This window comes from Vigna umbellata, chromosome 1 (genome assembly GCF_029865625.1).
Source record: "Vigna umbellata cultivar VRB3 chromosome 1, Vumbellata_1.0, whole genome shotgun sequence".
Taxonomy (NCBI): domain Eukaryota; kingdom Viridiplantae; phylum Streptophyta; class Magnoliopsida; order Fabales; family Fabaceae; genus Vigna; species Vigna umbellata.
Genome location: NC_142165.1, coordinates 76,177,647 through 76,321,825, shown reverse-complemented (window position 1 = coordinate 76,321,825; position 144,179 = coordinate 76,177,647). Strand labels below are relative to the sequence as shown.

Genomic DNA, 144,179 nt, shown 5'->3' with positions numbered 1-144,179 from the left:
ATAGCTACATCACCTTTTTAAACAATTTTACTGAAATAGCTTCGCTCTATCCAATAAATATATTATTTTTAATAAGAAATAGAAACCAATTAATTTGAAGAAAAGAATTAATACTTCATTGAAATGTGAGAACATAAGTTAATTTATAACTTTTTTTTTTAATGTGGCTAAAATTGCAGTCATTCTACACGCACACCCTCAACATTATAAAAAAAATGGGTCTTATAAATAGGAGTGCGGTGAGGACACTGAACACACAATAGACACCATTAAAAGCTTTTAATCAATTAAAAAACCACTAGAAGGAGTTTAATTTCATTCACACTGTGACATTATAAAAATATTTACATTGCATCTACAGTCAAGTATAGAAAATTTGTTGAGCTTTATAGTAACTATTATAAGATCATCTCTGCTTGATTGAAAGTATAAAAATCTTAGTGGCATGGAAATAAAACACGGTTAAAGACTAAAACACAAGCAAAGTCAGTACCTCCAGCAGACATTCCAGCAACCAATCCCAAAGCTTCCAGAAGTCCAATGGCGACAAAACGCAATTTCGGAATTGCCATCATCTCATCGGTTACTATTCTAGCCCGGTACCGAATATACAAGATGGAGAAATATATAACAACATACCTACGTTACACAAAAACTACAACTGTTCAACGCACTAAGAAATCCCCAAAAAGACAGATTCTCCTAGAGTTAAAACAGCAAACAAATGCATTTACAAGCAGCGACAAAGAGGTTTACCCAAAAGTTATGAACTGGACGAGAAAAAAAGGGTATTCTTTCATGGGAACAAGGGCCAATTTGTAAAGCACGCGATTGGCTACCGCTGATGTAACGGTGACAGTGGAGCTCAATAAGACGAGGTTGGTGCCACTTCCCGATGAACTTGCGTTTGAAGCACGAATTCTGAGTGCGGTTGGGTGGTGGTGGACATGGTTGCGAGTGAATCGAGCGTTGCCGGAAAAGTGTAACGGTAGCTTCGAAGACAGTGACATCTGAGGGCAACATCATCGAGACCGGACGTTCCCTACGAACGACCACTAACTATTAACGATCCTTACCTGAGACAAGCATCATCCAAACCGAGCACTACCTATGAATGATCACTACCTGAAACATGCATCATCACGACCGATCACTACTTATTAATCGATCGCTACCTCAGAACAAATATCAAGGCCGATCACTCCCCATAAACGATTGCTACCTCAGAGCAACATCACCAGTAAAGATCATTCCTTATAAACGATCGCTATGAGACAGAACACTATAAGGACGAACGTTTTGAGTCTTGGTTGAACGCCTAGAGCACTTTGCCGAACACCTAAATTACTGGCCGAACGTATTCAAACTAAACCTCAGGGTACCAAATTAAGACCGAACACTAGCTACTTGAGAACAACTATCATCGAGAGGAAAGGCTACCTAATGACGCTCGCTACCTGATAACAATTAACATCAAGACCGAACGCCACTAAGATGAACGCTCGCTACTACCTATGGACGCTCTCTACCTGAGGAAACCTGAGAACATTTATCATCAAAATCGAAAGTTACTTATGGGCGCTCGCTACCTGAGAACAAATAATATGAAGACAGAACGATTAAGATTCAAACCTAAGAATATCATATGAAGGCCGAACGCTACAATCACTAATTCACCAAACCGAACGCTACACATTGCTTCATGAGAATACTTAATTAAGGACGAACACCTAAAATTACTAATTCACTGTATACAGTTTGGACGAACGTCTAATATATTACTAACTTTACTTAAGGACGAACGCGAACGCTCGTTACCTTAGAACACCAAAACCGAACGCTCGTACTATTTTGGCCGACCACTAATTGGTCGAGCAAATTGGACGAACGTCCAATTTTGACTCACCAAAATTGGACGTACGCGCGTTCTGCAGAATTGCACCAGATTCCAGAAAACCCCATTTTTCATCCCCTTCATTCCAGATTTGCATCAAAAACAGATTATCTCAAAAATCAAAGAAATAAATCCAACTCCCCTTGCCTCTTGAAGACTCCCTTTGTAAGGTTTGGAATCTATCTCCCCCAAGACGTGCAGTTCAAGATCTCCTTGCAACTTTAGCAGATCTCCACTTCACCTCTCCCAGATCTTGCATCAAGGACTCCACTCTCACAAGATGCCCAACCCAAATCCTCCTCTCCGCATTTTTTAACGTCAGTATTGCTTCCCTTGAGTGCTCTTTGGACGGTTGAAAACGGAAGAAAGGGTTCCTTTCCTGTGGCTGCTCTCCCTGGTGCCAAAAAATGAGACCCTCTCCTTTTCTCTCCTTCCAGTAATAATTGCACTTCCAATAATACAAGAAGTAGGTGACTGCCCTGTCCCCACCACTTAAAATATGCGGTCCTTACATGTGGTAGGGTGGAACCTAATGGCAATGGCTTTGCAAAGCAGTAGAGGCCACCACGAGTGCATAACCCGCCATAGCTCGGTAATCATTCTAGTCCGGACGAGTCGGTCTATAAAGCAACGGGTCGGGGTATAAAGTAACAAGTCTTGTGATGTCAGTTTACCATGTTTTGATGACTTTTGCACGTCGTGTGAGATTGTATAACATGCTTTTTATATCTAGCTCACCCTTGCTTGTTTGTATTGCTTGTGTATGTTTCTTTGGTGATGATCATCCACTTGGATGGGAGCAGATGGCGAAGAGGATACTTTGGGAGCAGCTCTTGATGGAGATGGCAGTGTTGCAGCTTAGATTTGCTAGTTTTATTCCATGATTTCATGTTATTTGGAAGAACTTTTAAGTATTTAAAGTTTTAAATTTTCCGTATTTTCTAGGGAGAAATTCTAATACTCTAGTTGTCAATTTCGCACTATTCTAAGGATGACTGTAATCCTTAAATACTCTTGACTGTTTTCCTATATTATGCATGATGACGTCTTTATTATATATGCATGACGTATATAATTGGGATGCCACACATCTTACAAAAACAATAATGCACCAAATAAAAATAATAGTTGGATTTTCATTTCATTGGGCACTTACTCAGCATGATGCGATGTGTCTTAATATATTTCTTTTCTTTTTATCCTTATTATATGTTTTATGTTTATGTAAAATCTAAATCCTTTGTTCTGTCAAATAAAAGTAGTTGTGTCAAAACTATTTTTAAGAAAACTTATCAAAACAATTGGTTTGCTAACATACATAAGCTCTCTTTTTTCAGTTAGTTGATATATTTTAGCAGAGTGTACTGAATTTTAGTAGACAATATATTATGGTATCTAAGTTTCAAGGTCAATGATATTTGAATAATTTTCATCAATTATTTGTTATTAAAGTGGAAAACAGATTAACGAAAAACAAATAGCGGTGTCACGAGTTGTGTGTGGGTGTGAGAAATGACGGAGATGAGAAATAAACAAATTGGATTAGTGAGAAATGTGAGTGTTTCTAATTTTTTCGATTGGAACTACTAGAAATGATGGAGAAAATGTTAGAGTGAGAGAGGTGAAAGAGAAAGGGTTGAGAGAAATGAAGATTGAGAAGAATAAGAGATAAAATAAAGGTGAATAAAGGTTTGGAAGTTTCTTGTCTTTTTAGTTTTAAAAATGAAAATTATTCAAATACCCTTAACCTTAAAACTTAAAATCCATAATATATGAGGTTATTTTTGTCTACTAAAATTCCGTACACTCTGCTAAAATGTATCAACTGAAAAAAAAACTACAACGTTATATATATATATATATATATATATATATATATATATATATATATATATATATATATATATTTTGTTATGACCCGACTATAACAAAAAAAATTATTATTAAAATAAAATTCATTTTTTAACTGCCCTAGATGCATCCTCGTTCAATTTACTCTTAATTTATTCCATGTTTGGAATTTGAAAATAAATTCTATAAGTTGTTGGGTTATGCTTTAAATCATTTGGACGGATGTATTTCGTTTTCTTAAATATATTTATTTAATAAGTACAATAGTAATATTTTATCACATAATATACAATGTTAAATATTTTTTTAAGTTAAATTTTATATTTCTTTTATTTTTATAATTTAAAAATAAATAATGTTAATATCTTTTATGTTAAAATTGGAAATGACTTGGTGTTAATCTATATATTTAGAGTTTTTATTATTTTTATTTTATTTAGACAAAAGACTCAACAAAATTTCTAATAGAATAAGAGGAGTAGAATAGAAAAAAAAAAGTCTTTGATTTAAAAAAAAAATACTCCTTATATATCTTTTAAAAAAATAACATTCTTTTTGTGTAATAAGCCAATTGGAAACCTTATTGATCCGTTGTTTACCGGGTAAACGATTAGCCTTTTGACAACGTGTTTTCACATTGACATTTTCTTACTAATCGATAGATGTTGGAAAAACTTTTTTACTCCCGACCAGATCTTCCTCTATTTATATATAAAAAAAATAGGAGTGTTCACAATTAAACATGTTAAAAAAATATCGGATGATAAACGACTTTTATTTAGTGAATCGATGCAAAACTATACCTTGGGAATCCTATTGTCCCAAGTCACCAAGGTCGGCCACAACTTGGACGAACATGTTTGCAATCGGATAATATAAGTCCTCAAACAAAACACGAATTTATTCGCGGCGTTGGTTAGCTGATTATGCGTAACTGCTTATCTGTAACCGCATGCTATGATATCGCGCTCTGTATGTCGACTATCCTGTGCGTCGACATGAATAGGCGACTTGTCGTGCGTTGTGCGAACGTTATGTCGCGACATCACTATTTGGTTGTCGAGGACCAAGTGGTTGACGACAATACGCGATCGCACACTATTACGATCTTTAAGAAGGCCTCGTATTGGTTTAACTGTCACCAGGTCGCCCGAGTTACCGGTCGACCATTGGAGGATTAGGTATCCTATATCTGTTTATATTCTTTCTCTACCATTACCATATCTTCCCGAGGGAACAAGCTTGAGCCCATTTTTTTTGCTTGGCTGTGGAATTCTTCTGTGTGGTCTCTTACTGTACAACACATCTCGACCTGTGAGGAACAGCTCTGAAGTGGACTGAAACCGTCCCAGTTCTGAGGATGAACTATCGGCTGGGCACCCTGCCCAAAAGAATATCAGCAGCCTCCAGGTACTACTGTTCACGGTGAAATATATTTTCTCCAACATGCTCGAATTATACATACTCACTATCCTTGCGATTATTCTTTTGAGCCGAAAATTTGTTCGGTTTCCACTTTTGAGTGTCACTTAGTTGCTTTATGATGGCTGACTTCCTCGTTCTTCCACTGGATTATTGTAACTTAAGATTATGCATATATCTCTCATCACTTGTTCTGGTATATTTTCATGTACATTAATACATAACAGAAAAATGCATTTGACAGAAATGCAAGGTGCGAACATTTTTAAGTGATCTTTTTTAAATTCGCTTTTTAACACAATATTTAGAGTTGAGGCATGTTTATATAAATTTCAATACAAGCTCCTTCTTGGAGACAAATATAAAAGGAAAATTGGAATTAGATTTTTTTACAAATTAAATTAGCTTATGTGGTAAGCTAAGTTATAAATTTTATAACTTTTTCCATATATTGTATCTAATTCTTTTACTTGTAACTTGTGTATAAGTTAATCTTAGTTGAAGAGAAATTAAATTTATTTATTTATTTCCTATTTTTCCATTAAGAAATGTGTAGAAAAACTTGTCCGAGCAGGTATTTCAATGAAAAGCCACCCGTTAATAATTATATATGACTTCCAAGCTAAAGTTTTGTTAGCTGCCATGTTATACAATGCAATACTTTAGGTCCAGATAGAATATGATAGGATAATAATCACCTTATCCAATTTATTGTCTTGTTATTTATCTTGCATGGTAGGTTGTCATTTCATGTATAATCTTAACTATCAGTATTACCATGATTCCTCTGTCACTATATCATGACCGCAAGCAATAACCATCAAATCTATCAACATTACTACACTCACTCTCACCCTTTTTTTCTCATTGTCACCATAATTATTCTTATCCTCATCATTATCCTTAGGATTATCATCACTATTCTCATTATTATTAGTATTATCTCATTATTATATTAGTTTCTCATGAGGAGAATTTTCAATTGAGTCCGATTTATTATGTGATCAAATTTTCTATATGTTTTTAAATTGAATGTTATTTAAGTTTTGGTTAATTAGATAATGTAGTTGTTATATTGTTTCACTATTTTGGTTCTTTATATTTATCATTATAACCACCATTATTATTGCCTCCAATCTTGCAACATATTTGTGTTTTAAGTATATATACATCAAATATTAAATGTTTATCAAAATCTTATTATATGGTGTTATCTTCTCATGACTATCAAACTAACTCTTATATTTGATTATCATCTAGCACAATACGAGAAACTATTGGGTCATGTACAAAAGAACCAACCAATGGCCTAGACCCGTGAAATAACAAATTAAAAATATATTCAGTTTAATATCTATGCATTTTTCCACTCGGACATAAAGGTAAAACCAAAAAAGACGTGCATCACATAATTGGATGTGCAATGGTAATAATAAACCAAAAAACACTATTTCATCGCTTCCAAAATCTCCAATCCACGTTCCCCATTGGGCACCAGCTAATTAGGATGGCAATAAAGTACAAAAATAAACCTACAAAATAAATCTACAAACATGAAGGAATTCCCCAATACCCAACACTAGCTTTTACATTTCCTTTGCATTCAACCTAATATTACTTCCTCCAACAGCATGCGGTGGTCAGTCTCCCATAACCCATTAGGTCAAAATCCTAAATCTCCTCCTTCAGTGTTTCCTCTGCAAAGAAGCCAAAATTGTTAGTTCTCTGTAACAGTACAATGCAATCACGTCGGTTGATAATGCATACACTAAAAAGTCCTTTTTCAAATTAAAAGCCAAGCATAAGGGAAGGGAAAGTGTGTATCTGTTGATGGATAAAACTCAAATTTTCAAATACGTACAAAATTTGTGTTGGTGGTGAGCAAATTCCCTCAAGGGGCATTTTTAACTTTATTTCGTATTGTGCGGGTAAACAACTGTGTTCAGCACACAGCTCAGAACTATCAGTAAACAACTGTACATATAGTAAAACTCTCCATGACCAAAAATTGGTTCGAAAATTACAAAACTAGTCGACAAATAACCAACTCTACACGCTTACTCCAGAGGAATAAGACATTAGTTTATTTAAATAATTTTTTATTACACACAGTGGATATTAGAGCAATCATCAAATAATTTGGTTGGTCATATGCAATGCAGATGCAACAATACATAAACCACATCCACATAATTCGACTTAAACAAAATTTCGTATATGAAGTTCAAAAAAGTAGTCTACAATTTTCACATAATTTCAAAGAATAAAATGTCATACCTTTCGCTTGTGTACTCGGCTCTTTCTGCTGCTTCCTTTACCAGATCCCATTACTTGCTCTTCAGTTCTATCTTCAAAGGGTAATGTTTTGATTTCATCATAGAAACTTTCTGTTAGACCTTGCAACCTGAAATAGAAAAAGCACAAAAGCTAAGAGAGAAAAAATGTATTTAAACAAAAATACTATCACACATTTAATTCGTTTTACTTGTTAGGAATGGAGAAACAAAAGGAAAACATTCCAAACACTTCCCATACCCATTTCTTGATTTCTTCAAGTATTTTTCTCGCTTCCTCTCCTGTTTCGTAAGAGGAACACGAGTGAACATCTCCTCCTCTTGCTGAGCGCGTTTCTCCATCTTGGAGACAAATCTATCAACTTCTTTGCTAGCTCCCTCAAAATCCCTCACCTGAGTAGAGTAGTGAGCAGCCAAAACAAACCATTACGTAAAATCATTAAATGCAAGTTCGGATAATAGTTCAAAAAATATTCTTAGGAGTTAAAAGTACTTTCGAGAAGGATGCTCTCTTTGTACATTTGAGTCTGAAAATATTTTGAAAGGAGTTTAACTGAAACCCAAGCATACTATAAGTCATAATGATTCAGCACTAAAAATAACTTTACCTCTTCAGGTCTTTCCTCCATATCATTCATCAATGTCCTGATATAATCACTCTGCTTAGCTTGTTTCAGAATTTCTTTTTCTCTTCGCAAGGCATTTCTTTCATGCTTAGAAGGTTTTTCTAGATCCATAGAAGTAGGGGCAAACTTTACAGGTTGATATGTATCATGTCCATCCTACATCATATAATAAAAGTTAGATAGACCAGAAAAATACCCTTTTCAAGATATTACCACCCTGCGTACACCAAATTTTACACCATTTATAATATCACATATACACTGACTGACCTGCAAGGTTAAGTCTACTTTGCTAACTAGCATGTCAGGATTGGGACGATACTTTGATGCATCCTCACTCTTATTGGACGCATCTGGCTCCGTACTTTGAATATCACTTTTGGCTGCATTTTCACCAGCCTGCACTAGTTTCTGGATTTGGTATTGTTGTTTTCTGTCAATTGGCCGAATCTGCAATGGAAACCAGGAAGTCAAATGTTTAACACATAATACAATGTAAATATACACATGGAAGCCCTTGAAGATCAACACACAGAAGGATAAAACTATACCTTTTCCAAAAACAATCTTATCTCTACAACACTTCGAACAACAGGGTGATCTTCTATTGATAACCCTTTAGCCTTCCGCAATAAATAATAAACAAGGGATTGACAATAATTCAAAAGCAGCAAATTCTTAGCCTCAAGGTAGCTAAATCCATCTGCTGTAGGATACTGACCTTCTTTCATCTGGTATAAGAAACATCGAGAGACACAATAATAACAATAATCATATCACTCATTGATATCAGGGTATATTTAGCTATAACAGAAAACTTATAGAATCCCCAAAAAGGCCCAAATTGCGAAACTTCATGTCCAAACAACACAAAAACTTCTTTTAAATCTTAATATTATATGAATTTGAAATGACGTTAACGGAGTCCTTAAAAAAAATTACTTGAATTGAAAAAAGGGCCACTCACTTTGGCAGTTAAAGATTGAACTTTAAGCCTCACAGTATCAAGCCCTTCCTTCATCTCTTTCAACAACGCCGCAAGTTTAGGCGATTCTCTGCGAAAAACGACACGATTTTTAAAAGATAAATGCTCCAATTTATTACTTGCGTATCAGAAAATTTGAAGCAAACACAAATTGATGTACGTTCAAGGAAGAGGAACAATTCAAAAAAACCTACTCTTCCTTGATAACGTCCTCATCTAAATGCTTCGCACTGTTTTCCATGACTTGAGATGATTTTCTATAATCTTCAATCCTGAACCTTCTTTTTGTAGGAATGTGAGTGATTGAAATTTGATAGAAACAGAAATTAAATTATTGATGAAGAAAGGTTAAGGGGAAAAATGAACAGAGAGGGAGGGAGAAAGATTCAACGACCAAAGACAGAGAGAAGGTGACGGCTTCTTGGCGGTGGATGGTATTGAGAGTGAGATACTGTGGCGGAGGAAGGGATTTGCGAAACTGAGAACGGGACAAGATGGGTGCCCAAAGAAACCTTTTTTTCTTAAAAGAACAATATTTTACTATTTGCACCCTTACTATATTTAATAATGCTTTCGCTTTACTTTATTTTTTCAAATAAATTATAAAATATATAGCTTACGAAAATATATTTGGTTTAATAAATCAGTTCAAATAGTCCATGAATAGAATAAATCAAGTTTAAAAAAACAGTAACTTAAGTTGAAGTGAATCAATTCCTATCAAATCTCTTTAAAAGTGATAATTATAATTTTTTAAATTGCAAAATTAATATTATTTTATCAACAGAATATACATACCAATGCTTATATCTCAACTTGCATTGTGTACAAAGTGAAATTAAATTTATTTATCTAAGATGACAATGAATGGGGTTGGATTGTGTCACGCCCCATTAATCTTTCTGCTGACTCACCTCTCTACTTTCATAAATGCACCTTGCCACGCTTACACCCTTGACACGCCCACCCCTTCATTTAAACGCACTCACGTTCACGATGCATGCATGCTGACAAGTGTCATTTTGGAACGTTCTAAAAACGTTAATGGAATCCAAGTGGCAGCAGACGATTGGACGATCGTCCTGCGTGGGGAAAGAAATGATTTTCTGGAAAACTCTTTCCTTTCTCTGTGCATTTCATCTTCTTCCTCAAATTTCTGATCTCCTAAATTCTCCATTCTCTCTCTAAAACCTTTCTTTCTTCTCTCTTGGTAACTCACCATCCCTTGCTCGTTCACGTTTCAGCACCGTGAGAAGCATCCCTGTACCGTGAGCTTCCCTCAAACCGATCGGTTTTGGATTCGGAAACGGGTAAGTTTCACGTCCTCAACTACTCTTGACTTTCCACATGCAAGCTTCATTTTGAATCTGCATGCACCGTCTCTGAACCAATATTTGTTTCCTGTAATTTTAGTTGGAAGAGTTTTGGGGTTTTGAACGTTAAGGGTAGAAGTATATTGGAATCTTGTGTTCTTTTTGAAGAACGAAAGCACGCTGCTTAATCCGGGTAAGGGAAGCTTGTTAGAATTTAATTCACATGATCTCTGTACTGCATGCGCGTTACGTAATGTTTGAAAGTATGATTTATGATATTTGACTTTGGAGTTTAGGATTATGATTCTGAGATGATATATAAAATGAAAATGTTGCATGTATGTACTGGGAATTATATGCTGAGTGTATGAATGGTCTGTGACGTTGTACGTGGATGATTTTGATATTTGAATGTTAGTATATGATGTTGATTAAAAGCATGAGAAGTATGGAAAAATACTATGTTAAGATTGATTTAATGCATGAAAGTTTATACTGGAAAATGAGTTACTGTAAAAGAAGAATTATATGAAAAGTGCATGAATTTGAACGTTCGTATTGATACGGTCATTGACCGTTCGGTATATATCAGTAAATTCTTGTATTAGTCGGACCCTTTCATTTGGAAAGGACTCCCTTTGAGAACGAACGCCCTCTAATATATTTTTACGTTGTGCTTTCGGCCAGACGTAAACATCACGAGTGTTGTGTGAGAATTGAGAATTTTGATAATATCCCCGTGAACTTTTTAGTCAAATTATTGAAACATAAACTTTAAATATCTCATCTTATATAAATCCCAATTTCTATGATTTTGAATTCAGCCAAGAGTCTCGATCTAAAAACGTAACGTCCTAAGTGGCGTTCGGTCTTAGACCGAACGTTCGTTCAAAAAGGCAAACGATTAGTAGCGCTCTTCTTTTGTCGAGCGTTCGTCTTTGGTGGCGTTCGACCTTATGTCGAACGTCCGTTCTTGATAGCGTTCGTTTCTTATGTCGAGCGTTCGCCTGTGGTAGCGTTCGACCTTATGTCGTTTGTCCGTTCGTGATAGCGCTCGTTCTTTTGTCGAGCGTTTGTATTTGATAGTGTTCGACCTTGTCGAGCGTACATCCTTAATAGCGTTCGTCTTCTGTCGAGCGTTGGTCTTTAAATAGCGTTCGTTCTGATCTTAAATAGCGTTCGTCCAAACAGTGAAATACGTTCGTCTTTTTATGGAAGTGTAATTAAGAATGAAAATGTGATGTTGAGGAAGTATAAATTGTGCGAACCATATATGATATGATATTATGATTTTGGAATTTGAACGAGCGTTCCAGGGTGGAACGACTCTTGACTGGATATTGATATTTGTAGTATGAACGTGGTAAGCTTAGATGGTGATCCATCCTGATATTCCGTGAGTGCTCGTTCTCAAGTAGAGAGGAGTAGGTCATGCGTGGGAATGGCAGGAGGTCTAGACCATAACTGTAACTTGGCAAAAAGACTAACCTCAGGTGGATACTGATGAGCATTCCAGTTACCCCACCTGAGTGCATGGACGCCTTAGCTACACAGGTTTCATACAGTCCGGACAGTCGGTCTAGTATCAGGATTTGGTTGAATTAATGTATGATTTGAATGTATGTTATGAATAAATTGATATGTTTGATATGTATGAACTGTATGTTTGCTTGAATTAAATTCAATAAGCTTACCCTTGCAATTCCTTTGTGTTGTCTTGTCTATGTATATCCGTCTTGTCAAATGCAATGATCATCCGTGTGGATGTGAGCAGAGGGAGATATGTCTTTGGAGCAAACACTTGAAGGAGAACTCATTGCTGAGAAAACTTAGTGGACGTCGAGGTGAAGGCCGAACAGTAAAGCGTTTCGGTTTTAGTTAGTGTAAATAGGATGTCGAGCGGCTGTGAGCGAGCGCTCTTTTATCGTTGTTGTAGTTTGACGTTCGGTATTTATTTTGTAAACCGTTCGTCCTTATTTTTGTAAACGCTCGTTAATTTTTATATAACAGGCCGTTCGGCCATTTGTTTAATCTGTTCCTTTACGTTTAAAACTGTTTTGGATTATTAATACGTGTAATTATTCTAAGTATATAGTTGATGACTGTATAATTTTGGGATGTTACAGATTGCATAGGAACCATAACTATACACTGTTCGATTTATAATAAAAACTTTCATTTGATGTTAATCGGAAATTTATTTAAAAATATTTATGAGTTTTAAAACTCACGTGTGTATATATATATATATATATATATATATATATAGCGTAGTATTCAGTTTCGTAGTATTTGATCTCTAGCGTTCGTTCAACAGTGTTTGAGCTCATAATATTCGGTCTCATAGTATGTTATATATGCGTTCGTCTAACCAGTGTTGACCTAACAGTATTCGGTCTCGTAGTATTGATTAATCGCGTTCGTCCAAACAGTTTTTGAATTCATAGTATCCTATCTAATAACGTTCGTCTTTAGTGTTCGTCCAAATAGCGTTCGGCAAATAGTATTCGGCCAAATAGTCAACCAAACAGTGTTCGGCCTACTGTTCAGCAAATAATGTTCGTCAAATAGTATTTGAACTATTGTTCGTACAAACAGTGTTCCACCTTATAGTATTCGGTTTCATAGTATTTGATCTGTAAGCGTTCGTCCAAACAGTATTCTTCGTCCAAACAGCATTCGCCCTGATAGTGTTCGGTCTCTTAGCGTTCGTCATTACATTGCTCGACCAAATAGTGCTCGGCCAAAATAAAGGTGTTGTAGAACGAGCGTTCGTCCAAATAGTGCTTGAGTAGGCCAAAACAGCGTTCGGTCGTGTATTCTTACGTAGCGAACGTTCGCGTTCGTTCTCAGGTGATCAATCTTCGTTCGGCCTTAAATTTGATATTCTTAATTAATTATAATAACTAACATTTCTTAACAGGTAGAAATAAAACAAAATAGTGAAACAATATAACAACTACATTATCTAATTAACCAAAACTTAAATAACATTCAATTTAAAAATATATAGAAAATTTGATCACATAATAAATCGGACTCAATTGAAAATTCTCCTCATGAGAAACTAATATAATAATGAGATAATACTAATAATAATGAGAATAGTGATGATAATCCTAAGGATAATGATGAGGATAAGAATAATTATGGTGACAATGAGAGAAAAAGGGTGAGAGTGAGTGTAGTAATGTTGATAGATTTGATGGTTATTGCTTGTGGTCATGATATAGTGACAGAGGAATCATGGTAATACTGATAGTTAAGATTATACATGAAATGACACATGCAAGATAAATAACAAGACAATAAATTGGATAAGGTGATTATTATCCTATCATATTCTATCTGGACCTAAAGTATTGCATTGTATAACATGGCAGCTAACAAAACTTTAGCTTGGAAGTCATATATAATTATTAACCGGGTGGCTTTTCATTGAAATACCTGTTCGGACAAGTTTTTCTACACATTTCTTAATGGAAAAATAGGAAATAAATAAATAAATTTAATTTCTCTTCAACTAAGATTAACTTATACACAAGTTACAAGTAAAAGAATTAGATACAATATATGGAAAAAGTTATAAAATTTATAACTTAGCTTACCACATAAGCTAATTTAATTTGTAAGAAAATCTAATTCCAATTTTCCTTTTTATATTTGTCTCCAAGAAGGAGCTTGTATTGAAATTTATATAAACATGCCTCAACTCTAAATATTGTGTTAAAAAGCGAATTTAAAAAAGATCACTTAAAATTGTTCGCACCTTGCATTTCTGTCAAATGCATTTTTCTGTTATGTATTAATGTACATGAAAATATACCAGAACAAGTGATGAGAGATATATGCATAATCTTAAGTTACAATAATCCAGTGGAAGAACGAGGAAGTCAGCCATCATAAAGCAACTAAGTGACACTCAAAAGTGGAAACCGAACAAATTTTCGGCTCAAAAGAATAATCGCAAGGATAGTGAGTATGTATAATTCGAGCACGTTGGAGAAAATATATTTCACCGTGAACAGTAGTACCTGGAGGCTGCTGATATTCTTTTGGGCAGGGTGCCCAGCCGATAGTTCATCCTCAGAACTGGGACGGTTTCAGTCCACTTCAGAGCTGTTCGTCACAGGTCGAAATGTGTTGTACAGTAAGAGACCACACAGAAGAATTCCACAGCCAAGCAAAAAAAATGGGCTCAAGCTTGTTCCCTCGGGAAGATATGGTAATGGTAGAGAAAGAATATAAACAGATATGGGCACTGCAAAAATCATAAGCACACGTAAGCTAAAAAACTATTAAGAAAACCTGAGGTACAAAAGACCTTACGATTCATAGTTTAGAATGCAACAAAGAAGAGTGAGATGCAATGATAACGAGTACCTGACAACATTACTAGAAGAGAAGATACAACTGCAGAAGAAGTTTTTACCGCATTAAGGAGGGATATGTTGAATGCCAAATTGGTAATTATGTAAAGCAGTGGAAGTAGGGGAGCGCCATCACAACCTAAGCCAGAAATTGAAGAGGAATACACATTATATTAAAACTTAAACACAAAAGAAAGTTAAACCAAGGTTCAAAATCATCTAAAGGGTACAAGACAAAAACTATATATAAATTTATTGATTTCTTACAATTATGAGTTTTAATTGTTTTATATAAAAATGTTAGAAATAACTAAACTCCAAGTAATCTAGTTATAGACGGGGTTAAATCATTGCTTATATACTATTCGGCCTTTTACCTGAAGGACCAAAAGCATCTATAATCCTAGTACATAAAAGGTAAGGTATCGAATATGACATGAACCTTGTGATAGCCACAAGATCTACCCATCGAGATAAGAAAACCCAATGACATATAGACTGTTACGTGCCTGAGTATGGAATGTAACTAGAACGCTCTCTTCACACACTCTCACAGGCAATGGACAATGAAAACAATAGCTGAATGAACCTCTTTTATTAAATAAGAATACTGCACCACGAATTAAACAATAACTGGGAGCAGGATCTCCGTCAGCCACTTGAGAGCATAACCTCCCTTTCAAAACTCAATAATCAAAAACATGTCTTTAACCCAGGTTCCTCCTCTATTAATACTAATTACTCCTTCCCAAAAGGGTCGAGAATAATAATAACTATTATTTATTATAATTATCTGGTAAGAATATATCTATCCTTATTTATTATATTTATGCGTATTTATTATAATTATCTGGTAAGAATATATCTATCCTTATTTATTATATTTATGCGTATTTATTATAATTATCTGGTAAGAATATTTCTCTATCCTTATTTATTATATTTCCTTCTATAATATCCTTCTGTTGTCAGTTCGACGCTCGTCCTCGCTCAGGCCGCTCGTCCTTGCTCGTTCAGCCCTTGTTGCTTCCACTCGCTCAGGACGCTCGTCCTCGCCCCTCGTTGCTTCCACTCGCTCAGGACGCTCGTCCTCGCCCCTCGTTGCTTCCACTCGCTCAGGACGCTCGTCCTCGTCCCTCGTTGCTTCCACTCGCTCAAGACGTTCGTCCTCGTCCCGCTCGCTCAGCTCTCTTTCTCTTCCCCTTGTCGTTCGGCCATCAAGCTCCTCCCTTTCAACCGTTCGGCCATTGTCTTCTTCCGTACGGTCCCCTTCTCTCTCCCTCCTATATCTTCGTCTCTCGTAAACTCGCCAGGTCCTAACATAGACCCACTTCAAATTCCATACCATTAATTAAAACTTGCCCTTGTTATTTTATTTATTAATGCAATTTTGAAAATTCAAGGTCATAAACCCAGGAAAATAATCATACATACACATAGTAACTAATCTTGATAGTGTTTTAACAACAGAAGGTGTAATAAGAAACGCAGACAAGTACTAGAAAACCACGTGAGGATATATATGTATAATTGCATTGCTACCAATTTATTAGATCTTACCTGGTTTACCTAGAAAACAACCGGCACCGCTTTTAAAATATGAAGGAAGTTCAGCAAATGGTATGCCTTTCAATTTTGAAAGTAAAGGCAGAGACAGAAATACGAAAAGAGCCTACAACAAATATCACGTAAACCATAAATGTACCTTTCAATAATTAATCAATTAATAAACATAAACAAGAGACTATCTGGAACTTGCGCCAATAACCATTAGGAAAATTGCCTTGCCAATAAACAACTCAAGTAAGGACCTAATAAATAAGTATTTATTACGTAAACATTTAGGTGTAAGTTGTACTTACAATTGAAGAAGAAATAGGAATAATCAGTTTTCAGGAGCTATTCTAGAAGTTTGTTGTCATAAATTGAAAAACAGCTTATGAACCTATCATCTCATAAATTCTCCAAAACACCTATATGCTTATATTATAAGTTATACCCAAATAAGTTTCAAATTAGCTCTTCCACCCTAAAATGAAGGAGGGCTGCTTATGAAAACTTCAGAAGAAGAAAAACACACTGCCAAGTATCGAAAGCTGACAGAGTATCACATCTCCATTTTGATAAAAATTAGAGATGTGCACAAACTAATCCAAATGAATTCAGACAGAAAAAATTGAACTAAAATAGAAAACCAACTTTTCCATTGGATTGGATATAAAGTCTGTTTTTATTTATTTATTTTTTTCATTTTTATCGTCCCTGTCTGTTTTTTTTTTCATTTTTATCGAAGTTAGAGGTGTGCATATAAACCAATCCAATACATACAGTAAAAAAGGAACTAAAAGAAAGAAAGCCAACTTTTCCTTCGGTTTAGATAGTCTCTATTTTGATTAAGGTTAGAGATGTTCATATACCAATCCAACTGAATACAGACAGTAAAATGAATTAAATAAAAAGAAAATGAGCTTTTTCATTTGGATTGGATCGGTATTCTGTTCCAATTTTAAAATTTCATCTTATCCAAACCAAAAAACTTAACTTGTGCATCTATATACGTTTATTTATTTAATTCTTAAATTACCGTATTTAGAAATTTTAATATTGATTTGACTAATGTTTTATAATCTGAATCTAAAGTTTATATATTATGACGAATGTGACGAACACTTTGAATTACTTTTACAAAATCTATTGGGTATTCTGCGGATTTATTTACGGCCTCCTAATAATACCAAAAGCTTGATCCGATGCAAACCACTTTAACTAAAACAAACAAACTTTGGATAGAATCAAATGACTTTTCTTCTGATTTAATACAATCCACATAAACCCTCAGTCAAAATGTATATGACTAATGCACAGAAAATAGATGAAAAGAAAAGGCAGGTCAAGCAGAGTCCAGAACTTTAAAATAAATGAATAAGAATACTTAGTCGTTCATGTCTATTTCATCGTGGACAGAAGCAAATGGCAGCAACTCATGCTTTAATGTAATTCATGGTGCATTGTTAGTATTGGGAACTGAAGAATGGAACTTTGGGATTATTGTATATATCTTTTGTAAGAAAGATATTCAATGTTTTTGGGATAGTGAATTCAAATCTCTAGAATTAGCAATATAACTCTTACCTATAAGAAATGTTTTTGGGATAGTGAATTCAAATCTCTAGAATTAGCAATATAACTCTTACCTATAAGACAAATATTAGCTAATGTTTCCTTCATGTTCTTTTACCATTATATGTTTTGTTTTGGATGAAGGAAAAAGAATATTTAACAAACATGGCCCTGAAAATTCCTGAGATTTATTATATAAAATATAACCAGATACTAACATTTTAGGGCAAGTTCACATGTACTACAACTAGTACACAAATAGCTTACAATACTCTAATATAATAAGATTCATAAGACTACAACAATCCAAGTATTCTAACAGTTAGTGTTTGCCGTTTGTTGGGGACAAAAAAAGCAATACATTTTGAAATCATATAAAAAGATAGAAAGCAAGCAAATAATTTGAACTCATGTAAGTTGTTTCACAGTCATTATTCAATTACAAGAGGAAGCAAAGCAACTAATAAGAAATCAGTGATGAAGAAAGAAAAAGCTAACAAAATACTGGAAATAAACGCCATTTGCAGAATTTGAAAGGTACACTTAGTTCATTGCAATTTATGTTGCAAGATGTACCTGAAAGCCAGATCCAAACGAATTGACCACAAATATGTCCAGTGACTTGTGCTGCATGTGAACATGTAAGGGACACCAAATCATGCCCATGAATAAAATGTTAATGGAATATGTAGTCCCGTGACCTTATATCCTTATATACCACCTTCCCCAACCCCCACCCAAAAAAAAGGTAAAGGAAAGCATACCTTTAATCGAGTAGCTGAGTCAATGAAAATATACTCCTGACATACAAGAAAACATTGATTATAATGTTCCCCAAGAAGGATTAACTAAAAGTCAACAGCTGTTATTGATTAACCTTGATTACAGAAGCCAAAGCTTGAAAAGCACATGAAGTTATCATCAATGCTGGCCAAAAGAACTGAATATCAGAGAGCATTTGACCAGCATTTGAGCCTGTTAGGACTTAGAGAGTATAGGAAAGGAGAAAAGGGAAACAGAACACTTAACTGTTAATCAGTTAAGTGAGGGGCCGGGAAAAGGCCTATATATTAGGACCTTTTATTGTTTCAGTTAGCGAGTTGTGTAGTTTGTATGTGTTGACCGGTCTTAGCACCAGGTAAAGGAGGTTAAGCTCCTAAGATACAGTGTATTCTTGATTCATTGTTGTGAATACCATTCATACTATTCCTTCTTTACAAGTTCTTGATTGTTGTGTTTGAGATAGAGAGAGAGCTTGTTAGGAATTCCTTCCCGAATCCCTACCAGAGCCACTGCAGTGATGGGAAACAAATTATTAGATGGGAGCCATTCCATTTGAAGTGAAAAAAGGAATTTCCTATCAACTAGCATGAGAATTTTACCCCAACAAGCACAACAAAAAATGTATGACAAACATCACAGCTTTTGAGCTTCTACAGACTATTACAAGCAGCTACTGACCTAGGCTGCTTAACGTTTTAATGAAAGCATGCTTAAAGTTTTACATGGAACAATATTACTCAGAAGGTTAGAACAAATGAAGCTTTGATATAAATATTTCAAATTTAAAGAAATTGTTTTGGTGGTTAATCAATTCAATGAGTGGTTAACCATTCCTAAAATGGAAATATTTTGCCAAGAAATTTGGTAACTTTCCCACAATTATGTACCCCTTCAGACCAAAAAAGGGATAATAAACTTACAATATTTTACACCAAAGGAGATAATGTACATAGTGAAATTCTTTCTGTTTATAACAATTATAAACTGATCACAAGTAACTAGTCTATTATTTAAAAAGTAAACTATTTCAGCTCAACAAAAAATGGGACACCAATCGGTCCTTTAGAGGCCCAAATTGATGTTACACATATATCTAAGGGAATACAATGACAGGTCCCTCATTTTTTTTTCAACTGATATTTTCAAGTCAATATCTTTTATCAAAGTTCATCACTGCACACTTTTGGGAATACTTGATTCACATGGGAATCTGACCTGATTAGTGACCTCGGCATGAGAAACTGAATATTGGAGAGTACAGATACGGAATATTGAATTTCTCTGTATTATAAAGTCAAATTACCTTGTAATAGCCACTATGACACCGGAGGCTACAAGTAAACACCCAATCAATTGATTGATTGTGTACTTTCTTTTCAAGAGAAGGCTGGAAAACATTAGCTGCCAAACCAAAAATGTCTGCAAAAAGAAGAATTCATAAACTGGATTTTGAGAAATCAATATTACACATAATGATGCATTAAAATAACGTATGTAATAATAAAGTCTCAGCCAATGCATAAGTCACAAATAGCCACCAGTGATGAATGGGAGAAGATACCAGATTTTACAGCAATATTATCATTCTCTTCCTTCTTAGTTGGAATAAAAGGACAGGCCCAGAGCACAAACCACAAATGTAGCCATGCCATCAGAACATACTGAATAAGTTTAAAAATAATAAGCCTCCTACACTGTTACGTACCTGAGTACGTGAACTTGCCACTCACAACCTTTCACACTCCCACAGGCAATAAACAATGGTATTTGACTGAATAAAACTCTTTATTAAATTGAAAATATTGGTATCACAATAAACATCCAATAACTGGGAGCAGGGTCTCCGTCAGTTACCTGAGAGCCTAACCTCTCTGACAACAGTCCTTTATCAAAAGCTACCTCAACCCTAGGTTCCTCCTTTATTAATACTAATTACTCCTTCCGAAAAAGGTAAAGAATAATAGTAATTATGCCTATTTATTATAATTATCTGGTAAGAATATTTCTATCCTTATTTACTATATTTACTTCTATAATATCCTGAAGTACGTCCTTTGAGTTTCCCGCCTATCCTACTGCTGTCAGATAGAACGCTCGTTGTTGCTTCCACTCGCTTGTCATCGCTCTACTCGCTTAGCCCTCTTTTTCTCTTCCCCCTATCGTTCGGTCATCGTGCTCCCCCCTTTCAACCGTTCGGCCACTGTCCTCTACCGTACGGAACCCTTCTTTCTCTCTCCTATATCTTCTTCTCTCGTAAACTCGCCAGCCCCTAACATTGCCCACCTCCTGAAGATCAACCTTGCCCTCAAGGTTGAAGTCCGGATATTGATCTCGGATGGTTATGGCATCTTCCCATGTTGCCCCGTCCGGCCCTCCCTCTTGCCATTCGATCAACAATTCCTGTCATTCGTCCTCTCCTTGTTGCACCTGCCTTTGATCCAGAACTCTGATCAGCTAGGGAGACGGTCCCTCCATCTCTAAGTCTATGGGTAACTCTTTTTCCACCCTGCTCCCCCACGGCCTTCTTTAATTGCGACACATGGAACATTGGATGTATCCGCGCGGCTTCGGGTAGTTGCAACTTAAATGCCACTTCTCCTATCTGCTGTATGACCAGGAAAGGTCCAAAATACCGAGCGGCTAGTTTAGAATGCAGTATGGACGGCATCGATGTCTGTCGGTGGGGTCTGATCTTTAGATACACCCAATCTCCTACCTCCACATTGGATGGTCTCCTTGCCTTGTCGGCCTGCCTCACCATTAATTCTTGAGCCCTAGCTAGATGGAGTTTTAGCTGGCTGAGTGCCTCATCCCTCGTCTGTAACTCCTGGCCGACGGCTTCCACTAAGGTTTCCCCCGGAACGAACCTGTGCAGGGAGGGAGGAGACCTCCCATATACTGTTTCAAATGGGGTGCATCTCGCCGACTCTTGATAGCTGGTATTATACCAATATTCCGCCCAGGGTAGTACTATGCTCCATTCCTTTGGTTGTTCTGAGCAGAAGCATCTCAGATAACCCTCTAATACCCTATTCACGACCTCAGTCTGTCCATCGGATTCAGGATGATAGGCGGTGCTCATCTTCATTTGAGTTCCTTGTAATTTAAACAACTCCTTCCAAAAATTACTCAGGAACAGTGGATCCCGGTCACTCACGATAGATATTGGCACCCCATGCAACCGGACAATCTCTTTTACAAACACTTCAGCTACGGTCCGAGCGGAATAGGGATGTTTCAGTGGTATGAAGTGTCCGTATTTGCTGAGGCGGTCTACCACTACCAGCACAGCATCATACCCGTGGGACTTGGGCAACTTAACGATAAAATCCATGCTTATCTCCTCCCAAATGGCGTTGGGTATGGGTAAAGGTTGCAACAACCCCTGCGGAGAGGATGACAGATATTTATGTTGTTGACATACCAGGCAGCTTGCAACAAAGTCAGTTACGGCTTTCTTCATTCCTACCCAATAAAGAGATTGCGCCACCTTGAGATAAGTCCGATATACCCCTGAGTGTCCTCCTATTTGCGTGGTATGAAACTCGGCTATCAACTTGGGTACCCAGGCCGATCGGGCAAACAGCACAAGCCTCCCCTTATAGTGTAACCTCTCGTGTTCCAGAGTGAACGAGGGATGTGAGTTGGGATCTTTCTCAAATCTTCTATCACCTTCTTTAACTCTTCATCTGCCTCAACTTCTTCCAGAATCTCCCTGAAGTCTTGCCAATAAGGTCGGGCCACAACCCTCAATTCCTTTTCTTCCTGTGGATCATCCTCTTCCTTCCGTGATAGGGCGTCTGCTACCTTGTTGGTGACACCTGATTTGTACACAATTTCAAAGTCATAACCCAAGAGCTTCGCAATCCAATTCTGCTGATTCTGAGTGGTGATACGCTGCTCCAAGAGGTACTTCAGGCTCCTTTGATCGGTGTGAACCACAAACCGTTGTCCCAAGAGGTAGGGCCTCCAGTGTTGTATGGCTAAAACCAACGCCATTAATTCCTTCTCATATATCGATTTACTTAGTGACCCCTCGGATAACGCTTTACTAAAGAAAGCTATGGGTTTCTTTCCTTGCATGAGTACCGCTCCTACCCCTCTTCCCGATGCATCACACTCAATATGGAAAGGCTGGTCAAAATTAGGTAGAACCAGCACTGGTGCAGTAGTGATGGCCTTCTTTAACCTTAACATAGCTTCCTCGGCTCGCTCCGTCCATGCAAACTCCCCCTTTTTAAGAAGGTCGGTCAAGGGTTTGGCAATCTTCCCATAACCTTCACAAACCTCCTATAGTATCCTGTCAAACCCAGAAATCCCCTCAAGGCCTTCACTGTCTTAGGTTTTTCCCAGTCTATCACGGCCCTTGCTTTGTCTTCGTCCATTTCTACACCCCTCGCGGATATCCGATGACCCAAATATCCTATTTGAGTTTTGCCGAAGTCACATTTCTTTCGGTTGGCCACCCACCTATTGGTCACGAGTTCCCTTAGCACCGTCCCCACATGCTCTAAGTGCTCCTCCCAGGATCGGCTATACGCCAATATATCATCAAAGAACACCAGTACGAATTTCCGCAAGTAAGGCTGCAACAGGCTGTTCATTGCACTCTGGAATTTGGCTGGTGCGTTGGTGAGGCCGAACGGCATAACCATGAATTCATAGTGACCCTGGTGCGTTCGGAAGGCCGTTTTCTCTATGTCTCCATCTCCCATTCGGATCTGGTGGTAGCCTGACTTCAAATCCACCTTCGAAAAATATTTGGCCCCTCTTAGTTCGTCTAACAATTCCTCTATCAGTGGGATAGGGAATTTATCGGGTACCGTGGCTCGGTTAAGGGCCCTATAATCCACACAAAATCTCCAGCTGCCATCCTTCTTCTTCACTAATATTATCGGACTCGAATATGGACTGTTGCTCGACCTTATGATGCCCGTTTTTAGCATTTCGGCCACCTGTTTCACGATCTCCCCCTTCATCACATGGGGGTAGCGGTACGACCTTACATTCACGGGATTCGTACCCTCTTTTAATGGAATTTGATGATCCATGCCCCTATCTTGCAGTAGTCCGCTCGGTTCGTGAAATACGCTCGCGTGCTGATCCAAAATTCGAGTCATGTCATGCGTCTGCTTCTTTGTCATCTCCGGACCGAACGGTCCTTCTCCCTGACCGTACGGTTTTCTTTCCTCGTCCTTTTTCGTCTCCCCAAGCTCCCACACTAGCAACCAGACCTCTACTTCTTTCATTTTGAACAATGCTTCGGGTTCCACCACTCTCTAAGTTAAAGTAGGATCTCCTTTAATGGTCATGTTCCTCCCTGCTTGACCGAACACCATGGTTAGCGTGCCTCAGTTTAATGTTACTTCTCCCAGCTTAGCCAGCCATTCTATCCCCAGTATCACGTCAACTCTGCCTAGTTCAAACAGGTGGAACCGTTTGGTGATCACCGCTTCTCCCATGCGAATCATTACTTCTTCACAACACTCCCTCGTCTCCTTTCTCTGCCCATCTCCCAAACTCACCCTATAGGGTGGTGTATCTACTACGGGTAGTGCCAGTTCCTCTACCAATTCTTTCCTTATGAAGTTGTGGCTGACGCCACTGTCAATCAAAATTAGTACCTGTTTCATTCCTATCTGACCATGCAATTTCATCGTTCTGGGCTGGGTGAGCACTCCTGCCGAGAATGCCGATAGCTCCATTTGGTCGAGTTCAGTCTCAGCTTCTTCTTCCCCGCTTGATTCCTCGTCTTATGCTAGTATCAACATCCGAAGACTCCTTTCCGGACAACGATGGCCTGGACCGAACGGTCCCCCACACCTGAAACACCTCCCTTCTTCCCTTCGTTTGACATATTCAGCGTACGGTAAATCCCGCACGTTCCTTTCTTGGTTGTTTGAGAACGTTTGTTCTCCTTCTCTCCTCGGGATCCCTTCCTTCCCTCTTGTTTGCCCCCTCTCTGTGATTCCCGTTCGGTTCTGATTATGTCGACTGGGTTCGTCCTCATTACTGAACCGCTCGGTTTTCCCCACGTCTGGCTCTTGCTTATGATTCCTCCTCCAGCCTTTATGCCCCCTTGGAACTCTTCCACATCCTTTGCTAGTCTCATTACGTCCATCAATTCCCTCGGGTCAAGCAATCGAAGTTGATTACGGATCCCCTCCTACAATCCTGCCATGAAGTATCCCATCAGCTATGCACCAGGTATTTTTTCTACTTGGCCAACCAACACTTTGAATTCTTGGATGTATTCTTCCACGGTCCCTGATTGTTTACAGGCCGCCAGTCTCTCGAAGACCGTTCCCCGGCTTCTGCCTCCGAAACAGTTCACCAACGACTCCTTTAATCTAGCCCATGAGCGGTTCCTGGCCTTCTCCCTCCAAAACCTAAACCAGTGTCCCGCGATTCCCTCCATGCTGATGTAGGCTAGGCGTAGTTTTTCTTCCTCCGGCACTCCTTGCAGTTCAAAGAATTTGTCCGCTCCATAGATCCAATTCAAAGGATCGCTGCCTTCGAAGATGGGTAAGTCTACCCTTCTCCTCCAATACGGTTGCTCCTCTCGGTGACCACCATCTAGCCCGCTGCCTTCTCTCTCGTCCTTCTCATTCCTTCTCCCGTTGACAGACCCCTGACTTCCATCAGGATTTCCCTCATGTCGTCGACCTTGCTCTCCCATCACCTTCACCAGTTCCTGGACTGCTGCCTCCAATCCTCCCATGGAGATTCCTATGACCTCCAATCTTCCTTCGACAGCATTCACTCTTTCCTCCATGATGTTTTTCCCTCCTCTCTATTAGGATCCGGCAGGTCGGACCAATTGTTATGTACCTGAGTACGAGAACTTGCCACTCACACCCTTTCAAACTCCCACAGGCAATAAACAATGGTATTTGACTGAATAAAACTCTTTATTAACTGGAAATCTTGGTATCACAATAAACAACCAATAACTGGGAGCAGGGTCTCCGTCAGTTACCTGAGAGCCTAACCTCTCTTACAAAACTCCTTAATCAAAAACCTCCCCTAAACCCTAGGTTCCTCCTTTATTAATACTAATTACTCCTTCCCAAAAAGGTAAAGAATAATAGTAATTATGCCTATTTATTATAATTATCTGGTAAAAATATTTCTATCCTTATTTACCATATTTAATTCTATAATATCCTGAAGTACGTCCTTTGAGTTTCCCGCCTGTCCTACTGCTGTCAGATAGAACGCTCGTTGTTGCTTTCACTCGCTTAGGACGCTCGTCGTCGCTCTACTCGCTCAGCCCTCTTTTTCTCTTCCCCCTATCGTTCGGTCATCGTGCTCCCCCCTTTCCACCGTTCGGCCCTCATGCTCCCCCCTTTCAACCGTTCGGCCACTGTCCTCTACCGTACGAAACCCTTCTCTCTCTCTCCTATATCTTCTTCTCTCGTAAACTCGCCAGCCCCTAACAAAGTGTTTACTTGCCAAACTAAAATATTCCTGTTGTAACTACTCTCAATGAGGTTAAACATGCTTCATGAACTACGGATTTCTCTTCTATTATCTATACATTGATAATGGTTAACATTTATACAAGTAATCCTCCCTCCCCACTCTATCTTCAAAAGGATGAAAGCCTTGATAAATTAACTTTGTTCAAATTATCTTACATTTGAAAAATATTTGCATTTTTTATTTTGCAGCTTCCACATAACTTTTGAAGTAAATGATTACTTCTCATAATTAAATAGATTCCAAACAACCCATTAAACTAAAATATGAAGTTGGAATAAAGGCATGGCAACCTCTTAAAACAAAAATAAGCTACTTGTATAAAAATAATATTAAATATTCTTATACGGGTCTAGGACAGAGGAGAAAGTCTGGTTGTTGTCTCTGTAGCAGTATCCCACAAAAGGGACAAAACGGTTTTGAGTACACTGCTTGAGAGGAAGATTTAATGAAAGAGTCTGAATCTACATGAAATGAAGACATTCTAAAAAGTGGCTCTGGTGCCAATGTAAACCCTGACCTACGGCAACAGACACAATACCACAAGGGAGTAATGGGGCAAACCTACATACAAACAACACATCTCAGTAACCTGTGAGGCTTAACTTCATCACTGGAATTTTCACATTGACAAAAACCAAACTCAGGGGAGTCAAATGGAACGGATGTTGAACAAAAACTGCATGTCTCCACTGTTGAACATCTATTGGCCAGGAACCTGTATTTTAAGAGAAACACATTACTATATAGAATAAGAAGAATCAAGAATTGTGTTCGACTGCTTGTTGTATTAAGTGCGAAATATAAGTTAGTTTTGATATTAATTTGACAGTTTTGATTTTATTAAATATAAGTAGAAACCATTTAATTTAATTTGTTGATTTTGATGACCACATAAAGTTAAAGAAGAAAAGTCAGAAAATGGTGGAATAGGGAATTTTGGGCAAAAATGACTTTGGTGCGGTTAAAGCGAAAATCTTGAGGTTTGAGTCACACAAGCAAATCCACCTTGGAGGGAAACCTCAAGCACTATACCTGAGGCTAAGCCACAAAGAGTTCTTCTTGAAGAAGTCATCTCACGGGCTACAACACTAAAAGCATGACGCCTGAGCCATAAACAAAGCCCACATTGGAAGGAAACCTCTGTAGTTAGAGCCATGCTTCCATCGTTGAAGCCACGTCCTAGAAAGTTTAAAAAAATAGAGTTGCTCCTTTTTTTTAGGAGACTTCTGGAATGATCTTAGAGAGATACTTTTAGAAAGTTTTTCATACATTTTCCTCTATACTTTTAGAGAATATTATTAGAGGTTTAAGAGATGATATCTCTTTTTTGTATTGAATTCTTTCCATCCATCATGAGGAGCTAAATCTCCAAAAATGTTGAAGCAATATGTAACCCTTTGAATCTCTCTTGTAACTGGTATTGTTTTATTTATGAAAGTATGTTTTTAATTACATGTTTGCTAATTGGTTTATACTTGTTGTTGGATGAATTGATCACTCAATACAAGCCTTGAAAAGTCCTTGTGATGATAACTTGTTTGTGAGTGTGTTTGGTATGTGGTTAAATGAAAGGCAAAGTTGATTCATGTTACATTGTGATGGTGGAGTGTAAGAGTGTCACCTTAATATACACTTTTGAGTGCTTGAGTGAAACACTTTTGAGTGCTTGAGTGAAACACTGTCTTTGGTGAGGAATAGTTTCATACACATAGGGTAACATTTTGTCTGCTTGTTGATCACTCATAAGGTTGTTGCATCTGTTGTGTATTTCTTGATTATGTGAGCACCATAATTGAAGCTTGATTGGCTATGACATCATCTATCTTGATTGATTTTTCTATGATGAGCAAACATGAGTGATTTACTTGTTCTAGATAAAAATGCTTTTTTGGTGTGCTAGACCATTGTAGTTTAACTATGTTATTTAAGCCAGGTTTTGTTTTGCTTGAGGACAAGCAAAGTTTCAAGTTTGGGCTTGTGATAATGGTTGAAAAACCGTTATTTTTATACTTAATTTTGATATTAAAAACACCCTTTCTGACTTAGAAACTTGCTTTAACTCATGTTTTTGCTTTAGTTTTGTGAATAAGAGAACTGAAGGTGAATTTAATGGTTTTGTGCTAGATTCCCTTGATTTTGTAGGCTATTGGAATGATTTGAAAGAAGAGTTAAAGTACCGAATGGTTGATATGCAGAAAAGTCAACCAGAATGCAGAAAAGTCAACCAGAGTGCAGAAAAGTCAACCTGAATGCAGAAAAGTCAACCAGTCAATCAGAGTGTAGAAAAGTCAATCAATGTGCAGAAAAAGTAGCGCTGAGCGCCAGTTTAAGTGTCGTTTTCCGCCTGGGCGCCCCACTTAGGGCGTTGAGCGTAAGCGAAGTGGGCTTGAACCTGTTTTCTGTTATTTTTCTGCTCTATTCAAGGAGTTTTACGTCCTAGGGAATGTATCTTTTGATGGCTTGATCACAAAAACACATTTTTCACCCCTTGGGGGTAGATTTGGGGAAGTGACAGCTCTCCTTTTCTCTTTCTAGGTTTTTTCTATCTCTTTCATTCTTTCATTCTTTCATTCTTTCATTCTTTCATTGTTCATCTAGTTTCTCCATGATAATGGGGAACTAAACCTTATTTGTTGTTGGGAAAGATGTAACCTCTTAAACTCTCATGTATTTAATTGATTCTTGATTATATATGTTTTACTTCATTAATTGTTAGGGTTTTTCCTCTATACTCTATGCATGCTTTGTTTAACTCATTCAATTGCATGATTATTGGTTGTCACTATGGACACAAATAAGAAAATCTAGAACTGGGAAAATTCTCCCGGAAGCAATATTACCTAGACTTAAGAATAGGAGGATCGGTTGCCTTTAAGCTTCTGTACGAATGCAATGCATGATTAATTGCTAGGGAGACAAGACATTGTGAACTAGTAATTAGGAGTAGGTTTTCTTCACCGAGACATCGGGTTTAAGGTAAATTAAAAAGTGGCAATAACATTAATGAAGAAGATGAATTCATATATGCATGAGAGTAAATTAGGTGAAATCTAAACCCAACAACAATATCATCAACTTCAGTCATTCATTATTGTGTTTAGCCTCAATTGATCAAATTGCATTCATGTTTATTTTATTGCATTTGCATTCAAAAACCCCAAAATTTGTTCTTTATAGTTTTAATTAGTTGAGTAATCACATAAATGTTTAGTGTCATAAGTCTCTTGGGAAACGATACTTGGTCTTACCATTTATTATTATTTGATACGATTCGATACACTTGCCAAGGTCTTAACAAGTTTTTGACTCCGTTTTCGGGGATTAAAAATTTGTTTATCAAGTTTTTAGCGTCGTTGTCGTGGACTCGTGGTATAACTATTCTATTTGTGTGATTCTTAACCGATTTTAGACTTTTTATCTTTTTATTTTTTTTTATCTTTTTATTTTTTATCTTTCTATCTTTTTATCTTTTTCTCTTTTATCTTTTTCTCTTTTTATCTTTTTCTCTTTTTATCTTTTCATCTTTTTACCTTTTTATCTTTTTATCTTTTTACCTTTTTATTTTATTTTTCTATCTTTTCATCTTTCTATCTTTCTATGTTTCTATCTTTCTATCCTTCTATCTTTCTATCTTTTTATTTTTTTTCTTTCTATCCTTCTATCTTTCTATCTTTTTATTTTTTTTCTTTCTATCCTTCTATCTTTCTATCTTTTTATTTTTTTTCTTTCTATCTTTCTATCTTTCTATCTTTTTATCTTTTTATCTTTCTATCTTTCTATTTTTTTTATCTTTTTAATTTTTTATCTTTCTATCTTGTTCTAAAGTTGCTCTATTGTTCTATCTTTCTATCTTTCTATCTTTCATATCTCTTCATTTTTTTATCTTTTTAATTTTTTATCTGTTTGTGCTAATTGGGTGCTCTAGTGTAGTGTTCTTTAGTGTTTGCAGGATAAAATTTGAAAATCTGTACTAGGTGCACAAGATCATCAAGAGAAGAAGGAGGAAAGCATCTACTGAGGGATGCTAGGAGGACTCGGATGACAACATCTACTGATGGATGCTGTTATGATGAGGGTGATGAATGATAGCGTCTATTGATGGAGGTTATGTGATTAAGCATCTACTGATGGATGCTATGTGATTAAGCATCTTCTGTGAAGCATGAGAGAAATATAAGGCATTGTGGAAAAAATTTCCAAAGCATAGATTTGATGATCTATAGCACAACTGAACATGTTTTACAATGGGCTTAAGCCATAGACCAAGATGTCACTTGATGGTTGATGCATCTAGGGGGATGTATTGAAGATGTGCCGTGAGATTGGAGGTGAATGGAGGCTTGGAAGGCAGCTGAAACCAAGGGAACAGTGGCGGTAGCAACTGCAGATTCTAGAGGAATTTCTGGATCAGATTGGCTGGGATCTTTGGAGGTGTGGCAGCGGATTGTTGGTGTTTATGGTGAGTGGAGATGGAGGCTAGCTTGGAGAGGTGATTCACAACTCAGAAGGCTTCCTAGAGTGGAAGAAAGTTGCAATGGAAATCAAGCTAAGAAGTGACTCTTGGAGAAGGAATTTGCTATACATTTCAGCAGAAATTCTTTACTACAATCCAAAAGTGAGCTACAAGCTTTGCCTATGAGATTTTATAGATCAATCTCAAGGCTTAAGCAAGCATATTACACGTTTCAGATCTGAAATGCTAATAACTACCCATGTGCTAAATGTGTGGCTTCTAGAAAGCTTTATGAAGCACGTGACAAATGAGTTTTACATGTGGAGGAAAAACAATTACTAATGCCACCCCATAGAAGGATAAGCACACCCCTTCTTGTGTAGAAATGTCCACTTTACCCTTCTCCATGTTTTGGCAAATTTGTAACATCTTCTTGTTCTCCAATTTTCCATCCAAAAATAGCAAATAGTATTTGACCTTGGGGAGAATACTCATCTTGGAGCTTTTTGGCCATCCCTCTTGTGATGGGTCCTATGGTGCTAGGCCTTCTTGTATCAATGGTTATGTAGGTGAAATCATGATGATGAAAAGTGTTGAAGAGGTCATTATAATCTTTGAATCATTGGGAACAAGTGACCATCAAGTCCAATATAACAAAATTCACCCTTCTAAGAGAGGAATTATGGAGTTGGGAAGACAAGGTGCTATTCTAGCACAAAATAAACTCATTTCTCAATAAATGGAATAATTAAAGAAGCAAATGACTACATTGAACTTAGGTTGCGATCGTAGGCTCAGTTCAACAAAAATATTGAAATGTGACGTTTATTACAACATTGACAAGCACATCAAATCGTTTCCCAAGAGACTCGTGTAATACTAAATAATCATACAATTAGTAACTCATATAGACTAAAGAATAGTTCATGAATGTATGTGCAAGAATGGAAAAACTTAGAAATAGACATAAGGGAAGTATCATTTCCAAAGACTAAAGTTTTAAAGAGGATAGGTGCATAAAAAGTGATGACATTGTTGGAAAAAGGGAATCAAAGAGAAAAAAGTGAGTTGAGGTTTGTATTTTAGTTCCGTAATGTTCTTCCATGGATGTTCAACATCTTTGGCTGCTTTAGTCGCATTAACGAGATCTTGAAACTCCTCTTCAACATTATCCATGCCACAAATCTTTTGCAGCATTTTCTTAGCTTCTTTTTTACCTCTTTTGATTAAGGAGTTAAGAGTGTCACCTAAAAAAAGAGATCCTACACATAGCATGATTTTAGGAACTACATCAGCACCTAAAGAAATTCTCCAACCATATTCTAGTTTGCCAGTGTCGTAATTAATAAGGTTTGCAACCAATATGGCAATTGTGATCATTATTTGAAATCCAATATTAAGTGCACCTCTTATCATGTTGGAGCCATTTCAGACAAGTAGACAAGTACAGACTATTGGAAATAATAATAATAGCAAAAAAGAAAAAGGAAATGTTAAAAAAATTCAATGATGCAATGATGCAAAGCATTGACAATGATGCAAAGCCTTACCTGATTATAATATCCAACACCAAAACCAAGTAATAATCGACCTATGATGAGCATTTCAATATTGACTGCAAAATTGTTCAACAACGCACCAGCAAGGAAGAATAAACCACCTACAAACATTAAGGTCTTGTGTCCCATCATTCTTGAGGTGGTGGAAGTAAAGAAAGAAACTATTAATGCTCCAAGATATAAAGAAGAGGTGAACAAAGTAATGAGTTTGTTATTAAACTTGCGGTATTGACTTTCATGGAGAGACTCATCTTTCATTTTTTTATAAAAACTTGGAAAGAGTTTTAATAAGAATGGTTTCATGGAAGTCACTCCTCCCGTGATTCCAAGAACATAACCAAATAATAGAACACTCATTGCTACTACAAAACATGTGACCAACACGAATAACGTGATCTTACTTCCATATTGTCTTCCATTTTCTAAAGTAGCATAAGCTCCATCTGCCATCTTTAAAATGTTATATTTTAAGTGGATCACTTTCTTTTCTTAAACTTTCTTTCTTTTTCTACATATAAGATTTTACGAACTTGTTTTATAATCTAAAATATGCTAATAATAACATCTAACGGATAAGAATGAGTTATTTAATTGAAATAACTTTGCTAACAATACAATATATTTTTATGCTTCTAATTATCTATCATGTTGTTAATAGCCAAACTGAAATGTATGGTTCTTTTTTCCGTTAGAACTCATAAGTTATTTTAAGGACTTAAGATAAGAACTAGTTAGTGAAAATTTAAAGAGTAGCTGTTTTTTTAAACTAAGGTTAATTTGATCATTATGGATGATAATAATTTGTTTATAATTTAACAACATCGATTAATACTCAGTTTATTTGTTCATTCGTTTATAAGAATTTATAAAAAAAAGTCAACAATATTTTAATTTATAAAGTAAAGTGCTTTTATTGAAATTTTGAATAATTGATAAACAATATTGTATGCACAACTTATTTAAGAGACAATTGAGTACTCTTGTTGTTTGTCTCTTGTAAAAAAAAATCGACTTTCTAATACTTAATTCTAAACCTCAAGTCATATAAAAAAGAAGAGAAAAATAAATTTGTGATTCAATTACAACAATATATTCTAAAAAAATAAATTGGTGCACTAAGCTTATAGTTTCAACCACAAAGAAAAAAAATTAAATAAAAAATTTTAAAAGAAAGTTTATAAGTAACCAAAACTTAAAAAACAAAGAACTGAAAGAAAAATGCCTATTTTTTAAACTATAAATTTTATTTAGTATTATTCTTAAAAAAGAGAAATTTTATTAACATGTATGGAGGAATAGAAAAGAAAACATCTTCCAACAAAACAAATTTGTACATAACTTAAATAATTTATTTTTCATGAAAGGATCTTAGTTTTAGTTCGTATTATTATCATCTTATTTCTCCAACTAATTCTTTTTTTTAATGACTCTGTTATATTTTATTTTTGTTAGTTAGTATTTATGACTTTATTTCATGTTATGGCAACAAAAGAAAATGACAACAACAAAAACTAATGTAACAAAAGGTGTTATTAATGGTATTGTTATTGTCTTAAAATCCATCAACAACAAGATCTTTCAATAAAAAGCTATCGATCATAAGATGTCATGATTGTCTTAATGATCTTTTTTATCACTTCGATGTCAATCCTAAAATCTCATTGAATCAATTTAGATGATATAATATAAACACACTAGGCAAACTTAAATAAATATAAAAAAACTCTTGAAGGATTTAGTGTGAAACTCAATGTCGTATAGATAAGATGATACCCTTAATTAGTATAAACAAACTCTAAAGGGTTTAGTACATATAGCCTACATTTGCTTTCCAATCCATGTGAATAAGTCATAATTTTTTAAACTATTCTATATCCATTACAAAGTTGTTAACAATAAGTAATCTGATTACTTATATCATCCCAAGCATATATAATTAATGTTATATATGATCTCAACTTAACTAAATTTTCTTTATTACAAATTATGTTTATTTTTAACCAACATTTATTTTTATTTTTTAATTACAACAAACTCAACATACAATACTATCATTATTCTTATTATTTTTATTATTATTTTAATCTATAATTTCGTCTTCTCTCAACTATGACTTCGAATAATAGAGGAGAACTTTTTGTGTTCAAATTCAGTAAAAACTTTTTGTTTAGACGAACATGTGAATATTTTCGTTGATATTTTATGTATTTAATTGAACTTTTTCTTTCATTGACTTCCAATAAGTTCAAGGATATATATCTTAAAGAAGCACATTCTCATTCTTTGAAAATCTAATTTTCTAAATCAAAATTTAAAAAATTCCTCTTTCTTTTACATGAGTTATAAAAGATAACTATTTTTCAATCAAAAATAAAATAAAAAATCTAATATGTTTATGTGTCTCATATCTTAATTTGATAATGATTTCTATTAGGAATCTAAATATGAGTTTAAGCCTCATTTATGTAGAAATGAGAGAATGGACCACCATATAAAGGTAAAGATATAATAATCCATTCTCTTAAGATTTTAAATTGAGGTAAAGATATAATAATCCATTCTCTTAAGATTTTAAATTGAGAGAATAATATCAATTCTTTATGATTAGAATCATATTTCACTGGTGTTGTGTTTTCCAAGAAAACACTTCTCTTTATCAATCCAACAACAATGTTAGTTTGGTAACATTGTTATTAGTTAAACTATCGAAATTATAATTTCACACCAATTTCAATTCTAATTAAATTTAAGCACGGTTTATGTATGTAATAATTGATGTTTAAACACTACAAGTAAACATTGAAATAATATTTACTTTTTGTGGTGTTTAAAAGTCATTACCAATTCATTAACTTGTCTAATGCTTAAACTTACTTTTTGTATTCCCTGGTTCTTTTATCCTTCTAATATATGAAATATACCGATCAAAATTAATTGTTATTTATGGACAATTAACAGATATTAATAGGTCAGATTGACTTACACTTTACAATTATACGGTATTATTGGGTTTGATTGCCTAAAAATATATTCCACTAATGGTTAATCAATGGATTTGGCTGTCACAAGTCCTATAGGTACAATGATCTTGATCTATTATAATCAAATATAGACATCTTTATAAAACATATATGACTTGAGCGTCGGAGTGTCTTCTGCAGGTCAACAACCCATCGGAGTGGATTGCGTTCTCGGAGAAGATTGGACAATCGAAAGAAAGTAGAGCAAGGAAGGATGACCGACCCTCGGACAAATACAACCGAAACATTTTGGCACCCACCATGGGGTCGAGCGACATCCCCATGAAACCACGAGGAACGAGACATGTAGACGTGCGCTCGGCCTCGACATTGCTACTTCTAATCAATACCAGGTTTTGCAATAAGAGTACAAAATTCCATAATAATCTCTAAAGGCATGTCTTTTGTTTTGAGAACTTTCAAGAACGTTCAACCCTACATCCAACCTTGAAGGTTCAGTCTAACGTTCAACCTTGTCAGGTTCTGCTTTTATTATAATTTATAAATTATAATATATTGAAGCATTTATTTTATTTTGTTTAACTCATTTTTGTGAGTAAAAATATTCTTTACACGAAGGTTCAGTCTTACGTTCAACTTACGTTCAACCTTGTCAGGTTCTACTTTTTATTATAATTTATAAATTATGATATATTGAAGCATTTATTTTATTTTGTTTAACTCATATTTTTGTGAGTAAAAATATCCTTTATAGGAAGGTTTAGTCTTATGTTCAACCCTGTTAGGTTCCACTTTTTATTATAATTTATAAATTATAATTTTTATTTTGTTTAACTCATATTTTTGTGAGTAAAAATATCCTCCAATTTACATTATTTTATTTAACTCATATTTTTTTGAGTAAAAATATCATGTGCGGGAGTCCAATGTTTAGCCTTGTCAGGTTCTAATAGGGCTCCTCATTATAAAAATAAAATATGAAATATTTTATTTAACACATTTTTCTGAGTAAAAATATCTTGCACAAGAAAGTTCAGACCAATGTTCAACCAACTTTCAACCTTATCAAGTTCTAATGTCATCTCATTATTGAATATTTTATTTAACACATATTTTTGTGAGTAAAAATATCTTGCACAGGAAGGATCAGACCAACGTTCAACCTTATCAGGTTGTAATGTCATCTCATTATTCAATATTTTATTTAATGCATATTTTTGTGAGTAAAAATATTCTAAGCAGGAAAAAGTTCTAAAAAGAACTCCTATCGTTTGCTGCTCGGCTTAGGAAAAAGTTCTAGAAAAAGAACTCTTATCAGTCGTCACTCAACGTGGGAAAAGGCTCTCGCTCTATTAAGCTCAAAAGGGAGTCCCCACTGATCATTGCCCAACATAGGAAAAGGCTCTCGGGCTATTATGCTCCAAAGGGAGTCCCTACCGTTCGTTGCTCAACGTGGGAAAAGGCTCTTGGACTATTAAGCTCAAAAGGGAGTCCTCACCGATCATTGCCCAACGTAGGAAAAGGCTCTCGGGCTATTATGCTCAAAAGGGAGTCTGTATCGTTCTTACTCAACGTGGGAAAAAGCTCTCGGGTTATTAAGCTCAAAAGGGAGTCCCCACCGATCATTGCCCAACGTAGGAAAAGGCTCTCGGGCTATTATGCTCAAAATGGAGTCCCTACCGTTCTTGCTCAACGTGGGAAAAAGCTCTCGGATTATTAAGCTCAAAAGGAAGTCCCCACCGATCATTGCCCAACGTAGGAAAAGGCTATCGGGCTATTATGCTCAAAAGCGAATCCCTACCGCTCGTCGCTCAACGTAGGAAAAGGTTCTCGGGCTCTTAAGCTCAAAAGGGAATCCCTACCACTCGGCCTAAAGAAAAAAGTTCAAAAAAAAACTCTTATCAGTCAACTACTCAACAAGTCCAATCATTTCCCGCTCAGACCACCTACGTTCAGCTTTATCAGGTTCCAATGTCTTCTCATTATTAAAATAGATATTGAAGTGTTTACTTTATTTTGTTGAACGCATATTTTTTGGAGAGAAAATTTCTTGGACAATATGCCGCTTGGTACAGAAAGAAATGAAGACTTAAAGCGCATAGAAAATAGACTCCCTAAATACAACGTGAGCGACCTCTTTTAAAGCTCATAATAATCCCTACGCACCTCTTTTAATAAAGAGCTTGTTTGGGCTTGGGGGGCTTATGTACTATATGAAATATATCGATCGAAATTAATTGTCATTTATGGACAATTAACAGGTATTAATAGGTCAGATTGCCTTACACTTTACAAATATATGGTATTATTGGGTTTGATTGCCTAAAAATATATTTCACTAATGGTTAATTAATGGACTTGGCTGTCACAAGTCCTATAAATATGCAATTGATGTCCAGATACAATGATCTTGATCTATTATAATAAAATATAGACCCTTTATAAAACATATATGACTTGAGCGTCGGAGTGTCTTCTGCAAGTCAACAACCCATCAGAGTGGATTGCATTCTTGGAGAGGATTGGACGATCGAAAGAAAACAAAATAAGGAAGGATGACCGATCCTCGGACAAATTCAACTCAAACAATCCTTATCATAGAAAGTGTGATTATTTTGATAGTACAGAGTATCTTAGAACATTTAAATCGAAATAGAAAACAAGTTTCAACAAAACAAAGTTATACATGTCTAACTTAAATAATATTTTATTTTTCATGAAAGGGATCTTAGTTTTAGTTCATATTATTATCATTATGCTTGTCCTACTAATCTTTTTTTTTAATAATTATATTTTATTTTGTTTAGTATTGATGACTTCATTGCACATCATGACGAGAAAAAACTTGTAACCAAAAAGTTTAATAATGAATAGCATTTAAAAGTATAATATTTTTTAAAATGTAATATATCAAACATGGCCAATCTTTTAAGACATCAATGTTGTAAAACGTTTATTTGAAATATATAAAGATGGATTATTGTGTTAATGCAATATTTACAAAATAAAAAATATTATTGTAAGCGAAGTTAAGTTTAAAAATTGCATATTCATTATGCATTACCTTCAACACTTCCAAAATCATCTTCAATGTTATGCATTACCTTATCTGCAAACTCCAATTGTAAATTCGTTTGATTTCTGATGGAGATCTTCAACATATTTTTATGTTAAGACATATCAATTATGAAACTAAATAATAATAATAATAATTCAATAATAAAAAATAAATGTTAATACTATTTTAATAAGTATATTTAAAATTTTATTTTATTTTAAAAAATTTGTTTGGAACTAAAATTAACATAAATTTATATATTATAAATTTGTTTTACGAGAAAAAAAATTATAGTAATATGAGGAGAATGTTGAGGGGTCGTGTTCATTTGATAATTTTAGGCTTAATATCTCTTTTGGTCCCTCGAAAGAGGAGAAATGTTCATAACTGTCCTATCTTTTTTAAAAAGTTAAAAATGATCCCAACTTTTTAAAAGAACTGGTCAAATTAATCATTTTTTGTTACGACGTCAAATTTCTAACGGTGCATCTGCCACCCTGGAGAAAACTTAATGACGTGGCACACTGAGGTAATATAACGTGTCAATTTTGAATTTTTTTTAAAAAAGTTGTTTGCCACATCAACTCTATCTTCCACCTCTAGAAACGTTAGAGCCACAAGCAGCCGCCGTCAACACCTCAGACCACCGCTAAGGCTACCAACTTCTTCCTAACAACCCGATCACATTTTTCTCCTCCATATACAACTGCAATGAAACTAAAAAACCACCATCATCTTCTCCGCTAGACTTTCGAAAAAACTCAGAAACAAAAATGTGAGCTTCTCCACCAATCTCCTCCTTCGAAACTTGCAAGAAACCGTAGAAACCTAAAGAAATCCAAATTGAGCCTCATCCATAGCCACCAAGAACCTGCGAAAACCAAATCCCATATTAACACTAATCGCAAAACAGGAAAGCCCAAATTAGGAACCCTAATCGCGAGTTCATCACGAATAAAAAAACGCCCAAATAATTTGACTGGAAAAAAATTGGAGGAAGGTAGTGTTGGGGTTGAAGGGTTGCTGGTCGTCAGGATCGGAGGGGTCGACGTCGGATCGTATCTCGCTAGGATGCGGTTGGTCTCCTCGATAAGGTTCTGGTTGACGGCGTGGAATCGGAGGAGCCGAGATTGACGCCAATGGTGCCGCGGAGGACGAGGATGGTGACAAAGCCGCATAGTATAGTGATCTTGATGTTGTTGAAGGTCTTCTAGATCTGGCAGCTATGGGGGATCCCGATGGCGCAGCCTTGGACGTTGGAGTTGCGCTTGTGGTGATTGTCTTGCCCCTCACCCCTCACAGTGTAAGGCAATCACAGAAACTTGACACATAATTAAGTTTTCTCTAGGATGGCAGCTGCACCGTTAGAAATTTGACGTTGTAACAAAAAAAGATGAACTTAACCAGTTTTTTCAAAAGTTAAGACCGTTTTTAACTTTTAAAAAAAAATAGGATGATTCTGAACATTCCCATCTCTCTAACGACCAAAAGAGATATTAAACCTGAATTTAAATAGTGTGTTCGGAATTATGTTAGCAACTACTAACTGCCCATTCATGTCAATCCATCAATAGAAAAGCCTATAAAACCATTGTCTATTAATAATCTATTAAAGATATTGGTTAGTGAGGGAAGGCCATGGATCCAAGTCTATGTTTGATTTTACTTGCCTGTTGTCTGGGTTTTTCATTTTGTAATTTTCTCTTATTACAACATTGTTTTTCTCCTTCCACACTAACTGTGCATGTGTTTTTCTTCCCAGAAAAAATATAATAATAATTCTTTCTTTCTTTTTTATGGATTCCAAGTTAAACTAAACAAATTATTAGGTGAGGAAAAGAAGGCCAAGAGGTGGAAGAAAAAGGAACCTTGAACCTTATATTTATTTCTCACTGTAGCCTGCTAACCTTATTTTGTTTTAAAAAAAAATAGAAATTATATAGTTTTGACTCATCTATATACTTTAATAGTTTTTTTTAAAAAGTCTATGAACACATTTTAATAATTATTAAAAGTTATTTTTTAATATAATTTTTATATATTTATTATATGAAAAGATAAATTTTAATTGTAATTTATATATTTTTTAATTATACCTCTCACTTATTGTAACATCCCAAAATACAGTAATTACCATAAGTCAGAATTAATTACAATTAACAGTAAATCAATGCAGTCTTTATATAATCAGAGTTTAAAAGCCGAAAGGCTTAGAGTGCAGAGTTAAGATATACAAATCGGAATCAGTGAATGTTAATAACGAACGGTTTTACAAAAGAAATAACCGAACGTCCAAAAACAAAACGAACGCCTAAACTAAAACAAAAGACGGACGTCCTACTGTTCCGCTTTCACTTCAACTTCGACTAGGTTTTCTTCCTCGATGACGTCCTCTAGAGTGGCCTCGCCTTCTGCTCACATCCACACGGATGATCATTGCAAGACAGGACGAACGTACAGATACAATGGACAACACAAGGAAAACGAAAGGGTAAGCTTATATAATTTAACTCATAACAACAATACATACATTTAACATTTCAATTCACACATACAGCAAATAACTTAACATAGAATAACATAGAAATATATATATATATATATATATATATATATATATATATATAAGTAAGACAGACCGTCCGGACTGTATGATCTGTGTAGTTACAAGCGTCCTTGCACCCGAGTGGTGTAGTAACTGGGATACACTCAACAGCTGCCACTCGAGGTTAGTCCGTTCTTACGTCGCCCATGTTAACTTATGGACTAAGGACCTCCTGCCATTCACACGCATGACTTACCCTCTCTACGTGAGAAGAGTAATCACTGAATATCAGGATGGACAGCGAGTCCTAACTTATCCACAGTCATACTTTACCAAATTTAATATTTAACATATCTGAGACGTTCCTCCTTGGAACGCTCGTCCAAAATCCATACTCATAGAATCACTCAATATAGTGCTCACATGGTAATATCTTATAATTTATCATCATTCTCATCTTTAACTTTAAGAGCATAAAAGGACGAACGTTCAGTCCTTTGAAGAATTAGGACGAACGTCCAAATAAAGTACTGGATGGACGAACATGACTCTCTGTTTGGTCAGTTAAATGAACTGACTCTATTGAAAGTATAATGATACTTAGAAAATTTTCTTGAAGAAGATCTTGGACCAGATTCAATGTACCAAGGATGGTCAATAATACTTAGAATTTTCTTTGTATATAAAGAACCGATGCCAGTATTTGAACGAACGTAAGAGGATGAATATTGTAATATTTGAACGGACGCTATTTACGTTCGTTAAGTAATCAAAGATAAGGACGAGCGTGCGGTTTAAGACCGAACACTACATCAAAGCGAACGCTAGGTAGATGACCGTGAATCAACCATGACGAACGCTTGGTATAAGACCGAGCGCTCTTTAGGACGAACGCTTGGTTTAACACCGAGCGCTATTTAGGACGAACGCTTGGTTTAAGACCGAGCGTTGTTTAGAACGAACGTTCGGTATAAGACCGAACGTTACATATTTTAAAGTGTAAAGTATTTATATACAGCTGAGCTGAACCGAACGCTCAAACATTTAATTGGGGACGCTCGCTCTCAAGCGGAGTTCTTCCCAAATGAAAGAATTCCATTCTCAGTTATTTTCAGGGAAACCGAACGGTATAAGACCGTACGGTGACGAGCGTAATTTATCATAGGGAGTGATTTACGTTTCAGATTTTTCAACCATAACAGATTTCAGATTTCAACATTTAAACTTATACTTTATAATTCATATGATTTTCAATTTATAAACTTTATAACATTTATTCCAATTACTTCATACTCAACATCATCATACAGATTTACTTCATACAACATAAATATCCATGTTCATAATCACACATCTCAATCATCATACATCATGCATTCGCATTCATACTACATACATACATTTCAGTCATCAACATGCATACGTTTTCAGCAAACATACAACAGCGTATGAATTAAACCAATAAGCTTCCCTTACCTGGATAGCAGTGTTCGTTCTAAGAGTATCACTTGGACTTGCCCAACTTATGGTTTTCTACCCTCCACGATCGTTCTTACACTCTTCAACTAAGTCTAACCAAAGAAACGTAGAAGATATCAACTTATACCCTTGCATGCAACTGAATCTGGGTTCGCAAGAACTCCAGAAACGAGCGTATGAGTTGGAAATCTTACCGTTAACAGAATCTGAAGTTGTTCGGACCAAAATGAAGTTCACGGCGTAGGGAACGTTCCTACGGTTCTGAATGTTAAACGGAGAAGAGATGTATAAGTAACAGTAGAGAGAAGTTGGAGGTTTTTAGAGAGAAGCGGGAGAAAAGGAGAGGTTGGGTTCTGAGGAAGAAGATGAGTGGTGCAGGTGAGTGGAAGGGTTTTTCGAAAAATCATTTTTTGTTCATTCCAATCCCAGACGAAGAGCGTCTCGTGTGCTGACACCTGCACCCCCACTTCTGATTTCAGAAGTTTCCAACTCGACACATGGCGCTCGTGCATGCAATGCAAAGTGGGTTTTAATTACCCGGAGTAGTGACGTGGCGTGCGCATTAATGGTGATGTGACAGATAATTGCAGTGTTAATTTTTCCGGGTCTCACATTCTCCCCAACTACAAAAATTTTCGTCCTCGAAAATTAGAAACTTACCCGTAAACAAGTGTGGATACAAGTCCTTCATAGCATCCTCCACTTCCCATGTTGAATCCCCAGTCTTCGCGTCCCACACCATTTTAACTAGGCGAACGTCCTTTCCTTTATATAGCTTGGTGCGGCTGTCTTCCACGCGGACTGGTTGCAACTCCAGCGTTCGATCATGACGAAGTTGAACGTCTTCCAACTCCAGTACGTGAGATGGATTCGCTATGTACTTCTGGAGTTGAGAAACGTGGAATACTGGATGAAGATTTGATAACTGAGGAGGCAAGGCAAGTTCATAAGCTACTGATCCAATCTTCTTCAAAATCTGGTACGGCCCTATGAACTTGGGAGACAGCTTCTTTAGACGAACGGCTCGGCCTACTCCAGTGATCGGGTTGAGTCTAAGGAAAACATGGTCTCCTGCAGCAAACTCCAATGGTCTTCTTCTTCTGTCCGCATATGATTTCTGTCTGCTCAGGGACGTCTTCAATCTCTCTTGGATCAACTTCACTTTGTCAGTCGTTTGCTGGATGAGCTCAGGTCCAGTGAGCACGTTCTCTCCTTCTTGGAACCAGCAAAGTGGCGTTCGGCACTTCCTCCCATAAAGAGCTTCAAACGGCGCCATTCCAATGCTAGACTGAAAACTGTTGTTGTACGTGAATTCCACTAGCGGCAGGACTTCATCCCAGGCGCCCAAGTGATCTAGGACGCACGTCCTCAGTAAGTCTTCCAGCGTCTGGATGGTCCGCTCTGACTGGCCGTCCGTTTGAGGATGATACGCTGAACTCATCTGCAGTCTGCTTCCTAATTCACCTTGTAGAGATTGCCAAAACCGAGATGTGAATCTTGTGTCTCGGTCAGAAACTATGCTCGAAGGTACTCCATGCAGACGAACGATCTCCTTAATATACAACTTGGCCAAATTTGTCATTGACATCTTCAAGTTTACGGCCAGGAAGTGGGCGCTCTTTGTTAGCCTATCCACGATCACCCAAATCGAGTCATGATTCCTGACCGTTCGTGGTAGATGAGTCACAAAGTCCATGGAGATGCTGTCCCACTTCCATTCTAGAATTTCCAATTGCTGCAATAGGCCGCCAGGTCTTTGGTGTTCCGCCTTCGCTCGTTGACAGGTTAGGCATGACGCTACAAAACGAGCGACATCGTTCTTCATTCCAGGCCACCAAAATGATTTCCGGAGGTCTTGATACATCTTAGTCATGCCAAGGTGCATGCTAAGACGACTATGATGACCTTCCTCCAGAATAATTCTTTTCAGCTCGCCATCGTTGGGAACGCACGTCCGACCCATGTATCGTAATAGGCCGTCCGTTCCAGTGTTAAAATGCTTGGCCTGATCCGTACCGAGCGCGCTTAAAATCTTTGCCAAGTCCTCGTCCTCGCGTTGCTTCATCCTGATACGATCAAACACGTTGCTGGATATTCTAAGGTTACAACACTTAATACTGTTCGACTCCAACTCAAATTGTAACCTTAGATCTCTAAAGCTTTCCACCAGGCTGAGTTCCTTCACCATCATAACCGAGACGTGAACTGCTTTCCTGCTTAGGGCGTCCGCCACTACGTTAGCCTTCCCCGGATGATAAAGCAGCTCAAAGTCATAGTCTTTCAAGAACTCCAGCCAACGTCTCTGCCTCATGTTCAACTCCTTCTGATCAAATAGATATTTGAGGCTCTTGTGGTCACTGAAGACTTGAAATGTGGATCCGTACAAGAAATGCCTCCAAATCTTCAGTGCGAAAACGACCGCTGCCAATTCCAGGTTGTGCGTTGGGTAATTCCTTTCGTGAATCTTCAACTGACGAGACGCGTACGCTACCGCTCGCTTTTCTTGCATCAGAACACAACCTAACCCTTGGTGAGAAGCGTCGCAATACACTTCGAACGGTTTAGACGTGTCTGGAATAACCAACACTGGAGCGCTCGTCAGTCTCACTTTCAACTCTTGGAAACTGGCTTCGCAACGATCGGTCCAAGCGAACGGCTGATCTTTACGAGTCAACTGAGTTAGCGGAGCTACTATCTTAGCAAAACCTTCAATGAAACGTCTGTAATAGCCCGCCAGCCCAACAAAGTTGCGTACCTCAGTGACCGAACGCGGACTTTCCCATTCCAGTACCGCTCGAACTTTCGCTGGATCTACCGAGATGCCTCTAGCCGACACCACATGCCCCAAGAACTGAATTTCCCTCATCCAGAATTCACACTTAGACAATTTGGCATATAATTCCTTCTCCCGCAACACTCCCAGTATAAGTCTAAGGTGCTCTTCATGTTCGTCTTCGGTCTTGGAATAGATGAGAATATCATCTATGAAGACGACCACAAACTTATCCAAATATGGCCTGAAGATGCGATTCATATATTCCATGAACACTGCTGGAGCGTTCGTCACTCCAAACGGCATCACTACATACTCGTAGTGTCCGTAACGAGACCTGAAAGCAGTCTTCTGGATGTCGTCCTCCTTCACTCTGATTTGATGATATCCCGAACGCAAATCAATTTTAGAAAATACCGTTGCCCCATGCAGTTGATCCAACAAGTCATCTATTCTTGGCAAGGGGTACTTGTTCTTGATGGTCAGCTTGTTCAATTGTCTGTAGTCTATACATAACCGAGAGCTGCCATCCTTCTTTTTCACCAAGAGCACAGGCGCTCCCCATGGTGATACGCTCGGCCTAATGAATTGCTTGTCCATCAGCTCTTCAATCTGCTTCTTGAGTTCAACCAACTTTGAAGGCACCATACGGTACGGTTGAACAGAGATGGGTGCGGCTGTCGTCACCAAATCAATGGTGAATTCAACTTCACGAGCCGGAGGTAGTCCAGGTATTTCTTCAGGAAATACGTCCGGAAATTCATCCACCACCGATCGTCCTTCACTATACTTGTATTTGGACGATCGTCCCAAATTCGCGTTCCTAACTTCTCCGTCTTCATGCGTCATGATGAGAAAACAGCTGGCGCCCTCCATAATATCTTCTTTCAGTTGGCCGAGCGTCACTGACAGTACTTCTTCTTCTTCACCAGGAAAGATTAACTCCTTCGCCCCACAATCTATAAGAATGCGATTGGCAGCCAACCAATCCATTCCTAAAATCACTTCTAAATCCTTCATAGGCAAACAGATTAAATTCACCTTATAACTACGCCCCTTAACCACAATAGGACATCTAATGCATACAGTAGACGTCCTAATCTCTCCAGCCGCCGGGGTGGACACCACCAGGTCGAACTGCATATCACTCTCCACTATTCCCAATTTCTCAACACACGCCTTCGAGATGAAGGAGTGCGTCGCCCCAGAGTCAAACAACACACAACAAGACGTTCCATAAATTAAGCAGGTACTGGTGATGAGTGTACCTGAGCTTGCTGCCTCCGCACCCGTTATCGCATATACACGTCCCACTGCTTGTGCTCTACCACCTCTCGGTTGGTTCCTTCCAGCATTAGGTGGTCTCGTCACTGTACGTCCGCTCATGTTGCACTCGTTATCCAAGTGCCCGTTCCTTCCACAAAGATTGCAATGTTTTCCTCCCATTAGCTGAGGGCATGAATTCCGATAATGTGGCCCTCCGCATCTAAAACAAGTAACGTTTCCTTGTCCAGACTGCCCGACAGGAACTATTGCTTGTGATCCGCTTGCATGAGAGGGTTGGTTTGGACGAGCGTAAGGTGGTCTCCTCGGAACACCACTTCCCCTGGATACGATCGTTCCCCTATTCACTTGTTGTTGTTTCTTTTGTCGCTCCGCCTCTGCCATATTTTTCTCCAATACCTTCGCTCGCTCCACCATAGCTGGGAACGTCCGTATGCATAAGCTAGAGATTAAAACCTTCAAGTCACTCCGCAGACCGTTCTCAAACTTTCGGCACTGCCACTCTTCACTGGTGGCCATCGTGTTGAATCTGACGAGGTGCTTGAACTTATTGGTGTACTCTGAAACGGACATACCCCCCTGAACCAGCTGTAGAAATTCCACTTCCTTTGCAAACCGGACGCTGTCAGGGAAGTATTCTTCAAAAAACTTATTTCTAAATACTTCCCAAGTGATCGGTTGTTGAGCGTCCATCAGAATGGCTCTCGCGCTCGCCCACCAATGGCTCGCTTCTCCAGTCAATAAATACTCCGTGTACGCCAACCTGTTTTCGTCTGGACATCTCTTGGCGTTGAAAATCCTTTCCATGTCCCTTAACCATTGATCAGCCTCATCAGGGAGACCCTTTCCACTGAACTTAGCCGGATGGTGTTGGAGAAAACTCTCCAAGCTCCACTCGGCAGTAGGTTGGGCAGCGTTAGAAGAGGACGCTCCAGGCGTGCCTCTGGTAGCAGCAAGAATATCCATCAACTGCCTCTGAGTCGCTTCAGAGTTGGCGCGAGAGGCCTCCAAACTCTGCATGGCGCTCTGATTCTGCTGCATCAGAGTAACGTTATGCTCCATTAAAGTGGTGTTTTGTTGATGCAGTCTTTCAACCACTGTTTCCAACAACCTAGTGTTGCTGGACGTATCAGACTAGTTCGGTTGCGGAGGAGGAGGGAGTCTAGGCGCCATTAGTTCTCTGGACCAGAGAAAAACGAGCGTTAGAATGTTTAAGAGTTAAAAACAATAACTCACCAAACATATAATAAGCACACAGCAAAAACACAGTGCACTCATAACCTACAGTGTCCTTTTAATAGAACAAAACTGCTCTGATACCACTAATGTAACATCCCAAAATACAGTAATTACCATAAGTCAGAATTAATTACAATTAACAGTAAATCAATGCAGTCTTTATATAATCAGAGTTAAAAAGCCGAACGGCTTAGAGTGCAGAGTTAAGATATACAAATCGGAATCAGTGAATGTTAATAACGAACGGTTTTACAAAAGAAATAACCGAACGTCCAAAAACAAAACGAACGCCTAAACTAAAACAAAAGACGGACGTCCTACTGTTCCGCTTTCACTTCAACTTCGACTAGGTTTTCTTCCTCGATGACGTCCTCTAGAGTGGCCTCGCCTTCTGCTCACATCCACACGGATGATCATTGCAAGACAGGACGAACGTACAGATACAATGGACAACACAAGGAAAACGAAAGGGTAAGCTTATATAATTTAACTCATAACAACAATACATACATTTAACATTTCAATTCACACATACAGCAAATAACTTAACATAGAATAACATAGAAATATATATATATATATATATATAAGACAGACCGTCTGGACTGTATGATCTGTGTAGTTACAAGCGTCCTTGCACCTGAGTGGTGTAGTAACTGGGATACACTCAACAGCTGCCACTCGAGGTTAGTCCGTTCTTACGTCGCCCATGTTAACTTATGGACTAAGGACCTCCTGCCATTCACACGCATGACTTACCCTCTCTACGTGAGAAGAGTAATCACTGTATATCAGGATGGACAGCGAGTCCTAACTTATCCACAGTCATACTTTACCAAATTTAATATTTAACATATCTGAGACGTTCCTCCTTGGAACGCTCGTCCAAAATCCATACTCATAGAATCACTCAATATAGTGCTCACATGGTAATATCTTATAATTTATCATCATTCTCATCTTTAACTTTAAGAGCATAAAAGGACGAACGTTCAGTCCTTTGAAGAATTAGGACGAACGTCCAAATAAAGTACTGGATGGACGAACATGACTCTCTGTTTGGTCAGTTAAATGAACTGACTCTATTGAAAGGTATAATGATACTTAGAAAATTTTCTTGAAGAAGATCTTGGACCAGATTCAATGTACCAAGGATGGTCAATAATACTTAGAATTTTCTTTGTAATATAAAGAACCGATGCCAGTATTTGAACGAACGTAAGAGGATGAATATTGTAATATTTGAACGGACGCTATTTACGTTCGTTAAGTAATCAAAGATAAGGACGAGCGTGCAGTTTAAGACCGAACACTACATCAAAGCGAACGCTAGGTAGATGACCGTGAATCAACCATGACGAACGCTTGGTATAAGACCGAGCGCTCTTTAGGACGAACGCTTGGTTTAACACCGAGCGCTATTTAGGACGAACGCTTGGTTTAAGACCGAGCGTTGTTTAGAACGAACGTTCGGTATAAGACCGAACGTTACATATTTTAAAGTGTAAAGTATTTATCTACAGCTGAGCTGAACCGAACGCTCAAACATTTAATTGGGGACGCTCGCTCTCAAGCGGAGTTCTTCCCAAATGAAAGAATTCCATTCTCAGTTATTTTCAGGGAAACCGAACGGTATAAGACCGTACGGTGACGAGCGTAATTTATCATAGGGAGTGATTTACGTTTCAGATTTTTCAACCATAACAGATTTCAGATTTCAACATTTAAACTTATACTTTATAATTCATATGATTTTCAATTTATAAACTTTATAACATTTATTCCAATTACTTCATACTCAACATCATCATACAGATTTACTTCATACAACATAAATATCCATGTTCATAATCACACATCTCAATCATCATACATCATGCATTCGCATTCATACTACATACATACATTTCAGTCATCAACATGCATACGTTTTCAGCAAACATACAACAGCGTATGAATTAAACCAATAAGCTTCCCTTACCTGGATAGCAGTGTTCGTTCTAAGAGTATTACTTGGACTTGCCCAACTTATGGTTTTCTACCCTCCACGATCGTTCTTACACTCTTCAACTAAGTCTAACCAAAGAAACGTAGAAGATATCAACTTATACCCTTGCATGCAACTGAATCTGGGTTCGCAAGAACTCCATAAACGAGCGTATGAGTTGGAAATCTTACCGTTAACAGAATCTGAAGTTGTTCGGACCAAAATGAAGTTCACGGCGTAGGGAACGTTCCTACGGTTCTGAATGTTAAACGGAGAAGAGATGTATAAGTAACAGTAGAGAGAAGTTGGAGGTTTTTAGAGAGAAGCGGGAGAAAAGGAGAGGTTGGGTTCTAAGGAAGAAGATGAGTGGTGCAGGTGAGTGGAAGGGTTTTTCGAAAAATCATTTTTTGTTCATTCCAATCCCAGACGAAGAGCGTCTCGTGTGCTGACACCTGCACCCCCACTTCTGATTTCAGAAGTTTCCAACTCGACACATGGCGCTCGTGCATGCAATGCAAAGTGGGTTTTAATTACCCGGAGTAGTGACGTGGCGTGCGCATTAATGGTGATGTGACAGATAATTGCAGTGTTAATTTTTCCGGGTCTCACACTTATTCTAGTCTAACTTTTGTGTACAAAATATAAACATTCCATTGAATTAAAAAATATTTTACAAATAACTCTTATAAGAAAATAATCATTCCTTTGAATCAGTAATCATGTTGATATATTTCGAGATATTTTATTTTTTTAAACTTTAATATAAAATAAACCAATATTAATTAAATTTAAGTAAAGTTAAATAAAGTATTGTATAATGTTTCATAAAATTAAGGATACAAAAAATAAGACAAAAGCAAGTTGGCCAGAAATAAACAAATAAGTGAATAAAACTAACAAAACAAACTATTTCTTTCTATTCCCGTTTACAGTGTGTTTCATACACAAATATGATTTAATATTTTGTAAAAGAAATTAAAAATCTTAAGAAAATAAAAGAATAACAACAATCCAATTTCAAAAACAGTGTGTAATGGGTTAAAAACAAATAATTGATTTTTAATATTTTTAATTTAATCTAAACTATTTAATTAAAATTAGGTTCATTTTTTGTGGTAATTATATTGGAATAAAATAAATCATTATATTTTTAATTTATAATCTTATATTATTTTATATAATTTTTTATTGAAAGAAGTTTTATAAGTCTTAACGAGGACCACATGAACAAGTGTTTACATGCCAAACTAAAATATCCCTGTTGTACATGCTCTCAATGAGGTTAAACACATGCTTCATGAACTACGGATTTCTCTTCTATTATCTATACAATGATAATGGTTAACATTTACAATGAAATCAGTCCTTTTATACAAGGAATCCTCCCTCCCCACTCTATCGTCAAAAGGATGAAAGCCATAAATCAACTTGTTCAAATAATCTTACCTTGAAAAAATATTTACATTTTTTACTTTGCAGCTTCCAGAGAACTTTTGAAGTAAATGATTACTTCTCTTAAAATAAAAATAAACTACTTGTATAAAAATAATATTAAATATTCTTATACGGGTCTAGGACAGAGGAGAAAGTCTGGTTGTTGTCTCTGTAGCAGTATCCCACAAAAGGGACAAAACGGTTTTGAGGACACCGCTTGAGAGGAAGATTTAATGAAAGAGTCTGAATCTACATGAAATGAAGACATTCTAAAAAGTGGCTCTGGTGCCAATCTAAACCCTGACCTTTGGCAACAGACACAATACCACAAGGGAGTAATGGGGCAAACCTGCATACAAACAACACATCTTAGTAACCTGTGAGACTTAACATCATCATCACTGGAATTTTCACATTGACAAAAACCAAACTCAGGAGATTCAAATGGAACGGAAGCTGAACAAAAACTGCATGTCTCCACTGCTGAACATCTATTGGCCAGGAACCTGCATTTTAAGAGAAACACATTAGTATAATTATCATATTTGAAGTTTTGAACCAAATCTACGTATTTGTATGTCAATTTTAAAAGCTTATGGTTGTTGCAGGAGCAATTAGATATATAGTCCGTATTTGTATGACAATTCTAAAAGCTTATGGTTGTTGCAGGAGCAATTAGATATATAGTTTTGAACTACCGCAAGGGAAATATGTACAAACAAAAATTTACAAATAAAAACTAGGGCAAAGTGTGCACATAAAGCAAAACTGGAAGATAACCTTTTTCAGAAAAATGCCAATGTATATGTGTTCTAATTAGAGAAATATTTATAGAATTTTCTTAATTAGAAAAAATATCTATAGAATCTTTCTAATTAGAGAAAATATTTGTAGGATCTTCTAGATTATATTTTAGTATATTGTTTCCTTATTTCTCTTTTTTTAGAAGATTAGATTATTACAGACAGAGATAAGGAAAATGTAATTGATATGAATGAATATAATAAACTCATTCTCTTTTTCAAGTATATGTTACTCAGATTGACATTTGATTATCCTCGGGGACAAAAAATATTTATGCACATAAGTAGAGTGAATAAAAAAATCATTATACAGATGACAAACAGTAAAAAGAAACAATATCTAAAATCTAAAAAGTACCTTTTCTTGTGACTAACTTCTGAAACAATGGCTTTCAACTGGTCACCTAAATGTTTCTGGTCTGCAGCAATCCATTGTTCCATCTGTGCTAGTCCAACTGGATACCAACAACCATGTTGGGAAGATGTTTCAGGATTGGACATGCTAGTTCGGTAAATGGAAAAACTGAAACCCACAAGCCTTTTCCGGAGCTCCCTTTCACTGCTCAGAAGAATTTCTGTCCACTTTGTAATGTGTTTTTCCATGGCAGGACATACCGTTTCCAGCTTTTCAACCTTTCTGGTTAATCCAATTATTTGATCAGCATCCAGCTCTGCTAATATTACACGTCTACAGATTATGTTGAACAAATGCAGCAGTCGAGATGGAATATCTGACAAGCTTGAAGAGACAAATGATAAAACTTTTTCAGAGGAAAGATCCATATCTAATTGAAGGAATGATGATGCGATCCACTTAATGATTATATGTTCTGCATATTTTGAATTGTGATCCTTCAACGCCAATAATGCTGTAATTATATCCCAAAGAACCAAAGGTTTATCATGAAATTGATATTGGTTTAAAGACCATATGATATTGGTTCCCCAATAAATTAATTCTTTTTCCAGATAACTAGAATTTCCTTCAATGCAACATGAAAAAGGAGATTTCAGCTGAACATCCATTTGTAGCCCTCCAATCCAAAAGTAATCAATGGCTGCCCTCAGAATCCTGTCCAAAGTTCAAGAAAAATTTCAAATTTCCACATGTATACTTTTTCTTTCATGAAACCCATGTTTTGGAAGGACAAGTGGTACAAAAAAAAAATAGAAGACCTAGTATATAAACATTAAATTACACTTGTTTCTTGTTTTCAACTTTAATAAGTCGAATGTCAGAATAATCATTGTATACGTACAAGATTTCTATCCGTTGCCATTCTTTTGCTACTTTTAACATGATTGACTTGAATAGCAATTTTGTAAATAGTATACTTCCAATTGGTGCCAAATTCCAAATTATAGGTAACCAATAAAAATACGTATGTCTCTCCACATACTCAACAATAAGAAAAGGCAAGAAAATAATAATTTGCAAATCAAGTTTATACCTTCCTTCATACATTCGATTCAATTTCTCAATATCAAAGCAATGAACCTGCAATGAATAAGCAATAATAATCAAACATAACATATTCAAATATGATCCAAGCAAATAAAATAATAGGCTAAATCACAACTTCAGTTCCTCTTTAAATCCTGATATGTGATTTTGGTTCCCTTATTTAGTCACCATGTTTTAGAAAATATGCAAATTTGGTTTAATTCTCAACTTTACAAATTTGTATTATTTTTCATAATTTAGTTAAACTAATTATTTTTCTAACCGTAGCTTAAATGATATGTTAGATTTAAGGTTCAATTGATCAATAAATAAAAGAAATAAATGCATTTAAAAATGAGATTTGGACCAAAATTTCAGTTTTCGAAAATATAGAAGCTAAAATCACAAAAATGAAATTAGGGAAACCAAAATCAAAGATTAGGAATAAAAGGTAGACCAAACTTGTAATTTAGCCTAAAAAATATTAAAGATGAAAATGAATTGCTATGTTATGTGGCAACATATTTATTTCTCATGCTCTGGTTATTGTTATTTACCCAATTATCAACTAACCCAGTCAACATAATGCCTCTTTGAGAAAAAGACAGGAAAAAAGTGACATATGTAGCAGGTTGGAACCTAAGATTAACATAAATTGTTAGAACTCAATTAATTAGGGTTAAGGAATGATTGGTGAACTACAAAGTCAGCTCTCACTTCTTTGTATTATCTACAAGAATAATGGAATAAATAGTAAATTACAATCAAACACCACGGAACATAAAAACCTCGCTCTATCATGGAAAAGATTGTTCACATAAAATAAGTTATAGAAAGTCGAGCTAGGGAATTAATATTTGTGATTCAGACAAAAGACTAAGGGGCTTCAACAAAAACAAAACAAAAAAGACAAGAGCTTAAGGGTGACATTCAAATCCCAGGATATAAGGAATTTTACATAAAATGCGCCCCTTATCCACAACAACCATCTAAAAGGGACACATTTACCCAGGCATTTCACCAAAAGAAGCATTCCTCCGATTGCCTTTGCCTCTGTTCTGCAGCAACAGCCAAAAAAAAAAAGGCAAGGTGGTTTCCGTTCTACTTGAGTAGGTCAAAGATGTCAAAATGTCAAGGCAAGAGAGAGCATAGTATATGACATGATTTTTTTCTTAGAAAAGCTTGCTTGTATTTTGCAACCCTCTTTTCTTAAATAGGCAGCATAGAATATTTTTACATTAATATGGAAGAAGATTGCAAAAGAAATGCAATAAAGGGATGGATTATAGGAGATTTCCTATTTACAGAAAGTAATTGTTGATACCTAATAGCAATCTATTAAAGATAGAACATAATCTAATAAAGAGTAATAAAATACATTAACACCCCCCCCCCCCCCCCCCCCCCTCAAATTGATTATGGTAAGTGAATAGGGGAGATGTAAAGTAGAGAGTTGACAGTGTTGGTCAAGGCTTTCCAAATATAATGACAATCTACTTCATTATACTTGGTAGATTCATCAAACACTGGATTTGCAGTAATTTGAATAGCACTCATATTATCGACATGAATAGGTGTAGATGTAGGTTGAGAAAACCCAAGCTGCTCCAAAAGATCAAGTAACCACACAACTTCAGCACAAGCAGATGCATTGAACTATATTCAGCCTCAGTAGAAGATTTAGAAACATGATCTTACTCCTTACATTTCCAAGAAATTAAGGCACCACTAAAACATACACCAAGCTTTAGTAGATCAACGAGTATCTGGACAACTTGCCCAATTAGCATCATTATATGCCACAAGTTGTAAAGAATAAGTCTTTTGGAAAGAATGACCAAAGTGTAGGTGACCCTTTAAGGTATCGAATAATGCGACAAACAACAGCAAAATGAAGATGATGAGGAGCAAGCATAAAGTAGCTCACCTGGTGAACAACATACGAAATGTCAGGTTGAGTATTGGTTATGTGGATAAGACTTCCTACCAAACACCAATAGAGTGGGATCCGACAAAATATCTCCTTCATCTTTTTGGTACTTGTCATTGACTTCCATAAGAGTATCAACTGACAAAGTTCCATCTAAACTCTCCAATTGAATCAAATCTTGAATGTACTTTTGTTGGTTTAAAAATATTCCATTGGATCGATGACGTACCTCCAATCCCTAAAAATAGGTGACTATCCAAGATCTTTCATGTGAAATGTTGCATCTAGCTCAATGTGCAACTTCTTAAATAAGTCATGATTAGTTCTTGTAATGATGAAATCATCCACATAAATCAAAAGGAGAACTATATAGTGGAAGACTTGTGAAAGAAGAGACGATAGTCATATTGACTCTATGTGAAGGAGAACTGAAGTAGATTAGTACGAAACTTCTCAAACCAAACCAAAGGATCCAAGTTTAGGCCTATACAAGGAAAGTCATAGTTTACAAATATCAGTAGAAGAAGAAAGCAAACCAGAAGGAAGTTTCATGTAGATTTTTTCTTTGAGATCACTGTGAAGAAAGACATTCTTCACATCCATTTGATGCAATTGCCAAGATTGAGAAGCAACAAGAGCAAGGATTGTCTGAATTGTAGTCATCTTGGCAATAAGAGAACATGTCTCCTTATAATCAATCCCATACTCTTGTCTATTACCAAGAGCTACTAATCGAGCTTTATAGCGATCTAAAGAGCCCTCAGATCGAAGCTTGACAGAGAAAACCCATTTACTTCCAATAGGTTTGATCATTGAAGGACAAGACACAATGTCCCATGTGTGATTTTCTTGAAGTGCCTAAAGTTCTTTGTATTGCCTTTTTCCAACATTCATGTTCCATAGCCTAGGTATAACTAGAAGGAATAGAAATAGAAGACAAGGTAGTTGATGAAGAAACAGAGTGGACCAGCAAAGAGGTAGAACAAACAGAACAAGTTCCAGTGCAGGAGGTGGGTCAGGATCAAGTGTTAGAGCATCATCATGAAGGGTACTAAGAGGATGGGGACAACGTCTTTCATACACAAAACCAAGCTTGAATCGTTCCATAGTTTGTGAAGGAGCTCACCAGCCGAGTAGACAACACCAATCTCACGAACTTGTGAGTGCTACGTATGAAGACGGAGGGTAGGTTCTAAAACCTGCGTTTGCGGTGCAACGAACTCACGAAACTTTTAGGATCAAGACAAAATGAAGATACCATCCTTAAGAGGTGCTTTACTCCAACCCCAAGATACTCACAAGAAACACACTAGAACCCAAGAAAAGACCACAATTTAAAGACCAAGCTCTGATACCATGTCAAAATGTCAAGGCAAGAGAGAGCATAGTATATGACATGATTTCTTTGCTTAGAAAAAAATGTTTGTATTTTGCAGTCCACTTTTCTTAAATAGCCATCATGGAATAATTTTATATTAATATGGGAAATTACAAAAGATATGCAATAAAGGAGGGGATTATAGGGCATTTCGTATTTACAAGAAATAATTGCTGATAAATTCTAACAGCAATATATTAAAGGTAAAAAATAATCTAATAAAGATTAATAAAAACATAATAAAATACATTAACAAAAGATCCCCATAAGCCCTTTGACTCCGCATATGCTTAAAAGTATTCATCTATAACCCAATCCCACCCATGGAGAAAAGTTCAGGGGACTGACCACGGGTAAACTTAGTGAACTTATACTCTTCTTTAATTTCCTAGACATTAGGGCATATAATACACACTATTTGGGCATTTAAGAACCACATCATTTTGATGCATTTAAAGAATACGAATATGTCAAGGATTGATGTACAATAGCAAAATCTGAACGAAAAAAAAAAACATACAGTAGCAATGACAAGATTTCCAGGGGACACTGCTACACCAAAACATGAATCAAATGCATCTCTCGAAATCTGAAAGGAAAAATAAGTATAATTTAGTAGGGAAAAAAAAGATCGTACTCAAAAGGAATGGTAGCTATAAAGATAACAGTAACATACATTGATTGAGCTGTCACGGGGCATATCAGAATTGAGAGTTACTTCATCAAGATGATTCTCACGCAAAATCCAGCTACGCACTAAATTATCCTATCAACGTTCAAATAATAATCCATCCAATATAAATACATCTAATCAATACACATTAAAAGCACAAAAACAAAAATTGAAAGACACTTTAGCAACCATACAAAAAAGTGGGAGAGAATCATGCAACATCTTGCTGAATGTATTTTAAACTGTACAAAGCTCAATGCATAATATAATTAACTAATTTTGCTTTCAAGCTCTCCAGTTAACATATGCGGAAAATTAATCATTCTTGGTATCAAGTTTTTTCTTCAGTATGAAAACTAACTAGTCTAGTTGTTTAAGAGAATAAGAGTTTCAAGTTCTATTGCTTCAACTACAGTCTAGTTGTTCCTCTAGAAATGGGTAATGCTGATTTATGAGGAGCAGCATCTAGTGGCTACTATCGTTTTTCAAATGCAAACTTATATTTCAAAACAAAAATCTAACACACTTCCATTATTTTGCTAGTTTAAGTCTACAGTTGAATTGTAGTTTAACACTAAACTTCAGCCTTCAAACAAATTCAGATGGGGGAGTTTTATGTCTTTTCTGTCCATTTTGGAAATTGTACAAAGACTCTATTGTCCTCGCACTCATCTTTAATGAGTCAGAAGAAATGAAACACATGCATATAGTAGAAAAAGGTCTCGTATTCCTGGCTCAAGCCAAGCTCCCTTTCAGTTTAAGGACCATGCCTTTTTCACTGCAGTTTTATTAACAGACTGCCCTTTCTACACATTCTTAAAGGTCTTTTTACACTTTATTTTCATTTCTCAGACCCTATAATCCAAATAAAACGCCCCTTTGCTAAAATAGATGCATATTTGTAGGCTACACCGTCTATCATATTGGACATAGAAGGTAAAATTTGTCTTTGAAAATATTATAATTGAGATGTTGAGAAAAGAGAGACCGAGAAAGTATAAGATGAACTCCGTGTACAGTGTATAGTACTGCTATAATTTCATATGTAACACAAGTATTTTTATTTATAATGAAGAAGATATACATTGATACGGAATAAAACAAATAGTTAATAATGAGAAATATTAGCAAATATTTCTCTACAGGTGTAATCAAATCATATCATATTTTCCCGTTTAATGTAATAAATCATATCATATTTCCCTATTTGATGTAATTATCATATCTTTAACAAATACATTGCCCTAACATGCCTCTGGATATGTTATTTAAATCTCACAGTTAGTTATATAGTTCTAAGGTTCTAGAATCTTCTGTAACAGACTTCAGAGACTAATCAGATCCCATATGATTTAATTCACTTATGTTTAACCATGGAAATGAAAATCATGAATGTAATTGGTAGAAACGAAGATACAAATGCTGAAGAAACTTGGTATGGATCAAGCAATGTATTTTATGTCCACGTAAGTATGATATTTCTTTTCTGCCAAAGTCATAAATTGAACGTATACAAAAATAGTCAAATCACTTAAGAAAAAGATTATAACCTGGCTACAGCTGTATAAAAATCTTCCACCGAATGCCCAGGCCAATCCCGTAACCTAAAGGAATTAAAAAATGTAGAGATCAGAGGATAGCCTGCTTTTCTTTTCAACTAACTCCAAAAGAAAAAGAGGGGAAAAACTTACGACATAATCATGAGCATAATATGAGCCAAGCTTATCAAATTCCCTTGAAGATATGTCGAATAGCCATATTTCAAATGAACCAGAAACTTTGCCAATGGCTAAAAGAATCTTCGAAGGGTATTGAACATGCACAGTTACTGAGAGTACAGAAACTGGGACAGCATTTTGTGTCATAACCTATTTGGAATTCAAAGATGCACTTACGAATTATTCAGAAAAAGCCGAGGGAAATGAAAACTGATACAGAAAATGAGTAGCATGTACCTCCTTCAATAGCGAGAAGGAAGTTTGATCCATTTTGGACAGCAATTTGTCATTGTCAGCCAACCAAATCTTCACACTGCAAAGAACATACATGATACTTTCAGCTAAATTAAGATGCTAGTAACAAAATGTAACATCTTACAAAAAGGTCAATCCAATTGGAGTACAAGGGAAGTGTACAGGAATATGCCAATACAAGATTCTTGAATGAATAATATGAAAATAAAAAGTTTGAAAGTGCACTTCTCTAGGGATTAATCTACAGCTTTTGTTCTTGTAAGCATAAGATGGTAAACGGTGAGTGACTTAGCTGAAAAATCAAACATCATGGAGTCTTTCCCTACCTTTTCCTGATGGAGACATGTTCAGTTTCTTCCATTAAAAGCCATTAAAATAAATTAAAAAATGTCTCTTTTCACGAGAGAACTAAGATTTAGAAAGATTGAACATTTAAAATGGATGAATGGCAAAAATGAAAGACATGTTTTCAACTTCAGTCTAATCAAACAAGTTTACTTTTAGGTTAATGTGACAGGTTTCAAGTCCATGCAATGTACATAGGATGTAAAAGGTTAATATTTGTGCGTCCTAAGAACACGTTTGAATTCTAATGGGCCATAAATGGTTGCAGTCTACAAATTGTCATTTGGAATTTTGAAAGTACCTCTTTCCTGTGTGTTGGTGCCAACATTGCTAATACCAAAGTGAATATTATATAGATAAGGAGAAACCAGATGAATTTTGACTAGATTGTTGGAAATAGTAACACTTAATTATTATTAATTTTCAAAGAAGGTTAGCTATTGTTCTTAGCTGACAACAAAAAGCTTCGAGGTGGTTTGATTTGTACTCCATTTGTACCCTCAAAGATTCACAAGGTCAAGTTGCAGAAAATCTTACCAAAGGAGTGTGCAATTCAAATTTTGAAAGAGTTATATGCAAGCTAAGAATAGAAACCATCTATTCTCCAACTTGAGAGGAGTGTTGGAAATAAGAATGTCTATGATTATTTACTTTTGTAATCATTATTATTACAAATTGTTAAATATATTGCATTTTATGTTAATTAAGGAAACATAAACTTTTGCTATTGTTTGATATTGGTAGATATTGTTGATATTGTTTTTAACAATATCTTCTATTTACCATATCTATATTCCATATTTATATTTGGTTGTCATATATACTTGTATCATTCTTCATTATAAATATGTTTACCCTATGTGTGTTTTAGACACTCAATATGGTATCAAAGCCATGATTTAGAGTTTATCCTACCGAGATTTCTTATTTGTTCAACCTATTGTGTCACCCGCTATCGGAATATTTGTTGTTTGTTAGGAATACTGTTTCACCCGCTACGAGGCCGCTACCGAACCACCCATTAATGTCTAGTCCCACATACCAGAATTATATACCTCGACGTGAGGGGGTTATGTTGGAAGTCTCACATTGACTAGAGATAAGGCAAATTTAGAGTATATGAGTGGGTGCAAACGTCACCTTACAAATTGGTTTTGTTGGATTGAGTTAGCTTAAAATCCATTTCTTAACATGGTATCAGAGCATGGTTCCAATCAGGGACCTGTAGGTTATGGAGATACTTTTACTCTAATGGCAAAGATTACTTTTGTTCGTTTATTTGTGGCCATGGCTGCACTTCAACAATGGCCTCTTTATCAACTGGATGTCAAAAATGCTTTCCCCAATGAAGATTTGTAGGAAGAAATTTATATGGAGAAAAATCTCAGATTTGTTGCTCAGGGGGCGTCTTCTAGATTTGTATGTCATCTTCACAAAAATTTTATATGGCCTAAAATAGTCTCTTAGGGCTTGGTTTGGCAAATTGAGCAATGTGGTTCAACAATTTGGTATGACTCGAAGTGAGGCAGATCATTCAGTCTTTTACCGTCACTAAGTGTTGGATATGTCTATTTGATAGTATATGTTGATGACATTGTTCTTACAGGCAATGACCACCATGGTATATCCCAGATGACAACACTTCGGTCACCATTTTTAAACCAAAGATCTTGGTAAACTCAGATACTTCTTGGGTATTGAGGTAGCACAATCTAACGATGGTATAGCTATATTTCAAAGGTAGTATGCATTTAATATTTTGGAGGAAATTGGGTTAATGAATTCAAAACATGTTTACACACCCATGGGTCCTAATACCAAACTCCTACCAAATTAGGGGAGCCTATTTCAAATCCCGAGCAATATAGAAGATTGGTTGGGAAATTAAATTACCTTACAATTACTCATCCTGACATTTCCTTTGCAATTAGTGTGGTGAGCAAATTTCTCAATTTCCCATGTGAACATCATTGGAATGCAATCCGTATATTAAAGTACATTAAAGGATCTTCAAGAAAAGGTTTGTTATGTGGTTCCAATAACTATACAAAAGTAGTTTGCTATTCAGATGTTGATTGGGTAGGATCTCTTTTTGACAAGAGATCTACTTCCAGGAATTGTGTCTCCATTGATGGTAACTTGATTTCTTGGAAGAGCAAGAAATAAAGTGTTGTGACAAGATCTAGTGCAGAAGCAGAATATAGAGCTATGGTCTCAGCCACAAGTGAACTTGTTTGGCTTAAGCAATTGCTTAGAAAGTTACAATTTGGAGATGTCACTCAAATGACACTTATATGTCACAATCAGGCGACTTTTCATATCAGTTCTAATTCGGTCTTTCATGAAAAGACCAAACACATGGAGATTGACTGTCATTTTGTTTGAAGAAATGATTGTATATGGAGACATCTTGTTAACTCAAATGATTAGTTAGCAGATATTTTCACTAAGCTTTAAGAGAACCAAGAATTGATTATATTTGTAACAAGTTTGGTACATACGATTTATATGTACCAGCTTGAGGGAGAGTGTTAGATATGTTACAATTTATGTTAATTAGAGAAACATAGACTTTTGCTATTGTTTGATATTGGTAAATAAAGTTGATATTGCTTTTAACAATATCTTCTATTTACCAAATTTATGTTTGGTTGCCATATATACTTATATCATTCTTCATTATAAATGTTAACCTATGTGTGTTTTAAACACAGGAGAGATTAAACCTATACCTAGGTTTACTATATTCAATAATATCACTCTACTAAAAGGTAAACAAGCTAAAGCAAATTCAGAAAAAAAAAATCTCAGCTCTGAAATTTTTTCTCCACGTCATTAGGTGTAACTCCCATTGTCACTACAATGATGCAAATAAAGCTCCAATAAAAAATCTCGCCTAAGTTCCAGAAGTGCATATTAGTCGTTTAATGAGATGAAATCAGACCGAGAATAGATATAACATACTTGCCTAAGCATGCTTAAACTCACCTCCCATCAGAGCTTCCAGAAGCTAATAAAATTTGAGGATTTGAAGGATCAGAAGCAAACAACAACCAACTTATAGTAGTAACCCAAGAATTGTGTGCATGAAGGAGGCCAAGAAACTTCACAGTAGTTGGAACATCTTTGTCGTCAATAGTATAACAATCTGGTGGATGAAACCTCCATAAAGAAATTTTACCAGATTTCCCTCCAATAGCAAGCAGACTGAAAGAACCGCAAACTGGATAATATTTAGATGCTAAATGCAGCAAGGGAGACCATGAAACAACAAGGGAACATAGCATTGCACTACGAGAAGCATATTGATCAGCACTTATCAGGGGCCAGTGGTTCTCAGGCTTTTCTTTTAACAATTTCCCATTATGATTATACAAAGAATCCATTCGATCTGATGCATTTTTCTGCAGGAATGATCTAATATTAGGCTACTAACAATCAAATAAATGCAAACCATAGTCATCTTTTAGAAGGCTCATAAACAAATTGTTTCTAATCAAAATTAACCCCGATTTGCATGAGAAAATGCTGCATAATTAACTAAATATTGGTAAAGTTTTACACCAAGTCCTGTGGTGGTGCTCTTTTACTATTTCTTTTTTATGAATCTGGTAAGAAACATCAAAGGAATTCTGTTATTTAAGAAAAGGGTTTTGCTAACGAGTGCCCTAAGGCCAATGATTAAGAAGTATTAAATACATCCAATTACTTAAAATAGAAAGCATTGAAGTACTCTCTCTTTTGATACAATATTTCTATTTTGTTTGCTTGACTCGTGTCTTAGCACACTAGATAGCATTTGTCGTAGGGGCTAGAACAAGCATATTAACGTTGACAACCTGATGGCAATAAAAGTCCATCATTGGAATCACTAGACACAATAAAGATCATTGCACAAACATCAAAACAGCAAAATTTATGAACATATCTTGAACTGTATATGCACATTTGACGAGGTACATAAATAATCTAAGTAACAAAAACTAGTTCATGCACACTCCACATATGTCATTTAAAACTGTTTTTCACATGTTATAAACTTATCTTAGCTTTTCTACAAGCATCTGATAGATATAAGGAATAAGAATAAAATGCATCCCAGGTACAACCTGTCTTGTTAACTAATTCACCAGAAGGAAATTTAGAAAAAGAAACCCAACCAAGGTCCAAGAACATAAATAAGATAACTTACATCCAATGTGGCAATCCCTATACCTCGAAACTCTGTACATTTAAGATTCTCATACAGCCTTTTAGTTATGTCCACAACCTGAACAAAATAAGATCGACATATTATACTTAAAGCAGTCTACACATATAACATCAAAATATTCATTTCTTTATATAGCAAAATTCATATATGGGAAATAGAATGAACCCCAAATACTTAATATAATACAGGTATGATATGACATATACACAGGAATTCAAGAAATTCTTAAGAGTTCAAGATTCAATTAAACCTAAGTATCTCAACATGAATTTTAAAAAGAAACGTAATTTACATAAATGTACAATATTTGTGAAGAAATATTGACAATTTCTCAATAATACATACCTCAATCCATTCAGCACAGTAATCACAAAAAGGCGGACGATAAATCTTCACATGTCCTTCAGAGGTGCAAACAGCGATCAAACATCTGTAGCAAGTTATATCTTTAAAAATCCATAAAATCATATTGATTTTTTCATGAATGAACAAAATATGATGCTGCTAGAAGCAAACTATGATCCTAGGAAGCCCTACTCTATCAGATCAGATATTTGAAACCAAAAATCACTGTCATATAGAGTTTTACATCTGCAAAATCAGAGATTCAAAATCTAGAATCATCTTGTCAAAAAGTGCTACCTGGAGACAAACTATCCCACAATTACATGACCAATTCAACATGTGCCAAAAAGACTGAGTCTATAATTGCCTTCTAGTTCTAGGATACATGAAATTATTCAAGAAAACTGAAATCCATACCCTGAATTAGCAGCCATGCCAAGCGGAGACCATGATATTGATCGGACCACAGGCTTATCATCCCTATACAAAGCCGTTGGCAGGAGGCATCCAGAGAGTAAATCTGCACATCAATTCCAACATGTAAAAGTTATGTGTTAACACTACGCGGTTGGTAACAGGCCAGTGAAATTTCTCATTCACATTCAACATCATCACATGTGAAATTTTAACTATAGGCACTACACTAATAATAATAATGTTGCTTAATCTTAAATTTGGGGTTTTAGCTAACTTAACCCAATCAATTCATAAATGAGGAAGACTCCCCCTCATATGCATTATTTTTACGACATTACTAGTCAACAAGAGATCTCTAACACAACTCCTCACGCCAAGGCCTAGATATCCCTTTCCTGAAGTTCAAAAAAGCTGGACATCTACAAGTGACCGATAATCAGTGGCCCCATCAGTCCAATAATAACCATTAGGATACATTCCGATATCAGCTTACAATTTCAACTTAGACCTAATTCAACCTCAAAAGCTAGTTGATGAGATGAGGGTTGCCCCCGCTCATAAATCCCATGTCAAATTTTGAACACACACCTCGAATTAAGAGACTAAACATCTCAAGCATAAAGTAGACAAAGTAGGCAAGACCGAACATGTACAGGTGGCCAGATAATAAATCCAACGACATCCACTGGGATAAGTTCTATACCATATTAAATTTGGAAAAGAAACTAACTCATCTTAAAGAACAAGCTCATGAAGTGATGCTTAGCTACACTTATACACACTAATTTGAGTCATTCACCATAGATAAGACACGCCAAAACAGCCCATCGAACTAACTAATGCACTAAACAAGCGAAGCAAAACACTAATGACTAATTAACGAATGATTTTCAGAATGAAGGTTGCAGTAATGGCAGTACCTTGTCTTTCTACAAGTCCTACACAAAGAGGCTGGCTTGGGACGATTTTAATTACGCCTCGTGGTCCACCAACAGGCAAATCAGGTCTCTGAAAATAAGAAAGAAAATCAAAGGAACAAACTTATTCCATGGAAAAAAGAGAAAGGAAAGTGAACAGCGCATTCAACTTGGTGAAGGTTGGATTCAGTACAAGAATGGTGACGAGGTGGCCGGAAGCAACGGCAATGAGGTTGTCGTCGGACCAAGCAATGGCGTTGGGAAAAGAAGGAGCGCCCAAAAGCATCGCAGGTTGTAACGGACTGGGACAAGAACGCGCCATGCTGTGGTTTTTTGAAGAGCGAAGAGATGTGAGTGCGAGAGTGAGGGTTCGAATCCCTAATATCATACAAATAAATAAATAACGATTAAAAAATAATATACTGAACTGAATGATTATGTGTGTGTGTGTGAGGATCCCCTGTATGAAGGTGCATGGTATGGACGATGAGCTTCAAACAAAATAGGGTTTTAGATTTGGCTTTTGGTCAACGGTAGCCGACGACTCCCATTAAAAAATAGGGCAATATTGAGTTTCCATATTTTTTAAAGAGTATCTTTCAATTTTAAAAACAAAATCGAACTAAATGTTAAGATTTTTACAATATAAATTATGATAAGGATTTTGTAATTTATATTTTGATAAATTTTAATTATATCATTAAAATTAGAAAAATTAAACACTTTATTTTTTTTTATAAGATTTGAAAATATTATACGACTTTCAAACAAACACATTTAAAATTACAAAAAGTTACTGAACAAATTTATAAGAAATATAAGGTTCAGAGAGAAAAGTAAAATCAATAAAAAAATCAGTCTTTTAAAAGTTAATTACTTTAAGAATTTCAAAATATTATTAACAATCTTTTTATAAGTAATAAAATTCTTAACTTTATGCATTCAGATTTAAAAGGTTAAATAATTAATATTTTTAATTTATAAAAAAATTATAATCCCACAATAAATGAAGGATGGGGATGATGGAGGCCACGTCAACAACGAAATACAAACTTAATAATTTGACTCTTTTTTTCTCTACATACATTCATACATTCATATATATATATATATATATATATATATATATATATATATATATATATATATATATATATATATATAATGATTTTATTTATTATATGTAAAATAAGATAACAAAATATATTATTTATTATATATTTTAATACATTTATATTGTAATAAAAAATTATTTTATAGAAATGAATATTTTTAAATTTTAGGTCTAGGGTAGATAATTATTTATTTTAAAATGTGTTTTACTTTTAGTTCTTTTTCTTGTTTTTTTTTTCGTTATTTTCTATTTTCTAGATCAGTATCATGAAAAGAAAAAAGTTTATATATATATATATATATATATATATATATAATGATTTTAATTATTATATGTAAATTAAGATAATAAAATATATTATTTATTATATATTTAATAAATTTATATTGTAATAAAAAATTAATTTGTAGAATCGAATATTTTAAATTTTTAGGTATAGGGTAGATAATTATTTATTTTAAAATGTGGTTTACTTTTAGTTATTTTTCTTGTTTTTTTTCGTTGTTTTTATTTTCTAGATCAGTATCATGAAAAGAAAAAACTTTATATAAATAATGTAATTATTATTATTATTATAGTTTTTAATATTAGTCCCAGGGTGTTGTTTAGGCCCAATGAAAACAGCGGTGTAAGGATGGCATGGGAGGTGCATCCGAAATAGTGTGATCAGATTTAACCCTTTTTTTTATTTTTTAGGGTTCTTTTTCTGAAAAAAAAAATGGCAGCTGCCTTTCTTCTTTCCTGGGTAAAACAGGGGTCATCCTCTTCTCTCTCCGTGGGAACAGCAGCACCCACCGAGCAAGCACCGCCACGCTCCTTCCGGTCGGCCAAAGGTGTAGCTGGCGACGCCGCTCGTCGCCAGACTCATCGCCGGCCACCGCGAAAGCCCTCTTTTCCCGTCTTTTCCTCGTGTGCGAGAGAGAAACACCCTCGATCGATTCTCCTATTCCCTTATTTTCTGTTTTGATTGGGTTGGTTTCCTAATGGGTGCGTTGATGATTTCACCATCGAAACTTTTGAAGATGAGGTTTTGGTGACGACGGCGTTGTGGAGGAGGGAAGGGTGATGATGGTGTTCGGTAACAATGGAGATTATGATAGAAGACAGAGACGATGGTGATTAAATACGGGACAGGAGACTTCAGGTTAAAGATGAAATATGGCTATGCATTTGGATGGTGATCGAGAATGGCGAAAATAGCCATGATATATATATACAATTCTTTTGGAATATTTACACAACAATATCATACACACAGCAGAAATGTGTTCAATAGCAAGTGAAAAATTTGGTATCAAATGCAGCAAACTAACTCAAAATGAGGTATAAAATGCAGCAAACTAACTCACTAAAACATGATGACACAGGTGTTCAAGGCATGGCTTACCTCTTGGAGCTCCTCTCACTGTTTCGTCTCGTACCTCATATGGTTTCCTCTTCCTCATATGGTATAAAATTGCACAAATGTATATGTTTCAAACATTTTTTTTTATCTCTTTTTTTTCTTCTTTCCTTTTAATTATATTAAAAGCAAAACTATTACACACGTTTTTGTCTAATATTTTAGAATCTTTTTTCTTTTTATTTTAAAAAACAAAAACAAATAAAAAGAGAAATCAGTGATAATTGAAATTAAAAAAAAAAAAGTTCAAAAATAGAAATAAAAACGAAAAGAAGTAAATAAAAATAAAACACGACAAAATAAAATAAAACAAAAAAACAATAAAATAAAGATAAAAAAATAAATACAGTAAAAGAAAAATGTAACAAACAACTTTTTCTTAAAAATAATAAGTTTATACAAAGTTTATTTTACGTTTTAATTATTTCTTCTTAACTCTAAGTATTGACACTGTCATAATATTAGCACTTGACCAATATATCTATTTGTAATTGTAACGTAAGTAATAAATCTATATATTTGTATAATAAACATAAAGTAAATAAGTATATATATATATATATATATATATATATATATATATATATATATATATATTGTTGCGATCGAAATCGTGACCAGATGACAGAACAAAAGATAAACGAATTTAAGAAAAAGATTTTGGGAGTCGTCATAATTTATTCTGAACAAAATATGAAAAATCATAAAATAAAACATGGTCTACAAAAACTAGATTTTAAGTTCGGAAATGAGTTACAAATAAGGAACTCCTTATCTAAAACCAGTACCTTCAATTAATTGTACAGTTTTCAAAATATTTAATTTTCCCCAAAATTATAATATAAAAAACTATTAAGAAACAAAAAAAATTATTTTTATCAGCAAGATTGATATTGCTCTTATTTATGATAGAAAATGAGAGATCGCGTAGTTCTTTATAAAAAAAGGTTTGTAAATTTATTTGAAAATTATTATGGATTGTTTTAGATTTTTGAAAAGTAAATCCGACAAGGGTTAACCTTGTTTCTACATATATTCATTTATGATAGAAAATAAGGGATAACGTAGTTTTTGTAAAAAAAATTTGTTTAACAATGTTGTCATTTTTAGTTTTGAAGATTTTGTATTTTTTTATTTTAAGAATGGTGGAAAAAGAAAGAAATCGACTATAAGCCACGCGGTACTAATACCCTTTATTTTATGATTTATTATTTTTTTAAAACAAAATATGTGATAAGAAAATACTTTTTATTTTTGAAATTGTTTATTTATAATTTTTTTTTTGAAAGAAAAATTTAAAATAGATATAACGTGATGCGAGATATCTAAACAATACCAAAAGAAACAAGGAAAGACCTTCTTTTTTATGATTCTAAAATGTTGTTTGTGAGCAATGCCTTTTAGAAGAAAATTCCAAAGTTAAGTGTAAAATAAAAGCGCGTACAAAATAATATAATACACCAAATCAAAGGAGAAAAATAAATGTGGAGGTAACATACCTTTCCAGCTTTTGATACTTTCCTAGTTCTTCTTTGGCAGTTGTTGTTGACAGAATCCCTTTTGCGTGAAAACTTATTTTTCTCTATACTCTCATCTCTCTTTCTATGTTTCTCTATCTCCATTATTTTTGTATGCCTCTCTCTTTTCATCTTTTTTTTATGATAGGGTGCGTATTTATATACACATATTGTAATATTATGATACTTTTGTCTTAATTATGAATTAATTGACAATTAACCAAATATGGAAAAAATGGTCTTGGTTGCAAAAAAATCAAATCAAATAATATTTAAAACATTGATTATAATTATTTTTAGAAACTTTGTTGTCAATTTTTAAGACCATATTTTTCTCTTAAAAAAAACTGACGCAGCAAATTATAGTATAATATCAATATATTATTTATATTTATCACTAGGAATATCACTTATAATTATTGTCATATCTAGAAACTAATATTTCAAATAGGTCCCCTTCTTTTTCGGCGTCTCAATTGGGTCCTTATTTTTGTAAAATTGAATCAAATAGAGGCTTGCCGTCAAATTGAAAAAACGTCGTTAAGGAGGGTGTTACGTGGAATGCTCACAGTATACATGTGTAAGGAAAGTCGGCATGTTGACACCTTGGTGGGTGGTCAGCCTAGTGGGTCGGTCGGCCTGGTGGTCGGCCACTCGATTTGGTGGTCGGTCGGTCGGCTGGGTGGTCGGCCTGGTGGGTGGTCGACCACTAGACCGAGTGGCCGACCATCAGGCCGACCACTAGGGTGTGAGCATGCCACGCCAGCATGCCAACTTCCCTTACACATGTATACTGTCAGCATGCCACGTAACACCCTCCTTAACGACGTCTTTTCAATTTGACGACAAACCTCTATTTGATTTAATTTTACAAAAATAAGGACCCAATTGAGATGTCGAAAAAAAAGGGACCTATTTGAGATTCTGGACGAAAATAGGGACCTACCGAAATATTAAACCTAACAAATAATTACATACGTTCTAATGTTGATCACTCTCTTTTCTGAAACATGATACATGTTATACTACTGTGATCTTAATCTACGTGGATGACATTGTTCTTTCGGGAAACAACGCTACTGAGATACAACACATCACCACTTCTCTTGATAATCTCTTCCACATCAAAAACTTGGGTGATCTCACTTACTTTCTCGGTTTGGAAGTTGCCCGGAATAGTTTTGGCATTCATCTTTCTCAACACAAATACACCCTTGATCTCCTTACAGAAGCTGGAATGCTAAATTGTGCCCCAATGCCCACACCTATGACACTTTCCTCTCGGTTAACCAGTCAAGGAGACCTCCTTACTGATGAAGACGCATCATCCTACCGCAGACTCATCGGACGCCTTATATATCTCACCAACACCAGACCCGACACACTTTTTCTGTTAACAATCTCAACCAGTTTGTTTCCGCTCCTACCACCCTACACCAACAAGTTGCCAATCGCATCCTTCGATATCTCAAAGGCAGTCTTGGTCATGGCATATTCCTCCCAAACAAAAGCATCAATCAGCTCAAATCGTATAGTGATTCCGACTGGGCTACCTGTCCTGAATCCCAAAAATCCATACTGGATATTCCGTTTACTTCGGTAATTCTATCATCTCTTGGAAATCCAAAAAGCAACAAACTGTTTCTAGAAGTTCTTCAGAAGCCGAATATCGGGCTCTAGCCATTGTCACTTGTGAGCTACAATGGTTGACCTATCTCCTTCAAGATCTTCGCATATCCATTGTTCAACCTGCTATTGTCTATTGTGACAATCACTCTGCTATTGTCTATTGTGACAATCGCTCTGCTATTCAGATTGCTTCAAATCAGGTGTTCCATGAACACAACAAGCACATAGAAATAGACTGCCACATTGTAAGAGACAAAATCAACAATGACCTCTTGAAGTTGCTTCCCATTTCTATAACTCAACAAGCTGTTGACCTCTTCACGAAACCTCTTGTTATAGCTACGATTAAATACCTTCATTTCAAGATAAGTATGACTGATATTTACTCCCATCTTGAGGGGATGAAAGCTGTTACTATTGGGCCTGTTTTGGAAGCCCAACCCACTTCCTTTTATCTTTCCTTTTTCTTTGTTTGCTTCTTCCCTTTTAATGTACACTGCTACTCTGTTGACTGTGCTAGGGATTTCTTAGCTTTCAATTCACTGTATTTTCTTTCTCTTTTGGGTGTACGTTTCCTGCACTTCATCTTCTTTGTTCTTCTTTATCAATGCTTTGTGCTTTCATCATCATATATCTTGCTGCTTTTACCTTCATCATGTTTTACTTTGTAAGTTGCATATATTGTAATAGCCTTTACAATTTTATGATGTAAAAGTGTTAGACATTCATTCTATTCATAGTAAAAGGTTAATAACAGGTTGGTTCAGTAATCGGTAAGGTTTTTATGCTTTTAAAAATGTGAATATAATTATATTTTGTATGCCACGAACGAAAATGGTTCTTGGTGAATGAAGTTGGGAAAATGGAAAAATAAAATTACACCATTTGATAGAGGACACTTTTCTGCCTTCAAATTTAATAAAGATTTTTGTACTATCTTATTGACCTGAAGAAGGCTTCAGTAGAAAAAAATGCGTAAAAGTGTTCTTGTTATACTCTTTTATATATCTTGTTTTGGTGAAGTTTGATATTTTTCAATAGGCATGCAGTTTCAATCTCCCTTGAGTTGGATAATTTATTGATTTGCATGTTGTCATCTTAATTTCTTCATGACTTCCTATATTCACAAGTTAGAGTCCTTCATGACTATTTTGTCACAATGATCCAATTCTGTAAATATCTCAACCAATTTTCAATAATATTTAGTTAAGATTCTTTTATTTTATTTTCTAGTGAATGCCCTTTCATTCATAACAAACATATGTATCTCATGAAATGCTTTTGACAAAAACATTCCAAATATCAAGGCCAATGAGTAAGAAAGATAAATTTTCATGATTGACTTCATATAGATCAGTAACCATTTTTTCTTTGGTTTTTAGTATTCCATTTTTCATATCCTATCGCCAGTGGAGAAAACTCTAAATCTGGAGCTGCAGGTATTTTTTTTGAACTATTCTGCAGTATCTTGATAAGTTTGACCCTTCAATGTACTATGAAGCTATAGAGTTTATGTAAAAGATGAGGTTCTCAGGGTTGTTTGATTGTACGAAAATACGTAAGAGCACACCTATTTTTTTTCGTATTCTTAAATGCAATTTCAATGTTTGAATATATATATATTTTTTTTCACGGAGAAGGTGAAGTTACTTAGACCTTATTTTGGTTCGCTTCAAATGCTGTGATCAGGTCAGTGGAGTTGCTTTCGATTCATGTTGGTCATCACCAAATTCAAATGACAATGGAGAGACCGTTATGTATCGTTTTGGTTCTGCTGGTCAGGTACTCAGAAAAAAATGTTTTAATTCTACAAATTAGAAATTTAAAATAATTATTTAAAATATTAAAGATATGAAATTTAAAAATAGCAGTTTATAGAATCTAAAATCTAAATTCATATATTCTATAAAGATTAAAAAGAATAATTTCAAGTTTTATGAATTAAAGAATACAAGAATATAAATCAAAACTTACTAAAATTTAAATGAATTAGGAACTGAAGTTAGCAAATACTAAATGTAGCTACATTTTAAAGTTATCTGATCTTTCTCCGAAGATTGGTCTTGGGAAGCTTTATTCATCAAAACGATTGAACTTTGTAATTATTTTTAATATACAAAAAGTTTATATTTATTAATTTTAATTTAAAAATATAATTTAGGATAAAATAAAAATATAATTATATATATATATATATATATATATATGGAAGAAAGTAATCTATATTTATAAATACAAAAATTCCTTTCTTGATATTTATCTTTATTTTTTTAATTTTATCGTTTAAATAAAAGTTTTTTAAATTAAAATAATTATTTTACCAATTTTACTATTTAAATGAAAATTTTTTAAAGTTTGTAGTCGAAAAAGTTTTGATCTATATAAAATAAGAAACAAAAGTTTTGAACATATAAATCGAAAAAGAAGCTATACATAGTCGTCATTTTTACTTTACGTTGCTGTCACTTAACAAAATAAAAATACTGTCGGCATGGTTGTTCCCATTAAAAAAAATTTACCATTGTATTTAGAAAATTCACAATTTTAGTTATTGTTTCATCTAATCAAATATTTAAATTTTAATTTTTTTTTCTAAAGTTCGTTATTTATTTATAGATATTTCCCTGGGAGCATTTGCAAGCCCTCTTAATAAATCATTTAATACAAAATATCTAATTACTTATTAATAAAGAAATGAAATTTTTATAAATTAAATTTTATAAAATATATTTTATGTTTTTTATAGTGATTCTATTGAGCTAAAACTATTGTCTTACTACTTGATATTAGACTATGTATTGTGAGGATTTGAAAAATATTTAGAGAATAATTCAATGATCTCTTTGTGTATTTTGCTATGTTTTTCATTAGAATTAAAAAAATTTAATATTATGTGATGATAAATAGTAGATATGATGATTCAAGTAATAATGACTAAAAGTACTTACTAAATTTCTAGAGAAAGGTGGTATTATTCCACCATGTAGTTGAAGAATGAAACGAAGCAAGATTTATTCCATTCGTGCTTCCATAGCTTTTCTCTCTCCTCCACGGCGCTCTCCTTCATTATTTCGCTTCATTTGCGTGGCGCGCCTCAGTTGTCACATCTTCATCTGTGATTCGCGCTCTCGCTCCGCCACATCAACATCTTCTCTCGCGAGAGCATTTCTCCCTCGCAGGAACCTCGTCTTCGTTTTCGTATCTTCTGCTTCTCACGGCCTAGAGAAACTTCATTTCTCTTCAAGTACGTCTCGCGCCTCAAGGTATTTCTTCTACTTCACGAGTTCATTCGAAGCACCAAACCCTAGAACACCTCTTCCTTAGGTTTTCTTCCATTTTCTCCGCGTACAACAATGCTTTCTTCCTCCTTCAAGCTTCGGACACACCTTATCCATGGCAACTACTACACCCAAACCCTAACCACTAAATTTCTAAGCACCTCTGCTCTTCCACACCATTATCAAAGATTCCCTTCCCACCAAAACCAACAACAATCACCTTCTGATCCTACACACTTTCAGCCTCAACAATGGCAGCAACATCAGCCTCAACATTTCAATCCACAGACCAATCAATTTCTTCATCATAACCATCAACCTCGTCAACATAATGTGCCTCCTCCACTTCCAGAACATGGCCATGATCAGTGGAATCCTCAATCCCCAACCCATCAAAGCCCTAATTTTCAAACTCCCACTTCTCAAAATCCTAACTTACGCCCATCCACTTCCCCCAAGCAATGGAACAATCAAAACCCTGCTACCCCGAATCCGTGGAGCCCTAGGACTCAGGGGTTCCCAAACCCTAACCAATTCCAAAACCCTAGTAACCAGCTGAACAACAATCAAACATCTATTCAAGGACAAGCCTCCCCTGCTCTTCCACCGCCACCTCCTTCAATCACTGATTTAGCACTTTTGTGCAAGGAGGGTAATGTTAAAGAAGCAATAGAGTTGATGGACAAAGGGGTCAAAGCTGATGCTGGTTGCTTCAATCTTCTGTTTGACTTGTGTGGCCAATCCAAGTCCCTTGAAGATGCTAAGAAGGCCCATGACCACTTTCTGCAGTCTTCTTTTAGGAGTGATCTCATGCTCAACAACAAGGTGATTGAAATGTATGGGAATTGTAAAAGCATGACGGATGCTCGTAGGGTGTTCGATCATATGCCCAGCAGGAATATGGATTCTTGGCTCTTGATGATGCGGGGTTACGCAAATAACACCAATGGGGATGATGCCTTGCAGTTGTTTGAGCAGATGAATGAACTGGGTTTGGAGATTACTTCAGAGACTTTGCTTGCTGTGTTGTCAGCTTGTGCCAGTGCAGAGGCTGTGGAGGATGCTTATGTACATTTTGAGTCAATGAAAAGCAAGTGGGGAATAGAGCCTGGGGTGGAGCACTACATGGGGCTTTTGGATGTTCTGGGACAATCTGCATATCTCAATGAAGCTGAGGAGTTTATTGCCAAATTGCCATTTGAGCCCACTGTAACTGTATGGGAGAAACTGAAGCATTATGCTCGGGTTCATGGAGACGTTGATCTTGAAGACTATGTTGAAGAGTTGATGGTTAGTCTTGACCCATCAAAGGCTGTTGTGAATAAGATCCCCACTCCACCTCCGAAGAAGTATACTGCAATTAGCATGCTTGATGGAAGGAACAGAATTATTGAGTATAAGAATCCTACTCTTTACAAGGATGATGAAAAGTTGAAGGCCTTGAGTGGGATGAAAGATGCGGGATATGTTCCTGATACAAGATATGTTCTTCATGACATTGATCAAGAAGCAAAGGAGCAAGCCTTGCTCTACCACAGTGAACGTCTAGCAATTGCCTATGGCCTTATTAGTACTCCACCAAGAACACCTCTTAGAATCATCAAGAACCTTCGTGTCTGTGGTGACTGCCACAATGCCATCAAGATCATGTCCAGGATTGTTGGGAGGGAATTAATTGTTAGAGATAACAAAAGGTTTCATCATTTCAAGGATGGAAAATGCTCTTGTGGGGATTACTGGTGAAATCTTTACTTGAAATCTTCCAGTAGCATGGATATATCATTTTCTATCCCCTCATACCGGAAAACAGATGTGCGCCCAAGCTTTAAATACTACTAGGATGGAACATGAAGTATGTAATATGCATTGATTTAGTTTTGAATTTCTAAATTTGGTTGTTTGTTTCTTTTGTATAGTTAGCCATTACAGTTTTCTTTTAGTTGCATTAATTCCTCATCTTAGCTTAGGTTTCTTTAGCTTAGAGTCTTTAATTCTTTCCTTTTAGTTTCATTGTTTTCTTTTAAAGTGTCCCCACCTTGCAATAAGTAGTTAGTTAATAAATAAAAACAGGACCTAATTTTACATTTTCTAAACTTAATTTTTGCCAAGTCTGCTGATTGATTCCCTGGTCAGCCCTTTACTTCATTAGTGGGGATTTGGTTCTGTTGACATTTTGCACGACGAAAAAGCCTTTCAACAAATGGTGCCGTTGTGAATTAAGTTTAGGAGTGTAAAGTTAGCCTTGTATCCATATAGCTTGTATAGTTTTTCTCTTTCATAGATTTTAGCTTGAGTTTTGTAATAGAGGTCTTAGTGGTCTGATTGGTGTTCTTCTAATGTGCATTCGATAGGAAAATGATACTCGAACAACTTAATTTGATAACATTTAGACACGGCACACGTGTCAGCATGTGAGCGGTCCATGTTTTGATGGGAAAAGCTGCTGAAATCTGAGAAAAGCTGCTGAAATGTGACGTGGCGAGGGACGGACAGAGTAGAAGTTGGGTTTCAAATTTGAAATTGATTTTCGAACTTTGTAGAGAGAAAAGTGGCGCAAACATTGGGTCGGATGCTGTGACCTAGACAGAGAGACGAGAGAGTTGGAGAAAGGGTTCACGAGCAAGAGAGAGACAGAGTGCTTGCCGGAGTGTCGCCGTTCAACGTTGAAGGCCGTGTCGGAGAGATCGAACCCCTCCAGCCCGTTCCGTTTCACGGCGTCGCAGGTCCGACGTGGAGCGCTCGACGCGAACACGACATCGTGTTTCGTCCGTTCTGGCCCAGCGACTTAGGGAGGCGTTGAAGGTGTCGCTTCGTCCCAGGTGGTTCCATCCCTGTCTTGGAGTGCTGCCGGAGTGCCGCGGGAGGTTCGCAGGAGTCTCGCCGGAGTGTGGGCTGTTCGGTGGACCAAAAAGAGGGGTTTTCCGGGTTGTCAGTCCCACCCACACCTTAGGCAATCGTCTCTGTTCCAACCGCCACACATCGTCTTCACTTAAGGTTGGTTTATTTTTTGCATTTTTCAGTGGAATGAATGTTTAATACATGGATGATGTTGTTTGTGGATGGATTTGGTTATGTATGAAACGTCTCCCAAGTGGATGTTGTTCTGTTACTCATTTTTATACAAGTTCTTTGGTTAATCTTACATTGTTGCTGTATAAGTACTTGGTGAGAAATCATCATTGGTGAGAAGTCATCACAGTATTAATAAATCAAATTTAATAATTGTCAAATTGATTACCTCCAAGGAAGTTTAAACGGAATAACCAAGTTGTACAACTGTGTTCGATTTACATTCAATAAATTATCATCCTCAGTGTCATGATGTAGTGGCACAGTGCATACAACAGGTGTAATATCCATAACGTCCTCAACGTCCTCCTTCTGTCCTTCGCAACAACCACCCACATCAGTATACCTGAATGTTTGAAAACATTGGCCTTCCCCATCTGCCCCACCATCACCATGAACATCACCATCCTCTTCTTTACCATCATTCCCTTTGTCATCATCTTCCTTCCCAACACCTACCAATGTAGTCAAAGTTCTTAAATCTTTATCCATTGCAACCATTTTTCTTTGGTTGTCTTCAATTTTCTTCATGACCACTTCTTCCCAACTTAACCCTAACTCATCTCCATCATCTTCCGCTATTGACCCTTCTTCCAAATGAAGGGCCGTACAAATGATTGAGTTCCGACGGTCCTCCTCCCGCAAAAACCACTCCCAACATATCTATAAACATCCTTATATAAGTAATCATTTAATAACAAAAAACATAATTCATGTACTACATATCATAAAAATGTCAATTAAAATAACACCTAACTTACCTCTTTCCGTTTAAACAAGTCCTCTATTTTGTTAGACCTTAACTTAAGCGAACGCCAATTACAAGTCCTCTATTTTGTTAGACCTTAACTTAAGCGAACGCCAATTCATTATTTGCGGGAAGACAATGTCATGTGCACCGTCCGCTAAACCCAAACGTTCAACCGCCCATACCTAAAAAACAAATATTAACCAAAACATTAATCATATAATAAACAAATTACGGCCACATCAAACGTAATAAAATTTTAAAATTCTTACCTCCAACACTGCAACATTCCCACTAAGACCTAGGTCCCTTATGTCACGTTGCCTTATCTTCCTTGACGCATTTCCTATACTATTTACCACAAATGTGTGCACAGCTTTTGTCCAATTATATTCGTACAAATTATCAATGTTATCTAATAATGTAAAAGGCATGTTACTAACTGCCTTTGAATGTCTAGGAAAGTAGAAAACAATAAAACAAACTAAAATATACAAACGACAAACAAAATCAACATCCGTGTCATTATTTTGTATTAACAACTCTATCATATGTATGACATCTTTTAGAGTGAATGACTTTGACGAAAATTGATGATAAACAACAGCATCAAAGTTATCATCAAAATTTACATCTAAATCACCAACACCCAACCCTAAACCCATGCAAACATCGGCAACTGTAAATGGTACCATTCTTTGCTTCAAAACAAAAGATTCGAATTGACTTCTGCACTCCTTTGTTGAAGGAAATGGTTAGACGTTGGGTTAGCCGCAACGAATCTTTTGTTTTGAAGCAAAGAATGGTACCATTTACAGTTGCCGATGTTTGCATGGGTTTAGGGTTGGGTGTTGGTGATTTAGATGTAAATTTTGATGATAACTTTGATGCTGTTGTTTATCATCAATTTTCGTCAAAGGCATTCACTCTAAAAGATGTCATACATATGATAGAGTTGTTAATACAAAATAATGACACGGATGTTGATTTTGTTTGTCGTTTGTATATTTTAGTTTGTTTTATTGTTTTCTACTTTCCTAGACATTCAAAGGCAGTTAGTAACATGCCTTTTACAGTATTAGATAACATTGATAATTTGTACGAATATAATTGGACAAAAGCTGTGCACACATTTGTGGTAAATAGTATAGGAAATGCGTCAAGGAAGATAAGGCAACGTGACATAAGGGACCTAGTTCTTAGTGGGAATGTTGCAGTGTTGGAGGTAAGAATTTTAAAATTTTATTACGTTTGATGTGGCCGTAATTTGTTTATTATATGATTAATGTTTTGGTTAATATTTGTTTTTTAGGTATGGGCAGTTGAACGTTTGGGTTTAGCGAACGGTGCACATGACATTGTCTTTCTGCGAATAATGAATTGGCGTTCGCTTAAGTCAAGGTTTAACAAAATAGAGGACTTGTTTAAACGGAAAGAGGTAAGTTAGGTGTTATTTTAATTGACATTTTTATGATATGTAGTACATGGATTGTGTTTTTTGTTATTAAATGATTACTTATATAAGGATGTTTATAGATATGTTGGGAGTGGTTTTTGCGGGAGGAGGACCGTCGGAACTCAATCATTTGTGCGGCCCTTCATTTGGAAGAAGGGTCAATAGCGGAAGATGATGGAGATGAGTTAGGGTTAAGTTGGGAAGAAGTGATCATGAAGAAAATTGAAGACAACCAAAGAAAAATGGTTGCAATGGATAAAGATTTAAGAACTTTGGCTACATTGGTAGGTGTTGGGAAGGAAGATGATGACAAAGGGAATGATGGTAAAGAAGAGGATGGTGATGTTCATGGTGATGGTGGGGCAGATGGGGAAGGCCAATGTTTTCAAACATTCAGGTATACTGATGTGGGTGGTTGTTGCGAAGGACGTTATGGATATTGCACCTGTTGTATGCACTGTGCCACTACATCATGACACTGAGGATGATAATTTATTGAATGTAAATCGAACACAGTTGTACAACTTGGTTATTCCGTTTAAACTTCCTTGGAGGTAATCAATTTGACAATTATTAAATTTGATTTATTAATACTGTGATGACTTCTCACCAATGATGACTTCTCACCAAGTACTTATACAGCAACAATGTAAGATTAACCAAAGAACTTGTATAAAAATGAGTAACAGAACAACATCCACTTGGGAGACGTTTCATACATAATCAAATCCATCCACAAACAACATCATCCATGTATTAAACATTCATTCCACTGAAAAATGCAAAAAATAAACCAACCTTGAGTGAAGACGACGTGTGGCGGTTGGACCAGAGACGATTGCCTAAGGTGTGGGTGGGACTGACAACCTGGAAAACCCCTCTTTTTGGTCCACCGAATAGCCCACACTCCGGCGAGACTCCGGCGAACCTCCCGCGGCACTCCGGCAGCACTCCGGGACAGGGACGGAACCACCTGGGACGAAGCGACACCTTCAACGCCTCCCTAAGTCGCTGGGCCGGAACGGACGAAACACGATGCCGTGTTCGCGTCGAGCGCTCCACGTCGGACCTGTGGCGTCGTGAAACGGAACGGGCTGGAGGGGTTCGATCTCTCCGACACGGCCTTCAACGTTGAACGGCGGCACTCCGGCAAGCACTCCGTCTCTCTCTCGCTTGTGAACCCCTTCTCCAACTCTCTCGTCTCTCTGTCTAGGTCGCAGCATCCGTCCCCAATGTTCACACCGCTTCTCTCTACAAAGTTCGAAAATCAATTTCAAATTTGAAACGCAACTTCTACTCTGCCCGTCCCTCGCCACGTCACATTTCAGCAGCTTTTCTCAATTTCAGCAGCTTTTCCCATCAAAACGTGGACCGCTCACATGCTGACACGTGTGCCGTGTCTAAATGTTGTCAAATTAAGTTGTTCGAGTATCATTTTCCCATTCGATAAGCATGGATCATTCCTCTGCATATGGTAATTACTTTTTCCCTTATAATGCTCAACCACAAAGATTTGACCTGTTCTGTGAGCCTTTTTTTGAGCATTCCTTGCAGCAACCACCACCCTGTTTTCAACCTTATGGTGAGCAGCCATCCTGGCCTATGCAGCAACAACTGCCACATTCATATTGGGACCAGTATGCTGAACCAGAGCAGGAGAATTTTCAGTCAGTACAGCCATGGCAGGATCAATTCTGTGATCAATTGCAGCAAGGCATGCCATCATCTGAACTTCAAGGACTGACCACTCAACTGGCTCAGTTGGTAGCTGCTGTCAACAAGTTGACATGGAAAGCTGAAGAGGAAAATGATGCAACAATTAAAGAAACACCATTGGAGGCACCTGCTTTCATTGAGAGTCACACTTTCGAGAGCTTAACTACTTCAGCCATTGCAAGCTCTACACCACAGTGTTACCAAGATGCAGATCAGCTTTGGCAGACCCAATTTCATGAATCAGAGCAGCAAGTGGCATACTCTTCAGATTGTATGGCCTATATGTGGAAGGTGGCAGCAAAATTTGCTAGAAATGACTCCGATGAGGTAGTTAGTGAGAAAATATTGCAGGTATATTCTGAACTTGATATTAATGCTTTTGAATTGTTTAAACTTGAACCCATAGAGCCTGTTTTGGATTCTTTTACTGGTACACCTGTGCATACTCATATTTTAGCTTCACTATTTTCCATAGAGCACATTGACATATCTGATAGTCACCATCTTTGCACTGACATGGAATTCTATGAAAGTTTTAATGATGCAGCTGCTGACTTGGAGATTGGTAAGGTGATTTTTGAGGAGCCACAACAGGTTGATTCTAAAATTGAACTTCCTGTCTGTTTGGGTGAGGTGCAGAATAATTTTGATGATCTTGTGCATGTTAAATCTGAGAAACCCTTGCCTGATATTCTTGCTATTACAGTTGGTAATTCTGAATTGGTGGATGAGATTTTTGCTGTGAATCATACAAACACACCTACTGATGGGTGTTCTGACTTGAATGCATTGTTTTTTGATGACCTGCTTGAGGATCTGATAAGTGCCTCTGATATAAATGAACATGTTTTTATGGATACACATGCTCACTTTGAATTTGATGTTAGTGCAGCAGAGTTAAACGAGCAAGAAGCTGCAGAGACAAAGGTAGTCCTGGTGGAGGCAAGAGATGATGTCAATACTGCTCAAGGAGTTTGGAAATTTCAGAATCAGCAACAATTGCAACAGGAGTCGTGGTTGATGCAGCAAAGTGCTTGGAAAGTGCAGAACCAACTGCCAGCCTTAAATGGAAAGCTATTGTTGCTGCAGTGGAGAGCTGAGAAAGAGCAATTCAATGCAACCTTGGAGGCAATGCATAAAGTGGATGAGCAAAATGGAGAAAAACGAATACGATCCTTCTTTCCCTTTCTCTTAAATAGTAGTTATAGGTCTTTTATAGTAATTAGCATAGTAATAGGTAGTATCATAAATAGTAGGATAGATAATATGTTGTTCTTCATAAAAATAAAGAAAATTAATTTTGATCTGTGGCCAATTTGAATAAGTTTTCTTCTTCTTGTAGCTTTGTAGTTTTAGTTTTCTTTTTCCAGTTCCGTACATGTATATTTTGTGTTCAAGTGGGATTAGCTTTTCAGTTCTGATTTGTACAATTATTGTTCTTTAAATTCTGTTCTGTATAAATTTCTAGCTGATCCATATGTTTCTGTGTTGTATCTGACCTTCCTCACTCACATTGAGGGCAATGTGCCTCTTAAGTGTGGGGGTGAGAGGGTATAGTTAAATTTTTTCTTTACTTTGTTGCCATGGATAAAGTGTGTCCGAAGCTTGAAGGAGGAAGAAAGCATTGCTGTACGCGCACGCTGAATCAATGGAAACGTCAAGCAGGGTCTTGGAGGGGACTGCGGATTTGTTAATCGGAGGAAAAGTTCTTCGGCTGCTCGTTTTCGTTTTGGGCCCTTGGTTTTTAAAAGATTATGGATCAATACATATTTTATTCACTTTTACTTCTTGCATCCCAAAATTTCTTTACGCGGTATCCACCCACTTACCTCTTACAAGGTCCACGGTAGATTAATTCAGAGGAGAAAAAAATGTCTAAAAACATGTTAAAGAAAATATTTCGATAGTTGTGAATTAATATAATTGTGAATAATTGATATTTAATAAACTACAAAACATTTCAGTTCAGTTGTTTGTATATAGGTAAACTAACTCAAAAACTTCACCATAAACTTTATATATATATATATATATATATATATATATATATATATATATATATATATATATATATATTTATAAACTAACTGAAATTTCATATTTTACCCTTTTATAACATTATGGAATTATGAACTTGCTTCTTTTAATAAAGTACTAAATAAATAAATTAGAAATGAATAATATTACTTTTCCAATATTATTGTCATTATTTTAGTTTTAAATGAAAATGAATATACTTAAATGTTTCTTTCTCTAATAAATAAAAGAAGAACCAATAGAAAAAAAAAAGGAAAATGTTTCTTGAACAACCATTTTTGACAACATTTAGACATGCGCACACGTGTCAAAATCTGAGTGGTCTAGTTGAAAAAATTAAATGAAAATGGACCACTCAGATTTTGACATGTGTGCGCGTGTCTAAATGTTGTCAAAAATGGTTGTTCAAGTATCATTACCCAAAAAAAAATTATGACCTTCGTTCAATGGATTCAAATACGATTTTTTGCCTTTCTTTTTAGATCAAACTCAATGTTAGTTCCTATGCTTTAAAATTAGATTAATTAGTTCTCAAACATTAAAAGTATGTAAACTTAATCCTTTTATGGTAAGAAAAAAAATCATTACTAAATATTAAATTTAAGTATAATAAAGAACACATCATTTATGTAATTGTAATTCTTTTATGAACTTTGTGATGAATAAAAATTGTCAGTAAATATTCAATTCAATTATAAAATATTTAAAATCACTTTTTTAAAACATGAAAGATTTAGTTTACCAATTTGAAAGTATAAGGATGGATAGAAAACAATTTAGTGTAAGAAAATTGACAACTATTTGTTGATAACATTAATGTAATGCAATAATAATATAATATTAATTCAAACAAGCGCATTCATCAGGCGAGCAACAGTGAGTTTTCAACTCGATTTTGCACAGCTTCCGCGTTGAAACCATCCAACGCTTTTAACCTTAAATTCGTTGTCTTCACTTCCTTCCTTCTTTCGTCTGATTACATTATCTTCTGCAGGTACCAAAGTCTCTTCCTTTCTCCTTCTACCTTCTGTTTTAGCCATTCTTTGTATATATTTTTTTAAAATTTATTTTCCACTTTCAATTTTGTGACTCCTTCGGTTTTGTCTGCAATTTTGATTATTTCAGCATAAATTCTATGAATTTGGATTCATCGTAATTTCAAAATTCAATTTTGAGTAGAGGGTTCTTGCTATAGAACTTGATTTTGATCTTTGGATTTTTCCTTGTTTGTCTTCCCGGGGTGAAATTGATACACAAGATCATTGAGAGAGAGAGAAGATGTTTGGTTCAAAGAAAACTCCGTTGAGAGAGGCTAAACCTAGCTCTGTTAGTCCTGTCCATAGCCCTTTTGATTCTGATAAAGAGTCAAAAGATAAAAAGTATAATTCCTCTAAGAAGACTTTAACCAACACCAATCCCTTTGATGATGATGTTGAAGTCAGTGGCCACTCTTCATCATCTTCCTATGGCCTTTCTTCTGCACATAGAAATAGGTATAAGAACGATTTCCGCGACTCTGGGGGGTTGGAGAGTCAATCTGTCCAGGAATTGGAGGACTATGCTGTTTACAAGGCTGAAGAGACCACAGAATCAGTGAACAGTTGTTTGAAGATTGCTGAGGAAATGAGAGAGGATGCTACCAAGACTCTGGTGATGCTGCACCAACAGGGGGAGCAGATTACTAGGAGCCACCATGTTGCTGCTGATATTGATCATGATCTGAGTCGGGTATTGATCTTGTTATTTTCTCAGTCACAGCTTCTTCATCTTCTGAAAGAAATTGATGCTGCTTCAATTGGTATTCTGCACTACTCTTTTGACTGTTTCGTTGACGTATTTACAGGGAGAAAAACTTTTGGGAAGTCTTGGTGGCATGTTTTCCAAAACATGGAAACCCAAAAAGACGGGCGCGATAACTGGCCCAGTTGTTTTTGGAGGTTAGTATTTTCTCTCCTTTCATCTTTTTAATATCAACTGATTTTGGTTGTGATAATTGTATTTGTTATGTGCTTCACGATATAGATGATCCTGTGAGAAGAAAAGGCAATCACTTGGAACAAAGAGAGAAGTTAGGATTGACTTCTACCACTAAAGGCCAATCGAAGTCACGGGCAGCACCTTCTGAGTCAACAAATGCGCTTGAAAAAGTTGAGGTTCGTATTCATTTGATGAAGATTTAACTGTTCATGTTGAAGTCATTTGAAGTACTGAGCATGACAAAGCTTCAGTTTCTTAGTGCTGTGAAATGTGATTAATATCTGAATGTGTTCTTGTCCTTAATGACCACCATATCACTAGTGTGAAGCCAACCATTTTATTTAAAAACAGACAGTTTTGCAACTATTTCTCAGCATCGAATTCGGCTAATGACTAGAATATCCTGAACAGGTTGAAAAGAGAAAGCAAGACGATGCACTGTCAGATATAAGTGACCTCTTGGGAGAATTGAAAGACATGGCCATTGACATGGGATCTGAACTTGAGAAGTAAGTTTATTGGATTCTATGATCGATCTCTCTAATTTTACCAAACAGAGATTCTTTGACACTGGCAACAATGTTTGCTCAGGAAGTACTCCTAGTTAATGATTATTCAGAACCGTTTCACTTATTTCAAGATGTCATAATTTATGCTGGTTTTGGTAATGTTGCAGGCAAAATGATGCTTTGGATGGTTTTGAAAATGATATGGATAAGTTGGTCATCCGTGTGAATGGTGCTAATCAACGTGGCCGTCGTTTGCTTGGAAAATAGGAGTGTATGCCATGAGACTGATACTGATTTTTACTCTGCATTTTTCAATTAAAGGAGCTTCCATGTTCCAGGATACTGGTTTCAAATATGGTAATGTACAATCCGCTTGTGAAATATTTGTCTCTGAAATATATATAGTATTGATTCAGTATAAAGTCATGTAATAGTTTCTACAGTACCAAAATTTTAGATGGAGGAATATAAGAACTCCAAATACATAAAAAAAAAGAAAAGAAAAGCTATTAGAAGAAAAAGAATTTCTACAGTTTTTTGAGTAAGCTTCCCCGAATCATTCCAAAAAGCTTTAAAAGCCATAATTTTTATAAGGTTTAATTGCTTCCTTTGTCCCCAGTTTGGTTGAATTGTGTCAAATTCATCCTCATTTTTAAAAAAGTTTCATTGTCGTCCTCACGTGGTGTAAAAGTTTCATTGTCGTCCTCACGTGGTGTAAAAGTGTCAATTGAATCCAAACATATAAAAAATTTGTGTCAAAGTAGTCATTTTTCCTATATCTCTGTGTCTTCCTTTCATACAATCAAGTACAGATATTCATTTTACCTTATCCAATTTAAGGCTTTTCATAGCTCCAGAGAAGTGACATATGAAAGGAAGACACAGAGATATAGGAAAAATGACTACTTTGACACAAATTTTTTCTATGTTTGGATTCAATTGACACTTTTATACCACGTGAGGACGACAATGAAACTTTTTTAAAAATGAGGATGAATTTGACACAATTTAACCAAACTGGGGACAAAGGAAGCAATTAAACCTTTTTATAAAATAGAAAAAGGTACCATGGTTATTTTGAAATAAAGGGTGACGCAAGAATGAATACCAGAAACTAAAACCACCTTTTAAATGATAGATAGTTTTAAACATATCATTTATCCAATCCAACTTTAGGCATACATATAAATTCTTTGAAAGTCCTAAAACCTCTAACCCAATCACATGCTAGTTATAGTTTAAGCTTAATAACACTTTTAGTCCTATATTTCTAATAATATTTTAATATTTTTCTCTATTTACTTTTTTCTCAATGTAATCTTTTTTGTTAAATAATATTAACGTTATTTAGAAAATATTTAACAAATACTCCATTGTTAACCAAAACCAAAAGCAAATTTAACAAATACTCTCCATAAAAGACACATGTGAAACAAATTTCAAAGATTTTTTAATGTTCTTGAGACCTTACTTCAAACATCTTTTTATTGTAGCACATACAAATATTAGAGTTAAGATCTTCCCTTCTTAACATAAAAACTTGAAGAATCATTAAACCAATGAGAACCACTCACAGTTATCTCATAAAAAAATTCCATCGTTGTTCTAAAAATCAAATTAAGCTAAATACTTAAATATTATTATTGAACAGGAAGACACAACCCTCTACATTAGAAACACCTTATTGTAGCACTTATGCTGTGTTCTTTTGTAGTGATTTGGAGGAGATGATTTCTGGGAGATGATTTGAATGAATTTGAGGATAATTTTTTTGTTGTTTTTTTGAGTGAATTTGTGGATAATTGAGAGTGGATTTGGAAGTAAAGTTTGTGAAAATTAGTGTAGAATTTGATTGATGTGATAGATAAAAAAAATTGTTTAATTGATAGAAATTGAAGATTATCAAAATGCTCCTAGTGATTATTATAATATAAAATTATATTTGTTAATTTTATATTTAATATTTTATATTTAATAAGTGAAGGTAATTATTGTAATACATGATGCATGACACAGTGTGTTTCTAAAATGGACACGCAAGCACACACGTTGCAAGACATCATCTTTAGTGCTCGTCCCTTCCTTCAGACATAACACCAACAACATGCTCTTTCTTCCCCCACCACTATCATCATCGCCTACCTCCTTTCTCCCTCATTCTTCACTTACAAACTCATCCTTTTCTCGGAATATTATTTTCTCCTTTTTCTTTGTAAAGGAAACCAAAAAGGTCAATTTTTGCCATTCTTTTCCTCTACCCTTTCGATCGCACGCACGCTGCATTCTCTCACACCTAAATTCATCCAATGTCTACTAAATCAACCTTTTAAAACTCAATTTGGGATCTACTTGGCGAATCTCAATTACTAAAATCCAATGCACGATTACACCTACCTGGGCGGAGCAGCGCGTTCGCCGTCGTCTTCGCCGCGATTCCACCACGGCCGGAGCAAGAACGAAAGCTTGAATTCATCTAAAGAGAGCAATTCCATGGAGAAGTTGGTGTTTATTCTTATGTCGGCAGTTTTCAGAAGGCAGGGTTTGCTTCTATTTGCGCCTTTGCTATACATTTATGGAATGTTGTTGTATATGGGTTCCTTCAGCTTCGATGTTGTCAATATAAAGAATGGTGTCGAATACTGCTACAAGGTAATTGAATACACCACTGGGAACTGACTTCATCTTCATAAATTCTTCACTCTCTGGAACCGAATACTGCTACAAGGTAATCGAATACACCTCCAGTTTTCCTCTTCAAATGCTTCGAATTGTTCTTCGTCTTCAACCATTTGAAGATCAGCTAGGACTGGAGTTGAAATTATAAAATATGCAAAGGGTAAATTAGATATTGTATGTAAATCTTTGCAAATCTTTGTACTTCAGCGGGTGATGAAAAATACTCCAATTCTGCAAATCTGTGCCTTTCCATCGTCGCAATTTCGTTAATGTGAACATGCATAGTCCCGCAAATCCGTACCCCCATTCTCTCTTGAATAGTGAAATCAGCTCAAACGAACACGGTGTTAGAGTTAAGATCTTCCCTTCTTAATATAAAAACATGAAATCACTAGACCAATGACAACCACTCACAATGATATTAGCATCTAGCATTGCTCATGTTAAAAAAATTCCATTTTTCTTCTAAAAATAACATTAAGCTAAATATTTAAATATTATTATTAAATAGGAAGAAACAACCCTCTCTATTAGAAACACCTTAGAAATCATTATAAACTATCATAATGTATTATAATAGCAAAATTCCAAACAAACAATTAATTTTCGAAAATATATAATGTAAACATGTGGGTCCTATTAGAGAGAGAAGAATTAAATGTTAAACAAAAATTTATTCATGAATCAGAATGAAAAAAGAAATAAATATTAGACACCTATCATTGTCCATAAATTTGAGGAACTAGAAAGGTATTTATTGTGAATGATAAATAAATAAAACAACTTAAAGTGCATTTATTATATTATTTATTTTATTAAGTAAAATGGGTGTAGGAGAGTAGCCGTTGCACTTGTCTAATGCTCCCTCTCTCTTTTTTTCTTTCTCTATAGTTGTTCGTCACTATTTCTCTCTCTCTACCCTCACAAAGACACATCACCATTGAGTAAAATGCTGTCAACACAACACTCTTCTTTCCGTATAGGCTTTTCCAGTGGCCTATTTATTTATTCTCAAATTTTCGATTGAATTTCAATTGCATAAAAAGAGAAACACTTACCCTTGAAGCATGTTTCTCAAGTCATTTTTGATTTTCCTGTGTAGTGAACAAAACCATACTGTTGGATTCGAGTGTAAAACAAAGAAACATAAAACTCAGAAAAGAAAGAAGAGAAAACACAGAGAGAAAAATGATCTGAATATTTTGAGATTGAATTCGCTTGAAAAACAAAGAAGGCTACAATATATAGCCAATCCAAGCGACAAAAATAAAACTGAACAATCGTAAGCAGTAGAGGCCGAACGTAGGCCGAGTACCCAACACAACCAAGAACAAAAAATGAACGAATATAACCGAACGCTCACAAGAGAACGTTCGACCACAAACGACCAGTACAAGCCGAACGTTTATCAACAAGAAACCGAACGTTCAAAAGTAATAGAAGTGAGTCTAACTAATAAATCTCCACCTAGACTCAACTATTACAAAGAAGAACAAAATTACCGAACGGTACACAGTTACAGACCGAACGGTAAAAAACCAATCCTGAACAACAATTTCAGAAACTTCTCTTTAGCGAGCGGCTTAGTCAACATATCTGCAGGGTTGTCTTCAGATGCAATAGCAGATTTGGACATCACCGAGTTCCACAATGCTCCTGACAAAATGCAGCTTGACATCAATATGCTTTGTTCTAGAATGGTAGATCTGATGGTTGACCAAATGTATGGCGCTCTGACTGTCACAATGAACTTGGATGGTCGTTTGATCAATACCCAATTCCCGAATCAAGCCTTTTAACCACAGTGCTCCTTTACCCCTTCAGCGAGCGCACAATATTCAGCTTCAGTGGTTGAAAGGGCAACAACCGATTGCAATGTAGACCTCCAGCTTACAGTAGTATCGAACAGTGTAAACACATATCCCGAACGAGATTTCCTTATGTCCATGCACCCGGCAAAATCTGAATCAACAAAACCTTCAATATAACCTCCACCTTGAAAGTTATTCTAGAAGAGTAATCCAGTATCAAGAGACCCCCGTATGTATCTAAGCATCCACTTCAACGCTTCCCAGTGAATTTGTCTAGGATCAATCATAAACGACTGAGAACACTTACCCCATGCGCCAGGTCAGGTCTTGTGCAGACCATGCCATACATGATGCTCCCAATCCCATTTGAAAATGGAAAAGATTCCATCTTCCTCCTTTCATTCTCGGTCTTTGGGCATTGTTCTTTGGTGAGTTTCAAGTGTTGACCGATCAGTGTGTCAGCTGGTTTGGATTCAGTCATCCGATACCTTGAAATCACCTTCTGCAAATAACTCTTTTGAGATAAAAACAAGTTTTCCTTCAGTTTATCTCTCTTTATGTCAATGCCCAAGATCCGCCTTGCTTCTCCAAGCTCCTACATTTCGAAAGCACCACTCAACTTTACTTTCATCTCATGAACCATGCTCCTGTCACTGCTGGCAATCAGAATATCATCCACGTATAGAAGAAGATACAGTACCTCACTGTCACGGTTCAGAGTATACACACAGTCATCATAATTGCACCGCTTGAAGTTCAGCTTCATCAGAAAATCATCAAATTTCCTATACCATTGTCTTGGACTTTGCTTTAAGCCATAAAGAGACTTCTGTAACAGGCACACTCTATCATCCACAGCAAATCCCTTTGGCTCTTCATATAAATTGTTTCCTCCAAGTCTCCATGCAGAAACACAATCCTCACATCCAACTGTTCTAGATGCAAATTGCAGTGAGTAACTATCGCCATTAAAACTCTGACCGAACAGTGCTTCACGACAGGAGCAAAGATCTCATGATAATCTACACCTTCAAGACCATTGTTAGTTTAGACATTTCAGCCTATACCCCAATTGGTTCTCGGTCTGAGTATGGCACTCCTTGAATTTTTGAAACGTTTCAGATTTATTCTTCAGAACGTAAATCCACACTCTTCTTGAAAAATCATCAATTATGCTCAGGAAATACGTTCCTCCACCATGAGTCTGAGTTCTTGCAGGCCCCCATAAGTCAGCATGGGCGTACTCAAATGTTCGTTCAGTTAAGTGCTTCCCTTGACCGAACGGTATCCTGTGTGATTTCCTCAAGATGCAAAGATCACTTAAATCCAGCTTCTGCAGTTTATCACCCAGAAGTAAGCCTTGCTTTTCTAATTCTTCAAGACCCTTCTGACTGATATGACCCGTCCTCAAGTGCCAAAGCCGAGCGTTGTTCTCAGTCTTTCCACTTGCTATTGAGACATGGCCAATGACTTTGGATCCCTCCAGAATGTACAAGTCATTCTTCCTTCTGCCTTTGACAACCACCAAATTTCCAGAACACACCCTCATCACTCTATCCTCGACTTTTGTGGTGTAACCTCCAAGATCAAAGGAACTTATTGAAATTAAATTTCTTTTCAGTTCAGGTATATACCTCACATCCTACAGTACCATCTCTCGGTTATCAAACAACTTCAGCCTTACCGACCCCACTCCTTGCACTCGGCAAGCCTTGTTATTTCCCAGCAGCACATTTCCATGCTCCTTCTGGTCCAGATTCTCAAAGAAATCCTTCATCGGACACATGTGATAGCTGCAGCCAGAATCCATGACCCAGCTCCTTTGAGAATCTTCAGATGAAGCCACCAGAACACCAACATATTCATATCCTTCAGAAGCCTGTGCCACATCAGCAGTTTCCTATGGCCGAACGGTTTTGCCCTTCTCTGGACAATACTTCTTGATATGTCCCATCTTCTGACACTTGAAACATCTCACCTGTTTCACACCTTCTGGCTTCGACTTCTTCCCATTTCCAGCCTGCTTCTTCCATTTCCCTTTCACCGAAATCAGCCTAGATGCCACCTCCTCGGTTGCCTTCGAATCTTGGAGCTTTTGAAACTCCTTGGTTCGAATTGACGTCACAACCTCCTCTAGAGTAATCACCTGATCCTTGCCATAGAGCAAGGCATCCCTGAAATGCTCAAAGGTTCTTGGAAGCGCATTCAGAAGAATAACAACATTATCTTCATCTTCCAGCCTCACGTCAATATGTTCCATATCATCAACAATCTTGCTGAATTCTAAAAGCTGCTCCTCTATGGTTCTTGATTCTGTCATCTTGAACGAATAAAGTTGTTGCTTCAAACACAAACTATGAGCCAACGATCTCGTCATGTACAGAGATTCCAACTTTCCCCAAATTCCAGCCGCAGTCTTCTCCTTCGCAACCTCTCTCAGTGCCTTATCACCCAAACACAGTATGATTGCACTTCTTCCTTTATCAACCATTCTTTTCTTCTCTTCTTGCAACATCGCAACACCCATGTTCAACTCACCCTTGAACGCTTCATCGCATCCCTGCTGTATCAAGATAGCCTTCATCTTGATCTTCCACAGCCCGAAATCATTAGAACCATTGAACTTCTCAATATCGAACTTGGTTGCCATCGCTTCTTGAGTTTCTTGATTCACTGCCTCACGGTGGGTGCCAATTGTTGGATTCGAGTGTGAAACAAAGAAACAGAAAACCCAGAAAAGAAAGAAGATCAAACACAGAGAGAAAAATGATCTGAATATTTCGAGATTGAATTCACTTGAAAAACAAAGACAGGCTACAATATATAGCCAATCCAAACGACATAAATAAAATTGAACGATCGTAAGCAGTAGAGGCCAAACGTAGGCCGAGTACAACAAAGACCGAACAACACAGCCAAGAACAAAAAACAAACGAATATAACCAAACACTCACAAGAGAATGTTCGATCACAAACGACCAGTACAAGTCGAACGGTTATATACAAGAAACCGAATGTTCAAAAGTAATAGAAGTGAGTCTAACTAACACATACAATTTTACATTGTTTTGGAATGATGAACATCAACTGCCAATGAGACCTATCATGATTCATAAATAGTTAGTAAACTAATTAAGAAAAATTTAATGAAATTTTACATAAAGCAACCCATACCCATCAATGTATGTCACAAAGTATATGTCTCTGTTTGACTCAACCATCCATGTTTCTAAATACTTTTGTTTGCTCTCAATTGTGTTGCCAGAAAGTTGGATGGTCTGAGGTTCAACAAATCCGTACATGGAAGACTGACCTTGGTCCACAATGACTGTGTCCATGTACCTAAAACAACAAAGTTAAGTTATTAGAAACTAAGAATGTAAATAAGTTTCATATGGAAGACAAAATTAACTATCTTACATGCACCATAGTTATAAGTTCTCATTATGCCGAACATGAATAGATGGTCACGCATATTGCCTAAGTCTTGGAGTGTTTGATTAAGTCAACGAACACAAGGACAAAAATATGTCCCGTTCATAGACTTAGCATTTTGTTCAACATATTGCAAGAACTCCGAAACACCCTTCTCATATTCTTCACTGATGCGACGTTCATTTATCCAGCTTCGATCCATACTATGTTCGTAATATACTTCATCAGTTTCAATTTTTTGACTCTCACAAAGTTAGGTCCTACCCATTCAGAAAAATTATTTTTCATAATTTGTTAAGACACATGCAAAGAAGTCTATATCATAAATTTGATAAGATTTCGACAACATTTTTCATAATCAAACTTCACCAACCTTTACCCAAAACCCCAACCTATAGTGGCCACCAAGCCATGCCGCTGACTCACATCATCAATATAATAAAAGAAACCCAACATAACCCCAAAGGCTCTCCCTCTGCCAAGAAATTCTCACGCAAATTAATACACTCAGCTATGGCTTTTTCCATTTATATATCACAAGTAAAACTATAATGAATCATGGAGAGGGAACCACGCGATCCAATTTATTATTCCATACCGAGTTTTAGAAACAAAACATGTAACGTCTCCCTGCATCAATTTCGAGCACCCCATTCAAATAAGGTTTAATACATCATTTGGTCCCTACTTTTAGGGGTTTGGTTCAAAGTAATCCTACCTTTTAAAAAAGTTCAGTAAGACCCCATATTTCGTTAAAAAATGTTCAGTCCGGTCCTTTCCGCTCACGCCGTTAAAAACATAACGATGCAAATGCCACGTCATCATCACCATCTCTAGACAAACCCTAATTTCTCTCCAAGAAACCCTAGCCGACGCACCATCCAGCGCCGTCACCGCCATCCTTGCCTGCAGCTGTCCTCTCCAACACATCACGCACCACCACCAAAGCGTCTTCTCCCTTCTGTTGCACCTCCATCACATTCGCATCGCATCTCACCTTCGTTCTCGCGCCACTACCCAATGCGATCCCTTGCTATGCCACGACCACCAATCTTCACCATTTTCACCCTTGCACCAGCCAAATCATCGTCGTGCTAGCAGTACTGTTGTCCAATCTCCACCACAAATCGTCCACCACTAACCACCAGCCAAATCGCCAGCTGCTGCAGATTGCAAATCGCCACTCTTCTCCACCACTAATCGCGCGCGTTGCTTGCCTCTACCTGCAACCACAATCAGACTTGCAAGCAAACCGTGGAGACCTAGGCGTTCTCGCGTTCTTGTCGCAAGCAAATGCCACTCTTCCCTACACAAAAATACTACTAAAACTCTATGCCTTTTAACCATGCAACAACCCTCCACGACTGTTATTCAAACATGTGTGCACATCTCACTCTTTTCTTTCCATAAACCAATCACTACCCGAGAACCACCCAGTATCCTCCCACACCAAAACTCTCTTTCTTAGATACTACCTGAAACTCTATTTTCTCCTTTCTTCCCACCACTACTCTCACCCATGTATTCAATGTAGTCTAACTCATGCATGCCTCTCCCATACACTGATATACACACAAAACGCAACATAACCCCATTCTCTCTTTCTCAACATAATGAGACAACTTCCCCAACAACACAATACTATCTATATAAACAAAATCCTCTTATGGTCACAAAGTAAATAAAATATTTACTTTTATTAAATTGATATAAATACATTATTATATAACATTAATTAGATATCTGTAAAACTTTATGGTTACGAATAGTTAATAAATCTTAACATTGTTTCATTCTCAAATGTAGGTGCAGATTTTACTGTAATTTTTTGTTCAATATTGATAGCTTTTTGGTCTTAAAGGGAGTGTTTTCTCATAAATCTAAACTTCTGTAAAATATAAAAAAAGAAAAATCAAGAAAAGACTGAATTTATTACAAGAATACATTATATCATTATCCTATCATTAAATGCTATATGTTTTTATTGGAAAGCTTTAAATTTAGAATTTGGCATCTTGAGAAACTTTTTGAAAACAGATAAAAAAATAAACAGCTTTTGGTTCTTTGCATGAAAATGTGACTTCTTGGCCTGCTTTTTTGAAAACGTCGCTCGTTCACGTTGTTGAGTTGGAAAATGAGTAAAGAAAATAAAAAGGTTTAACACTTCTAAAAAGATACACGCATTTAAGTTGTTTGCCTTAGAAGGAAAGAAAAAAGAGATAAAACGAAAATAAAAGGAGGGGATAAAAGATAAAGAACTGGAATAAAGGTAAAACAAAAACATAAAATAAAAGTAGAAGAACAGAAAAGAAGAAGAAGTGAAAAAAAAGAAGGTAAAAAAAAAAGAGAAAGAGAAAGAAAGAATATAGAAAAATGAAAAGAAAAAAATAAAAAAAAAGAATGAAAGTGAAAGAAATAAGTAAGAAAAAACGAAGAGAAAGGAGAGGAGATAAAAGAATAGAAAGAGTAAAAAGAGAAGAATTAAAGAGAGTAAGAGAAGAAACATAAAAAAAAGAAAAAAAAACCGATAAAAGAAAGAAAAGGAGAAAAAAAGAGGAAAAGCAAAAAAAAAAGGGAAAAAAGACAACAGGAGAAAGAGAAAACTGAAGACTAGGAAAAAAGAAAAAAAAAGGAAAAAAAGAAAAAAGATAGAAGAAAAGAAGAAAAAAAGAAAAAAAGAAGAAAGACAAAAAGAGAAAGAAAAAAGAGGAGAAAGAAAAAAAAGAAAAAAAAAGAAAGAAAAGAGAAGGCGGAAGAAAGAAGAGCAAATTTAAAACGAGAAAAAAAAGAAACAAAAAGAATAAAAAAAAAGAAAAAAAAGAAAGACAATAAAAAGAAGAAAAGAAAAGAAAAAAGGAAAAAAACAAATGAAAAAAGCAAGAGAAAAAAGAACCAAAGAAAAAAAAAGAAAAAAGAAGAGAAGAAAAGAAAAAGAAAAACATAAGAAAAAAGAAGAAGAAAAGAAAACAAATGGTTTAATACTTTTGGTCCTTGCTTTCGTTGGATAATGTCAATTTAGTTCTCATTTTTAAAAGTGTTTGGAATATGTCTACAGTAAAATTTGCGGAAAGGGAATGGAATGGAAATGAAGAACCGTTCCGCTAAGGGAATGGAGGGTGAAATAGCCGAACTCCTCGCACGAGTTTCTTCTTCAACCTGTAAAAAACCATATTAAGAAATCAACCCCTAAAGTTGCGATGAGACCTAATCGCATGAAGAAATAACACAGATGACCAAATTGAACCTTTGGGAGAAACGAGACCGTTCGGTTTGGGACGGTTGGATGATCAAAAACTTGTTGGATGATCGGCAAGTGTACCGAATCGCAAAAGTAATATAAACTGGTAAGACTAAGTATCGTATCCCAAAGGACTCTTGGCACTAGACAGTCGTGTGATAACTCGATTAATTAAGACTTAAAGAAAACGAGATCATTGATTTCAAATGCAAAGACAAAAAATTAAATATGAATGCAGTTTGATCAACAGTAGAATAACACAGTGAACAGATGTTGTTTAATATGAGATGAATATGTTGTTGGGGTTAGATTTCACCAAGTTCCCTCTCATGTATGTAAGAATTCTTCTTTATGCATTAAAGTCAACGTCTCTCACTATATCACCTAAACCCGATCCCTCGGCGAAGAAGTCTGTCCTTAATCACCAGTTCATGCAATTCCTAGCATTCCTAGTAATTAAATGTGAAGATCAAGAACTTTAAGACGACCAAGACTCATACCCTCATCCCTGAGCAATATTACTCTTGGGAGAATTCAACAAGAACCTGAATTGTAAGGAACCTCCTGGCATTCATGCAATTCATACATCATGCTATGAATGAGTTAAACAAAGCATGTAATAAGCACAGATGAATTAATCTAACAATTAATGAAAAAGCATATGATATTAAGAATCAATTCAAATACATGAGAATTCACAAGGTTACATCATCCCCCAACAACAAATGGAGTTTAGTTCACCATAGACATGATGAAACTAGATGAATAATCGAAAAACATGAGATAGCAAAACCCTAAAAGTAGCGGATGGAAGCTCCCGCATCCAAATCCGCCTTCAGAGAGTGGAAGAGTGTGGTGTTGTGCTACTCTAGCCAGAGATGCAAAACCTAGAATGCCTGGGTTCATTAAATAGAGCGAAGACAAAACAGAAACAAAGCCCAGACCCTTGTCAGTAGCACTCAAGCGCCCCACTTAGGGCGCCCGGGCGGTGAGCGGTGGTCTTCCACGCTTAAGCCTTCCAGATGACGCCCAAGCTTCAAGCTTCCGGCGCTCAAGCGCCCCAAAAGGGGCGCCCGGGCGGTGAGCGGTTGTCTTCCACACTTAAGCCTTCCAGATGACGCCTAAGCTTCGAGCTTCTGGCGCTCAAGCGCCCCAAAAGGGGCGCCCGGGCAGTGAGCGGTGGTTTCCTACACTCAAGCCTCCAAAAAGGGCGCCCAAGCTTTGAGCACTCCTCCCTTCTAGTGCTTTTCCAGGCCTTTCTGAGCTTCATCTCCATGGCACTTCATCCCTGCTTTCCATATTATCTCATTTTCTATCAAAACAAGGAGAACTAGTTATAAAATCATTAAATTCAACCTCAACTCTCTTATTCACACAACTTAACATAAAAGCACGATTCCAAGCAAGTTTCTAAGCAGAAAAGGATGAATTTAGTATCAAAATTACATCACAAATAACAGTATTTTCAATCGTTATCACAACCCCAAACTTAGAACTTTGCTTGCCCTCAAGCAAAACATATTTTAACTTAGCTTTTCAGAACAATCACTGCAATGACTCAACCTTTTTTGAAAAACTTTTTCTTCCAGGACAAGAGATTACTTTTATCACTCAGCATACAAATGTCAATCAAGATGAGCAGATGCCTTAATTCAATCAAAACGAAAGTGATGCTCATATACTTCAACAGATGCTATCCTTAAGAATAATCAATCAACCAAGCAAAGATGCAATCAGAAATTCAAAGAACTACTCCTCACCAAGGAAAGTGTTTCACTCAAGCACTCAAAAGTGTATCACTCAACTCACAAGTATATAGTGAGGTGTTGGTTTCTTTTTCACTCTGCTATCACCATGTCACACAAATTAACTTTGCCTTTCATTTAACCACAGTCAAACAAACTCACAAGCAAGTAATCATCACAAGGACTTTTCATTGCTTGTAACTTGGCTGGGCTAAGCAGGAAATTGGTTTTTCTGGTCAGCAAAATCCTTGAGTTAAGAGAGACATTTATGATTTCATCATTCAAGCACAATCTCTCTTTCTTTTTTCCAGCTTTCCCTTGCATTGAGCTTTTCTTTTCAATTTTTTTTTTGCTTTTGCTTTTCAAGTACTTACTGCTTAGCTCAATGCTTTTTCTTTTCACTTTACCCAGTAACCTCAAACTTGAACCTTTATCTATATCTCACAAACATTTTCAATTTAACTTAAGGTAAAGATTTTCACAAAGGGTTTTCAAAACATGCATAAGGCTCAAGGTTCAAAGGGTAAAACTAATTGTTTTCTTTTCAATGGACAAAAATTCATGTGAAGGCTAAAATAATAAGGGATAACAAAAGATGACCTTGATCATATGAAACCTGCAGGTAAGTAGTTCAATCACAGAAAATTTGGGCAAAATCATTCATGCTTCCAAAGTAATAACAATTATTCATAAAAAACTCTGAAGCTCAAATCTCACACAGGTAAACTCACAAGTCCCATAATTCAGAAAAACACCCTGCTCAGTATCTCAATCAAGTTTTACCTCAAGCACCTGTTTCATACACTGTGAGCCATCACTGTATATCATCACATCATGCATCATCTCAACATCAATCAATACACTAGAATATCACAAAGCAATACTCATCACAAAACACCGCTTAGTTGAACCAAAGCAATGTAGTTCATTCGAGCAAAGTACAATCAACAAAACAAATAATTAAAAGTAAAACAATAAAAACAAAAACAAAATAAAGTCTAACAATCCAAACAATAAACAGTAAAATAACAAAGATCATGTTCTGAAACAAAACTGGCATCCATTAGTAGATGCCAAGTACAGTCATCACTCATCATCAGAGTCCTCGCCTCAGCCTCAGCATCATCATCCTCATCCTCAACATCCTCATCCATGGCTAAAGCTTCAGCTCTACCACCCTCCTGTGTTGGGTCAGCGGGCCATGCCACTCGGGCTGCAAAGTCATCTTGAGATATGAACTGTCTCTCAGGTAAGGCGGACGTCAGTGTCCTAAGCAGCTCCTGCTCGCCGCTGTATAAGGTAGCCAATCTGGAATCAAGCAAAGAATAGTACATGTCCCGCATATGAAAAGGAGCGACATCATGAACTGGCTCCTAGGAAGGTGGTGGTGCTCTCTTGTGTACCTTAAGCTGCTGTGGTGGTGTTGGGTGGCCTGGCTCATCCATTGCACAATAGTGAGTAAAGTAAGTTGCGTCCAGCTCTTTTCTTGGACGCTCTAGTGGTGGCCTAGACACATCAATACCTGCAACCTCACAAAGATGGGTGATCAATGATGGGTCTCCCAAGGGTGCCTTGCTGCTTGCACCACGGGCACAACTCTGGATCTCATCAACTATAACCTGCCTAATATTAATGTTTAGGCCCCTGAGAACACAGTAGAGGAAGATGGACCTCTGAACAGTGATGTCCGAAACATGGGAGCATGGCTGAATGTTGGCATGAGAGAATGCCATCCAATATTTTGCCAGAGGCGTCAGATGGGGTCTAATGATGTGAATGGGTGCCCCAGATCTGTTCCTTTGAAAGTGCCCTTCAGGCACACATAAGGTCCGCTTCACATCCTCATAATCCACTCCTTCCAACATGGATGTGGCAAACTGACATTGCTCCCCCTCCCAGTCTATACCAAGAAAGCAGTTAATAGTGTCAACATCAAAGGCAATCCTCTTACCCCTTACGTAGCTAAAGTACGTCTCATCTTCTCCCCCCAATGCTTTTGCATTTGTGTAGAACTCTTTGATGATGTCAACATTGGCAGGAGAGGGGTAGGTTGCCAGGTGGCCCCAGTCTCTGTTATTCAGCTTCCTTTCAAATTGAGGAGCCAGGGATGGTATGTTGGCCACCTTTTTTTCCATCAGCAGTCTCCTTCCTTCCACAGTTGGGAAGTATCTCTCATGAGCAGGAGTTCTGAACTTGTTTGAGTAGAACTGCTCCTTCTCCTTTCTCTTAGTTCCTTTTTCTTTGGTACCAAGGGTTTTAATCCTTTTGCCTGAAGAGGAGACCATTCCTGCACATAAAGATTCACAAAACAAACACAGAAATCATCAAGCATTAGTGCAAAAAATCAACAACTCTTCTTATTCAGGCCGAGGGCCAAACAGAGATCCCTCAGCAGTACCTGCACAGAACCAAACAGCTAGAACAGAACAAACCAGGAAAAATAACCACTACCGCTCACCGCTCGGGCGCCCCTGAGGGGGCGCTTGAGCGGCGTGCGGTGCAGCCAAGCGTGTTCTTGCTGTATTTTTCACTTCCCAAATCAGTTTCAACTCAGTCCAAACCACAATTAGCACAATTTAATTGGTCCAAACAGTGGTAACTCATGCATAAACAATACCAATCATAAAAAATCACACTTTTTCATCAACATTCTTCAAAAATCAAACTTTTTAGAACACTAGAATGCATGACTTACTTGATTGGAGGCAAGAAATTAGTTGGCAAAGCTCAAACAATTTGTAGAAATCTGCACTCTTAGTAGTCACACACACCAAAACCCCAAACTTGAATGATTAAATTGTGCAAAATTGGTGAGAAAGAGGGTTTTTGGTGGAGGAATGAGGGGGAAAGTGATTAGAGAGCGTAGGTGAAGTGTTTGGGGAGGCTAGAGTGGAGGAAATCTGAGAGAGAAAGCTTGGGCGAAACCCTAGGGCGTGAAAAGAAGAAGTGGGTTGAAATTCCGCTTGAGCCCCAAACTTAAAACTCATTCTGCAGTCGCGCCGCACAGGCGCCCCTCAGGGGGCGCTCAAGTGTCAAGCGTCAAGCGACACTTTCTACCTTAGCTTTTTTGGCTTCTTTTGGGTATCCCTAGTCTTGGGTTCTCAGATTCAACTTAGAATTTTCCAGTGTCTTTTCCCTATCCCTCACAACAACACTCAAATCAAACAATTACTCTCTCTTCACCCCTCAAACATTCAGTTATTACAGACTAAGCACACTGGAATCAAACAAACACAAAACAAACAGAAATAAAATTCAAAGATCCAAACTAAAGAACAGTAAACAAAATAAAAGTTTGTAAAACACCGGGTTCCCTCCTAGTAAGGGCTTCTTTAACGTCACTAGCTTGACCCAATAGGCTCATGTCACATCTTTGATCTTGGTGTTATCTCTTCCTTCTCTACCCCAACAGTTCTTCGGTAACTTCCTGTTCACCTTTTTGATTCTCCTGGAAATTGGAGATTCAATCTTTATCAGTCCATCAGTTTTGAGTTCTTTCACAACCTACAACTTTTTGTTGAATTTCATTGGAATGCCTGGTCTAAATTCTTCATGTTTCTCCAGGGAATATTGATGAACACTTTTTCCTTTGTTGTCTTTTTCTTCTTCTTTTACCTGTGACAGAAAACACTTTTTACCTTTCTTGCATGACTTTGCAGCTTTAGTCCTAATCTCTGGCGCATCTTCACATGCAGCTTTGAGACTAGTCTTTTTCACCTAGATTTGCTGTTCAACATTGAAGACATTGAAAATCACCTCTTCTTCTTGGTTTTCGAGTGCTATAGTTCCATCATCAACATTGATGATCACCTTGGCCGTTTCATGAATGACCTACCAAAAATAATAGGGATCTCCAAATCTTCCTCCATCTCCATTACCACAAAGTCTACCAGGAATCTAAGGTTGTCAGTTTGAACCATCACATCTTCCACCACACCATAGGGATTTTTGGTGGATCCATCTGCCATAAACAAAGTCATCCTTGCAGGCTTGACTTCAAGACCACCAATATTTTCAAGAACAGATAAGGACATCAAATTGATACTGGACCCTAAATCAATTAGGGCTTTCCCTATTTTATGGCTCCTGATAATGCAAGGAATAATGAAACTTCCTGGATCTTTAACCTTAGGAGGAGGTGCCTTCTACAATATCACATTGCACTCTCCCTATACCTCAATTGTTTCCTCCTCTATATATTTCTTTCTTTTGAGGAGTTTCTTCAAAAACTTCGCATATTCAGGAATATGTTGCAATGCCTCAGTCATAGGAATTTTAATCCCCAATTTTCTGAAAATTTCTTCAAAGCACCCTAATTGCATCTCTTTTTCTTTTCTAGAACACTATTTAGGGTGAAGAAGATTTTTCTCAATTTTTTCTTTTTCTCTCTCACTCTTTTCTTTTTCTTTTCTCTCTTTTATTTCAGTTTTTTCTTTTTCTTTTCTCTCAACTTCTTTTTTTCTCTCTTCTTTTTCTTCTCTCTCTTTTAACTCAACTTTCTCTTTTCTCTCTTTTTCTTTTTCTTTCTCCCTCTCATGTTCTACGCTCACAATAACCTTACATTCTTCCTTGGGGTTAACTTCAGTATTAGCCCCGAAACTGTTGATAGGTATCTCTTCCAACTTCTTGGCTATTTGACCAACCTGCATCTCCAGATTCCTTATAGCAGCTTCAGTGCTTTTCTGGGTGGAAAGAGTTGCCTGCATGAACTGTTGGAGAGTCTCCTCAAGCTTTGTAGTTCTGTTAGCTAGAGAGGGTTGTTGTTGCTACTGTGGTGGTCTATTGAATTGTCCACTAGTTTGCCCAAACTGATTTTGTCCCATACTTGGATGAGATTTCCACCCTTGGTTGTAATTATTGGGACGAAACTGGTTGCCCATGTAATTAACTTCTTCATTAATATTCTCAGGAACAACACATTGACCATTAATATGATCACCACCACATAGTTCACAAAGTTGTTGTTGAACCTATAAGACATTTTGGCACTCCTTTGGTGGCTGAGAAAGCTTCTTTGTCAAGACTTCTAGTTGTTGAGTTATAATCTTATTTTGAGCAAGTAAGACATCATAAGACTGTAACTGTAGAACTCCCTTAGATTGTGATGGAGCTCCTCTTTCAATGTGCATCTCATTGTCATTGGTAGCCATGTTGTCAATCAATTCATATGCTTCCTCTAGAGCCTTACATTTGATATTGCCTCCAACTGAGGCATTAAGCATCAAATTAGTTTGTGAACATAGACCTCCAAGGAAAAGAATTTTGCAACCACATCTTCCCACTCAATCAAGCTATTTTCAGGAAAAGAGTTCAACCACAGTTTAACATTGCCTCCCAATGAGAAAGGAAACAAGCTCAATCTAATAGCATCATCTGGAACTCCATTCAGCTTCACAGTATTACAGATCTCATTAAAGGTTGTCAGATGCTCATATGGACTTTCATTTGAGAGTCAATTGAATTGGTTACTCTTCACTAGATGGATCAACGCAGGCTTCATCTCCATACTTGCGGCATTGACCCTTGGCCTTGCAATGCTGTTAAAATGGTGAGGGCCAACAACTTTTGCATAATCAGCCAAAGTACGTCTACCACCATTGTTGTCCATGCTTTCCTGATCAGATTGTAAAGCCTGTGAAATTCTCTCTAGGGAAGGTTCTCTAGATAATCTACTTCTTCTCGGCCTTCTATTAGTCTCAAGTCCTTCAAGGAGAGGTTCAAAACTTTTGTTGCTCCTAGTCCTGATTGTATCCTACATAAACTAGACACAAAACACTACAAAACTTTGTTAGCACAAAAACAAAAATAAATGACGCTAGACACAAATTAAAAATTAGACAAAAAATTAAAATTAAAATTAAAAATAAAAACAAAAACAAAGTCAAAGTTAATCAAGAATCACACAAATAGAATAGTTTAAACTGTGAGTCGCCGACAACTGCGCCAAAAACTTGTTGAATGATCACCAAGTGTACCGAATCGCACAAGTAATATAAAATGGTAAGACCAAGTATCGTATTCCAGAGGACTCTCGACACTAGACAGTCGTGTGATAACTCGATTAATTAAGACTTAAAGAAAACAAGATCATTGGTTTCAAATGCAAAGACAGAAAATTAAATATGAATGCAGTTTGATCAATAGCAGAATAACACAGTGAAAGGATGTTGTTTAATATGATATGAATATGTTGTTGGGGTTAGATTTCACCAAGTTCCCTCTCATGTATGTAAGCATTCTTCTTTATGCATTAATGTCAACGTCACTCACTAAATCACTTAAACCCGATCCCTCGGCGAAGAAGCTTGTCCTTAATCACCAGTTCATGCAATTCCTAGCATTCCTAGTAATTAAATGTGAAGATCAAGAGCTTTAAGACGACCAAAACTCATACCCTCATCCCTGAGAAATATTACTCTTGGGAGAATTCAATAAGAACCTGAATTGTAAGGAACCTCAAAGCATGTAATAAGCACAGATGAATTACTCTAATAATTAATGAAAAAACATATGGTATTAAGAATCAATTCAAATACATGAGAGTTCACAAGGTTACGTCATCCCCCAACAACAAATAGAGTTTAGTTCACCATAGACATGATGAAACTAGATGAATAATGGAAAAGCATGAGATAACAAAACCCTAAAAGTAGCAGATGGAAGCTCCCACATCCAAATCCGCCTTCAGAGAGTGGAAGAGTGTGGTGTTGTGCTGCTCTAGCCAGAGATGCAAAACCTAGAATGCCTGGGTTCTTTAAATAGAGCGAAGACAGAACAAAAACAAAGCCCAAGCTCGTGTTAGTAGTGCTCAAGCGCCCCACTTAGGGCGCCCAGGTGGTGAGCGGTGGTTTCCTACGCTCAAGCCTCCAAAAAGGGCGCCCAAGCATCGAGACTCCTCCCTTCTGGTGCTTTTCCAGACCTTTCTGAGCTTCATCTCTATGGCACTTCATCCCTGCTTTCTATATTATCTCATTTTCTATCAAAACAAGGAGAATTAGTCATAAAATCATTAAATTCAACCTCAACTCTCTTATTCACACAACTTAACAAAAAAACATGATTCCAAGCAAGTTTCTAAGCATAAAAGGGTGCATTTAGTATCAAAATTACATCACAAATAACAGTATTTTCAACCGTTATCAGTACGTGGATTTAAGAACATGCGCTAGAACCGAGCGTGTGGCAAAAAAGTTGAGAACTACATTTTTGTTGGTAGAGGTAAACACTTCATACAATGTTGTGATAGACAAAGCCTACTTAAATGCCTTAGGCGATATAATTTCAACGCCCCACCTAACTCTTAAATTACCATCAGATAGAGAAATTATCTATATTGTTTGGGCATACCAGAAGGTGGCTCGGTAATGTTATGTGGCAGGGTTGAAGGTTGAGCCCTTAGCTTCTCGTCGAAGGATTAGAAGGTCATAGGTAGCTATGGCAAATTTAGATCCAAGAAATAACACAGATGACGAAATTGAACCTTTGGGAGAAACGAGACTGTTTGGTTTGGGATGGTTGGATGATCAAACCACCTCCATTGGAAGTGGCCTTGCAGAGGAACAAGCAAGAATGATAGGTAGGGAGCTTAAACGTAATAGTGATATCTTTGCATGGACAACTGCTGACATGTTGGGAATACATCCCAAGATTATGTCACAGAAGTCAACCTTGTTCAAAGATATTGGCCCGGTAGCACAGAAGAAAAGGAGTTGGGGGAAGAGAAGAGACAAGCAAGAGACGTCGAGGTGAAGAAAATTTTGAAGGAAAATTTTGTTCATGAGGTCAGGTATACTACCTGGTTGGCTAATGTTGTGATGATGAAGAAGTCGAACGGGCAGTGAAGAATGCATAAAGACTTCACAGATTTAAGCAAAGTTTGCCCTAAAGATGCATATCCTCTCCCCAATATTGATGCTTTGGTGGACGGAACCTCAGGGTACCAGGTTCTTAGCTTTCTTGATGCTTATTCTGGGTATAATCAAATCCCCATGTATCCCCAGAATAGTGACAAAACGACCTTTATTACTGAGCCGTTCGATTTAAAAAATGCGAAGGAACTTACTAGCTTTTGATGGATAAGGTGTTTCATCATAAGATTGGGAAGTACATGGAGGTTTACGTAGATGATATGGTTGTGTGGAGTAGGTCGATAGAGGAACATGTTCGAGATTTGGCTGAGGTATTCGGCCAAGTGCATAAGTATGGAATGCATTTGAACCCAACTAAGTGCAGCTTTGGGGTGTCGGCCGGTAAATTTTTGGGTTTCATGTTGATGGCACGTGGGATAGAGGCCAACTAGATAAGTGTAAAGCGGTGGTAGAAATGAGGAGCTCTCAAAATCTTTAGGAGATGCAACACTTGGTGGGATGCTTGACATCATTATCCCGTTTTATTCTAAGGTTGGTCGAGCGTATCAAGCCTATAGTAAAGATAATGAAAAAGAATGCCCATGCAAATTGGGACGAACAGTTTGAGGCAACCTTCGGAGAGGTGAAAGGAATTCTAGCCAGTCCTTTGGTGATGGGTTGGCTTGATCCAAAGCATGATTTGTAGTTATTTTTGGTAGTATCTGAAGCGAAGGTTAGTGCAACATTAATACAAGAGAATCTAAAGTTCAAACTCATGTATTTCATTAGTAAGACTCTTCAAGACACCGAGCCAAGGTACCAAAAGGTGGAGAAGGTTGTTTTAGCCCTTGTCACAACTGCTTGGTGCGTGAGACCTTATTTTAAAAGCCATCAGGTAATTGTTAGGACTGATCATCCTATTGCAAAAATATTGCACAAACCAGATTTAGTTGAAAGGATAGTAGGTTGGTCGGTAGAATTGTCTAAATTTAGTTGGGAGTTACCTAACCAGACAAAAGAGCCATCACATCCATGGAAGCTCTTTATAAATGGGTCAGCAGATAGGAGGGGAGGAGCTGTAGGAGTGGTCTTAGAAAGACCAAACGGGCTTGCGATTGAGTAGTCTCTGGTTTTCCGGTTTCAAATAAGTAATAACCAAGCTGAGTATGAAGCCCTCATTGCAGGTGTAGAACTGGCCAAAGATATGGGAGCAATGTCCGTGGATTTCCGAACGAACTCACAATTGGTAGTGGGGTAGATAGATGAGAGTTTTCAAACTAAAGATGATCAGTTGCTCTAGTATTATCACAAAGCTGGGGAATTAATCAAAAAATTCCAAGAAGAAGAAGTAAAGCATGTATCCAAAACAGAAAATACTCGGGCAGATACCCTTTCGAAGCTAGCTAGTGGTAAAGAAAAGAGCCAGTTATCCTCAATAATATGACAAATGCTGACGAAACTGACGATCGAGTGTTTATCAGTGTCTAAAGGGTCAAATCGTGCGAACTAGAGAAAGGAGGCAAGGGATTTGATTAAAAAGCAGGAAGAAGGCCTACCCATCCAAACCCTAGAGGCAAAAAGATCGCTCAGTATCTTCTCATAGGGGGCGACCTTTACTAGAGGGGGTTCTCGACCCTATTGTTGAAATGTGTTTCCTAGGAAGAAGATGAATATGTCATGAGAGAATTGCACGAGGGGGCATGTGGAATGCATATCGAGCAGCGGGCTCTTCATACACAGGTTTTACATGCAGGGAACTTCTAGCCGATTGTGGAGAAGGATTGTAAAACTTTTGTTCAAAAGTGTAGCAGAAATTAGGAGCAGGAGAACAATCTCAATCTACCATCGGTAGAGTTGCACAACCTAATGTCCCCTTGGCCTTTTGCGCAATGGGGAATGGATATCGTAGGGCCTCTCCCGATCGGCCGCTCATAGAAGATATTCCTACTAGTGGCTATTGATATTTCACAAACTGCATAGAGGCAGAGCCCTGGGCTATTATAACAGCCACACAGGTCCAGAAGTTCAAATCATTTCCTTGTTTGGTGTACCACGAACGGTAGTGACGGACAATGGTCGACAATTCATAGATAGAATGCTAGTAGACTTCTATACAAATTTGGGAATTAAGCATGTTAATATCTCAGTTGAGCATCCTCAAACAAAATGGTCAGGTGGAGACAACCAATAAAATGATAATTTCTGAGTTAAAAGGGCGCTTGGGAAACGCCAAGGGTGCACGGGTTGACGAGCTACTAGAAGTTCTTTAGGAATATCGTTGCACGCCGCATGGGACACCCTTTAATTTGACGTACGAAACTGATGTCATGTTACCAGTATAGGTTGGTAAACCAACACTTAGAAGAAGAATGAAAGATATGATTATAAATGAAGAGTAGTTAAGGGTGGTGTTGGATACCCTTTCAGAGAGAAAAGAGATTGCAGTCGTTCGGGCAGAAGCTCAAAAGAGGCTAGTAGCTCGTCGATATAATCCTAAAGTAAAACCTAGGCAGTTCGCTGAAGGTGATTTAGTTTGGCTCAAAATTGGAGAAGCTCGAAAAATTGTGCTAAGGAAAAATTGGCTGCTAATTGGGAAGGCCCTTTCAGAGTCATAGAAAACTTGAAGAATGGTGCCTACTGCCTGGAACATCCAACTGGCAAGGTCGTACCAAATACTTGGAATGTTGTACATCTCAAGTTTTACTTTAGTTAAAGCTTTAAATGTAATACGACAATAATCATTAATAACATATGTTTTGATTCAATTTTCAAGCAGGCTATGTCAAAGATCTTCGACGCTCGGTGAGGAATGTTCTTTGTAAACTTTCACTATAGACTTCTTCGACCTAGGGATGTTCTAAGTGAACTCCTAGAGTTTCGACGCTCGATGAGGAACGTTCTTTTGAACTCTCACTAGAGACTTCTTCGATCTAGGGAACGTTCTATGTGAACTCTTAGAGTCTCGACGCTCGGTGAGGAACGTTCTTTGTGCACTCTCACTAGAGAATTCTTCGACCTAGGAAACCATCTAAGTGAACTCCTAGAGTCTTAACTTTCACCCAAAATCGAGTTATCTAAACACTCAGCCCTTCTAATGGCTATTTGGCAAGTGTATAAAATTATACAAATAATAGAAGGGAAAGTTCAAATATTGGTTTCCCAAAAGATTCACATTTGTTTAGAAAAAAATATGATTATTTATTGATTAAGGCTAAGAACTTTAAAATAATGAAAAGATTGATTTTTTAATAAGATAGATATAAAATTCTAGAAAACAATTAAATTGATGAAATTAACTATGCGGTAAAAACTTCACTAGGGTTGAATTTCATGCACCAATTTAATGTTAAAACACCAAAGAATATACCTAATTTAAGTCTGTCATTCACACCTCAAGTTAACAAGCCCTAATTCCTCAGTGACAAGTATAAACCTTGAAAATAAAAACCCTAATTCCTTAGGTGTTTATAGCATAGATTTGCATTAAGTCGGGATGTTTTAATGACTAACTGTTAAGTTTTACGTCTAAATGCAAATCAATTAATTGTTCTATCCTAATCAGAATTCTAAATTATTTTCCAATAATTTAAATATCACAAATATGCAATCATTAATCATGTACTTAAGAGCGAGAAGAATACACAAGAGTATGAAAAAGAAGTATATTGAATAGCAGAAATCACAAAAGAGTGAAGATACGTTCTATTCAACCCTAATGAACAAGGGAGTTAGTTATCCCTAGACATTCTAAGCACTAAAAAAGAGATAGATGATGAAAAAAATGGTGTTGATGTGTCTTTGTCGTCTCTTCCTTAGAGTTTAGTTCCTTATTCCTTAAAAGATTATTATCTAATTATGTGATGTTTTCTATTTAATGATTTGTTAAACATGGAGATTGTTCAACGAGCTATAGTTGTTGGGTGACTTGACCTTTCTCCCTAGGCTAATTAAGCTGACTCATTAGGGTGAATGGGCCCTGTGTCTGGAATTTGTACTTGAAAGACTTGAAATTGATAATCTTTGATATATATCTTTCATATTTTGATATATATTCCAACATATTTGATATATTCTTCAAATATTATGAGATTTCCATTTATTTTACAAAATTTTTTAAAATAAAATTCAAATACTTATCTTTGCAAAATTATTTAATAAAATCTTAATTATTCAAAAATATAATAGTAAAAGCACTAATAAAAGATAAAAACAAACAAAATAAAGAACATGATAATTATCAGCCCTCAATCTTCATCTCGGACTAGTCTATGTTGACCCTCTACCTAGATTGAGGATGACTCGTCATGACCTTCAACAAGGTACAACTTCATTCGACCTTTGGTTCAAGCCGACTAAGCTTGAACTTCAATTTAGGTAGATTCTATCGACCTTTGACTTGAGCTTACTTAGTTTGATCTTTCGTTTAGGCCAACTTTGCTCGATCTTCAAGTCAGAGTGACTTGACTTGACCTTTAACCCGTGTTAAAGGTGTTTCCTAATTATATTGAATATAATTATAGTTGTCATCTTCTATCATCTTTAAAATAATTTACTATTTTTTTTGTTAGTTATACTTATTGAAAACTTCCTATTATAGTTTATTATTTATATTAACATTAGGGGACTAAGTAAATATAAAATATATGTAAAATTAGATTTAAATAAGTATAACTAACCACAAAAACTAAAATAGATAATTTTCAAATGGGAATAATAAATATAAAATATATGTAAAATTAGATTTAAATAAGTAATAAAATTTTTATGCTTTCATAATTTTTAAACCGACCACTCTAATGTTGTGCTAGATTTATTACATATGACAGGGTCAAAATGATTAATTGTTTGATTTATTACAAATTAGTTTAATTAATGTAACTTTTAAAACATTAATTAAACTACTTGACTTGGACAACCCTTTATAGTGTGCATAGTTTGGAGGCACAGCTTTCACAATACCAATTCCCGCTTTGTATCAGATTGTTCTTAAGCATGTTTCAATGCCTCTTAATAGTGTCAATCATTACAGATCATATGAAAAAAATGTTATATTAGATTTGTACTGGTTAAAGAATTTCTTCCTCAGCCCGGTTGCACTAATTATTATAGTCAACTATGACAGTTGGAAGAGACCAATTCCAAAGCAATCTTTTGCAAATTTTTCCCACACGCGGTTGACTTTGTCTAGTACAAATAAAGTCCCACATCGGATAAAATAAGAGATGGACATGGGTTTATATACACATCTGCAGGTTCCTTTCCCTTTTCTCTATTATTTTCCCATTGCATACTGCATTTAATATTTAACAATCCTTTGAAATGGCATTAGTTTCATGTTTTTATTAGGAGTTTAACGTAGTAGTATGTGCTACGCTCTAACCATAACATATGTTATCATTTTACATGTTAATTTTGTTACAATGAGTTCGGTCAAAAGAATGAGAAGTGCTCATACAATCTAGTTTGAAATATTTGTGCTAAACCTTTTTATTGGAATAAATGATAGTTGATCGAACTTTAACTTCATGTTGTTGATCTGTAACTCTCACCATGTTAAGTTAGGGGGATAGTAAGGAAATGGAGGAACAATCAAAAAGTAATTCACAAAATCAAGCCAAGTATTTAGAGACAGAATTGACCAAGAAGCTTCAACAAGTGGTTGTAGAACTGTCTGACATTAATGAGCAATGTATTTACAAAGTACCAGAAAAATTTCGCCAAGGTAATCCCAAAGCCTACATTCCTCAAGTTGTTTCCATTGGCCCGTTTCACAGACAGTGCGAGTCTAATGGAGAGAACAACAATTCGAAGAAAATGGAAGAACTCAAATTGGAATATCTCCAGAGATTTCTAGATCGAAACAAGCAGATAACTATGAAGGATTTGTTTCAAGAACTGATTGAAAAGGAAAAGCGAATTCGAAGCTGTTATGCAGAACCTGTTAATTGCAACAGCAATGATTTCTTAACTATGATTCTAGTTGATGCTTGTTTTATAATTGAGCATTTTCTTAGATTCTATACAGGCTTGGCTTCGATTGAAAGAGACCCTTTGTCAAAATCATGGTTGGCAAATGATGTTATTCACGACCTGACACTACTTGAAAACCAGCTTCCTTTCTTTGTTCTTGAAGACATATTCAACTCTGCTAAGCCTGGTATGGAAGTTGAGTTTCCCTTTAAGAATGTTAAATACATGGATGAATTCACTGGCCCTGTAACAGATTTTGATTCTCTCTCATTTCTTGGCATTACCTTTCAATATTTTCGGAAATACAATTATATGAACATAAATGAAAACGCAATTGAGAGTCCAAAACACTTAACTGATCTTCTAAGAACTTTCATGCAACCATCAAAAATTTGTCATGAAAATCTGAAAGTGGGATATATGGTTAAACATCTACCGAGCGCAAGCCAACTATCCGAGGTGGGTTTGATATTTAAGGCTAGTTCTAACAAATGCTTGTTTGACTTCAAATATCATCGTCTTAGGGGTGTAATGGAAATGCCATGCTTAACTATTGATGACAGAACTGAGATAAGGTTGAGGAATATATTGGCATTAGAGCAATGTCATTACGTTCTTTCACCCAATATTACTCAGTACTTATTCTTTCTGTATTTTCTTATCAAGACTGAGAAAGATGTGAACATACTAATTGATAAGAAAATTATAGTGAATTGGATGAGTGATGCAGGTGCTGTGGCTAAAATGTTTAACTATCTTTGCTCAAATGTTATTGTGTCATATATCAGTGAAGAGTATTGCTTGCTCTATGATGACTTGATTAAATTCCATGAAAATCCTCGCAACAAATACAAGGCTATCTTTTATCGTGAGTACTTCAACACTCCATGGAAAAAGGCATCTACAACTGCAGCAGTTCTACTGCTTTTGCTTACTCTAATTCAAGCTATTTGTTCAGTCATCTCAGTATTTTGAAGGTAAGAAACTATGATACACTAAATCCTAAGTATACTGTTGTGATATTTCTTACGAGGACTCTTTTATTAGCAAATTGTATCTTTCTTACGACAAGGATTAAAATAACATGTGTCCATTTTCTGTCTCCTTTCTTCTCTTTCCAATGATTGTCATGGTAATTATTATGAGACATAAGCATAGAATAGAATTAACATGCTTAGAATTAGAAATAAACTCACTTGTATCTACTTTGTGTTTGCTTTGGCCTTTTAGTAATTCTTTTGTCACTTCAATTAATATAACACAGTACAAAATGGAATTAACACTATTAGTAGCACATTTTTATCTTCCACCAAACTCGTTAATCAAAGGATTACCATCCTCTATCACGCAGTTTACAACTTTCCGTACCTCCTATCAAAGCAAACCAACCTCGTATTAGGTTTGTACATGGTTTTCTCTTTTACCTTTACTTGTGGAGAAATTAAAGGTAGCAGCTTGAAGATCTTGGAAACTGAATACGTTTAACATGAAGGAAACAGAGTATCAGGTATTAGGAAAATTCGTGCGATGTTTCCTGGGGTAGATTTCTGCTACCAAAACATTTCCAGCATTTGATTTGAAGTTTTAGAGAAGGGTTAAAAGTATTAAAAATAGATGGAAACATAAAGCGTGAGACTATATCTAGAAACATAAAGTGGAAAAGATGGAAAGCTACCCTAGTTCTGCATCTTCATCTGCTATGAGAACATCAAATCCTTACTTCCAGGTCAGTAATGGACGAGATGTTTTAGCATGATTCACTATGTTACCATCGGAATCATAGATTATAACACCAGAGAAATCAGGGAGCTGACACTTCCCTCCCATGAGTATGTTCCTCTGCCAAAGGGAACCCTCTTCTTGTTGCTCACCGCAAGTGCCCATCACCTCTTCATTGTTGAATTCTATGACAGGTTCTTCTTCAAAGGCATAGCACGAGACCCACTTGCGCCATTTGCGTGAATGAGAAGCACACATGAGCAATGCAATGGCACACACCATAAGGGTCATCACAGTGAAGCCAATATGTGAAATACTTGGTAGAGGGTGGATCATTACAAGTGGCCGAGCCATGGCAAAGTTAAATATGAAAGTGTGATGTTTGAAATATGAAGTTGGTATCAGAAGATGAGTACATACATCCATATATAACGTCTTGTGCTTTGATTTTTAATTCTGAACTAGAAAATGTAGTTGGTTCTTTTGGGGTTTGTTAGCATTTGGTTTTTGAGGTTTTGGTATTTACTGAACTCGGGGAAGAGGTTTTGGTTTTTTAGTGTAACAGTTGAGATTTGTGTCAAGAATCTGCACAAAAAGTTTTCACTCAAAATGAAACTTTGGGGAGAAAATAAAGAAACAAGGATAACAACAGAAAATTAAGGTAAACAGAGTATTATGATTTTATTTAAGTTTTATCTATCGTTTACTTTTGAGAAGCAATTTTTGTAATTTTCTACTGATAATAAAGTTAACTCCTTTATTTTCTTGAGAAATTATCTTGTTAAATAAGATTCTATTAAATTTAAACTTTAAAACATTTCAGCCGTAATTATTATGTGAAATTGTTAATTTATTTCATAAATGATACATGTTTTGATTTTCTATTTCTATATCATAGCGTATTTTACTACGAAAACAAGAAGATTTTTTTATCATCCTCAAACATGTCTTTCTAGTAATAATAATTGTATGGTATCTAACCCAAATGGTAAACGGCCATCTCTTTAATTGAGTCAGTGCTAAAGGTAAGCAGATGAGAAAGCTTAATGATCGTTACTCTCTCCACCACCACAAAGTGGTTTTTGCACCTCTCTATTCCTCTTTTATCCTTCCGTAATATTTAGTGTGGTGGTTAAAAATTTTAACTTTCTCCAACTTCCAACCACTTCATTAATAGTTCCCACCAATATATGAATGCACTCTCACACTTCACCATTTTCACGCAAATCAAATTCATCTTCTTTTCCTTCAACTGTAACTGTTCTCCTTTAAAAATAAAACCATTCAAAACAAAATCAATTAACTTTAATTAAATTAATAATAATTAATTCATTAAATAAAACAAAATTAAATTAATTATAAATACATAATTGCTTAAAATATTATTATAATTAAAATACAATTACTTAACTTTAAAAGTATCTAAAAATTAATTTACAAATCAATAAATTAATAAACTAAAAAGTAAAAAAAATAAAATAAAGGTTAAACTCCTTTAGTAGTCCCTATTTATGTGGGTTTTCCCAGTTAGATTCTCGTTTTATTAGATTCCCCAATTTAGTCTTAAAAAATGAAAAGTTAAGTCAATTGAGTCCCTACTGTTAAATTGACTTAACAGGGTTATGTTTTTTATGAGCTAAGACGCTCACGTGGCTTGTTTTTGAAACATGGCTCTTTGGTTTCTCTGCCTCCTCCCTCACGCCCTCCCCCATCCTTGCATCGGCATCACCTACTCCGCTCCCAGCGGCTCCTCCAACCACCATTCCCAAGAGGTGGAGTTCATCTCCAGTGGCCTCCGACAACTGAAGATGAGACCCCTCCGGTTGGAAAATGCAGACCCCTCCATCACCCGAAGCCTCCTCTACACTAACACGACGCTCTTCCTCACCATCCCCAACTACATGGTCTCTCAAATAAGGATTATCCCATCCTAAAAAGAAAAAATAATCGAAGCATCAAGACTTGTTGCATGTAGAGTAGGACAGAAGGTCTGTGATAAAGGTATTTTTGATAGCCCCTATATTTTCTATGATAAAGGTATTTTTGTTCAGAAGTTCTGAGAACGTACTCATAGGTTCCTTAAACACAAAATGTCAATTCTCTTTATCATTCAACGACTCTTCACTGCATCCTAAACTGTAAAATATTTAACTGTTAAACAAAATGAACAAGATAGTGGCAACTGAACATTTATATGAAATTGAATAGTGTACCCACGTCCAAGAAAATAAAATGTTCATTTCTTCTAGCACAACATCTCAATAGAGCTCTACACCGACCCACCCTCAAACGCACAGTTTCAAGAACCCCCGGGGATTACACTCTTCAGTCTGCTCCTCCAATTCTTCCAGGATATAGATTCCTGCCTCTTAATCAACCTCTACCGTTTAAACCCCGAGATCCCCATCGACATCACGCTCTTCCAATAATACCCTTTCAACTTCTGTGATGACTTCACCACCGGCTGGCCTAGCTTTAGCGCTGTCGGGAATGAGTTCGACGCCTACCTCGGCTACGCCGAGATGTACTTGAAGGGCCTAGTGAAACACCTAAAGTTCGGGATGGGAACGTCGTTGCTGAAGGACGGTGTGCGTGAGGTTTTCGTGTATGATATGTTTGATAATGAAGAAGGAACAAGAAGGAGTTGGGGGATTCTTTACGCAACGGAACTACGAATTTTAATTTCAATTTCAACTTCAATATAAACAAACCCTAAATCCCATTTAAGAAATCCCTATTATTAAAATCTAACATGTTGTCAAATTCCATGTACAAAAGTCTCAGAACACCACGTTTCAAAAACTTGCCACGTCAATGTCCCAATTCATCAAAAACTTAACCTCATTAAGCCAATTTAACGATAAGGGCTTAATTCAGTCAAATTTTCATTTTTTAGGACTAAATTGGGAAATTCAAAAAAATAGGGATCTAATTGGAAAAATCCAACATAAATAGGGACTACTAAAGAGTTTAACCTAAAATAAAAGAATTTGTTCAGCTTTCCATGCTTTCTTTTATTTTTTTTACAAACACTTAATTTATAAATAAATAATACTACATAAAATATTAAATTAAAATAAATGTGAAAAGATTAACAACCTAAATAAAATTAAATTAATAACATAAATAAAATTAAATCAATATCCTAAAGAAAAAACAAGAAAACAAAACACTAAGGCCTCAACGCATATGAAAAATCCGTTGCACTTTCAACGGAAGAAAACACCTAAAACTTTGAAAGGCTTCAACAGATATGGGACATCCGTTCAGCCTTCAACGGATCTCGAGATCCGTCCATTAATATCGAGATCTGTTGAAAGCTTAACGAATGTCCCATATCCGTTGCATCCTTTGGTGTTTCCCTTCTTCTCCGTTTAACACATAAGAGAGGCACATATAGAATCACTAATCTGGATTGGAGACAACAACAAAGGAAGCACCAAACTCCACATCACAATGAACCCACCATGAATCAAGCAACAGCACGTACCCACCACTAACCAAGCACCAGCATGAACCAAGCAAAGGAGAAGAGAACCTTAACAGAAATGGTAAATTGGGAAAAGAGAAAGATGGGAAATTAGGGAAAGAGATTGATAAGTCGTCGTTGAAGCTATCAAATTAATACTACTTTTCAAGGAAACTTCAGTATTTCCAAGTAGTATCTAAGAAAGTAGATAGGGCTAAAGTAACCCTAAGACGTCTCCCAACGAACACGGAATTGCTTTTGAATATCGAACTCTTATGAATGTTATGCTATGCAATGCTTATGAATAAAAATGATGTTTGGAGAAGGTTTAAAGAACAAATAAGAAACTTAAAAACAGTTATGATTAAATAGGCTAATTCCACTGTTTTTCCAAGATAGATTCATCATCGGTTATTCATGGATAATTGTTCAATTGATTATTGTTTAAGTTTCAAATTAATTAAAGTACATTCTCAATTAATTTGAGGGCGATCATCCATTTAACCAAAGTAAATTCTCAATCAAATGCAAAACCTTTCTAGATTATTCACAATAAATTCAACCAAAGTACATTCTCAATCAAATTCTATTGTGTTTAATCATGACTATTCTTAAATCTCATAACCAAGTTAAAAGTTAATCAATCAAAGTAACTTCTCAATTGATTATAGTTGAAATTATTACTACCAATCAAAGTACATTCTCAATTGATAGTAAAAACCATTTAATCATATGAAAGTTCCTAAATTAAATCAAAGTAGATTCTCAATTAAACCTAGAAACCCTAGAACTCATATAATTAATATGCATGTAGATTCAAACACATTATGATGCAAAAATCTTTACTTTTAACAAGATAGAGAGATGAAAGACATAGAGAGAGAACAACTTAAATCAATAATCAAAATAAACAATTGCATTAACTGAACGTAACCTCAGAATCCATAATGGAATTACAGCAGAATAGCCCTAGATGCTTAGCTCTCCATGAATGGAGTTGAATACAAGATGAAATAAGAGAGAAGTGGTGAATAAATGAAGTGAAGTCCTTTTTCTGCCTCCCTTGGGTCTCTTTATATAGGCTTGATTGGGCTTGGACTCTGAATAGTTTGTTGATAAGATATTTTCTGTTGATATATCATATCTTTCAAATATTCATTAGATTAAATCAGTTTTAAAGAATATTTGATAGATATTAACTCAATTATCTTATATCCTATATCTTCCAAATAACTAAAAGATTTAGATAATGATAAAATTATTTGGAAGATATTTTCTGTTGATATTCCCAAATTAAATTCAACAACTGAATTTTATCTTTTAGCCTTTCTGACTTTCCAAAATTGCACAAATATCCTGAAATTTCCTCTATCTGCACTTTAGCCCCTTCAACATTCTCCAAAATTGCAACATAATCTTATTTTGGGCCTTGAATTGCCATTTGGACCAATAAAACTTATAATTTCAGCTGCACAAATAAATGTAAGAATTTCCAAAAATAATTTATGCAATTAAAATCACTTTTTAAGTCCCTTTTATTTCCAAACACAATATATCCAATCATAACAAATCCTCTTTAAATCACTCATTCAAGCACATGAATTCATCAAAAATTTGAATTTTAAAGCATAAATGTAGGCATAAATATGCACTCATCAGAGATAAAGGAGAATAAGAGAGGAAGAGAGAAAGTAATAGTGTAGGGGTGGGGGTGTGGTGTGCAGCTGAGTGAATAAGAGAGTTAAAAATTATGGTTTTAAGAAAAAGTTAAAAAAGGTAAAGGGTAAAAGTAAATAAGGGTATTTTTGGAATTAAAAAAATTGAGGAGGTGTAGGGAGCAGTGTGTGGTAGTGGAGGGAGTAACATTCAAGCTTCATGGGTGTTGGACAATAATTGGGTCAGTGCTAATTAGACCAATGGACTGAGCAAACAAACAATTAACAACTCTTAACCAATCAGTTAAGATAATTATTGAGGTAAAACTGATTGACAATTAATAAAAATATTAATCGTTTATTGGTAATGGGTCAGGTCTAGGAGTAAGCTTATTTTAAAATTTATAAATATAATCAGTTAATAAAAATATTATATGTTTATTGGTAATGGGTCAGGCATACGGATGACAACGGGTCGGGTCGGGCACGAATAGTGTGATACCCGAACCTGACCCGCTACCCGTCGGATACCCGCATAAATGAAACCCGTGGATTTTTTTCAACCCGTAGATACCTGTTGGATACCCGTTCTCAACCCGTACATATTTTAAAAAAAAATATTTTATGATTTTTCTAAAAAGGTCCAAATTAAATTGAAAAAAAAAAACATAATTTTAAAAATCGAATTGGATGCCCAAATTTGAGAAGCAGCAAACCCTAAATTTTTAGGTTTTTATAAGTAGCAAACCCTAAATTTCTTTTCTTTCTAGAACCAGAGACGTTCTCCATGGCAACTTCTTTCTAGAACCAGAGAGTTTCTTTTGCTGGTAGCTTCCTCACAAACCAGCAATCAGAGTCACAAGGTTCGATCTCCTCCTCTTGCGTCAATCACGGGTGCTAGTGATTTTATTTTGATTGGTGAAAGGATTCGTGTCTGGCGGCCTTTGGTGGTAGAATGTGAGCGAACGATCCAAGGATGGAAGGAAGGCGTTCACACATGAAGGAGGAAGAACGGGCCGCCATGGATGAGAGAAAGAGCGCCAATGAAGGATGACAGAGGGGTTCGAGCGACGTGGAGGTCAGCGACGTCGCGATGATCACCAATGTCAACGGCGGTGACTGTCGGTGATGGAGAATGTTCGGCGAGGAAACCTAGGATTGCTCCTTTGGTGTGGTACGTTGGAGAAGAGAATGCAGAAGAAACCCTATTATTGTTTTTTAATTTGGAGAACGAAAGAGGTCTTGGGCCTTGACCATCAAATGTTAAGTCCACACCTAAACTTCACATGTACACCAGATTCTCTATTGGGCTTAGGCTCATCATTTTTGGATGCATCTTGAACTTCATAAGTAGACCCTTATCCTTATTTGGGCCTTGACCAAGGTCTTTTTTTCCTATACTTATGTTTTCATATACTTCTAATTTTATTTTTCAAACGGGTAACGAGTACCCGTGGGTACGAATAGTGTGATACCCAAACCCAAACCCAAGCGGGTATTAAAATACCCGCTAGCCGCTACTCGCGGGTACCTCTTACCCGTAGATACAAAATACTCGAAACAGATTTTACCCGCGGATACCCATGGGTACGGGTGTTTTTGCCAACCTTAGTCAGGCCTAGGGGTAAGCTTATTTTAATATTCATAAATATATGTTTGACACGAAGGTCAGTTAACTAATTCTGAGTACTCACTTGTTATTGAATAATATCATTATAATCACGCAAAGTCACTTACTTGAGCTTCGGAGTACCTTTTGCAGGTACCCTCCCACACGGCTTGGAGAAGAAAGAAAGAGAGCGAACAACACAACTTAAATGAAAGAGGATCATCAGGAAGTCCATCCAGTCTTCAGAACAACTTTGAATGCTTTGAGTAAGGATCTCAACCCTAACCCGAAACAATAATAATAACAATAATAAATTATTATTTTTAATCTTCTTTTTATTACATCACAATAGTATTATTATTTAAGTTTCTTCTTATTTTTTATTTGTTTTGAAATATTGAGACATGGACGGAGTGTTTTTTTTTTTTTCTAATTAGTTATTGTTAATCGAATATGAAAATTTTCACTGAGCTAAATTACTAATAACTCTAATAAGGTGTCTAGGAATAGATTCTAAATATTAGGGTTTACGAGATAAAGGACTTAAAATTTTATTTAAAATTTAAAAATATTAAGGAATGAAACCGTGACTCAAATGACGCAAAAAGGAAATAAAATATATATAAAAAAATCTTCGAAACCCTGCTAATTCCTTGAGATGGAATTTAAAGTAAAATTTTATATTAAAAATTATATTTAAGCATCTGTTCAAGTGACACATTTATATTAAATTTTGGAATTTAAATTATAGGCTTAAATACTTACTTCGTCCCCATGTTAAGAGGTAGATTTCTGTTTAGTACCCGGTTTTAAAAATGAAGACATTGGTTCCCATGTTATGAAAAGTGTATGAATAAGGTCTTGTCCGTTAAGTTGACAGCAACGACGTTAAGTCCATGCTGATGTGGCCATACTTTTTCTCTTCTCTCTTCTACTGTCCAGCTTTATCTCTCTCTTGTTCAACTTTTTCTTTGATGATTTGTTGAACTTGTTCTTTCTTTGTGGACCTTATTCATATATTTTTCATAACATAGGGACCCAATGTCTTCATTTTTAAAATCGGGTACTAAAAAAAAATTCACCTCTTAACATGAGGACAAAGTAAGCATTTAAGCCTAAATTATATGTCGTGTTGCGGTATGAGAGGTGGACAAATTGTTTCTGTTGTTATGGGTTAGCTACGGTTTAACCGACCCTTGTTTCATAAAAAAGATATATTTATTATGAAGTGGGTATGAGTTAGGAATGACAACGGGTCGGGTTGGACACAGGTAGTGCTTACCTGCAACCCGATCCGATAAAAGAAAAATTCACTCTCTACTCGACCTGCTACCCGCACGAATATTTGCTTAAAATATATCCGTAGATATTTTAAAAACCTACGGATACCCGTAGATATTAAAAAAAGAATATTTTTATAAATTATTAAAATAAAATTTAAATAAAATTACAAAAAATTTATAAAATAATAAAAATTAAATTAAATATACATTAAAATTTAATTTTAATTAAATTTAACCTAATAAAATATAAATTAATGTTAAACGGATATTAAATATCCACTATTCATTATCCACGAATATTAAATATTCGCAAATACTAACTATCCGTTACGAATTTTATCTACGGATATTTGTCGGTGCAGAATTTTTTTTTCATCCTTAATACGAGCTGTAACGGGCGAAAAAAACTTTTTTACTTGAACAGGTAGCAATTAATTTTCCACTCTCAACTTTCACGTTTCTAGTTCGCATTCGCATTTCCCCTGCTCTCGTCAATGCAGCGCTGGAGGAAAGGTATGGCATCACAGCTACCATTATTCCGCTGTCGACGGTGCCGCTGTGAGGTGTGGACTTTGGGTAAGCAATCTGTCCCTAAAATCCTATTTTATTTGGTTGGTATGGTCATTGTTCTTTATCGAAAAATGTTGCATTTGTGTTTTGTTAAGAAGGTGAATATTTCGTTGGTGGAGATGGAAACATTTGTGAAAAGTTGTAAAGTTCTGTCTCTCCTATTTTCCCATTTAACTTTCCATAAGGAGTTCCCGTTGCTTAAAAAAGACCTTGGTTAATGGGTTTTTATTATTATATAGTTGTTTTATGTGTTTCTGAAGTTGCCTTTTTTTCCGGGATTTTTTGTTCCCTAGTTTTTCCTTTTCCTTTTCTTTTTTTTTTAGTATTTTAAATTTTTTTTTGTTTCTTGTTTTAAAAGGGAGAAGGGTGGTGATATACGTTTCTTGATGATGATATAACGTTTTACGATATTTATTTGTGATAAAATATGTTTGTAGGAAAGAAAAAATATTGACAACCGTGTTATATTATATTTATAAATATTTGAATAAAATATTTCGAAGGAATCAATTTGGAAGAACAATGTTCAAGTTTGTTGATATGAAAATAAAAGATAAAAAATCTTCATTTTTTTGGAAAAGCTTTCCTTTAAGAAAATTAGAATGGAAAATAAATTGACAAAAAACGTGAATTTGCTTATTTGATCAATTTATATTTGGAAAGAATAAAATATTAAAAATTTAGAAAACATTAAACACAATAATGTATCTAAGTAAAGATTAGGTATAACATCTGTAGGATGAACAAAAGTAGTAACGAAATTTGAGCGAATGGAAATGAGAAATTATCAAAATAGGGTAAAGAATTGTTGAAGGAAAAACAAAGTTTAATAATTGAAAATACAGTTTTAATAATTTGACTTGTGTTAAAATCGAGATAGTTAAAGAAATTAAGAAAGGATGATACTAATATGGTCTGTGTACAATAAACTAAATCTAATAAAATTATTAATGAGATTGAATTGATTAATTATTTAAGCTTGTATCTTGATCTTTATAGAATAGTGAATTGATTAAATTCCATTTTATTGCCATTTATTGTATTTTGATTCAAATAAAATCGGTTTCAATTTCTATTTCAAAATTTTCAATCCATAAACCCAAATTTGTCAAGGATCAATGCTAGAATTAGTATTAGTATGATTTTGTTTCCCATTTTCGTATTGTATTCTTCCACTTAGACCCCTCACAATCAACTTCCACCTGCTCATCTATTGAGTCTATCTCAATATATACCGAATGTTATAGCACATAATCAATTTAACATATTATACAAATTAAATTAAAATATTGTTGAATATAATCCATTTTTAAATATCAATTAAAATTCAATCACTAAAGGAACAATTAAAATTAGAGAAAATTTAAGGAGTTTGGAATCATCAACAATTGATGCAAAACTCAATTAGACTTGTATGATATTAAAAATTCTGCAAATTGAATCTCAAGAATGAGTTCTTAAAAACACAAAATGTAACATAGAGGAGAAGATAATCTATCAAAAAAAGAAAAGAAAATGGACATAAAAGACAGAAAAAGAAAGAAAAGAATACGAAGAGAAAATTAAAACTCTAAAATTTAGCAAATGATTTGGTGTACAAGTTTAGAGCACATCCAATATATTTAAATGGTCCCAAATTTGAAGCAAACATGAATTTAAACTTGAGTTTTAATTAGGTTTATAAGCTCAATTAAGGTTAGTTTATCTAAACTTGTGAGAGCCTAATAAATTTAAATCGTAAACTCATGAGAAAGAAATGATAGGAAATAACATCCTAATTCAAATAAGTTCACAATCTTAAAATAATAGTTACATTTAACACTTTTTTCTCATTATCACTAACATTAAATTCATGTTTCCATCTAATGTCTCACCAATTTCTCATAGCATTTTTAACACATGAAGATACACTTGGATTAGTATCTACTAAATTTAAGTGACAATGCTAAAAATATGCATTGTGCGAGGGACTGCATTGGGTGAGAGGGTGATGTGCGACAGTGTAAAGAAGAAAAAAAGGATGATGTGGGACAAGTTAAGAAAAAAATATTAAACACAAAAGTCCTAGTATGGTGAGATCATAAGCTTAGGTTTTGTTTTAAAAAAAATTTCATCGAAGTCTTACACATGCTTCTAAACTCACGATTCCATACGAGTTTGTCGATTTTGCATTTGAATTTATTAATTTCACACAAAACAAACGAGTTGCTTTCAAGTTAACTTCTAAACTGTCCGAATTAATGAGTTAGTATGCTAGTTTGATAACAATAAGCTCAATTACAAAATGTCAAGCTAATAAAAATAAAATCTAATATGCATGTGTTCTTTTAAAAAATTTAAGCTTATATAAACAAAACCTAATATGCATGAGTTCCTTTATAAAAGTCATATATATATATATATATATATATATATATATATATATATATATATATATATATATATATATATATATATATATATATATATATATATATATATATATATATATATCTAAGAAAAAAAGAGAGAGAACTTCAAATGCAAACCATATCTATGTTTTAAAGCACTATAAATATAAAAAAGCAATACAATTAGATCTCACCAAAAATAATATTTATAGAATAAATTATAATCAAAATATTAAATAAAGATATGAACTCAGAATACAAAACTAAAACAAATATAAATAAAGATCATATGAGCTTAGAATACAAAAGGATAAAATAAATTATTTTATCCTTTTGTTTTCATTTTATTTGTGTGATAATTTGAATGTTTTATTCTTTTTCTTTTTCTCATCAACAGTAAAATAGATTAGAATTGTACAATCCTCAAGTTTTTTGAACCAATTTCATTTTCTTATTTGAAAGTGTCTAAGATCCTTAATTTTTCTAACCCATAAAATGGATTCAAACGTAACAATTCACGAATTTTTTGGACTACTCTCATTTTCTTCTTTTGAAATATCTAAAGCTTAATATTTCTATTTTAAAATTTCCAAGATGCTTATTTTTTCTAAAACTTAAAATGTATTCAAATGTGCTTAATATATGATTCGATCAGAACGAGCAATATCTTAATTTGAACTAGTTTTATTTTTCATTTTTTAAAATGTCTAATTGCTTAATTTTGTAAGCTACAACAACTTACGATTTTTCTGAAATAGTTTTATTTTTCCTCATTATGTACATTAGTGGTTAATTTTCTTACCCATAGATTAAAATTCAGGAGTTAAAATTCGATAACTCTAAAATTAAATGATCTACTCATTCAGGAAAAAGCCAAATTAAATAAAATTTAGGCACATCATCGAGTTTTACAAAGTGGCAGCCGATCCTTAGAATTATGAATAGATAAATGATGCCATGGAGCTTTATAAACAGGTGAAAGAGAAAAGACTGAATCACAGTTTTTGTTTTTCGCAGTATACTCTTGTTTACTCTCTTCTATGTTAAGATTATCTGACATGAGAAAAAAAATGAATGCTTATTTTCTCATAACATTTTATGCTCTTCTTCTTTCTTTGGTTGCCTCGGGAATTAGTGCGACATTGAACAACTCAAGTGGTGAAGCAAAGTGCATAGAAAGGGAGAGGAAAGCACTTCTCAGCTTCAAACAAGGCATCACACATGACTTTGACATGCTGTCCACTTGGACCAACCATCACAATAATACAGATTCCTGCAAATGGAAACACATTCAGTGCAACCATCAAACAGGTCATATACGTCTACTTAATCTTAGTTCACAGCGTTTGAGAAGTGTAATCCATTGATTCACTTGACATATATTCAACATCTTGATCTCAGCCATAATTATTTGGTACTGAGTTACATCCCAGAGTTCATGGGCTCTTTCTCCAACTTAAGATATCTCGATCTCTCCAATTCTTATTTTTCAGGGAGGATTCCTTCTACATTTGGAAATCTCTTACAACTACGCTGTCTAAATCTTGGGGATAATTATCTTTGGGGTGAAATTCCTATTCAGATTGGGAATCTCAAACACTTACAGTATCTCGATCAAAAGAGCATCGACAAAGATGAAACTGAAAGTCGTGTGCATTGGTACAATACCACATAACGTGGATGTGGAAAGGTATGGAACGGCAGCTTCACACGTCCCGAATTGATTCTTCAGAGCATTGATCTCTCATCTAACAACTTAACAGGTGAAATGCCAAAAGAGATTACATACATGTTTGGGTTAGTTTCTTTGAATTTATCAAGAAACAATTTGAATGGTGAAATTCCTTCGGAGATTGGGAACTTAAGTTTACTAGACTCGCTTGACCTATCACGAAACAATTTCTCTGGAAAAATTCCTTCTACTCTTTGCAAACCTTTGATGCCTCAAGTTTTGAAGGAAATCTTGATCTTTGTGGGAAACCACTTGAAAAAATATGTCCTGGAGATGAGACAATGATAAAGTCTGAAGGGCCAGAAGAGCATGATGAAGATGATAATTCAATTTTCTATGGAGCATTTTACATGAGCTTATTGGGTCCATTACTATTTTGGCAATCATGGAGAGTTGCTTACTTGATGTTATTGAATAGACTGATAGACTATATACTTGTAGTGACTGAAGTGAAAATAGCAAAGTTTCAACGATGGCTCAAAGACTAGTAGCACCCAAAGTATCGGCTTGGTATGAATGTAATCCACTGTAGAGATTAATGAATTTGAGGGTTTGAGTCTTGTGTTGATCAAGGCCTTTGAAGAGTAGATGACTCCTTAATAATATCTTTTAGTTTTGATCATGTATGATATATTTTTTTTTATGGTTTGTAACTTTTAATTAGTTTCTTGAGTAAATAAGTGCAAATCGTGTATTAAACCTAGTTTGCAACAATTTATATATCAAATTTAGTTGTCTTTGAGTAAAATTTAATCTTTTTTTCCAAAACTTGTTTCAAAAATGTATAAATAATTGATACCCTAATTAATTACTATAAGTGAGGTAATTGTTTATCTTAAATATTAATTGATTAGCTGGAGCTTAAAGCTATTCTTACATGTTTATTCTATTACTATAAATATATCTATAAAAACTTTGATTAAACATTATTAGAGTAGATTGCACATTCTTATAAACGTAGTGGACTAAAGATAAATTATGAATATAAAATTTACATATAGTTTATTTGTGAAGATAAAATCTGAAAAAAACTTCAAATTGTAGATACTTTTAATGTAGTAAAGCAAAAGTCTATTAGTTATTCATATAAGGAAAATATTGATGTACAAAAAAAATAATTATTACCAACGACCAAAATTCGTCGGAAATGGCCAAAATCCGTAGGTAATGTCATTTTTCCGACAGCTTACCGACGGACTTAGGTCCGTTGGTAATATCGTTGTCGGTAACATTTACCGACGGATTACCGAAGAACAAAAGCCTTCGATAAGTCCGTTGGTAAATATGTCGATCTAGTTCATCTTCTTCCTCTTTCCCCTTCTTCTGTATCCTTCGATTTTCATTTTTTTTAACCAACTTTCTTCATTCCTAAACCAAAACAACAATTCAATTCATTCCAAAACCAAAATCAAAGGGTACACTTAGGTTCTTCAATAGTTTTAGAAACCCTAAAATTGGAAAAAGTCCCCAATGGCAGTGAAGCTTTCACGGCAATGGTGTTCTCCCATGGCAACGGTGGCGCTCTCCAACGACAACAGCGACGCTTCGCATGGTTCTCCCACGCTGGCAGTGGTGGCGTTCTCTCGCGGTAGTGGTAGCGTTCTCTCAAAGGCTGCGGTGGCGTTCTCCCAACGGCATCGGTGACGCTCTCCAACGGCAGAGGTGGCACTCTCCAACAGCAGCGGTGACACTCTCCAACGGAAGCAGTGATAGTGTGGGAAGATGGTTGCACGAGAGAAAAAAATGATGGAAGAGAACGTGAGAAATGGTTTGAGAAGAACGAAAAAATGATGAAAGTGATTTGTGAGTGAGAAAATGTAGTTTTCCTTGCCTAGAGAGAGTGAAAAAATGGGCGAAATTTTGCCGCTCTTTTTACCGAAGGCTTTATCGAAGAATTTTGACCGTCGGTAATTACCGAAGGACTTTGGCTGTCGATAATTACCGAAAGACCATATCCGTCAATAAAATACATTTTTTACATCCGTCCATAAAAGCCGTCGGTAATGCATCATTTATCGACGAAAATAAGTCTGTCGATAAAAAACCGTCGATAATTCCATGTTTTTTTCTACGATTTTGTCTACTACACTAATTTTTTTCTTTCTATCGGTCTCTTATTTTAATTCTCTCTCTAAGTGAAGTGTTATAGTCGACATTTTTAGTGTCATAAATCACTACTCTTTCTATAAATATAATCACGCTATTAAATTTTAAAATTCAATTTAGCCAATAAAATCGAATTGACCGTAAATATGCTTTACTATAATTAATATTTTTTTCTCAGAATTTATAGTTCTTTTTATAGCTTTTAAAATCTGTGACTAGATACATGGATTATAATCAAATATACCACGCTTCGAAATTTATATATATATATATATATATATATATATATATATATATATATATATATATATATATATATATATATATTATGTGAAGTAAGTCTCTTTTTCATCACCTTCATAGTTTTTCTAACTTGCAAAATAAGTTAGAAAAAAGAGCAAACATCATGTCAACATTGATAATGACTTATGATATGCTGTTTTTTGTCTTATATATTTGTTGTTGCCTATCAAGCATAATATGCATCGAGGTTATACAATTGGATGTGTCTTTGGGGAATTGGTCAAGGTTTGTAAAATATATAGAACCTTAGTTTTTTTTTTTTTTATTCTGGACTTTGCTTATAATCTTTTATATATGAAATTGATAAAGAATGGGAGATCAAATATTAATATATTCATAATAGATCTGTGTTTGAGGATTAGGCATTAGTTTCTAACTTATAAAATGGATTTGATTAGGACTATGAATACCTTAAAGTAATTGGACTATTTTCATTTTCTGTTTTGTTTTCTAACACGCTTAATTTTCTAACGCATAAAATGTATTAGAATAAGACAATCAATAGTGTAAAGTTTTTGGACCATTTTCACTTTTTTTAAACGAAGGAATACAACAATTTTGGACCAATAATTTCATTTTTTCCCTTCAAGTGTCCTCAGCTACTTATTTTTTGTAATTCGTTAAATGCATTGAATACAATAATGAATAGCTTAAGGTGTCTATGGACCACTTTCCTTTTATTCTTTTCCAATGTCTAACATCTGTCATTTTCTAACCTATAAAATCAATTCTAATAGGACAATCAACTGGTCTTCGGACCATTTCCATTTTTGTTAAGTGTCTGCCATGCTTGACTTTTCTAACCCACAAAATATTTTAAAAGAACAATCGCTATTGTTTTCTGCACCATAATTTTGAAATACCAATTAATCCATAAAATAAATAAAAGTAGTGTTTTTTTTTCAATTTAATAAGTTTTAACTGTACAATCCATAAATCTTTCAAATTATACAATTCATAACTAAAAATATTATATTTTTATGTTTTAAACAGTTCAATCCAGCAATCGTGTTTGTCAAAATAGCAGTGATTCAACAAAAGAGATTCTCATTTGTAACTGAAACCGGTTAATCCAACAAGTCTTTTGGCAATCAGTGAATGTGCTAGGACTTGCCGATGCCCGCGGCCTTGGATCTAGCTATACATAGTTTTTTTTTCTTTTTTCTTTTTATTGGCAGTAAAGATGGAATAAATAAAAAAGTATTTAGCATACTTCAGTCTTTTTACAAAGAATATATATATATATATATATATAAGGGTGTTGCTCCCTCCACCACCACACCTTTCTCCCTCCACCTTCCATTTATTATTTTGTCCCTAAATAAAATTTTATTTTTAGGGTTATTATTTTTTAATTTTACCCATTCACAACTTATTCCACTAATAACATATTCTAGTCCTGTACATAAGTAAAATACTTTTCTTTCATTTTAACATTATACTTCTTCTTCTCTTTCTTTCGTCGTTGTGAGATACAGGTCGCAAAGGTTGGTGGTGGTGGAAAGAATTATGAAGCAGTCTCCCTTTCGTGGTGCAGTGCGTGGGGTGCTTCCTTCAGGTGCGTATTCGAATAAACCTTCAAATAAAATCCTAAAATAAAAAATGTAACCTTTAAACGGAGTGACATCCTTCAATGGAAGTCAACATTCGTTTAAGGTAAAACGGATGTCGACATTCGTTTTTCCTTAAACGGATGTTGACATCCGTTGAAGGATGTCACCTCCGTTTAAAGATTATGTTTTTTATTTTAGGATTTGTTTTATTAGTTTATTATTTATTTCGGAGATATTTTAATAATTTAATTTAAATGTTTTGATTTATTATTTTTGAATATATTTTTAATGTATTTTAATAATGTAAGGAAAATGAAGAAGAAAGAAACAGAGGAAGAGAAGTGAAACGGAGAAGACAAATGGAGTTGTAGAGTAAAACGGAAGACAAATTGTTAAACGGAAATGGGAGATGGAAATATTAGGTGCACGGAGTAAAGTAGGAGAACTAGGTTTGAAATAAATTAAAATAGTAAAATAGTAAAAATAAAATATTTTAATCTAAGGATATAATTGGAATTAAAGAAAATTGGGGAGGAAGAAAGGTGTGGTGGTGGAGGGAGCAACACCCTATATATAAATGTGAGGATAACCTAAATTACTAAAACCTAATTCAATACTTCATAAAATCCCTCTTACAGAAAGTTATCTTGTTTGATACACCTTTTATCGTTTTATCACTATCATCATTGATTTTATTGTTGATCTCTTAGTCTTGTTCATTTAATCCTTTTGTGCTCACTAGTGCAAAAAAGATTTTTTATACCTCTTAAAAAGACTTTTTATACCTATTTTCAAGCAGATATAGAAGTAAATGTATAGAATTTTTTTTATTTTTTATACCACCTCTTAAATCGGTGTAAAAAGTTTTACTTTTAAACCTGTTTCATTTATAATAGGTATAAAAATATAATATTTACACATGGTACTCTGGGAAAGGTATAAAAAGTCCCCTGATGACAGAGAAAAAATTCTTTTTTGTACCTGCTGCTGTTAGAATAGGTATAAAAGAATCTCACTTTTATACCTGCTAATAATATAACTGGTGTGAAAAAACAAAACTTTTTATACCCAAAATGGATTTAACTGATGTAAAAATAGATTTTTTTTTAAAATTTATTGATTTGTATGTGCTGCTATCCATATCCAGACCTGCATAAAATTGAATCCTAGAATACAGTTTAAATAATCAATTACAACAAAAATAATCAATGTTCACTACTACAAAAAAGTACATATTAAGAAAAATATGACACACAAAGATCTCAACAAGAATATTCATTAGTATAAATAAAAACTACTAATAGAACAATATTTCAAACTATAATCGTTGAGTCGTCCAGTGTCATGACATGACATTACTCTATAAGACAATATATACAACCATAATATATATATATATATATATATATATATATATATATATATATATATATATATATATATATATATATAAATAATCATGTGCATCACCATAACATAACTTATAAACATGTAATAATTACATGGAAACATCAATCTTTCCTAATTTCAATGATTTGATTGTCTTGATATTGTTGACTTCTGCAACTAGAAAAAGACTAAAAATAATATAAAATTAGTCAGTTAATATATTGATTAAAATAATATAATATTCTGATCATTAAAAAAATCATGAATTTTATAATAATATAAAGAAATCAAATATTATTTAGTTATGTTAGGATAGAGACACAACATCTTATATTTTTTTTCTTTTAAAATCAAATTTGTATAACCATAAATTAAAATATATATATATATATATATATATATATATATATATATATATATATATAAATAATGTCAAGTGTATATAATTTTATTAATGTAGTTAGGGACATTTGCAAAAGGGCATGCACTACTGTTGTTGTTTGGATGGATCATGCAGAGGCTTTGTTTTTCATTTAACCCTTTTCTAATTCCCTCTACACCTAACCCAACAAAGGGGACCAAAGATACTATCTTGATCAGAAACACAATTATCACCAATAACTTCTCATAACTAACAATGTAATAACTACACAGTAGACCACAACCAAAGTAAATACTGAAGTTTAATTCATTAGTATTTTTGTAACTTACAATTAAATACAAATTATTTGAGAATTAAATACATAAAGAAGTGAAATTCACAATAGTAAGAGAAGCATAAGATTCCATGTTTGCTCTCTGTGATCTCTTCTTTCTCTCTTCATAGAAACTAATTGATCTTGCTATCACTTTTGAATAAAAACACCCCATGGTTTAAAGATAAGGCACACCTGACAAGGAAAAGAGGTGACAGAAGAAGCAAAGAGTATAGGAAGCAACATGGTCAATGGCACAGTAAAAAAGAGTACAAGACTCCCACCTAGTGGGATCGGTGATAGGCAAAAGGCTCACCCTCTGGTCAATGGCAACAACTTTTGTAAATGTAACATCATCGCTTGTATGAACAACAAATATTGATGTTAGAATCCCGTGGATATGTTAGAATCCAACAGATATAGTACTTGTTGATATTAGAATGAATTATTAGATTGACTATGCACATTTTATTTTCATCTAAACAATAGTTTTGCTATTTACACTCAAGACTAGAATTTTGTCAACTTGACCTGTATTTTCTTCCCATCATTAAAGAGAATAAAAACATAAGAACTTTTATAGGATATCATGAGAACCCCCTTTAATCATATTTGTAGTAAAACATAATCCTTATTCCCTGATAACCGCATAAAAATAATCTAGAATATTAATAAAACTTTATTGAAGTTTATTACTTTATCTAAATCAACATAATAAAAATAATAAAGAAAATGAATAAATTAAATAATAAGAGTACGTGTTAGCAAATGGTAGACTATTTTTAAATGCATAAGGCCTCTTATGCCTTTTATCATCAAAACCTTGACACTGCATGCCATTGTAGCAGTAAATTATTTGCAGCTCTCGGTATATTGACAACAAAGACAGTAAAAAACATGAAAAGGTGACTGCATAAACCCTCTGTATGTAAGATGTTGTTCCAAAATTTTGAACATTTTACAGCACAACTTCAAAAGTTCAACTATAGGCAAATCAAAAAGGAGGAGAAACAATTTTCAACCGAACAACCAGGACAACAAAGAGCAGCAAATTACACTACTTTTCCTTAGGATATACTTCAATTAAAATTTGATAGTGGAGGTCTAAACTAGTTGTTGATGCTGCCAACAATAATAGCAAGAGGGAGGAAATCCTGAGAAGCTAGTTTATATCAAATGGAGCTTCCGTATAATGCATATTCACTCGTGTATGAAGGAATGTAAATTTTACATATGGAGAGAAATGCAGTCATTTAAGCATATAGAGAGAAATGCATTCATTTAAGCATTTCTTGGGTAAAGAAAGTGTAATACTCAATAATTGAAAGCCAGGATGACAGAGGAAAATACATGCAGATTTCACGTTAGAACTTAAGCTGTATCAACCATTAATACACTACAATGAGCAAACTTACAAACTATATCAAATTAGACTCATTACAATTTTACATTACAGTCAGGACATATAAAATTCTCATTCAAAACAGTGGTTCATCAAACAATGCCAAATTTCCATTTATTAACATGTTGTCAAACAATGCCCCTTCATTACATAATAACATTCAGGAACATATGACATTATATACCAATATAACGCTGATCTCTGAATAATAATCAAAACGTGAATGCAATTCAATTCCATAATTCCAATTCTGTTAAGACTGCAATTAGTTTTATTAAACACGGGGAAGGTATCAAGTGAAACTTAACAGTAACCAACAATATCAAAGTGTCATAAACCAATAAAAATCTAATTCCAATAAGTCAAAAGGCACTGCATACAAATACTAAAATTTAATTTACAAAATATAGACCTTGACTCCAAGTTTTCACCGAGTTAATAGAGCTATCATCCACATATCTAAAACATAGCATAAAAAGAAAAAAAAAACAAATTACTCTGACATTATCATATAACAGTTATCTTACTTGCTCATCATGAGAAAACTTTCAGCATTATTCTAACATTATCATACAACACTTATCTTACTTGTTCATCATGAGAAAACTTGCAACATTTCTCAAACATTGTCATAAAACAGTTATCTTACTTGCTCATCATGAGAAAACTTGCAGCTAGCTCCACGAACCCTTCAAAAAGTTATATGACTCCATCTGCTTGGAGTTAACAGAGATGAACCCTTCAATAGCTCGAACAATGTGCCGCTGCAAATGCTGTTGAAAGACATAGGTTAAAAACATATCTTGAAGAAATCATGAATGACAAGAAAAATAAAATGTAGCTTATTGAGCCATCCGAGCTAAATGTATTCTTCGTATTTGACTAGCCAATCAAAGGCTTCAAAAGATATAAAATGATCTTTTGAAACCATTTGCTGCAATATAAACAAAGGACTATGTCATTGGATGCTCCCACACAAAAATGTTTGCCTCAGACCCTTAAGAGAACTTTTAATCGATGCAAAATCGTGAAGGAACCAAGGAACCCTAGAATGGACCGATTGATCGGTGGAAAAGGGATTTTAAACGGTGGAAAGGGATTATAATTGGTAGAATGTGATTATAATAGGTGGAAGATGAAGAAATGAGGGAGAAACCCTAACCTGAAAGTGAGGAAGATGCTCTCTGATGGTGAAGGATTAGCTCTCGAGCCACTGAAGGTGAGGAAGACGAGCTGAGAAATGCTTTCTGATGTGCGAAAGAGAAAAAGACCACGTTGAGAAATGTTGCTTTACCCAAACGTAAACAACTTCAAACGCGAAAAAGAAGATGAGAAACGCACAGTGAATGAAAAACGCGAACAACTTCAAACGAGAATAAGAGCTTTACCCAACCACCTCAACATGACTGAACGGACAACAATGGTAATCAAAATGAAGTTTTGCACAAAAAAAGGAAAGTATAACGGGAAAAACAAACTGAATATGTAAAATAATTTATACCTCTTATAATATTTAACCGGTTAATTTATACATACTATAATATTAGCACGTATAAAAGAAAACTTTTTATACCTATTTTTATTATAATTGGTGTAAAAAAGTTTCTCATATTTACAAAATTACCATTGCGCCACTTTCTATAGCTGCTAAACTTTGACAGGTATAAAAAATCGTTATAAAAAGTATAATTTTCACTAGTGGCTTGTCATTATAATTTATGGCACCAATTTCTTCATCTCTCATTCCTACATGCCTACACACATCTAACAAAATGTAACAAGGTGTAATAGACCTCTCTACCTCATATTATGGGTAACATTGAATAGGAATGTTTTAACTATTTACTAGTATTGGTTCTAAATTAGTTTTCATTTTTGAATTAAAAACTAATTTATAATCGATAATAGATGGTTAAGATATTGATAAATGTACAAAATTGTATAAATAACAAAGTGAAAACCTATTTATCATTTTTCCAAGAAACTTGTGTAACATTAGATAACTCCTACAATTATCATAACTCAAATAACTAACAAATTTTGCAAAAACACAAATAAACTTTTTTTTTATCAAACATTTGGCAACAAAAATTTAACATGGAATATTTAGAATTGTCAAAATTAGATTTCATTCTTATGTATTTACTAACATCTTAATTTCAATTTCATATAGAAAAAATTAAAATTATAGATCAAAATAAGGCCTCTCTTAAGATTTTTGATAGTAGGTTCATGCTCTAATAATGTCTCCCATTGACAAAGAGAAAAAACCTCCATCGATGAAGATGAAGACCTAAGAAGGAGAAGGGACTGCTCCTAGCAACCCAAAGAATCTCTCAGCACCCTAAGCAATTTCTAGTATGAGAATGAAAGAAGATATTGAAACCATAGAGAAAACATGTTTAAATATTAAATTTTGCGAATGAGGCATGATATTGTCGCTAGATGATTTGACATAACTCACTTGATAACTTAATCTTATTCGCTAGACAAATTGGGTCAACTAATTGGATTTGGAGAATATATTTGAATGAATTAACTGACAATCCTTTATAAGTTTTTCAATTTTATGAGATTTTCACTTGATTACATAATATTCCACAAATAAAATCCAATTATTTTTCTTTTCAAAATTATTTCATAAACTCTTAGTTATTTTAAAAAATAATAATACAAATATCAAGATAAAAATAAACATCATAAAAATCATGATAATGACAATTATGATAGCTAAAACTTTAGTAACTAATGTAAGAAATTAATTTAGACTTTATTTCACAAATCAATTATAATTTTTTATTAATAAATGTATTATATGAAATATACCGATTAGAGTTAATGGTCATTTATGGACAATTAAGTATATCAGTAGATATTAATGGGTCAGATTTCCTTATGCTTTACAAATACATGGTATTAATAATTGATTATTGGGTTTGATTGCCTAAAAATATACTTCCTTAATGGTTAATTAATGTGCTTGGTTTCCACAAGCCCTATAAATATATGATTGGTCAAGAACCCATCGGAGTGAATTGCATTCTCAGAAAGGATTGGACGATCGAAAGAGAGTAGAGTAAGGATGGATGACTGACCCACGGACCAATTCAACCGAAACATTTGGCGCCCACCGTGGGCTGAGCGGCATCCCCATGAAACCACAAGGAACTAGACATGCGCTCGGTCTCGACATCACTAGTTCAGATCGATACTAGCTTTAACATCAAGAGCAAAAAATTCCATAACAATTTTTAAAGGAAGGTTCAAGCCCTTGCAACTTGGTCAAATGTGTTAGCAAAATGATGAAAATGAAGTTTTGATGATGCCCAAATCAAGTCAAGAGAAATCAAGATTCAAGAAGATCTTTTGAAGACTTGTATTGAGATGAAAAACTTTTATAATAATTGTAATTTTGTGTCTAGGACTTAGGTTCTCAGTGGTTTTGATTCCTTGTATCTTAGAATCATAAAATTTATGTTTAGAGTCAAAAACACATTAAATTAATCGGTTAGACCTAGAAATAATCAATTAATCATAGTAAAAATAGAAAACTCGAATTGTCTCTGGAATAATAGATTAAACTACCATTTAATTGATTATCTAATCAATTAACAAGTACATTTATCGATTAGCTAATCGATTAACAAGTAGATTAATCGGTTAAATTTGACCGTTAGAGTTTTGAGTAAAAATATCCTGTACAAGAAGGTTAATCCCTTACCGCTTGGTCAGTTGGACCACCAACGTTCAACCTTGTCAGGTTTTAATAGCTTCTCATTATAAAAATAAAGGTTTAAACCCTCATTTGGTCCTCGTATTTGTGTGCCAATCTCTATTTTTCATATTCAATTCCTACATCAGTACTTTATAATCTTTCATTTCTATATTCCATATTCAATTCCTACACGCTATCAGAGTAGATATAAAGAGAAGCATAGAGAGAGCAAAGAGTGTAGAGAGCAATAACAATGTTGAAAAAACAAACTAAAAGAGTTATTTTCGTGCAGGAACAATTGTAGTTCCCTTTGTGGTGAAGTTGAAGCCTCCACTCCCCTCTCACCATTTCCTTCTCTTTTTCTATTGTTCCCCTTCTATGCTCATCCCACCATTGCCCAATTTCTGTTTCCGAATCAAAACCGGAAAAAGGTTGCAACTTTGGCAAGATTTTGCGACCCCAAAATGAAACTAGATCGTGTGACCTCAAAACTACACCATTCCAGTAACTCAGTCTACTTTGTATTCTTCATATTTCGTCCAGGCAACATGTTTTTCTCCCTTTGCCTTGCACTGCATATTGAGTTTAATTTGTTAACACAATGTTGTTGAAAACTAAATACAACTACCCGCTTCTCCAAGTATTCGTATACTACGTTACTCATTACAAATTTTTGCATAAGATTTGCCAAATTAAATCAATTTGAACTGTGTTTATGTGGATTTTATTGTTTTTTCATTAAGTGATGTTGTCTCTCTAGGGTTCAGAGTGCTTGTTTTATTTATTTTGTCTTGTGAACGTTGTTGTGTCTTTGATTCAGCTTAGTTTAGAGCTATAATGGCTTGTTTAGCTGATAGAGTTTTTGAGATATAAAAACGTGTATTTCTCAAAATCAGTTATTTATAAAATAATTTAAATTGGAGAGTGAGTATATAGAACTGAATTCGCGATCGTGTGATCTGGTGACAATTGACAAAAGTGTAGTTGCTCTTGACAACTATATTTGAATGCTAGGCAATGCTGATAAACATGGTGTTAAAGTGGTTAGAGGTTGTAGCGGTTAAAGTGGTTGGAGGCTGCAGCGGCGTCAGCGTGAGCAGTTGGCACCAAGGACGACGAGCCTTGTTCGTGATGGCGGAGGGCGCATCGACAGGGACGGAGAAACCTCTCTCTCGTGCGTGAAAGGGTCGAACCGCCGTGTCCAGTGTGGTTGATGGCATCGCGAACGTGTTGCAACAGTGACGGTGGCAACCCAGAGGCAAACGATGCGATGGTTTCCAAATCTTTAATTCCTTTTTTAATTTCTTTTATTTAAATAAAAATTTCACGTAATGAAACAATGCACACCATCATAAACACGTCATCACAATTAGACGTCGTTAGTGAAAACTTAACGATGAGGGCTTAATTGGCTCATTTTTACAAGTTTATGGACCCAATTGAGACTGAAAAAAAACGATGACCCACTTGAGATTGTCACACAAATACGAGGACCAAATTAGGTTTTAAACCTAAAAATAAAATATTGAATATTTTCTTTAACACATATTTTCGTGAGTAAAAATATCCTACACAAGAAGGTTCAATCCCTTACCGCTTGGTCAATTGGACCACCAACGTTCAACCCTGTCATGTTCTAATGACTTATCTTTATAAAAATAAAATATTGAATATTTTATTTAACGCATATTTTTGTGAGTAAATATATCCTGTATAGGTATGTTCAATCCCTTACTACTTGGTTAGTTGGACCACCAAATTTCAACCTTGTCAGATTCTAATGGTTTCTCATTATAAAAGTAAAATATTGAATTTTTTTAACACATATTTTTGTGAGTGAAAATATTTTGCACAGGAAAAAAGTCCAAAGAGAACTCCTAGCTTCTACTCTCAACCTATGAAAAAGTTATAAAGAGAACTCCTAGCGTAACGTCTACCGCTGAACCTAGGAAAAAGTTCCAAAGAGAACTTCTAGCGCAACGTCTACCGCTCAACCTAGGAAAAAGTTTCAAAGAGAACTCCTAGCATCTATTGCTCAATTTGGGAAAAGTTCCAAAGGGAACTCCTAGTGTCTACTGCTCAACTTGGGGAAAAGTTCCAAAGAGAACTCTTAGCCTCTACTGCTCAATCTAGGAAAAAGTTCCAAACAAAACCTAGCGTCCACTGCCCAACCTAGGAAAAAGTTCCAAAGAAAACTCCTAGTGTCAACTGCTCAACCTAGGAAAAAGTTCCAAAGAGAACTCCTAGCGACATTGCTCAATTAGGGAAAATTTTCAAAGGGAACTCCTAGTGTCTACTACTCAACCTGGGGAAAAGTTCCAAAGAGAACTCCTAGCCTCTACTGCTCAATCTAGAAAAAAGTTCCAAACAGAACTCCTAGCGTCCACTGCCCAACCTAGGAAAAAGTTCCAAAGAGAACTCTTAGTATCAACTACTCAACCTAGGAAAAAGTTCCAAAGAGAACTCTTAGCATCCACTGCTCAACCTAGGAAAAAGTTCTAAAGCGAACTCCTAATGTCTACTACTCAATCTTGGAAAAAGTTCCAAAGAGAACTCCTAGCGTCTACTGTCAGAGCGGCTGCAGCGGAAGGGTTAGCGTGGAATAACAAACCAAGAGGGTTTTTAATATGAACGTGTGCTTTTTAATTTCTGCTCAATTAAACTTACAAAGCAAATAATATAAATGAATAACAAGAGTAAGGTTGAGAGAAATTTGCACAGATGATTTTTTATCCTGGTTCGGATCTTACCAATCTTACGTCCAGTCGCTTATCTCAAAACAAGATAAACAGTTCACTACTCACAAAATAATTACAAATTACAATAACAAAGAAACAATTTGTAAAAGTTTAGAAACCACCTCTCTTGATACGACAAGAGATGAACCTACACCTCCTTTGAGTCTTCACAAAGGATGAAACACTTCCTCCGAATACTTTACGAAGGATGAACTTCCTCTTTCGAACACCTCCTCAAACACACCAAGGATGAACCAGCTATTTCCTCTGTCACCGTAGTAGCACTCCACCAGCTCCTCAGACACGAGTTTCACAAGCCGAACTAGAACACACAAATCTCAATGATTTCTGAGTACTAAAGCACAAGGGAAGAGTTGTTGTTGATGGATAAAGGGAGCCTATTTATAGACTCAAGCAAATACTCTTCCATTCTTCGTAACTGGCCATTTAACACTTTTAATCGATCAATACAAGTGTTAATCGATTAAAATGAGTACAACGGCTAGTTTTCAAAAACCAGAAAACTCCAACGGCTATCTTTAATCGATTATTCTTAGGATTAATCGATTAGCTAATCGATTGAAATAGGTATTAATCGATTATTTCCATGTCAGTTGAGTTTTCAGCACCTGTAACGTTTTAATCGATTAATACTTGATTTAATCGATTAAAACCATGCATTTATGATTCCGAATAGCAAATATAAAGTATGAAAGTAAAAGAATCAAAACCTACTACAAATTTAAGTCCTAAACATCAAACTACAATTATTACAAAAGCTTTCCATTGCAATACAAGTCTTCATAACATCTTCTTGAATCTTGATTTCTCTTGACTTGATTTGGACATCATCAAAACTTCATCTTCATCATTTTCCTATCATCTACTACTCAACCTAGGAAAAAGTTCCAAAGAGAACTCCTAGAGTCTGCCGCTCGGTGTAGAGAGGAATGAAAACTTAAAGTACATTGAAAATAGACTCCCTAAATACAACGTAAGCGACCTCTCTAAGCTCATAATAATCCATGCGTTCCTCTTTCAGTAAAGAGCTTGCTTGGGCTTGGGGACTTATGTACTATATGAAATATACCAATCAGAGTTAATGGTCATTTATGGGCAGTTAGTAGGTATTAATGGGTCAGATTGCCTTACTCTTTACAAATATGCAGTATTAATAATTGAATATTGGGTTTGATTGCGTAAAAATATACTACGTTAATGGTTAATCAATGTGTTTGGCTGTCACAAGCCCTATAAATATACGATTGATGTTTAGGTAAATTAACCCCTATCTATCCTAATAAAATAAAGACCTCTTTGAAAAAGATATCTGACTTGAGCGTTAGAGTGTGTTCTGCAGGTCAACAACCCATCAGACTGAATCCTGTTCTCGGAGAGGATTGGATGATCGAAAGAGACCAGAGCAAGGAAGGACGATCGATCTTCTGACCAATTCAACCAAAACAATAATGAAAAAAATTTTACAAAAAAATAATTTTTAATTTGTAAAATAGTTTTTAACTTATTTAATATAATAATTAATTATTTTTTGTTTTTAAATTAAAGTTATTTAATGATTTTCTTATTCTACTCACACATTAGAGTTATAATTCCACACAACTCATACTTTGAAATAATATACATTATGTGAACCAAGTGTAGTTTTCATGAATCTCCATAGTTTATACCTTCCAAAGTAAGTTAGAAAAATGAGAAAAGAACGACATCCATGTCCACATCAATGGTCCTTTTTGTTTTATATATTTGTTGCTGCGTATCAACATAATATTATGTATAGATGTATGAATATATATATATATATATATATATATATATATTATATATATTATATATATATATATATATATATATATATATATATATATATATATATATATATATATATTAGACAAAACTATTTTATATAATAGATGTTCGGAACATACTAAATGTGTCATGTATTTACTCTTATATGATAAATTAAATTCAACATTTAGAAATTCATTGAGATTGGTCTTATATATTCTTATTGCTATATAATTTTAATATTTTATCTTTAAGTTGTTTTCTAAGTAAAATATATTTATTCATTTCTGATAATAAATACTAAATTATATATTATTAGTATTTTTATATTATAATTTAGAGAAGAACCTCGATCACATTCTTTTTTATTAAACTTCCTTAATATTTTACGCTTCTTCGTTATGCACATAACTTCACACTAGGCAAAGAAATTATTTTTCAAAATTTCAAACTAGTCTTTTTATTATCTTTTTCTTTATTTGGTCTGTTCAATTACCATCTCTCTCAATCTACATTCTTTAATTTATAATCTTATATTTGAAAAAAAAAATCACAACTATTTGAATTAAATCTATATGACTATTTTAGATTGCTTGCTGTAAATCAATACTAATGAAGAATATTTTTTAATTGCAAATTTTTGGTACATAAAAATAAACAGTAATTTTATTAATGCGTATATATAGTTTTAATTTAGACTATGTAAAGTATTATAAAGTAAGTTGGAAGCAGTCTACATTGTATGCTAAAATAACAATTACTTTTCAAATATGTGACTTATATTTATTTATTATTATTTTTAGTTTTATGAAATCAATTCTGAGAATATAAATGAAGCCAGGGAGCATTCTAAAATAAACATATAAGGAGAAAGAGAAAAGAACTGAATCATACTTTCTTTCTCGCAATATAATACCTTTGTTAACTTTCCTCTCTCTTATATTATTTAAAATCAAAAAAATTATCATGATTTCTTATTTTCTCAAATCATTTTATGTCCTTCTGCTGCTTTCTTTGCTTGCCTCAGGAATTAGTGTGAAAATGAAGAACTCAAGTGAAAGTGGTGAAGCAAAGTGCATAGAGAGGGAGAGGCAAGCACTCCTTAGCTTCAAACAAGGCCTCATAGATGACTTTGGCATACTCTCCACTTGGACCAACCATCAGAATAATACAGATTGCTGCAAATGGAAACGCATTCAATGCAACCACCAAACTGGTCATGTACATCTACTTGATCTTCATGAAAACTACCCATATACACCATATTTAAGAGGTGCAATCAATGTCACTTCATTCGTTCACTTGCCTTATATTCAACATCTTGATCTCAGCCATAATTATTTTGTACTGAGTTACATTCCAGAGTTCATGGGCTCCTTCACCAACTTAAGATATCTCGATCTCTCTCATTCTGATTTTGTGGGGAGGATTCCTTACACTTGGAAATCTCTTAAAACTACGCTATCTAGATCTTGGGAGAAACATTCTTTGGGGAGAA

General features: G+C 35.4%; 11 protein-coding genes, 1 long non-coding RNA gene and 1 pseudogene across 16 annotated transcripts in view; 5 read left to right on the top strand and 8 right to left on the bottom strand.

The window, feature by feature from the left end:
• Positions 1–2,304, bottom strand: part of LOC148206389 (protein CLT2, chloroplastic-like) — a 2,910-nt gene extending 606 nt beyond the window's left edge. Inside the window, exons 1-2 of the mRNA XM_088113447.1 lie at positions 757–2,304; positions 494–639 (exon numbers count right to left, since the gene is read on the bottom strand). Of these exons, the coding sequence (XP_087969573.1) occupies positions 494–639; positions 757–1,010 (400 nt within the window). The 5' untranslated portion in view covers positions 1,011–2,304. The remainder of the gene's footprint in view (positions 1–493; positions 640–756) is intronic.
• Positions 2,305–6,571: 4,267 nt separating this feature from the next.
• On the bottom strand, positions 6,572–9,535 carry LOC124845041 (uncharacterized). Its single transcript, XM_088104264.1, has 8 exons — positions 9,267–9,535; positions 9,055–9,142; positions 8,639–8,818; positions 8,358–8,537; positions 8,070–8,243; positions 7,703–7,854; positions 7,445–7,571; positions 6,572–6,864 (listed from the first exon to the last, which is right to left on the bottom strand). The coding sequence occupies exons 1-8, from the start codon at positions 9,311–9,313 to the stop codon at positions 6,853–6,855; spliced, it is 960 nt and encodes a 319-aa protein (XP_087960390.1). The 5' UTR covers positions 9,314–9,535; the 3' UTR covers positions 6,572–6,852.
• A 4,685-nt stretch (positions 9,536–14,220) lies between these two features.
• On the bottom strand, positions 14,221–19,123 carry LOC148206388 (protein CLT2, chloroplastic-like). 2 transcript variants are annotated; one of them, XM_088104261.1, is made up of 6 exons: positions 18,753–19,123; positions 18,640–18,675; positions 18,452–18,502; positions 16,316–16,427; positions 14,769–14,894; positions 14,221–14,646 (listed from the first exon to the last, which is right to left on the bottom strand). In XM_088104261.1, exons 1-6 carry the CDS (start codon positions 18,831–18,833, stop codon positions 14,489–14,491), a joined length of 564 nt encoding a protein of 187 aa, XP_087960387.1. In that variant the 5' UTR covers positions 18,834–19,123; the 3' UTR covers positions 14,221–14,488. The 2 variants fall into 2 exon arrangements, with proteins under 2 accessions (XP_087960387.1, XP_087960389.1); XM_088104263.1 differs by having other exon boundaries at positions 14,818–14,894.
• Positions 19,124–26,724: 7,601 nt separating this feature from the next.
• LOC148206387 (uncharacterized) lies at positions 26,725–47,337 on the bottom strand. Its single transcript, XM_088107751.1, has 6 exons — positions 46,260–47,337; positions 45,565–46,145; positions 44,638–45,177; positions 44,124–44,541; positions 27,176–27,322; positions 26,725–26,858 (listed from the first exon to the last, which is right to left on the bottom strand). The coding sequence occupies exons 1-6, from the start codon at positions 47,335–47,337 to the stop codon at positions 26,725–26,727; spliced, it is 2,898 nt and encodes a 965-aa protein (XP_087963877.1).
• A 3,458-nt stretch (positions 47,338–50,795) lies between these two features.
• Positions 50,796–65,743, bottom strand: LOC124820174 (uncharacterized). Its single transcript, XM_088104260.1, has 14 exons — positions 65,567–65,743; positions 65,377–65,464; positions 64,457–64,559; positions 64,040–64,124; positions 63,674–63,751; positions 62,470–62,885; positions 59,119–59,194; positions 58,855–59,031; positions 58,714–58,767; positions 57,167–57,256; positions 57,011–57,079; positions 53,190–53,236; positions 52,097–52,810; positions 50,796–51,441 (listed from the first exon to the last, which is right to left on the bottom strand). Exons 1-14 carry the CDS (start codon positions 65,693–65,695, stop codon positions 51,063–51,065), a joined length of 2,505 nt encoding a protein of 834 aa, XP_087960386.1. The 5' UTR covers positions 65,696–65,743; the 3' UTR covers positions 50,796–51,062.
• Positions 65,744–74,017: 8,274 nt separating this feature from the next.
• Positions 74,018–76,219, top strand: LOC124843918 (pentatricopeptide repeat-containing protein At2g15690, mitochondrial). Its single transcript, XM_047320757.2, has one exon. It carries the CDS (start codon positions 74,389–74,391, stop codon positions 76,054–76,056), a length of 1,668 nt encoding a protein of 555 aa, XP_047176713.2. The 5' UTR covers positions 74,018–74,388; the 3' UTR covers positions 76,057–76,219.
• Positions 76,220–77,712: 1,493 nt separating this feature from the next.
• LOC148206386 (uncharacterized) lies at positions 77,713–82,720 on the top strand. Its single transcript, XM_088104259.1, has 2 exons — positions 77,713–79,568; positions 79,667–82,720. The coding sequence occupies exon 2, from the start codon at positions 81,039–81,041 to the stop codon at positions 82,620–82,622; it is 1,584 nt and encodes a 527-aa protein (XP_087960385.1). The 5' UTR covers positions 77,713–79,568; positions 79,667–81,038; the 3' UTR covers positions 82,623–82,720.
• Positions 82,721–84,192: 1,472 nt separating this feature from the next.
• On the top strand, positions 84,193–86,622 carry LOC148206385 (SNAP25 homologous protein SNAP33-like). 2 transcript variants are annotated; one of them, XM_088104258.1, is made up of 6 exons: positions 84,193–84,333; positions 84,598–85,067; positions 85,183–85,276; positions 85,362–85,492; positions 85,728–85,825; positions 85,993–86,622. In XM_088104258.1, exons 2-6 carry the CDS (start codon positions 84,618–84,620, stop codon positions 86,090–86,092), a joined length of 873 nt encoding a protein of 290 aa, XP_087960384.1. In that variant the 5' UTR covers positions 84,193–84,333; positions 84,598–84,617; the 3' UTR covers positions 86,093–86,622. The 2 variants fall into 2 exon arrangements, with proteins under 2 accessions (XP_087960384.1, XP_087960383.1); XM_088104257.1 differs by having other exon boundaries at positions 84,207–84,333; positions 84,465–85,067.
• An 8,262-nt stretch (positions 86,623–94,884) lies between these two features.
• On the bottom strand, positions 94,885–101,015 carry LOC148206384 (uncharacterized; annotated as a pseudogene).
• A 10,872-nt stretch (positions 101,016–111,887) lies between these two features.
• LOC148206383 (UPF0481 protein At3g47200-like) lies at positions 111,888–113,651 on the top strand. Its single transcript, XM_088113435.1, has one exon. It carries the CDS (start codon positions 112,155–112,157, stop codon positions 113,520–113,522), a length of 1,368 nt encoding a protein of 455 aa, XP_087969561.1. The 5' UTR covers positions 111,888–112,154; the 3' UTR covers positions 113,523–113,651.
• A 51-nt stretch (positions 113,652–113,702) lies between these two features.
• LOC148206382 (uncharacterized) lies at positions 113,703–114,820 on the bottom strand. The gene has a single exon (XM_088113440.1). It carries the CDS (start codon positions 114,690–114,692, stop codon positions 114,264–114,266), a length of 429 nt encoding a protein of 142 aa, XP_087969566.1. The 5' UTR covers positions 114,693–114,820; the 3' UTR covers positions 113,703–114,263.
• Positions 114,821–132,995: 18,175 nt separating this feature from the next.
• On the bottom strand, positions 132,996–135,876 carry LOC148206381 (uncharacterized). Of its 3 annotated transcripts, none has more exons than XR_015783578.1 (3): positions 135,764–135,876; positions 135,585–135,669; positions 132,996–135,195 (listed from the first exon to the last, which is right to left on the bottom strand). It is a non-coding gene; the product is annotated as an uncharacterized LOC148206381 (long non-coding RNA). The 3 variants fall into 3 exon arrangements; XR_015783579.1 differs by having other exon boundaries at positions 135,585–135,730; positions 135,811–135,876; XR_015783577.1 differs by having other exon boundaries at positions 135,585–135,847.
• An 8,227-nt stretch (positions 135,877–144,103) lies between these two features.
• LOC148206380 (receptor-like protein EIX2) overlaps positions 144,104–144,179 on the top strand; it is a 3,791-nt gene continuing 3,715 nt past the window's right edge. Inside the window, exon 1 of the mRNA XM_088113425.1 lies at positions 144,104–144,179. This exon is cut by the window's right edge and continues 2,885 nt beyond it. The gene's annotated coding sequence lies outside the window, so the exon portion shown is untranslated.

Coding starts and splice junctions, on each gene's coding strand:
- LOC148206386 (XM_088104259.1), top strand. CDS start 81,039: ATGGATCATTCCTCTGCATATGGTAATTACTTTTTCCCTTATAATGCT.
- LOC124845041 (XM_088104264.1), bottom strand. CDS start 9,313: ATGGAAAACAGTGCGAAGCATTTAGATGAGGACGTTATCAAGGAAGA. Junction 8,244..8,357: donor AAGTAGACTTAACCTTGCAG/GTCAGTCAGTGT, acceptor TATATGATGTAG/GATGGACATGATACATATCA. Junction 7,855..8,069: donor TGGAGGAAAGACCTGAAGAG/GTAAAGTTATTT, acceptor TACTCTACTCAG/GTGAGGGATTTTGAGGGAGC.
- LOC148206385 (XM_088104258.1), top strand. CDS start 84,618: ATGTTTGGTTCAAAGAAAACTCCGTTGAGAGAGGCTAAACCTAGCTCT. Junction 85,493..85,727: donor ATGCGCTTGAAAAAGTTGAG/GTTCGTATTCAT, acceptor TATCCTGAACAG/GTTGAAAAGAGAAAGCAAGA. Junction 85,826..85,992: donor ATGGGATCTGAACTTGAGAA/GTAAGTTTATTG, acceptor GTAATGTTGCAG/GCAAAATGATGCTTTGGATG.
- LOC148206387 (XM_088107751.1), bottom strand. CDS start 47,337: ATGGAGCATAACGTTACTCTGATGCAGCAGAATCAGAGCGCCATGCAG. Junction 45,178..45,564: donor AGCAATTCATTAGGCCGAGC/GTATCACCATGG, acceptor ATCTATTCCAAG/ACCGAAGACGAACATGAAGA. Junction 27,323..44,123: donor AAGAATTATTCTGGAGGAAG/GTCATCATAGTC, acceptor TAAACTTTCTAG/GACGTGGCTTCAACGATGGA.
- LOC124843918 (XM_047320757.2), top strand. CDS start 74,389: ATGCTTTCTTCCTCCTTCAAGCTTCGGACACACCTTATCCATGGCAAC.
- LOC148206382 (XM_088113440.1), bottom strand. CDS start 114,692: ATGGATGTATGTACTCATCTTCTGATACCAACTTCATATTTCAAACAT.
- LOC148206383 (XM_088113435.1), top strand. CDS start 112,155: ATGGAGGAACAATCAAAAAGTAATTCACAAAATCAAGCCAAGTATTTA.
- LOC148206388 (XM_088104261.1), bottom strand. CDS start 18,833: ATGCTCTCTGATATTCAGTTCTTTTGGCCAGCATTGATGATAACTTCA. Junction 18,676..18,752: donor CTTTGGCTTCTGTAATCAAG/GTTAATCAATAA, acceptor CTTGTATGTCAG/GAGTATATTTTCATTGACTC. Junction 14,895..16,315: donor TTGTTTTCTAGGTAAACCAG/GTAAGATCTAAT, acceptor TTTCTGGCTTAG/GTTGTGATGGCGCTCCCCTA.
- LOC124820174 (XM_088104260.1), bottom strand. CDS start 65,695: ATGGCGCGTTCTTGTCCCAGTCCGTTACAACCTGCGATGCTTTTGGGC. Junction 58,768..58,854: donor ATTATGCTCATGATTATGTC/GTAAGTTTTTCC, acceptor TAATTCCTTTAG/GTTACGGGATTGGCCTGGGC. Junction 57,257..58,713: donor TTTTATACAGCTGTAGCCAG/GTTATAATCTTT, acceptor GAACGTTGATAG/GATAATTTAGTGCGTAGCTG.